The sequence below is a fragment of the Cherax quadricarinatus genome, chromosome 27 (genome assembly GCF_038502225.1).
Source record: "Cherax quadricarinatus isolate ZL_2023a chromosome 27, ASM3850222v1, whole genome shotgun sequence".
Classification (NCBI taxonomy): Eukaryota; Metazoa; Arthropoda; class Malacostraca; order Decapoda; family Parastacidae; genus Cherax; species Cherax quadricarinatus.
This window is the reverse complement of record NC_091318.1, coordinates 18,145,175-18,261,004: the sequence shown is the minus strand read 5'-3', so window position 1 is coordinate 18,261,004 and position 115,830 is coordinate 18,145,175. Positions and strand designations below refer to the sequence as shown.

Below are 115,830 nucleotides of genomic sequence, written 5' to 3'. Positions count from 1 at the left end.
TTTCAAACACCATTGTTGCTTCTCCAGTACTGTTATGCGCAGCTGCATGTTGTGTACCACCCCAGCAAGACTAGCGTCATCAGGAAGTATGAAGTCCCGATCAGCTGAGTCAGGTGGCTGACTGACAGCTGACTCAGCCAGACAGATGGTGTCAACACCAGCAGCATTACTAGTGTTGATAGCAGACGTGATCGTGCTCTGTTGATGTACTCCCAGAGTGACTCGCTCAACCATATTGTCTGAGTTCAGGCAAGGGTCAGTATTCAGACATGAAGTATCTGGTAGGCCTATTGCCTCATCATGGGGGGTGATGGGTGAGGCGGGAGATCTGCGGCTGGCGATGTGGGCAGCTTTCGCTCTGCAGTCAGCATGAGCAGCTGTGACTCCTGGAGTCTTACAATTGATACATTCTAATGCAACGGTCTGGTGTTTCTTGATCATATCATAGCACTGGTGAGAAGGATGGGCCTTGGCACACACTGCACACCAGTGTGACTTAGATGAGCATTTCCAAGCAATGTGACCCCAGCGCTGACACTTGTAGCATCTACGGTGAGGTGCTTTGTACAAAGCTATTTTGTAACTCCTGTTAAGCGCTGCACGAGAGTAGATATATGATGGTGGAGTCCCTTGACCAATCCACTCAGCCAATATCAGATCATTTGGAAGTCGACGAGGGTTTGCAACTTGATCTGACAACAGGAATTTAGGATCCATGTACTTATTGACATTGTGGATAACAATAAGTACTTTAGGTGATCTTGGTGGGGCAGCTTGGAGTTGGATGTTTGCATATTTATGAGTAAGAAGTTTTTCTATGAATGTTGGGTCGTTAGTAACAAAAACGTAATTATCCTCGTCATGACGAAAGCGAATCCGAAGGTTTTTTTCTGGGTTGTCTAATGAAGCTTCGTAAAACCATCTAAACTTGACCTCAAACTCAGTGTTAGCAGGGAAATCAAGCCTAACCGTTCTGCAATGGTTGTTGTTGCTCTCGTTGTTTCTTGCAGCAAGTCTCCTTTGAAATCCTCTTTCTTTTTTCAAAGCTCCCTTACTTCTAAAACGTACGAATTCGCCTTCACCATCATTTACTTCGTTCACATCCATAGGTCACTTTTAGTTCAGCTGCTTGAGATGGAAGAGTTAGTCTGTTACTTTTGGGTCAGTGAAACCGCCTTTATTCCATAAGAGAGAAGGGACAAGGAAGGGATATTCACCTCGCTAGACACAGGCAATATGGGTGTAGTGGCCTGCGGGTCGCAGTGCGATTTTCAAGGTCATTCACTGGGCCCACAGTCGTCTCGAGAGTTACCAACACTGTACTACTTGTTAATTACTCCAGACCCGCAGCACTTAACACATCTAGCACACGTGTCTTGGAATGACAGACAAATTTTCACTACTTAAGAACTAGTTCTCACAACACCGAAGGTACGGCCGGAACACTGTAGAACGTTCACAAAGGCATTATGTAACTTGGCCTTCACTGGCTGGCTTGGAGCGCTGTTTAGCCTGGATCAGCTAAACTCGCCCTTATCCCATATGTAGATAATGGCGACGAGTTAAGGGATACCGGTGAATAGGAAAGTCGAGGAAGGGACATTCACCTCACTAGACACACGCAGTATGGGTGTAAGTGGCATGCGGGTCTTATAGTGCCATTTTCAAGGTCACCCAGCAGGCCAGACATTCCTCACTCATTTTAAGCCTATGTAGGTATTGATGGTCGCACAATGTCCTAAGTCAGTGAAATCCACTCGTGCAAATAGTTACAACAAATCTGCAGCACTTAACACTACTAGCACAAACTTACAATGTTTATAGGTAAACCTCTGGCATGTCCCACTTAAAAAGTTAGTACTGCAATGCTCGTTAAATTGTTCTTAACTAAGCCACTGCTGCAGCAACACTGTAGAACGTATACGTAGACATGCTGGGCCTTCAAATGCTGCTTTCAAGCCTGCTTGAATGTGCTTGCTAAGCCCGTGTCAACCACTTGGATATTTGCTTGTAGCAGGCAGGTAGGCACACAGGAGACATACATAAGATGAGTGGAGTGCGGCACGGAGGACTGACACGGGCACTCAAGCATTTATGTGGTCTTTCAAAAACCGCCTCTAGACCATAAGTAAATAGAGGCGAATGCCTGAGTTCCAAATCGAGGAAGGAGGGGAGACAGGCGAGGTGGAGTGAGGGTGTAGCCTCCTACAGCCACTTCAAATCAACATGTTTGTGTTTCACTAGGTATATCACTAGTCACAGTTCACACATAAGAGTTCCAGCAGCAATTCAGCTGCGCTCCAACGATATTTGTTGCATGATGAGTTATCAGTCGGGTGAGATAAGCAGTTCTGATATAGAAGGCTTAGGACTTCACTCAACACACACGTCCTCTCCCCTCAACCACTCAGGCCTAACTGCCATGTCCATAAAAATCTTAACAACGTTTCCCTTACGAACCACCACAAACTTACTTAAAACACACTCCACAACTACTCTGCCATTTCACACCATATCAAGGAACTCCTCATACGTTCCCAAATTCTGAGACGAGCCCGGTGCAACCCCTGAAATTCCTAACACATCCCCCCTCCCCATTTTTTTTTTTTTTTCTCACTCCGCCAACAAACCTCTGACATTCATACTTCGATATCCTTCAGGAAAAGCCCTTTCCCATTTACTTCCGTATATCCCCCTATTACGACTAAGTGTTTTGTACATTGTTGCAGCGAATACCTTCTTTCGCACCACCCAATCCCCATTACCCCTCATGGCCCATGATACGAGAACAAAATCCGTTATGATGTACACCAAAGCACGCTGCACAGACTTCCACACCTCCCACATCTAAACTCAATGCCCTTAATACCGATATCCCTCCCCCACCCACCCTCCTCAAAATCCCACCCATCCACTCCCGTATACACTCCAAATTTTTACAAAAATATACTACATGAAAAGCTGTCTCCCTATCCCCACACGCCCTACATACGTCCTCCACCATCAACCCTCTCTCCCGAAGCACCACACCAACCGCAACCTTACCCAAATGTCTCCCCATGCATACATTGGGTATATGCCCTCAACATTTGCCATCACCCTCACCCCTACAGCACGCTCCAGAACACCTACCCGTATCCTAGACGGATCTCTAACATACAATAAAGCTCGCAGCACATCCTCACACTCTTTCATCTCTGATCCTACCCACCACCTTCGTGTCTCCTCATATAATGCTTGCACACCCTTCCCCACACGACCTTCCACTCGGAGAAACCCCCTCTTCAAATATATACACTTAACCCTTAATCTTATATCTATTAACCCAATCCACCTTTGTCGACCGATAGCATAACAACACTCCTACCCAACCAGTCACACCCAGAACCCTATATATAATGAAAAACCTTTTTTAGCATTCTAGTTATGTCCGGTCCTGCCAACGGATATACTGCTGCCACATGCCAGACCATACTATATAACAATACATTCACCACTATTACACGTTGATGTATCGTCAAATGCAAGGGTCTCAAAACATTTAACCTACCCACCAACCTATCCACTGCCCTCCCAGAATTAACCATCCGTGCCTCCCCGGCATTCCCCATATAAATTATCCCACACACCTTTAGTCTATCCACCACACACCAACGCACAGCTGTTTCCCATTGTGCCCTCCCTACCCAATTCCCTAAGACCAATAATTTCGATTTCTCCACATTCAGTTTTTAACCTGTAACTCCTTCAAAACCACCAATTACATTCTCCACCTCATGTAAACTTTCCTCCCTGCTCATTAGAATTGTTGTATCATCCACATACCCTATTTTTCCCATCCCTCCATTCTCCACACCACGATCCACCCCTAAACATTTCCCCACTGCCCTGTAAAAAGGGTCCTGTATACAAGCAAACAACAGTTGAGACAGAGGACAACCCTGCCTTATGCCTCTACCCATTGAAACCCACTCTCCCAATTTCCCATTCACCTGCACACGTACACCTACCCTATTATACAAAGTCTCAATCCAACGCACCATCTCTTCCCCAAAACCCTGCCTCCGTAAGATATGCCACAGTGCCTCTCGTTCTACGCAATCATACGCAGCCTGCCAATCCAATGCTAAGACACCTCCTCCCCTTTATTCTCCCCCTCCATACTTTCCACAAAATCTTTTATTATTCCATGTCCCTCATACATCGTCCTCCCAGGCACCCCATACTGACCTCTCGCAACAACTCTATCTATCACGCACTTCAGCCTGTTCTCCAAGATTTTTGCGAATATCTTATAATCAGCACATAACAACGACAACGCCCTGTAGTTCTGCACTGTAGTAGGGCCTTCCCCTTTTGGAATCAATACTACTACTGCAGTATGCTGCAACTCACCCATCCTCCCTTCACTTTTCATCATATTCATCAGGTTCACTAAAAAATCCTTCAACACACTCCAATGCTTCACATAGAATTCACAAGGTAACCCATCTATACCTGGCGCTTTACCTCTCGCCATATTCTCCAAAGCTCTCCATACCTCCCCCTCTTCAATATCCCCTCCCAATGCCATACGATCACTTCCACTCAGCACACAAGATACATTCTCTCCCAATCTCTCTAAATCCTCACCGTTCACTCCTACACTCCGCAAATATTTTCCAAACCAACTATCCATAAAACCACTCATACCCTCAGTAGTTCGCAACTCCTGACCCTTCGTATACCCACCTAAGTTCTCGTGTACTACCAGCTTATCAATCTCCATTGCCAACCTGCGTCTCCGCTGGCCCCGTAACACACAGGCTGACGGCCTGTCACCCCAAATCGCCTCCTCTAACCCACCTTGCACCCTCGCCTCATCAAATCTCTCATTGTGCATATCTCTTATCTGCCACTTTAACGCTTCAATTTCCTCCATTGGATACACACCTTCCACAGCACCCCTCTCATAACAACCCTGCAACCGCCCCTCTAAATACTGTTGAAGCCCATATGTCATCCATGCCTCATTCTTTCCCCTTCGCACATAATATTGCCTGATCCTCCTCTTCGCAACCCCATCCCACCACCCCAATAAATCGCTTGCACTCTTACCCCCACCCCATAAGTCCTCCCACAAGCTTTCAAAATCCCCTCCCTCCACCCCCTCACCCAGTAGTCGTACATTCAGCTTCCAGTACCCCAAATATCTCTTAGGCAAACCGTCCCAATTTAAATCAGCATAAACCGCCCTATGATCTGAATAAACGACATTCACCGTCTGCACCCGCATCACCCTCACTCCCCTTGTCACATACAACCTATCTAATCGTGCAGCATATCCATTTCTATGAAATGTGTGCTCTATCTCGCAATCCCCTCCATCAACTATGTCCCTCAATCCCACACCTCTCAGTAGATCCCCTAAACCTGCCAAAAAACACCCTGCCCCTCTCGGTTCCACATCCTTCCTTCGCACCACACAGTTCCAGTCGCCACCAACTATTGTCACTGACGGTAATGACCTCAAATAATATACCAATACGTTATTCACAAATTCATTCTTTACCCTTACATTATTCTCAGCCGGCACATACACACAAACTACTGCCATTCTCTCACCTCTCCACCACCCATCTATTCTTAACACATGACCCCCCCCTTCACTCCTCAGAACAACAAACGTACAGATGTAATATACACAGACTTTGCAAAAGCCTTCGACAAGTGTGACCATGGCGTAATAGCGCACAAAATACGTGCTAAAGGAATAACAGGAAAAGTCGGTCGGTGGATCTATAATTTCCTCACTAACAGAACACAGAGAGTAGACGTGACTCAAGAAATCGTAATGACACGATTGCTAACGCGACGGGCTGGAGTTTTGAGACTCTATGACCGCGGGTTCAATCCCGGCCGGGGGTATGGTTTACAGAGAGTAGTCGTCAACAGAGTAAAGTCCGAGGCAGCTACGGTGAAAAGCTCTGTTCCACAAGGCACAGTACTCGCTCCCATCTTGTTCCTCATCCTCATATCCGACATAGACAAGGATGTCAGCCACAGCACCGTGTCTTCCTTTGCTGATGACACCCGAATCTGCATGACAGTGTCTTCCATTGCAGACACTGCAAGGCTCCAGGCGGACATCAACCAAATCTTTCAGTGGGCTGCAGAAAACAATATGAAGTTCAACGATGAGAAATTTCAATTACTCAGATATGATAAACATGAGGAAATTAAATCTTCATCAGAGTACAAAACAAATTCTGGCCACAAAATAGAGCGAAACACCAACGTCAAAGACCTGGGAGTGATCATGTCGGAGGATCTCACCTTCAAGGACCATAACATTGTATCAATCGCATCTGCTAGAAAAATGACAGGATGGATAATGAGAACCTTCAAAACTAGGGAGGCCAAGCCCATGATGACACTCTTCAGGTCACTTGTTCTATCTAGGCTGGAATATTGCTGCACACTAACAGCACCTTTCAAGGCAGGTGAAATTGCCGATCTAGAAAATGTACAGAGAACTTTCACGGCGCGCATAACGGAAATAAAACACCTCAATTACTGGGAGCGCTTGAGGTTCCTAAACCTGTATTCCCTGGAACGCAGGAGGGAGAGATACATGATTATATACACCTGGAAAATCCTAGAGGGACTAGTACCGAACTTGCACACGAAAATCACTCACTACGAAAACAAAAGACTTGGCAGACGATGCACGATCCCCCCAATGAAAAGCAGGGGTGTCACTAGCACGTTAAGAGACCATACAATAAGTGTCAGGGGCCCGAGACTGTTCAACTGCCTCCCAGCACACATAAGGGGGATTACCAACAGACCCCTGGCAGTCTTCAAGCTGGCACTGGACAAGCACCTAAAGTCAGTTCCTGATCAGCCGGGCTGTGGCTCGTACGTTGGTTTGCGTGCAGCCAGCAGCAACAGCCTGGTTGATCAGGCTCTGATCCACCAGGAGGCCTGGTCACAGACCGGGCCGCGGGGGCGTTGACCCCCGGAACTCTCTCCAGGTAAACTCCAGGTAAACATAAAAGGCCCTAAAATCTGGAATTCATTACCTGTAAATATAAAAGAAACACTACCTGTTTATAAATTCAAGTCTCTTCTCAAAGATCACTTACTCACCCAAAACCAAATAAATACTGAATAACTGAACCTTATAAATTGTATATCTTAAATGTTTCTCACAATTATATCACATAAATGTTAAACCTAAAACCCAATCTAACTTTATTATTTTTTTAAATACACTACCTAACAGAATACTCCATTCTACTGAATGTACAACAATGCATGCAACCATATGACCTGTCTTTGTAATACTCACTTGTGCTTTATAGTTATCTGTTTACAATAATGTTTTATCACTGATTTCATCATTGCTTAGTTAATCTTAAGTTAATTTTAAGCCTGCCCGTAATGCTATGCATGTAAGTGGCTTTGGCATGCTGCTCTTACCTGTATTTTTTGTACCTCTGTTTGTATGCTTAAATTACTAAATAAATAAATAAATAAATAAATTAGATGAAGGCATTAGGCCGGAATGTTGTTGTAATTGGAGTACTGGCGTGCCAGTTTTAGGACTCACATACCATGTATTCGATTTATAGCCACTGAGCTTCGAGTAGTTCAGTACTCACCTATTTGTACTCACCTGTTTGTGGTTGCAGGGGTCGAGTCTTAGCTCCTGGCCCCGCCTCTTCACCGGTTGCTACTAGGCCCTCTCTCTCCCCGCTCCATGAGCTTTATCAAACCTCGTCTTAAAACTGTGTATGGTTCCTGCCTCCACTACGTCATTTTCTAGGCTATTCCACTGCCTTACAACTCTATGACTGAAGAAATACTTCCTACTATCTCTCTGATTCATTTGTGTCTTCAACTTCCAATTGTGGCCTCTTGTGTCTGTGTCCCCTCCCTGGAACATCCTGTCTTTGTCCACCTTGTCTATTCCACGCAGTATTTTATATGTCGTTATCATGTCTCCCCTGACCCTCCTGTCCTCCAGTGTCGTCAGGCCGATTTCCCTTAATCTTTCTTCATAGGACATTCCCCTTAGCTCTGGAACTAACCTTGTCGCAAACCTTTGTACTTTCTCTAGTTTCTTGACGTGCTTTATCAAGTGCGGGTTCCAAACAGGTGCTGCATACTCCAGTATGGGCCTGACATACACGGTGTACAGTGTGTGTGTGTGTGTGTGTTTCTTTTCTTTTGGGGAGGAAAAAGATGATGTTTACGTCGGTGTTGCTTTTGGAAGGTTGCCAAGAGAGCATCCAAGGTTATCTGACTGTCTGCCTGATCAAGTGTTTAGTTCACCACTCTTCCTTGTACAGGACACATCAAATATCACTTGCGATTTATTAACATTTTTTTTTCTACTTTACTCAATTCGTTGATTCTCGTTTTTTTTTATAGGGAATAATCTCAAGTATAAAACTTCAAATATTTTTACGTCTTTGTCAACAAAGTCAGGTAAGGAAAATAATTATAATTAATATTATTACATGCCCTGCACCTTACCCTTGGACAGTGTAAATGAAGGTGTACAGTTGTATTACCAAGTGTAGGAGAATATCAGGAGTGTAGGACAGTATTACTAGATGTATAGAGCAGTATAACCAAGTATAGGACAATATTACTGTGTGAAGAACAGTATTAATGGGTAAGACAAAATTACCAGGTATTACAGTATTAATAGGTGTGTTTGTGAAGGCTTACTCAGCCCTGTAACAACTTCAGACAGTATTACCCAGGCTGGCTCCTCCTCAGGTAAATTAATGAATAGAAAAAGAAATAATAACAGACAAACATAAACACTTTATTATATAGAAAATATAAAATATAAAACACTTAAATATGAAGTATTAATCCTACATTAAAGAAAATGAAAAATGAAAAATATAAATGATAACTGAATTCAACGCTAATATAAAACTTGGGTGTCTGGTGTTGGTGACACTGCGTGTTGTTGAAATTGTAGCCGTTGCTGATGATAGGGGGGGGGGGGGGATCACAGGTGTTGGTTCCAACCCACCGGTTCATTCTTCACAGTATAGTTTTTAGTTTAGTTTAATATGTTTATTATGCACCCCATACCCATCCTGTGGGCGGTAGTCAAGAGATTACAGAGGTACATAATTGGTCCAGGGACTGGACTCCAAAGTCTTGATAGCTGATCAAGTTACAGAGGCAATGAACTCACAATTTACAAAGGTAATGAACTCACAATTTACAAAGGTAATGAACTCACAATTTACAAAGGTAATGAACTCCAGGTAAGTCTGGTCACAATCATGACAAGCTACAAAGGTATTTACAGATTACAGAGGTACGTAATGGGTCCAGGGACTGGGCCCCCAAAGTTTTGATAGCTGAACTAGGTACAAAGGTAACGAGCTCACAAGTTACAAAGGTAATGAATTCTGTAGAATGGTTACTTACGTTTATACTTTGGCTACAATCATGAACAAATTATAGAGTAATGAGCAATTCACACTTCCACACCCGGTCACAACTGTAATGAGTTATTGGTGCAAATATTGATTGTTGAGTCACACACACCACACACACACACACACACACACACACACACACACACACACACACACACACACACACACACACACACTTTAGTTTAATATCTTTATGCACCCCATACCCATCCTGTGGGCGGTAGTCAAAAGATTACAAAGGTACATAATGGGTCCAGTGACTGGACCCCAACCAGTATAGCCGTGAGTATTATATCCCGATGACAGGAAAGCAGGTTCTTTACCACTGCAATGATGAGGGGTTACGTCCTGCAATTTCATACAGGTGCACAGGTAATTAAATCCAAAAAGGGGAAGTCTCAGGACGTTAGCCCATCTCCATCAGTTCTACTCGTTGATTGGCAGGTGACCCTCTCTGTCATCTAAGCTGGAAAGATAGACAGGTTACCCACTGCTTAAGAAATCACTCTCCATTATAAGTACAATACCTAAAAGATGTGGTGACTATTACAACAGTCAACTTAGAGCAAGACTGAAAGGACTAAGTTTATTATTGGTCAAAAGTGAAGTTTTTAACCAATAAATCCACTAGAAGACAAGGCAGGCATGTACTTACAGTAGTGCTGGGAGCTGTGAGTCTAGTGATAACTGTTTGGACCGGAGCCCCACACGTCACCTTTCGGGGGGGGGGGAAGAAGGAGGGGAAGGGATAGTGGGAGCTAGACTGACCCTACCTTAACAAGTAGCCGGCAATGAAACTATTGTTACTATATACTCCCTCGCTACTCCTATCTATTGAGCTTTTCCCTCACAGTGTTAGACAAAAATACCAGGTATTAAACAACATTAACAAGTGTGTAAGACAAAAATATCAGGTGTTAGACAGTATTAAGAGGTGTGTAAGACAAAATTACCAACTGTATGTAAGCTTATATTGTCACCCCAGAATAGGGCCCAATGTATATTCAATGTATATAATGTATTTTACCATTTTGTATAATGTTATATTGCTGATATTTTCAATATTAGCTTTATATAATTATTTGGCTTAGCTTATGTCAGTAGGTAGGATGTAACAATTTACACTTTACATTGTGCTCCCTTATTCGAGTGTTGAGTAGCTGCCCTTGAGTTGGCAAACTACCTTACTAACTGCAACCTCGCTTGTTTAATTGCTGGCTCCTTGCTGGAATAGCCGGGTGAGTCACGTGATGAGTCGCGTGATCGCACCCGCGTGGGGAGACACCTTGCCTTACTTGCTCATTCTCTTTCTTTGCTGGTGCTAGTCTGACCAACACCTCCCTCTCTTGTCTCTGGCTGTGTTTGTTATTTAGACTGTTTTGGTAGAGTATGTTTTCGGTAGCGAGACGAACCATGCTCCTCTCAATTCTGGGTAACTCTTCACAGAACATAGCCTAGACTAAGCGATTTTCGACGTTTTGCAGAGGTTGTGTGTCGCACTAACACTCTAATTTAGCTTCTGACACAATTTGTTCTGATATCTGCGTACAGTCATAGTCGGGGATTTGGTTATGCTGAACCTAGATTCAGTATTAAGGGAGTTTTGTGGTTTTTGTGGACGGTCTGTTGAAGGTCCCCAGTTAGGGTCGTTATTGTCTCCTTGTTCCATGCTGCTGCTGCTTGTGACTTTATTGCTCTTGGCGAATGGTCGCTGTACTGTTCAAGCAACCTGTTCTGATTGCCAGATTGCTCAGGAAGATAGATTATTTGAGGACGTTTAGTCAGTTACTGGTAAGTCGAGTCGAGTCTTGAGACATAGGGGAGTACTTAGAGTACATACACACACACACACACACACACACACACACATATATATATATATATATATATATATATATATATATATATATATATATATATATACATATACATATATAATATATACATATACATATATAATATATATATATATATATATATATATATATATATATATATATATATATATATATATATATATATATATATGTGTGTGTGTGTGTGTGTGTCGGGCCGAATATACAAAACTGCTCAATTAGCAAGAACTCATTTAAAATTAAGTCCTATCGATAATTTTCTCTTATACGTTTAAAGATATATTTTTTTCATTAATGTTAATGTAAAAATTTTTAATTTTGCACCAAAAGAATCTTAAAAAACTTACCTAACCTTATTATAACAAGAACAATTTATTTTAGCCTAACCCAACTAAATGTATTTTAGATTTGTTTACAATAATTTAATACTAAACAAAAACAGTGAAATATATTTTTTTCGTTAGATTCAGAATGATTTTGGCGAAATTATTGCATACACAAATTTTCACTTGTCCCATATGGCAAGATGATCGTTGCTATTTAAGCCAAGATCGCAAGTTCTGCCTATTCGGCACGACATATATATATATATATATAAATATATATAAAATGTCGTGCCGAATATGTAAAACTGGTCAGTTAGCAAGAACTCATTTAAAATTAAGTTCTTTCTAAAATTTTCTCTTATACGTTTAAAGATATATTTTTTCATTAATGTTAATGTAAAAATTTATAATTTTCCACCAGAAGAATCTTAGTATGGAAAATTACATTTACCTGGATGAGTCTCATTACATACATACAAGTAAATGGTAACAAAGATAATTAATATTTATCAAAGTTACAGAGACAAGTAGGAATTTTTAGGACACCTAGGTCGCAAAAATGTCCCCCTTCGATACTTACCATCTATCTCTCCACAAGTTGCTCTAGACCTATAGCAAATGAAATGTACATACACACCAGGAATTCTGGTAAAAATTATAATTTTTGTGGACTGTATATTAAAATTAATAAATGATTACATATACACATTTATTTAACAGAAGGAGAATTTATAATCATAACACTCACCAATTAGTCTGGAGATTACTGTGTATAATACTCAAAAACCTCCCCCTAACTAAATTTACGATGATAATACTGGCCAGAATTACAAACATAATTTAGATAGCTTATCTGAGGTTCCTGGAGCTGTCCTGTACATCGATTTAATGCTCAATTTATGCAGAAATGCACATCCAACAATTTCAGCTCCTATTTGAGAGGTGTAAACCCAATATAACCTCTAGAGCGACGAAAATTCTTCTTATTTTCACTAACGTTTTCTTGGCTCATTCAAAAAAACAATGGCGACTCTTCCTGGTCGTCACCTAAGGCGCCGAGATTCCCATTTTTTTAAATAATTTTTTTATTAAATACAATATATTTTATTAATTTACATACAAATACACTATTTTCGGAAAATATGCTATATATTTTCCACACTTAGAAAACTTACCTAACTTTATCATAACAAGTGCAATTTATTTTAGCCTAACCCAACTAAATATATTTTAAAAACGTTTACAATAATTTAATACTAAAGAAACACAATGAAATATATATTTTTCGTTTGCTTCAGAATGATTTTTGCGAAATTATTGCATACAGAAATTTTCGCTTGTCCTATATGGCAAGATGAACGTTGCTATTTAAGCCAAGATTGCAAGTTTTACATATTCGGCACGACATAAATATATATATATATATATATATATATATATATATATATATATATATATATATATATATATATATATATATATCTTGGGGTGAGTATAACACCAGGCACATCTCCTGAAGCGCACATCAACCAAATAACTGCCGCAGCATATGGGCGCCTGGCAAACCTCAGAACAACATTCCGACATTAGGCCCATATTAGAGTATGCGGCACCAGTTTGGAACCCACACCTAGCCAAGCATGTAAAGAAACTAGAGAAAGTGCAAAGGTTTGCAACAAGACTAATCCCAGAGTTAAGAGGTATGTCCTATGAGGAGAGGTTAAGGGAAATCAACCTGACGACACTGGAGGACAGGAGAGATAGGGGGGACATGATAACGACTTACAAATTACTGAGAGGAATTGACAAGGTGGACAAAGACAGGATGTTCCAGAGACTGGACACAGCAACACAGGGACACAGTTGGAAGCTGAAGACACAGATGAATCAAAGGGATGTTAGGAAGTATTTCTTCAGCCACAGAGTAGTCAGGAAGTGGAATAGTTTGGGAAGCGATGTAGTGGAGGCAGGATCCATACATAGCTTTAAGCAGAGGTACGATAAAGCTCATGGTTCAGGGAGTGAGACCTAGCAGTGACCAGTGAAGAGGCGGGGCCAGGAGCTTGGACTCGACTCCTGCAACCTCAACTAGGTGAGTACAACTAGGTGAGGTGAGTACATGTACTCATATACAACAGGCCTAGTGTCTAATCGACATGTGCCTAGGACAAAATGGTAACTAACACACACACACACACACACACACGCACACGTACTCATATACAACAGGCCTAGTGTCTAATCGACATGTGCCTAGGACAAAATGGTAACTAACACACACACACACACACACACACACACACACACACACACACACACACACACACACACACACACACACACGCAGACACACACATACAGACACACACATACAGACACACACACACAGACACACACACACAGACACACACACACAGACACACACACACACACAGACACAGACACACACACACAGACACACACACACAGACACACACACACAGACACACACACACAGACACACACACACAGACACACACACACAGACACACACACACAGACACACACACACAGACACACACACACACACACACACACACACACACACACACACACACACACACACACACACACACACACACACACACACACACACACACACACACACACACTCATGGGGCAGGGAGAGAGGGGACCTAGTAGCAATCAGCGAAGAGGCGGGGCCAGGAGCTGTGCCTCGACCCCTGCAACCACAAATAGGCGAGTACACACACACACACACACACACACTACACACTACACACACACACAACTCACACATACACACACTACTCACACACACATACACACTCTACTCACACACACATACACACACTACTCACACACACATACACACACTACTCACACACATACACACTACACACACACACACACACACACACACACACACATACACACACACACACACACACACTACACACATGCACACACACACTAGCATATACAGCAGGCCTAGTGTCTAATCGACATGTGCCTAGGACAAAATGGTAACAAAATGGTAACTAACACATGCACACATGTGGTAATGCTTTATTTACAGCTAGCAAAGTCAGGGTATTTCTCCAGAATGGTCTGTAATATACCACTGTGGATAAAATACTTTGCCATTTCTTGAACATTTCTGAGTGAGTTGTTTCTAAATTCATTAATTTGATCACACTCCAGTACATAATGACGCAAGGTGTGACAATAGTCCATCTGGCAAAGTTTACATTTCGTTTGGTCTACATCTGGTGGTGGTGATTTAACCTGCCATAGATACTTGTAACCCAGCCGGAGCCGAGCAGTAGTGACATCCAAGAGTCTGCTTATCTTGTTGGATGCACCATAGACATGTGGCTCCTCCTGCATGATGGAATGATGATAGATGGACTGACTTGTGTCAATCTCCCTAAGTCTTAAGTCAATAAAGTTCATTTGAAGTTCTTTTCGTATTATTGTTCTCAAACTGCTAACTGACAACCCAAGATTGTAATCTACCCCCTCTTTGAAAGCATACAGCTTAGCCAATTTATCAGTTCTATCATGCATCTGAAGACCAATGTGAGATGGAATCCACAGCATGTGCACTCTGACTCCACTGTCCACAATCTTACCATATCTATGTCTGGCTTCTGACACAAGCATGCCACAATTTATACTTAATGAGTTGAGAGCATTTATGGATGACAGAGAATTAGTTACAATTAAAGTGTCAACCTTAGATACATGGACACATTTGAGTGCAAGGAGTATGGCAAACAGTTCTGTTTGAAGGGTAGAGGCCCAGTTATTGATGCGTGCTCCAATTTCTTTATGAGAGCCATCACTCTGTGTGACAACAGCAGCACTACCAGCTGCACCAGTGGACTGGTGAACAGAACCATCGACGTAAATAATTTGTGAAAGAGTGTTCTGTGTGACTAAGTTATCAATACAGCTTAAGGCATCATGTCTGGCTTCAAGACGAAGCTTTGGTTGTGATTTAAGAAGAGTTTTGGGGGGAAATGGAGGAATGGTAGTTTAAAATGGGGTAATATCCCATGGAGCAGGGAAATGTCTCTGTTGTCTAACTTGATATAGATCATGTAGCTGGTTCATGCGGAGGTCGGTTCCAGTTTTTTCGATCCATCTGGAAGGATGTTCACCAGTGCTGAGGAAAGTTTGGAGGGCTTCTGTGCAGGGGTTTGAATGGGCTAGCCTAAACATATTGACCCCAATAAGGATATTTCTTTCAGTAACACGATCTCTAATGCTTGGAATATTAAGTTCTTTCCGCATATTTAAAATTTTGGCAGTACGAGGGCATCCTAGGATGATCCTCATTGCTTCGTTTTGCAGTTTTTCCAGCCCTCCAAGCTTCCAGTCAGACACGAGTGCAAGTAGTGGCGCCGCATAATCAACCAATGATCTAATATAAGCAAGATACATCATTTTCACAATTTTAACATTAGCACCATACCTGGGATGAAAACCTGCCACAACTCTAAGTGCTCTCAGCCTTTCTTTGTATTGGCGACAAAGTCTCGTTACAACAGGTCCAAGTAGTGGAACCTCAAAGCCTAGATACCTGTATCTGCTTACATATTCTAGAAGAGACCCATCATGCAACTGGATCTGACGAACTGTGCCTCTCTGCCGAGGAGGACGCCTGTTGAGTATCTTTGTTTTATCCCCTGAGATTATTAACCCCAGGTCCTGACACGAGGCTAGTACATGATTAAGAATGTTTTGGGTGTTGGAGAATCCGGTGGTGTGAATCATTATGTCATCAGCAAAACTAACCAGTCCTTGTGATGAATGGTTTGAAAAACCGACAAGTTGAAGATTGAGACACTTATGCAGCATATGGGAATCTTTATTCAGGAAACGTTTCGCCACACAGTGGCTTCATCAGTCCAATACAAAGAGGAAGGCGTAAGGAGAGGAGGAGAATGAGGTAATCAGTCCCTCAACCTGGAGTCGATGTGTTCAGTCCATCAATCTTGTAGAATGTACAGCATAGGGCCGTAGACGTGGCTTATATACTGTAGTGAGGTGACGTGAAGCAGATGGAGGCGGGGTCATAGTGGTACCATCCACTAGTCGAAGTAGGTCTTCGTCCAAAGGTTGAACAAGTGTTGAAGAATTCTTTGTAACAAGACCCCATGATGCTGCCGTGTCTGACAGTTGTGATGAATGGTTTGAAAAACCGACAAGTTGAAGATTGAGACACTGTCAGACACGGCAGCATCATGGGGTCTTGTTACAAAGAATTCTTCAACACTTGTTCAACCTTTGGACGAAGACCTACTTCGACTAGTGGATGGTACCACTATGACCCCGCCTCCATCTGCTTCACGTCACCTCACTACAGTATATAAGCCACGTCTACGGCCCTATGCTGTACATTCTACAAGATTGATGGACTGAACACATCGACTCCAGGTTGAGGGACTGATTACCTCATTCTCCTCCTCTCCTTACGCCTTCCTCTTTGTATTGGACTGATGAAGCCACTGTGTGGCGAAACGTTTCCTGAATAAAGATTCCCATATGCTGCATAAGTGTCTCAATCTTTAACCAGTCCTTCATTGGTACAACGTTTCACCTGCTGTGGGCTTTTTCAGTTACTTGAAAATGCCCACCTGTGGGTGAAACGCTGTATCAATAAAGATCTTCACACTTAACATCATCAACAGGTCTCAAAGATGTCATGATTGCAGGACAAACGCGACCACCATGTGGAGAAGTCTGCGGAGTGTGGTGGCAACAGGTTTGGGAGGCACCAGATGTGGAGTAGCAGGTGTGGGAGGTACCAGGTGTGCAGTAGTATTTGATGGAAGCAGCGTAAGTGTTGGAGGCAGCAAGTGTGGAGCAAATGTAGCCAGGTCCTTTCACCTCTCCGTCACTTGTCAAGCCAGCTCAAGAAACAATCTTAACAAACCGCTGACCGTAGATGAAATGACACGTCTAGGAGGCATCGCTTCCTTCATGCGGCTACCCGTCCAGAGCGACACGCAAGGTAACTAACTATATTGGGTCTATTTATTTGTATTAATATGAAAGTGAGTGTACACTGTACAGCTTCCAGCCTGTACACACACAGGAGCCAGGGTCAGGAGCTAGGACTCGACCTCTGCAACCTCAACTAGGTGAGTACACAAAAATTGCTCAGTCCAGGCGATTAGTACTGATTTTCGACACATAAGGAAGAAGACTGTCAGTAAAGGCAATTAGAAAAAATCCTCATTGTACTCAAAATGAATTTCTTTTTCGAGAGATGTAAATTTTTTTCACGAACTCGGAAGTTTTTAATAGGATGATTACTAGTGACGAACAATGAGTTATTTACTTTGTGCCAAACAAAATGGCAAATCTTGCAAATTAAACATTCTACTTCAGCACTCTCAAAGAAATTAATGCAGGTTACCTCAGTAGGTCATGACATTACAGAGGCAGCAGGTGTATTTGACTGAAGAAGTCTACTGAGTAGGCGATACAAAAGACATCTTCCAAATTTCATCTCGTATCTATTAGTTGTGAGTGAGAAGGGTTGGATTCCAGAGGGACCTGCCTTCTTGCTTCTACTAGTTAATCCCGTCCCTTGCAACATCTTCGAGATCTTCCATCTCACCTTCGACAGTATTTAAGATTCCATTCTCATGCTTCAATCAGGACCCCGGTCTTGGTGTCAGGATGCAGTTCCTGTCGAATCAAAGACACACATTCAGCTTCATATCTTTCCAGACCATGGAGCTGAACTTTTCTCCAGGCTCAGGGACTGACCATCTCAAATATTTTTTCTCCAAGTTGATAAACTGATTTCATCTTCATTTCACTACTACACCTGCTGCCTCTGTATTTGACTAAAGAAGCCTAGTGTGTAGGAGAAGCGTTTCAACAATAAAGATACCCAACTGTTGCACATGTGTTGTAATCAATATACGGTGCACCCAACTGTAGAGATAATATACTTAACTGCAGATAAAGTACCTAAATGTGTAGGTAATAAAGAGATATATCAGGTTTGGACGCGTGTTTCGTGGGTGTTCCTCTGGATATTGGTGCGTCTAACAGGAGTGGAACACGTCTGGGACCTCGTCAGATCCGCTGTGAGTCAGTCCTCCTGAAGCCTTACAACTCTGCCACTGGTGCAGCCCCATACGACTGCCTAAACGTGGCAGACGTCGGTGATGTATTCATTAATATCTTCAAGTATGTTACCTCACCACTTCTTCCATCTCTCTTCAGAATAATTCACAACATTCCTACAAACTGGAAATAGAAATTGGAAAAATATTGGTCCGTCCATGACATTTCACTGGTCACGAGGGGTAATGGTCCAGGATGGACCAAATATCGTATATTTTTATTTTCAGTTTGTAGATTTTTTTTTGCTTTATTCTAGCCATGGTACTGTGCATTTAAATTCATAAAAAACATAAAACTGGAGGAACACTGCAGCAGGCCTCCTGGTCTATTTATGAAGGGATTCAGAGAAACCGGCAGGCTGGACTTCAGTCATGGAAAGGGAAAGGACGGGTGTTAATGTTGCAGTTTTATAACTGTAGTGTAAGTGATGGAGTGAAGGACGGTGGAAGTTTTTTTTTTCGGGCCGCCCTACCTTGGTGGGAAACGGCCGATGTGTTAACAGATAAAATTGGTCAGTTAGCAAGAACTCTTTTAAAATTAAGGCCTTTCTATAAATTTCTCTAATACGTTGAAAGATATATTTTTTTCATTTATGTTAACGTAAAAATTAATAATTTTGTACCACAAGAACCTTAGATAATTTACGTAACCCTATCATAACAAGCGTAATTTAATTTAGACTAATCCAACTAAATATACTTTAGATAAGTTTACAATAATTTAATAATAAACACAATGAAATATATTTTATCGTTAGGTTCAAAATTATTTTTGCGAAATTATTGCAGGCACAAATTTTCGCTTGCCTTATTCGGCAAGAAGAGCATTAATATTTAAGCCAAAATCTCAATTTTTACCTATTCGGCACGACACACACACTATATCTGTCTATATATATATATATATATATATATATATATATATATATATATATATATATATATATATATATATATATATATATATATATATATATATATATAATGTCGTGCCGAATATGTAAAACTGGTCAGTTAGCAAGAACTCATTTAAAATTAAGTCCTTTCTAAAATTTTCTCTTATACGTTTAAAGATATATTTTTCATTAATGTTAATGTAAAAATTTTTAATTTTGCACCGAAAGAATCTTAGAAAACTTACCTAACCTTATTATAACAAGAACAATTTATTTTACCCTAACCCAACTAAATATATTTTAGATTTGTTTACAGTAATTTAATAATAAACAAACACAGTGAAATATATTTTTTTCGTTAGGTTCAGAATGATTTTGGCGAAATTACTGCATACACAAATTTTCACTTGTCCTATATGGCAAGATGGCAAGATGAACGTTGCTATTTAAGCCAAGATCGCAAGTTCTGCCTATTCGGCACGACATATATATATATATATATATATATATATATATATATATATATATATATATATATATATATATATATATATATATATATATATATATATATATATATATATATATACATATATATATATATATATATATATATATATATATATATATATATATATATATATATATATACATATATATATATATATATATATATATATATATATATATATATATATATATATGTATATTATTATTATTATCACACTGGCCGATTCCCACCAAGGCAGGGTGGCCCGAAAAAGAAAAATTTTCACCATCATTCACTCCATCACTGTCTTGCCAGAAGGGTGCTTTACACTACAGTTTTTAAACTGCAACATTAACACCCCTCCTTCAGAGTGCAGGCACTGTACTTCCCATCTCCAGGACTCAAGTCCGGCCTGCCGGTTTCCCTGAACCCCTTCATAAATGTTAATTTGCTCACACTCCAACAGCACATCAAGTATTAAAAACCATTTGTCTCCATTCACTCCTATCAAACACGCTCACGCATGCCTGCTGGAAGTCCAAGCCCCTCGCACACAAAACCTCCTTTACCCCCTCCCTCCAACCTTTCCTAGGCCGACCCCTACCCCGCCTTCCTTCCACTACAGACTGATACACTCTTGAAGTCACTCTGTTTCGCTCCATTCTCTCTACATGTCCGAACCACCTCAACAACCCTTCCTCAGCCCTCTGGACAACAGTTTTGGTAATCCTGCATCTCCTTCTAACTTCCAAACTACGAATTCTCTGCATTATATTCACACCACACATTGCCCTCAGACATGACATCTCCACTGCCACCAGCCTTCTCCTCGCTGCAACATTCATCACCCATGCTTCACACCCATATAAGAGCGTTGGTAAAACTATACTCTCATACATTCCCCTCTTTGCCTCCAAGGACAAAGTTCTTTGTCTCCACAGACTCCTAAGTGCACCACTCACCCTTTTCCCCTCATCAATTCTATGATTCACCTCATCTTTCATAGACCCATCCGCTGACACGTCCACTCCCAAATATCTGAATACATTCACCTCCTCCATACTCTCTCCTTCCAATCTGATATCCAATCTTTCATCACCAATCTTTTTGTTATCCTCATTACCTTACTCTTTCCTGTATTCACTTTTAATTTTCTTCTTTTGCACACCCTACCAAATTCATCCACCAACCTCTGCAGCTTCTCTTCAGAATCTCCCAAGAGCACAGTGTCATCAGCAAAGAGCAACTGTGACAACTCCCACTTTATGTGTGATTCTTTATCTTTTAACTCCACGCCTCTTGCCAAGACCCTCGCATTTACTTCTCTTACAACCCCATCTATAAATATATTAAACAACCACGGTGACATCACACATCCTTGTCTAAGGCCTACTTTTACTGGGAAATAATTTCCCTCTTTCCTACATACTCTAGCTTTAGCATTCAGGTCCCCTACCACAATTACTCTCTCACTTGGTTCAAAGGCTCCTATACATTCACTTAACATCTCCCAAAATCTCTCTCTCTCCTCTGCATTCCTCTCTTCTCCAGGTGCATACACGCTTATTATGACCCACTTCTCGCATCCAACCTTTACTTTAATCCACATAATTCTTGAATTTACACATTCATATTCTCTTTTCTCCTTCCATAACTGATCATTCAACATTACTGCTACCCCTTCCTTTGCTCTAACTCTCTCAGATACTCCAGATTTAATCCCATTTATTTCCCCCCACCGAAACTCCCCTACCCCCTTCAGCTTTGTTTCACTTAGGGCCAGGACATCCAACTTCTTTTCATTCATAACATCAGCAATCATCTGTTTCTTGTCATCCGCACTACATCCACGCACATTTAAGCATCCCAGTTTTATAAAGTTTTTCTTCTTCTCTTTTTTAGTAAATGTCTACAGGAGAAGGGGTTACTAGCCCATTGCTCCCGGTATTTTAGTCGCCTCATACGACACGCATGGCTTACGGAGGAAAGATTCTTTTCCACTTCCCCATGGACAATAGAAGAAATAAAGAGGAACAAGAGCTATTTAGAAAAAGGAGAAAAACCTAGATGTATGTATATATATATGCATGTGCGTGTCTGTGAAGTGTGACCAAAGTGTAAGTAGGAGTAGCAAGATATCCCTGTTATCTAGCATGTTTATGAGTATATATATATATATATATATATATATATATATATATATATATATATATATATATATATATATATATATATATATTATATGTATTATATGTATATATATAATCGAGTGCTCCATTGATAAAAAAGGTACGAAGTGCTATCAAAATGCTTCCAGACTGGAATTTTCATGCGGTTCCTAGGTAAAATATGGCGGCATCGCAGGTCAACCTGCGCAGTACGCTCCTGTGTGAAGTAATGTGGCGAGTTTCAATGTGGTTGGTTATTCCGTTCAGGTAAGACAGGCATTTTTTGTCGTGTTATCAGCGCGTGGCTGCGATTTTTTGTGTAACAGAAAGGAATCTTTAAAAGAAACAACAGAATGTGTATGTGTGAAGCTCTGCTTCAAGTTGGTAAAATGGCTGTTGAAACTCACAAAATGCTTCAGCAAGCATTCGGTGATGAAGCACGGGTCGAACACAGTGTTCTGAATAGTTTTTTAAGTTCAAAACAGAACGAACGTCAGTTAAGAAATAAACACTGGTCGTTCATCAACATTAAAAACTCATTTTCCGGCGAAAAAGTACTTGGCGGTCGTCCCTCACCCTCCCTGCTCCCCAAATCTAGCCCCCGGTGACGTGGATGAGATTCAAGCAGAATCGCAGGCCACGCTAGACGTAGTTAGGAAAGAATTGTTACAGAAATTTTTCGAGAAGTTGCAGAGACGCTGGGATCTGTGAATAGCCTTTTAGTGAGAGTACTTCGATGGAGAACCTCCACCATGTGATGAAGTAAGCCTATATATATTTTTTCGCTGCAGTCCTGGAACTTTTTGATAGCACCTCGTATGTTGCAAAATAGCAGACACTGAAGGTGCCATGGCCCATCCACAGCTTACCTGAGGCGTGCAACAACATCAGGGATCGCTATATGGAACTCCTCAGCACTGGCTGTATTCCTTTGACGATGGGCGGCGACCACACTATAACTTACCCCATCCTACAGGCCATCAAGGTAACCCTCACTAACTGTACATACATAACCATTCTTTTATTACAAGGGGGAAAGAAAGGGACCTCAAAATGCATATATCATTCTAAGAGCGCCTATCAGGAATGATTTAGATTTTATTACAAGGGGGAAAGAAAGGAATCTCAAAATGCATATGTCTTTCCAAGAGCGCCTAGCAGGAATGATTTAGATTAAAAAAAAAAATCTCATGGCAAGACTTAGTATACTTATGTTTAAACATCGTTGCCACCACCTTCCTTTGATGGTTCATTACCATTGTAACATGTTCAGCTATCAAAACTTTGGGGTGCAGTCCCTGGACCCATTATGTACCTCTGTAATCCTTTGACTACCGCCCACATGATGGGTAAGGGGTGCATAATAACCATATTAAACTAACGAACACCACCTTCCTTTGATGACATCCTCGCTTCATGGAGTTATCCTAGTTTAAATATGTATAGATATATTTAAGTGTAGCGTGTATTACTTCTTGTGTACAGGCTCAGAGAGGGAGGGTGGGACTGGTGCATGTGGATGCTCATCCTGATGTATCAGACATCACCCTAGGAGCCAAGATCAACCATGGATCACCCTTCAGAAGAGCGCTCGAGGAAGACCTCATAGACCCCCACGCCACCTTCCAGATTGGTCTGAGGGGTTCTTGTCATGCACAGGATGGTAACGCCTGGCAGATAAACCAGGTAAATTTACTTGTATTTATGTTAAGTTATTAAACTCGTGTGGGTCATTCAGCGTCAGTAAGGGTGGAGATTATTATGTTATATATGTGGAGCGATAACCCATATGGATAATTAAGCTCAAGATGTTATGGAGCCTTCATTCTCTGTCTGCCAATCGCGAGACAGTCATGCTACTCTCGCAGCAAGAGTTCAACAAGGATAACCTGGGATAACCCAAGAAAGGTAGACATAGTAACTGGGAACTGAGTGATAGACATTCAGTCTTTTAAGAATATCCTGAAATACACAGGTTAAGGTAACTGCAACTATCATACCTAGCAACATATAGGTGATGGCGACTGTTATACTTACTAGCAGCATGTGTAAGCTGCCCAGGAAAACTAAAGTTATTCCTAATGATAGAAGACACTCAGGCTTATCATATCTAGGAATACAGTTATTATTACAATATTTAGTATGTGTTTGTTGCAGGGTAGGTAAATATGATAGTAGGTAAACATGTAGGGATCTTTACATAGAATCTTCTCTTCTGGTACTTTCTGGAACATTTTCTGATGTATAGTAGTGTAGGGTGACAATATATATATATATTAATACGTAGAGAGTTACATAAAACTTGTGTGTGTGGGTGTATTAATCACAAAGGTAACATTATTTTATATGTCACTAGATTAGTTGATAGTGATTAGATGTGATTTTGGGCAGACTGTCACTTTTCAATATTCTGTAACTTGCTTTCTGTTATTTGGTTGATGTGCCTCTCAGGAGATATGCTCGGTATTATACTCGCCCCAAGATCCTTTGCCTTAAGTGAGGTTTGCATTCTTTTGCCCCCCTAGCCTGTACTCTAAAGTCTTCTTTGCCCTTCTCTAATCTTCATGACCTGCTGTCCCTATTCACCTAACACTAAAATAGTCGACTCTTGTGTCGTATCCTGGGACAAAATTTGCCTAATTTGCCTGAAATGCTCTGCATAACAAGGGCCTTTCTATATCGTAATATGTCTTTGATGTCGGCTAGGCCTATATACGTATCTCACGGAGAGGCGCCCAGCTCCACTCAGAGAATTGTCTGATTTCAATTTCCCATATTCTATTGGACTGTCCTGTCTATCAACGAGCACGCAGAATTTTCCTCCGAAGTACTCTAACGCCCTTTCTTTACCTTCCCTTCTTGCTGACGGCCACACCTTTGACATAGACTTCCCCTTTGACATTTTTAATAATCGATTTATTACACAAACTTTGATAATCCATCCTCTAGCACTCCTCACAGCCCTTTCTAACTCTCTGTTATCCTCTCCACCCTTGTTATTCTATGATCCTGCACTACTCCCTGCCCTGCTTCGCTGTATGACCCTCGTAGGTTTAGCGCTTCTTTTGATTATAACAATAATAATGTATACGTTGTACATATACTTGTAGAAATAAAGATTTATTATTATCATTATTATAATTATTATTATTATTATTATTATTATTATTATTATTATTATTATTATTATTATTATTATTATCTTAAAACTCAAAAACCTGGCAGGGTTTCCGCGTAGTATCAGCTGAGGAGTGCTGGCACAAGTCTCTGGTGCCACTCATGGAGGAGGTGAGAGCCAAGATGGGTGACAAACCAGTCTACCTCTCCTTTGATATTGATGGTATTGATCCTGGCTTCTGTCCTGGCACTGGTAAGTTGACCATTCTGGTACGCATATAGAGCGTCGTGGTTTAAAACCACAAGTTGGGAACACACGCTGGTTCACTAATTAAATTTATCAGATAACTCCAGTCCTGCTGGAAGTTTATCATGTGTAAGAATATTCCAGACTACCTGGAGATAATATCACGAGCAAAAAACGTTAGTAAGACGACTCTATCCCTGATATCTTGATAACAATATAAACTGTGCTCTGTACTTAACATTCCAGCTTATCAATGATATGTTCTGATTTGTCGAACGTCATGCTAAACCTGTTTATCAAGTTTCTTGATTAAGATAACTGGCGACTAAATTCTTTAGAAAAGGTGTAAAAAAATATAGGCATTCTAGTATAACATTAACATCTATAAGAATTTCTTTAAATTGAAGTACAACTAAAATATGACTCGCTAGAGACAACTACAAATAGAACTGTTTTATTATTAGTTTTTCATTTGTTATAAATAGTTCATTACTATTATAACTTCCTTAGCTAACAATGTTTGGGCCATAAGATAACATGAGCAATTCAAATCAACATATAAGTTTCACTGTAATATTTTGTGACTGATTTCATGTCCGCTTAAATAACTCATTACGACTGTAACCAGATATAAACATGTAAAAACTTCATTAAAACTGTAACTTGCTTAGCTATTAAAACTTTGGGGTCCAATCCCTGGACCCATTTTATGCCTTTGTAATCTTTTGACTATCGCCCACAGAATGGGTAAGGGGTACATAATTCAGTTAACAAACTAACTTAAGTACCGTAGTTGGGTACTTATCGGGATATACACATGATATGGATAACGACAGATAATAGACTAATATTGACTGTGCATTAATGAATACCTAAAACTCAAAAATCTTTCTGTATTGCAGGTACTCCAGAAATAGGAGGGCTGACTACTATACAAGCACTGGAGATCGTCCGAGGATGTCGGGGACTAAACTTAGTAGGATGCGACCTAGTGGAGGTGAGTCTCCGGGTGAAGGATAGCTGTACATACCTATTATTCCGAGGAAGTTCACAAACTGTTGATTGACTGTCGTCCAGTGATAAGTTAGTCACACATTCCGGTCCAGTGATAGGTTAGAGGCACACATTCCGGTCCAGTGATAGGATAGAGGCACACATTCTGGTCCAGTGATAGGTTAGAGGCACACATTCCGGTCCAGTGATAGGTTAGAGGCACGCATTCCAGTCCAGTGATAGGATAGAGGCACATATTCTGGTCCAGTGATACGTTAGAGATCCACAACCTAGTCTAGTGATAGACTTAAGGTCAATAACATGGTCTAGTTTTAGGATAAAAGTTCATAACCTGGGCCAGTGGTAGGCCAGACGTCCACAACCTGGTCTGGTGTTATGCCAGAGGTCCCCAACCTGTCTGGTGATAGTTGGTTAGAGACAATCTCGCAAGTGATATATTAAAGATACGCATCCTAGTCCATTGATAAATTAAAGCTACGCAACCTAGTCCACGGAGTTCCATGAGTTTGGGCCTGGGGCAGAGTAAATGGGCATGTCATTTATCGCCTTTTCGATAATATCAAATAGGTTTGAATCCACCAAATTTTGTGGCGCTCATAAAAAATCATTTAGGTCTTCGACTCTCAGCCTCGTTAGCAGCTCGCTAAAAACCGAGTCATATTGGGACTTGAGTAGCTCACTCATTTCCTTGCTGTCATTTGCGTAGGACCCGTCTCGTCTTAAGTAGGGGCCCAATACTGGATGTTGTTCTCGACTTAAATTTGGCATGAGAAAGGAAATATTTTGGGTTTCTTTCAATTTCATTTATGGCTTTTAGTTCTCTCCACGTTTCTTGACTCCTGTAAGAGTCCTTCGATGTTTACTGTGACCAGTGCTTCCCTTCGTATTACAGATATATAGGCCACTTTTAGTCGCTCTGTTATTCTTTGCCTTCGCCTGTATAGGGAGCACGTTTCTCTTTCTAGTTTACATCTTCTCTTCATTTTCCTTAAAGGAATATGCCTTGAGCATACCTCGAGTGCCACATTGTTAATTTGTTCTAAACATATATTTGAATCCGTGTTTCAATCAATTTTTATTTCCTTGTAATATTATATTGAGATTATGAAATTACAAAAATGAGTTGTAGTGCAAAGAGAGCCACTTGTGGAAAATACTGTATATATTTTCCAGAAATTCAGTATTTATATGTATATAGATGGCCATACTGTATTTAATAACATTTATGTCATAGAAAATGGGAAACTGAGCCTGGGGAGAAGGGACAGTCGCCATTTTATTTGAATTTGGATTAGAAACGTTGGTGTAATGGGAAGAATATTTCGTGCTCTAGAGGTTAAAATTGGGCTGACACCTCTCAAATAGATGTTGGATGTGCATTCCTGCATAATTTGAGATATCAGGCGACTGGACAAGACAGCTCCAGGAACCCCAGCTAAGTCATATCTATATTATGTTTATAGTTCTGGCCAGTATTATTATCATAAATGTAGACAGGGGAGTTTTCTGAGTATGATACACTTTAATCTCCAGTCAAATTGGTGAGTGTTATGATTAAGATATTCTCCTTCTGTTATGTAAATGTGTGTATATATAACCCTTTTTTAATTTTAATATACAGTCCACAAATTTATATATTTACCAGAATACCTGGTGATGTATTTTTCATTTGTAATTAATAGGTCCAGAGCAACTTGTGGATATGACAGTGGTAGGTATCGAAGGGGGACATTTTTTGCGACCTAGATGTCCCAAATTCCTACTTGTCTGATAAATAATAATTATCTATGTTCATTTACTGTTATGTATATAATGATGCATTCAGATAAATGCAATTTTCCACACCACTATCATGCCTAGGCATTATGGGCAGACTTAATTTAATGGCTCACAGAATACATAATACTCAAGAAATTGAACATAGTTTAAGTTTTACATCTTGTTTATTTATAGTACACAGTAATTTTACTCAAATTACAATAGTTTCAGTAGTAAATATTGAAATTATATTATGAGAATATAACATTGTGAGTTTTTGAAAGTAGTTTACAGTATGAGAATGCTACAGTTGGGTGTAAGGCAGTACTGTTTTGGGTAGGTATTTATACTACAAGGTAGGGTATATATCTGTGTACTATAAATAGGGTAACTTCCCAGTTTATATCATTTAGGACCTGGTTCACTTGGTCCCACTTTTTGTTTTTGTTATTGAAGTTGAATTTATATATTATGCTGTTTCAGGTATCTCCTCCATATGACTTCGAAGGAACGACTGCTCTTACTGGCGCTAACCTGCTCTTCGAAATGCTGTGTGCTCTCCCGGGAGTAACTGCCAACAAATAGCATATCTCGTAGCTTTATAATAAACAGAAATTGTGGTTTATTAAGGTCAGCAATAATACAAATTAAGTGCATATTTTTGTAACTACAAACCAGTGAAGGTTATATTCATAAAAACACAGTCAGAACTAAACCCAATATGGTACTAGGGAAAGTGAACAATTTTGTAATACCTTGAGTAGGTGGCCAGGCCTCAAATATTACGCAGCAGTAAAGTAGTGGAACGGATTGGTTGAACATTTCCATATCACTCGTAGCATGAACCAGTTCTAGAAGAGAACTAAAAGGTTCCTAATGAATGAAACCATAGAAAAAGAGAAAAATGATTTCTGATAGTGAACATTCGATTTAATGTTCATGTAAATTACTCAGTTTACTTTATTCTTGTAATTCTGGTTTCCCTTCAAAACAAATAAAACTTTATTCTTGTTTTATATTCTTTTATGGTAAGTGATTTTCACACAGTTGAGTTACTTAGTTGTTTTATTTTTATGGTTAAAATCATGACCGATTTCTATTGCATCTAATAGTTAGGCTTCTAGTAATAAGGTATTACAAGGACCCCAGTGGAAATAAGTCACTTTGACTTTTGAGGTTATCCTAAGTAATTTACACGTATGTTATTATGTAAGACAATTGTGATCACCATGCTGCTCAAATCATTGTTACATTGTATCAATTTCTATTCCAATAAAGTGTACTTGACAGATGTTTTGATGATTAATATAATGCACCCAACTGTATGTCAAGAACATAGAAAGTGGTTAAGTTAATCTAATATCTTTATTATGCATCCCATATAGTGCCGGATTTACCTATAGGCCTGGCATGCTGAAGCATAAGGCCTCAAAATCTAGGAGGCCTCTGGCCAAAGTGTATTATATTTTTGACACTGTCATAGGCCTTTCTTATACATGCTGTCATAATGCACTGTAGTCTCTAAACAAGCCTTCAGTAATGTTTCTTGCACTCCATCTCAGAATAATACTGTCTTAAGCCAATAACTCGACATTAGCATTGATTTCTGTGTTGATTTTCTCCTTCCAAGAAAGCAGTGAGATAGATAAGTTGACTGAGGCCCTCAGTTATTTGTACCCTGATGTTAATCAGAAGGGTGATACCAAGTTTCAAGCTAACACACTTTTGCAGAAAATGGAAGAACTGGAATTTGTTTATGATGCATTTTTGGACCCGTGTGCTAGGTCAGTTTCACAAGGCCAGCAAAGCCATTCAGAAATTAGAATTGTTTTTGAGTACTTGTGCATGTTTGTGCAGTTCACTTCAGGATTTGATGAGCTTGAGCAGCAAGCGAAGGCCACCTTGCCAAACGTTAACTCCAGAACTGTCACAAGGAGACAAGAGTAAGGAAATGATGTAAATGCTTCTGGTCCTGATGCCTTAGATGAATTCTCTTCAAGAGATAAGTTTAGGATAAAATCCTGTGTTCCTACACTCAGTGCAGTTGAAGCCAATTTAAGAAGAGCTACAGTGTAAAGTGATTTTGCACAAATGTTTAACTTTCTTGTTAATCTGACAGTATCTAAGCAAGAAGTTCAGCAAGGTGTTGAACTGCTGGTGGTAGCATACCCAGATGATGTTCACCTGAAACTTACTGATGAACTTTTGCATTTCCACTTGTACGTGAGACAAAGCCATAGGCCTACAGAAAAGCAGTCACTGTTTCATACAGACATTTATCAAATTATATATAAGGAAAAAATTCCGATGGCCTTCCCTAATGTGGGAGTAATCCTGCTACTATTTCTTAGCTTAATGGTGACTAACTGCTCGGGAGAGATGTCTTTTTTAAGCCTCAAAAGAATTGAAAGTGAATTAAGAGCCATAATGTCTCAAGAGAGGTTGTCCACACCGAGCATTCTGTGCATTCAAAGTGACATACATAAACAATTTTGATGAACTTTTGGATGATTATGCTATGAGGAAGGCTAGAAAAAAGCTATTTTTAGTCTTTAGTGTATTTGATGATTGTAGTTTATAGTTTTAGTGTATTTGATGACTGTAGTTTATAGTTTTAGTGTATTTGATGATTGTAGTTTAGTCTTATTGTCTTTGATGATTGTAGTTTATTTCTTGATATCTATTTTTAAACAATATATGTAGGGGAAGGAAGGCGGGGCTTCCAAGACCACAACAATGTATCTACCTCATCTGCTGTGTGGGTGTGTGTGAGGGTGTGTGTGAGGGTGTGTGTGTGTGTGTGTGTGTGTGTGTGTGTGTGTGTGTGTGTGTGTGTGTGTGCGTGCGTGTGTGTGGGTGTGTGTGAGGGTGTGTGTGAGGGTTTGTGTGTGTGTGCGTGTGTGTGTGTGTGTGTGTGTGCGTGTGTGGGTGTGTGTGTGCGTGTGTGGGTGTGTGTGTGTGTGTGTGTGGGTGTGTGTGTGTGGGTGTGTGTGAGGGTGTGTGTGTGGGTGTGTGTGAGGGTGTGTGTGTGTGGGTGTTGGTGTGTGGGTGTGTGTGTGTGGGTGTGCGTCCTTGTGTGTATGCATATATTTGTACGCTCGTGTGCACATGTCCGTGCGTGCGCCCTCGTGTGTGTATGTGCGCGCGCGCGCTAGTGTGGGTGTATGATCCACTTAATATTTGTATTTATAACTCATTACAATTGTGACCAGGTGTGGACGTATCAGTGGTTCATTACTTTGTAATTTGTTCATGACTGTAACCATGTATAGGAGTGAAGCTGATTCATTACCTCTGTAACTTGCCATGATTAGTGACCAGATCTACCTGGAGTTCATTACCTTTGTAACTAGTTCAGCTATCATAACTTTGGGGTCCAGTCACTGGACCCATTATGTACCTTTGTAATCTTTTGACTACCGCCCACAGGATGGGTATGGGGTGCATAAAGATATTAAACTAAAGTGTGTGTGTGTGTGTGTGTGTGTGTGTGTGTGTGTGTGTGTGTGTGTGTGTGTGTGTGTGTGTGTGTGTGTGTGTGTGTGTGTGTGTGTGTGGTGTGTGTGACTCAACAATCAATATTTGCACCAATAACTCATTACAGTTGTGACCGGGTGTGGAAGTGTGAATTGCTCATTACTCTATAATTTGTTCATGATTGTAGCCAAAGTATAAACGTAAGTAACCATTCTACAGAATTCATTACCTTTGTAACTTGTGAGCTCATTACCTTTGTACCTAGTTCAGCTATCAAAACTTTGGGGGCCCAGTCCCTGGACCCATTACGTACCTCTGTAATCTGTAAATACCTTTGTAACTTGTCATGATTGTGACCAGACTTACCTGGAGTTCATTACCTTTGTAAATTGTGAGTTCATTACCTTTGTAAATTGTGAGTTCATTACCTTTGTAAATTGTGAGTTCATTACCTCTGTAACTTGCTCAGCTATCAAAACTTTGGAGTCCAGTCCCTGGACCAATTATGTACCTCTGTAATCTTTTGACTACCGCCCACAGGATGGGTATGGGGTGCATAATAAACATATTAAACTAAACCTCATCTGCTAGGAAAATGATAGAATGAATAATGAGAACCTTCAAAACTAGGGACGCCAAGCCCATGATGATGCTCTTCAAATCGCTTGTGCTCTCTAGGCTGGAATACGGCTGTACACTAACGGCTTCTTGCAAGACTGGAGACATTGCAGACCTGGAGAGTGTACTACGAACTTTCACGGCTTACATAAGTGCGATAAGGCACTTAATTACTGGGAACGGTTGAAAGTACTTGATCTGTATTTCCTGGAACGCAGGAGAGAGAGATACATGATAATATACACTTGGAAGGTCCTGGAGGGACTGGCACTAAACCTGCACACGGAAATCACTCCCTATGAAAGCAAAAGACTCGGCAGGAGATGCAATATTCCTCCGATGAAAAGCAGAGGCGCCACGAGTACTTTGAGAGACAACACAGTAAGTGTCCGGGGCCCAAGACTGTTCAACTGCCTCCCAGCATACATAAGGAGTAACAATAGACCCCTGGCTGTCTTCAAGAAGGCACTGGACAGGCACCTAAAGTCAGTACCTGACCAACCGGGCTGTGGTTCGTATGTTAGTTTGCGTGCGGTCAGCAGTAACAGCCTGGTTGATCAGACCCTGATCCACCATGAGGCCTGGTCTCAGACCGAGCCGCGGAGGCGTTGACCCCCGAAACCCTCTCTAGGTAAACTCCAGGGGTCGTCCTCAGATAGGTTGGAGGGAGGGGGTAAAGGAGGTTTTGTGGGCAAGGGGCTTTGACTTCCAGCAAACATGCGTGAGCGTGTTAGATAGGAATGAGTGGAGACGAATGTTTCTGGGACTTAACAAGCTGTTGGAGTGTGAGCAGGGTAATATTTTGTGAAGGATTCAAGGAAACCGGTCTGTCGGACTTGAGTCCTGGAAATGGGAAGTGAAATGTCTGTGCTTTAAAGGAGGGGGTTTGGGATATTGGCAGTTTGGAGGGACATCTAACCTGTCGTATCTGAGTGCCTCTGCAAAGACGGTGATTATGTATGAGTGATTGTGAATGTTGAATGATGACGAATGATGACATGTACATAACCTTCACGACTACGACAACTACTATTACAACTAACCCATCTCTTTGGGAAGGACCTACTTCCACTGGGGAATCCCGCCTACCAGTGACTATGCCCTCGTCTGCTACACCTGACGTTACTATATAAGCGCCAGGCTCCTTGCTTCTGCTTCAGAATCTCCACGACTATGGTGCTCTTCGCACCTACTCCTAGGTTGAGGGACTGATTACCTCATCTTCTGTATATAGTCCTACTGTCTTCAAGCTATGTCCTAGAATTTGTATTGATAAAGCCACTGGATGGCGAAACGTCTACAATAAAGATACCCAGATGTTGCACATGTGTCTTAATTTCATCTTGTCGGTATTATATACCATTCTTGCACAACATGGTTTCATGCATGGAAGGAGTGTGCATCATTGCATAGCCACCTTTCTCACCCTGCACACTGACAGCTCATACACTACCTTCCTTGACCTTAAATCCGCTTTCGATGTAGCCAACCGACATGTAATCATTAGTGAACTTGCCAGAATGGATGTTGGAGGATGGCTTCTCTGCTGGATTAAAGGCTACCTGTCCAACAGAAAATCGTCTGTGTTGTTCCAGGGACATAGAAGTGTAACTAAAGACTTTGAATTAGGAACCCCACAGGGAGGTGTGCTCAGTCCCACACTGTTCAATACTCTAATTAATGCATTACTTAATGCTATGCCTAGTCAGCCCCATCATTATGTGATTAGTTTTGCTGATGATATAATGATTCACACCACCGGATTCTCCAACACCCAAAACATTTTTAATCATGTACTAGCCTCGTGTCAGGACCTGGGGTTGATAATCTCTACTGATAAAACAAAGATACTCAACAGGCGTCCTCCTCGACAGAGAGGCACAGTTCGTCAGATCCAATTGCATAAGATAAGATAAGATTTCGTTCGGATTTTTAACCCCGGAGGGTTAGCCACCCAGGATAACCCAAGAAAGTCAGTGCGTCATCGAGGACTGTCTAACTTATTTCCATTGGGGTCCTTAATCTTGTCCCCCAGGATGCGACCCACACCAGTCGACTAACACCCAGGTACCTATTTGCTGCTAGGTGAACAGGACAACAGGTGTAAGGAAACGTGTCGAAATGTTTCCACCCGCCGGGAATCGAACCCGGGCCCTCCGTGTGTGAAGCGGGAGCTTTAGCCACCAGGCCACCGGGCCTCTTGATGGGTCTCTTCTAGAATATGTAAGCAGATACAGGTATCTAGGCTTTGAGGTTCCACTACTTGGACCTCTTGTAACAAGACTTTGTCGCCAATACAAAGAAAGACTAAGAGCACTTAGAGTTGTGGCAGTGCTTCACCCCAGGTATGGTGCTAATGTTAAAATTGTGAAAATGATGTATCTTGCTTATATTAGATCATTGGTTGATTATGCGGCGCCACTACTTGCTCTTGTGTCTGACTGGAAGCTTGGAGGGCTGGAAAAACTGCAGAACGAAGCAATGAGGATCATTTTAGGATGCCCTCGTACTGCCAAAATTTTAAATATGCAAAAAGAACTTGATATTCCAAGCATCAGAGATCGTGTTACTGAAAGAAATATCCTAATTGAGGTTAATATGCTCAGGCAAGCTCATTCAAACCCCTGCACAGAAGCCCTCCAAACTTTCCTCAGCACTGGTGAACACTCCTCCAGATGGATCGAAAAAACTGGAACCGACCTCCGCGTGAATCAGATACATGATCTATGTCAAGTAAGGCAACAGCGGCACTTCTCCGCTCCATGGAATATTACCCCATTCCAAACTACCATTCCTCCATTTCCCCCCAAACTACTTCTTAAATCACAACCAAAACTTCGCCTTAAAGCCAAACATGAGGCCTTAAGCTGTATTGATAACTTAGTCACACAGCACACACTCTCGCAAATTATTTACGCTGATGGTTCTGTTCACCAATCCTCTGGTGCAGCTGGTAGTGCTGCTGTTGTCGTACAGAGTGATGGCTCTCTTGAAGAAATTGGAGCACGCATCAATAATTGGGTCTCTACCCTTCAGACAGAACTGTTTGCCATACTCCTTGCACTGAAATGCATCTATGTATCAAAGATTGACAGTTTAAATGTAACCGATTCTCTGTCATCCATAAATGCTCTCAATTCATTAAGCATAAATTGTGGCATGCTTGTGTCAGAAGCCAGACACAGGTATGGTAGGATTGTGGACAGTGGAGTCAGAGTGCACATGCTGTGGATTCCATCTCACATTGGTCTTCAGATGCATGATAGAACTGATAAATTGGCAAAGCTGTATGCTTTCAAAGAGGGAGTAGATTACAATCTTGGCTTGTCAGGTAGTAGTTTGAGAACAATAATACGAAAAGAACTTCAACTGAATTTTATGGACTTAAGGCTCAGGGAGATTGACACCAGTGAGTCCATCTATCATCATTCTACCATGCAGGAGCCACATGTCTATGGTGCATCCAACAAAATAAGCAGACTCTTGGATGTCACTACCGCCCGGCTCCGGCTGGGTTACAAGTATCTTTGGCGGGTTAAATCACCACCACCAGATGTAGACCAAACGAAATGTAAACTTTGCCAGATGGACTATTGTCACACCCTGCGTCATTATGTACTGGAGTGCGATAAAATTAATGAATTTAGAAACAACTCACTCAGAAGTGTTCAAGAAATGGCAAAGTATTTTATCCACAGTGGTATATTACAGACCATTCTGGAGAAATACCCTGACTTTGCTAGCTGTAAATAAAGCATTACCACATGTGTGCATGTGTGTGTGTGTGTGTGTGTGTGTGTGTGTGTGTGTGTGTGTGTGTGTGTGTGTGTGTGTGTGTGTGTGTGTGTGTGTGTGTGTGTGTGTGTGTGTGTGTGTGTATGTGTGTGCACTCACCTAGTTGAGATTGCAGGGGTCGAGTCCAAGCTCCTGTGTGTGTGTGTGTGTGTGTGTGTGTGTGTGTGTGTATGTGTATGGGTGTGTGTGTGTGTGTATGTGTATGTGTATGTGTGTGTATGTGTGTGTGTGTGTATGAGTGTGTGTGCATGTGTGTGTATGAGTTTGTGTATGTGTGTGTGTGTGTGTGTGTGTGTGTGTGTGTGTGTGTGTGTGTGTGTGTGTGTGTGTGTGTGTGTGTGTGTGTGTGTGTGTGTGTTTATGTGTGTGTGTGTGTGACTCAACAATCAATATTTGCACCAATAACTCACTACAGTTGTGACCGGGTGTGGAAGTGTGAATTGCTCATTACACTAAAATTTGTTCATGATTGTAGCCATGTATAAACGTAAGTAACCATTCTTACAGTATTCATTACCTTTGTAACTTGTGAGTGCATTACCTTGTACCTAGTTCAGCTATCAAAACTTTGGGGGCCGGTCCCTGTACCCATTGTGTACCTCTGTAATCTGTAAATACCTTTGTAACTTGTCATGATTGTGACTAGACCTACCTGGAGTTCATTACCTTTGTAAATTTTGAATTCATTACCTCTGTAACTTGCTCAGCCATCAAAACTTTGAGGCCCAGTCCCTGGACCCATTATGTACCTCTGTAATCTTTTGACTACCGCCCACAGGATGGGTATGGGGTGCATAATAAACATATTAAACTGATATGACAGATAATTGACTTAATAAGAGATATAATTACCCTTTGCTTATATAATCATTGCTACACGTTTTGATATAGAATCGACCAATGTTGAACACGTCTTTGGCAAGAAGTTCATCGTGGTACCAGGCCTAATAACAGCAGCAATTAGCTTCCCCACAGTTGAACAGTCCTGTTTTGCGATCCTGCATTTGATTATTGCCCACAGATTATCAATTGGGATGAGATTAGGAGAGTTTCTAGGCCAATTTTGAACACTTAGCCCACTCTCTTCGAGGAATGTCAGCATTTTTCTGGAAATATGGCATGGAGCAAGATCTTTAGATTATGCTGCACAGTTCCGGTCACCGTATTACAGAATGGATATAAATGCACTGGAAAACGTACAAAGGAGGATGACAAAGTTGATCCATCAAGAAAGTTTCTATCCACAATGGGAAGCAAATGAGTTTTTTTTTTATATTTTATTTAAAAACTTTACAGCTTACTATTAAATAAAAAGATATAAAATGGGTACAGTAGGATCCTCAATCCTACAGAACATACACTAACAAGTTTTAACAACACATTGTAATTGACATAAAAGAGGTTACTCATATACACTCACAAATTTTTCCATATAACATACTACTATAATATAAACAATATAAACTATATAACTATATAAACTATATAAAATATAAACTATATAAACCTTTCAGATTTGTATAGTTAACATACTATGACTGACATATGACAAAGGTTCACAACCTTCACAGTAGATAATCAGAGGAATGACCTACATCGCAATCTCACTTAAAAAAAAATAAAATACATGCACTTCCCAAAATTAACCCCTATACAATAAGAATTACCTAAACACATACATACGTGCCTCACTACAATCCCACTTTAAGCATTGAAAAAAAAAAAAAAAAAAATTGAAAATCCTAAGCCTCACACTTATACTAAATAAATATTAATAAATATTAGTAAATATTAATACAGCCTCTTCCACCGGCTGAGCACATTATATAAAGTAAGAGACTAAACCATACTCTCCCATTACAAATTTTTAACGAGGCATTACAAATTTATGGAAGTCATTAGCGTTCCATCTCTCATCAACTGGATGAGCACATTATATAATGCTAAAATAAAGTCAGTACACTCGCTAAAAAAAACCCAACACTAAAGACAAACAACATAATTTAAATAACCTCTCATTGCGATACGATTATCGCACATGAAATATGCCCAATAAAGGCTATAAACGCACACTCTACAGAAGCCCAAAAGCTCTTCAAGGTCTTACACCTATAATCTTGACACCATTCACACTTAATACATGAAGAAGGTCATGACGACCCTGACACATCAAACACAGAATTCTTCATTCGTTACTACGTAATTACTTGATATCACCTTTGTTTTCTGTGCCCACTTGCATGCTACATACACGTATGCCACACATCTACACCTTCTATACCCACATACACCTCAATCTCACCCCTCCCCAGGAGGCGACCCCGCTGTGTCCCCCTGAAATCCCCCTTCTCGTATGTAATCCCCAATCCCCCCCCCTTACTCACTCAGCCCAAGTCGTAGATTCATGAGAAACCCTAACGTTAACATTCTATACCCTTCCGAAAAATCCTTCTCCCACCTCCTCCCATACAGTTCTCTATTACGACACATCGTACGATAAACCGTTACCGCTAGTACCCGCCTCCGCACCTCACAATCCCCCCTCCCCCTCATCACCCACGATATATATATATAATCCACTATTATATAATCCAAAGCTCTTATAACACTCTCATCGAACCCTCCCACATCTAGGCTTAGTGCACGCAGAACCGACACCCCTCGGCCCCCCACCCCCTGTACAACCCTACTTAACCAATACCTAACGCCCTCCAGTCCCCCACAAAAGTATACTGCATGGAACGCAGTCTCATCCTCCCCACAGATTCCACACCTTCCGCCCACAATTACCCCTCTGGTTCTTAGTACCTCCCCTGACGGTAGTATGCCATGCAGAAAACGATACTTTACCTCCCTTACCCTAGGCTTTAACTTCAACTTGCTAAACCTATACCAAATACTCTTCCATGCGTACATGGGGAACAATCCCTCAACTGGTACAACAATCCTTTCTTCAAGCAGCCTACATAAAACCCCTACTCGAATTTTCCTGGGTTCTCTAACCAACATCAAAGCCCTCAAAACAGTTTCACATTCCCTCAACTCCACACCACCATACAACTTACCCAACCTATCATCTATTTTTCCCAGCTGCCCTCCACTCATACCTTCGCGCAAAACCTCCCATTTAAGAAACACACATTTAATCATCCTTCTCAGATCCATCAACCCCAACCCACCCTGGCGCACAGGTAACATTACAACCTCTCTCCTCAGCCAATCGCACCTTGAACCCCACAAAAAGTTGAACACTCGTCTCAGAATTCCCACAATCGCCGTCCCTGTTAATGGGAACACGGCTGCTACGTGCCAAACCTTACTATACAATAATACATTTATAACAATCACTCTTTGTACGAGAGTCAGATGATGAGGTCGCAATGCACCCAGACGCCTCTGAATCCTTTCCATTAATCTATTCGAGTTTTCCTCTCGAGCCGCATCCAAGTCATCCTTATAGGTGATACCACAAATTTTTAAAGACACCGTTTGTTTCCTCACAACGTTACATCTCCCCCCCCCACTCCACCCCATCACCCAACCCCATGATCATTGACTTCTCTCTATTTACCTGCATCCCTGTTGCATTTCCGAACTGTTGCACAACATCATCCAAAACACCCAACGCCATCCCCTCTCGAACCAGGACTGTTGTATCGTCTACATATCCTATTATTCCAGGCCACACTTTCCCGACCTTCCCCCACACCTCCACTCGTGTCACATACACAACGTTCAACCATTCTATAGAAGGGGTCCTGAATGCACGCAAACAACATTTGTGACATGGGACACCCCTGCCTAAGTCCCCTACCCATTACAATCTCCTCCCCCAAGCATCCATTAATCTGTACCCTCATCTTAGCTCCATTGTACAACGTGGTTACCCAATTAACTATTTCTTCCCCATAACCCTGCCTCCTAAGTATAGCTTCCAATGCTCCCCTTTCCACCCTGTCATAGGCCCCCTGCCAGTCTAAGGCCAACAACGCCGCCCTCCCTCCCCCCCCCTTTTGACTCCACAAAACTTCTCAGTATTCCATGACCCTCAATCATCGACCTTCCAGGCAAACCATACTGCGTTTTCGAAACCACTCTCCCTACCACACATTTAAACCGATTACCCAAGACTTTAGCAAACAACTTATAATCAGCACATAACAGAGATATGGCACGGTACTCCTTGAGGGTGTGCTGCCCCTTACCCTTCTGGACCAACACTACAACTGCTGTTGCTTGCTTGTCCCCCATCACACCCTTCTCCTTCATCTGATTAAATAACCTACCCATGAATCCCCATATCACCTCCCAATGTTGGAGGTAAAATTCAGCCGGGAGACCGTCTATTCCCGGTGCTTTGCCCTTCCTCATTCCCCTTAAAGCCAACTCTATTTCCTCTTCCGTTATTACCCCCCCCCCCTCTAAAGCCTTTCTATCACTATTCCCTAAATTACACGTCACATACTCACACACCTTCTCTAAATCCACATTCTCCACCTTACCACTTGTCCAATACCCTTCATACCATTTATCCGCATACGCACACATTCCTTTCGTAGTTAGTACCTCCTGACCCATTCTATAACCCCCACCATCTCATGTACCTCTAACCTCGAAATAGCTGTAACCCGCTGTCTTTGTTTTTGACGTCGCAACACACACGCCGATGGCTTGTCACCCCAAAGCACCTCCTCTACCCCTGCCTGCACCCTTACTGCTTGAAACCTCTCATTTTGTAACTCCCTCAGTCTCCCCTTGACCTCGACAATTTCATCCATATGATAGTTGCCCCCCACAGCCCCCTTCCCATAACAGCCCCTTAACCTGTCCTCTAAATAGTTTGAAAGGCCATATTTTAAATCATTTATACGTTTGCCCACCCCCACGTAATATTTCCTAATCCTTTCCTTGGCTACACAATCCCACCACTGTACGACATCTACCACTCCCTGTGCCTCCTCGCTAAGCTCCTTCCATAGGACAGAAAATCCCACTAACCCCTCCTCATCACTCAATTCACTTACATTTAATTTCCAGTAACTCCTGTATATTTCCGCAAGCTCCTCCCACCCAACCTCCACCAACACTGCTCTATGATCCGACCATGCTACTTCAACAGTTTTGAAAGATCTCACTACAACTCCATGAGAAAGATACACTATCTAACCTCGCTGCATACCCTCTCCTAACAAATGTATGCTCAGTCTCCCACACCTCCCCCCCCCTCGAATGCGTCCCTTAACCTAATATCCCTCAATAAATCTCGTAGGGCCACCGACACATAACCTGCCCCTTTCGGTTCCACATCAGCCCTCCTAATGACGCAGTTCCAATCACCTCCTACTATTGCCACCTCCGGTAATGCATGGAAAAAAAACACAAGGTCCTCACACACAAACTCCTGCTTCACCTGTACGTTATTCTCTGCAGGCGCATGTACGCTAATAAAGGCCACACGTTTTCCCATCCACAAACCATCTACGTGCAACACCCTTCCCCCTCCCCCCCTCACTTCTCTGCAAAACAAACGGGCTCGCCTCCCTGATTAATATACCCACCCCTCCTTTCAAATGGGCAGATGGCAGGGTTACCACTCGAAACCCCTCCATCTCCAACACCCTACCCTCCTTAAAATTATGCTCCTGAAGGAACACAACATCCACTTTAAATTTATTCAGAAACATTCTAAACCATTCTCTCTTTACACTATTACACAAACCATTAACGTTTACTGTCATACACCAGAGGCCTATTAAAGTTTCCACCCCTGCCTCCTCTCTTCACTCTTCCTATGGGCACCAGAACGTGTGGGACCACTTGTCATCTGCACACTTCCCTCTCTCCCCCCCCTTCTTTCGGTGCCTCCTGTCATGGCCACCACTACCTTCACCTTCTGCCCATATTTGCTTCCCAGTCCGCTGCGCTGGCGTTAGGACATCATCTGAATCCGACGCAGCGGCTCTTGTGACAGGCGCATCCTCCATGGCTTGGTCTGGGGATGCCTCACAATGTACCTCAACCTCCACTGTACACAGTGGCAATGATCTCGGTGACACCTCAGTCACGCTGTCACTTCCGTCGTCCGAATAGTTCTGTTGTTGATGCACCACAGCCTTCAACTCGTCTTCTACCACCTTTCCAGGAGCAGCCACCTCCTCAGGCGGTGACAAGGACTTCAGAACCTCGGCTAATTCCTCCTCAATTTCCAACACTTCCTCCTGTACTTTTTGCGCAACCCAATCCACTGGAAGTGTCTCTGGGCCAGGAAACTGGTCAAGGGCCTCACCCTCTCCCCCAGCCTTATGCGCCTCATCCACTATCTAGCTCCATAGACGACCACGCCCTCCTTCACGTCGTTGATCATCACCTGCTCCCTCCGGTGTAGAAGCTGATGTCTCCACCCATGGGCCAGGAGCTTGTTGCCGCTTCCCACACTCCGCCGCTATGTGATCATATTCCCCACATAGTCGGCATGTACGCCTTTGCCCGGCGTATGACACCATGACCTATGTCCTGAATTCCTTTAGGTACACGTAAGACGGTATGGGGTGTCGCAATGTCATTTTTAGGTTATAAGTGCCCTCCGGCATACCTGTGTAGGCACCTGTCACCCACTTACCATGCTGGGCCAAATGAACAGTTCCATATTCCTCAAAAACTTTTCTGATATCTGTCTCATCAGCCTCAAAGGGGACATTACGCAGTTTAATCCATGTATAATGTCTGGATACATCGATCATCCTCACACGCACAGCTGGTGTTGCATCAAGACTTACGTCCTGAAAACGGTTGACCAACGACTCGTAAACCGTTGCTGAGAGCAGTTTCACAAAAAATCTACGTGCTCCGTTCAATGCTGCTCCGTACAACTCGCCATCCTGAATGCCATACGTGTCTCTGATGATTTTAGGTAGTAAAACCTGGGCTGAAGCTGGCGTTATTGCCCCACTGAGAAGTTCAACACCGACAGTGTTAATCCTGCGTCTGTAACTGAACGCCATGTTGACTAATGGTAGTTCTCCTGGGCTGCCGACAGAGGCGCAACAAGCACCACCTCACACTACTGCAGTCAGGGAACTGAAGTGCGTTTGCGCAGGAGGTCTACACGGCCCAAGAGCGATGCAGACAATGAAGCAAATGACTTACCAATAACAAGCTGTCCAGGGCCTTTAGCAGTAAAACTATTCCAAAACCCAGTGTAATAAATTACGATTTAACCTTAGATAATCCAGTAGAGTCAAATATTACAATATACCTCTGACCAGTTTTGAGTTATTTTTACCCTTCAACCTGACCTGATGCCAAGCAAGCATCGAACTTAAGCTAAAAGAATCCTTTAGGAGTCAGGAATCGCGGGAAGAACTAAAAGCCATAAATGAAATCGAAAGAAACCCAAAGTATTTCTTCTCCTATTCCAAATCAAAATCGAGAACAACGTCCAGTATTGGGCCCCTACTTAAACAAGATGGGCCCTACACAGATGACAGCAAGGAAATGAGTGAGCTACTCAAGTCCCAATATGACTCAGTTTTTAGCAAGCCGCTAACCAGACTGAGAGTCGAAGATCAAAATGAATTTTTTATGAGAGAGCCACAAAATTTGATTAACACAAGCCTATCCGATGTTATCCTGACGCCAAATGACTTCGAACAGGCGATAAATGACATGCCCATGCACTCTGCCCCAGGGCCAGACTCATGGAACGCTGTGTTCATCAAGAACTGCAAGAAGCCCCTATCACGAGCCTTTTCCATCCTATGGAGAGGGAGCATGGACACGGGGGTCGTCCCACAGTTACTAAAAACAACAGACATAGCCCCACTCCACAAAGGGGGCAGTAAATCAACAGCAAAGAACTACAGACCAATAGCACTAACATCCCATATCATAAAAATCTTTGAAAGGGTCCTAAGAAGCAAGATCACCACCCATCTAGAAACCCATCAGTTACACAACCCAGGGCAACATGGGTTTAGAAAAGGTTGCTCCTGTCTGTCTCAACTATTGGATCACTACGACAAGGTCCTAAATGCACTAGAAGACAAAAAGAATGCAGATGTAATATATACAGACTTTGCAAAAGCCTTCGACAAGTGTGACCATGGCGTAATAGCGCACAAAATGCGTGCTAAAGGAATAACAGGAAAAGTCGGTCGATGGATCTATAATTTCCTCACTAACAGAACACAGAGAGTAGTCGTCAACAGAGTAAAGTCCGAGGCAGCTACGGTGAAAAGCTCTGTTCCACAAGGCACAGTACTCGCTCCCATCTTGTTCCTCATCCTCATATCCGACATAGACAAGGATGTCAGCCACAGCACCGTGTCTTCCTTTGCAGATGACACCCGAATCTGCATGACAGTGTCTTCCATTGCAGACACTGCAAAGCTCCAGGCGGACATCAACCAAATCTTTCAGTGGGCTGCAGAAAACAATATGAAGTTCAACGATGAGAAATTTCAATTACTCAGATATGGTAAACATGAGGAAATTAAATCTTCATCAGAGTACAAAACAAATTCTGGCCACAAAATAGAGCGAAACACCAACGTCAAAGACCTGGGAGTGATCATGTCGGAGGATCTCACCTTCAAGGACCATAACATTGTATCAATCGCATCTGCTAGAAAAATGACAGGATGGATAATGAGAACCTTCAAAACTAGGGAGGCCAAGCCCATGATGACACTCTTCAGGTCACTTGTTCTATCTAGGCTGGAATATTGCTGCACACTAACAGCACCTTTCAAGGCAGGTGAAATTGCCGACCTAGAAAATGTACAGAGAACTTTCACGGCGCGCATAACAGAGATAAAACACCTCAATTATTGGGAGCGCTTGAGGTTCCTAAACCTGTATTCCCTGGAACGCAGGAGGGAGAGATACATGATTATATACGCCTGGAAAATCCTAGAGGGACTAGTACCGAACTTGCACACGAAAATCACTCACTACGAAAGCAAAAGACTTGGCAGATGATGCACCATCCCCCATTGAAAAGCAGGGGTGTCACTAGCACGTTAAGAGACCATACAATAAGTGTCAGGGGCCCGAGACTGTTCAACTGCCTCCCAGCACACATAAGGGGGATTACCAACAGACCCCTGGCAGTCTTTAAGCTGGCACTGGACAAGCACCTAAAGTCAGTTCCAGATCAGCCGGGCTGTGGCTCGTACGTTGGTTTGCGTGCAGCCAGCAGCAACAGCCTGGTTGATCAGGCTCTGATCCACCAGGAGGCCTGGTCACAGACCGGGCCGCGGGGGCGTTGACCCCCGGAACTCTCTCCAGGTAAACTCCAGGTAACTATTCAACCAGGTTGTTGCTATTACCAGCCCACTGGTCCACATAACTATCAAAGTCTGGTTGTTCTGGCACATATCAGCAGTAGTAATCCAGTTTCCTCTTAATTTTTTACACTTGTACCATCAATATTATTGACATCTGCTAGTGGTAGATTAATTATATAGCCTTGATAACTCCTTCCCAGTATTTGATGTCAAGAAGATCACTGACCCAGAAATAGCTAAACTCCTTATGATTCAGAACCAAACGATCACCAAACTAACTCAAGAAATGCAGGAACTAAAGGCTAGCAATGCAGATTACCTCAACAAGATCACTGCTCTAGAACATAAACTAGACACTCTAGAACAACAAAGCAACACCCACACCCGGTCCCTAGACACCATCAACACTCTAAAAGAACAAATCACCCTACTTACTACCAACATTACAGAGGAAAGATCAAGAGTGGACCAACAACTTGCCAATGTCATAACCAACTTCCAAGACCATAATGACCAACAACAGCTATCTGACGCTGTTGTAGTTAACAGCAAACATCTCCCACCCACAGTCACCCAAGAGACCTGCATGGAGACCACCCTACAGCTTATCAAGGACCACCTTCGCCTTAATATACATAGTGACGACCTAAAGGATTGCAAACTGATGGGCTACCAAGCAGGTAAAAAAACAGTGCTGTTAAAATTCCAAACTAGCCTACAAAGAAACAACCTACTAAAAACATCTATTTCTATGAAAACTGATGTTTACGTCAATGAGTGCCTTACCAAAACGAGACAAAACCTTCTTTATCGGCTAAGAAAATTACGCTATGCCCAAAAAATCCACCAGTGCTTTGTGAGGGGTGGAAAAATAGCAGTTAGGAAACAGCCCACTGGGAAGAGATACTTCATCTCTACAGAACATGACCTTAAAACATTCCTAAGTGAGGCTGGACTAACAGAATCAGAGTAAAGTGCAGATAATACCCATAGTCCGCCGTTAGTGTTATATTGTCATAAATTTGTGCCCCCCTAAAATTCTAATACCCCAACTACTTTTAATTGTCATTGTTGTATTCAACGACCATTCTGCCTCATAGTCTTAATTGTATTTAATATCTACAGATCTATCTCCTTTTTTACAACTTACCACATCACTGTTCCATCTTATTTTATTATAAACTCTAAATTCTACCTCACTTTAAAAAATACTCAATTGCCCAATTTTATTCTAAATCCCTATTATTGCCCAATTTTACTTTAAACTATATTGATCAAACTTATTGTAAACTTCTTTTATTGACCATTTTTATTCCATACTTTTTAAACTAGTATTTTCAACTACAACTTTTATATTATCCTGTCTACCATCTTACTAGCATATTATAACCAAGTCATTGCCATTTTTATTTTTATCATTTTTTTTATTATTATTTTGCTACCTTAATTTGTGTATTTTATCCTGTCAATTTAAATCTAATTGTACTCTAATTTTTGTAAACAACTTATATAAGACCTTAGTGCAATTACAATTAAGAGTCTTGTGCCTTTATTATATTATTAGATTAATCACAGTTTTACTCTAGCTCATTCTAGCTCAATACATAGTCAATACCAAATTTACTATACTAGACCATAGTGCAATTACTAGTGAGAGACTGGTGCTATTTGTAATTTGTATTTTTATATTATTAGACTAAACCTAGTTGTACTATAGCTCTTTCTAGCTCAATACATAGTCAATACCAAATTCACTATATTAGACCATAGTGCAATTACTAGTGAGAGACTAGTGCTATTTTTAATTTGTATTTTTATATTATTAGATTAAATTCAGTTGTAGCATAGCTCATTCTAACTCAATACATAGTCAATACCAAATTCACTATATTAGACCATAGTGCAATTACTAGTGAGAGACTAGTGCTATTTTTAATTTGTATTTTTATATTATTAGATTAAACCTATTGTACTTTAGCTCATTCTAGCTCAAAACATAGACTCCACAAAAGTCATTATTAGACCTTAGTGCAATTACAAGTGAGAGTCTTGTTCTATTTTTAATTTGTATTTTTATATTACTAGTTTATACCTAGTTGTACTTTAGTTCATTCCAGCACAACACACAGACAACATCAACTTCATTATGTGTAGTAGTGACTATATCCTACATGACCAAAATACTCTAGCTATATACTTGTCCAAACTTCCTACCACTACAGATATCAGTACTAGAACTCAACACACAACTCAGGATATAAATAACCATAATTTAAACCTAGAAGATGATTGATCACGTTGACCCTGATCTAAACCTCCATAATCTGACACCCAATCAAAACCTATTGGAAAGTAACTGCCTTTATTACACAGCATCACAAGCCACCACTATCCTAAACAATGCTAAAAGTCTATCAGTACTTAACTACAACATCAGGTCCTTAAGCAAACACTATGATGACCTCCTAGCACTCCTTGAATCACTAAAGACACCCTTCTCCTGCATTATTCTTACTGAGACCTGGCTTAAGCAGGACACAATAGATATCTACCCTCTACCAGGATACACAGCAATTCACAACTGCAGACCAAACCAAGTTGGGGGTGGTATTGCAATCTATTACTCTAACCAATTATCTTGTCTTAGCACCACTTGCTTTAGTGATGAATATGGGGAATACATTTTTGCTAATTTTACTCTAAAAAACCTTAAGACGCCTATAACAATCAGTGCCGTTTACCGGATACCTCACACAAACATCCCAAATTTCAGTGAGAAATTAAAGTCACTAATAACAAACAGACAAATGAATAAGCACCACCTTCTCTTAGCTGGAGACTTCAACATCAACCTTGGCTTACTAGATGATCAGCCTGTAACTGATTTCATCAACAATATGAACAACACACTTCTCATACCAACAATAACTAAACCAACCAGGCTCACTGAGACAAGTGCAACCATAATAGACCACATATGGACCAATATACTAGCCCCCCTTAAATCAGGGATAATCACAGATAGCACTACAGACCACTACCCTACCTTCCTCCTGACAAACATTAGTAAACCACCACTTGAATACAACAAAGTCTTATTTAGACTCCATGATGAGGCCTCAGTAAGGAAGTTCACAGCTGACCTAGAGACTGTTGATTGGCCTACAGAATTCTCCAATGCCAATGGTATTGATGACTGGACAGACATTTTTCTTAACAAATTACTTAGACTATACAACAAACATTGTCCTATAAAAACAAAACAGATCACAAACAAACGGCTTGGTTGCCCATGGCTAACCAGCACCATTCTGAAATCCATTGACAAGAAACACCAGTATGAAAAGCAATATAGACAGGGCTTAATACACAAAGATATTCTTAAACACTATTCATCAGTTCTCACCAAAGTAATAAAGAAAGCCAAACAACTATACTACTCCAGTAGATTCACAGACAATAGAGGAGATATAAAAAAGACCTGGAAAACACTCTCTCAGATTCTAGGGACCCACAAAATGAAAAAAAAAAACAAGAATATTGTCCTAACTAAACCTAATGAAACACCACTACATCCCACTGACACAGCTAACAAGATAAACGACTTCTTCTCAACCATAGGATCTAATCTCGCCAATAAAATCCCACATACCAATGCCCATGCCGGGGACTACCTAGATGGGAATTTCCCAAATTCCTTCTATCTTGCACCAACTGAGCCCTCGGAAGTCACCGAGATTATAAAGTCACTTAAAAACAACTCAGGGAATCTGTCTAATGTCCCACCATTACTGTACAAGCGTGCGGCCCATGTCCTTTCGCATGCTATTTCATTACTTTTTAACAAGTCACTAGAGACTAGCACCTTCCCGAAACTACTCAAGATGGCAAGGGTTACACCAATACATAAAGGTGGTGACCCTACAGACTTAAACAACTATAGGCCAATATCAAACTTACCATTGCTATCCAAAATCTTTGAGAAACTCGTGCACAGGAGACTATATTCATTTATAACAGCACAAAACATACTCAACCCCTGCCAATTTGGATTTAGGAAAAATAAAAGCACTAATGATGCAATCATAAAAATACTAGATCTGCTTTACACAGCATTGGAAAATAAGGAATATCCACTAGGAATTTTTATAGACCTAAGAAAAGCTTTTGACACAGTAGACCACGACATCCTACTCCACAAACTTGACCATTACGGTATAAGAGGCCATGCGCTTGCTTATTTCAAATCTTACCTTACTAATAGGTATCAGTATGTTACCATTAAAGACACAGCATCAACAACACGGCCACTTGATACTGGAGTTCCACAGGGAAGTGTCCTTGGTCCCCTGCTCTTCCTCATATACATCAATGATCTTCCAAACGTATCCCAACACCTGAAACCCATTCTCTTTGCTGACGACATGACTTTTGTCATCTCTCACCCTAATCTTGCCACCCTCAACACCATTGTTAATGAGGAGCTGATCAAAATATCGACTTGGATGACAGCCAATAAACTTACGCTTAACACTGAAAAAACCTACTATATTATGTTTGGTAGCAGAGCAGGAGATGCACAAATTAACATTAAGATCGACAACACTCTAATTACCAGACATAATGAGGGCAAATTCCTAGGCCTACACCTAGACAACAACCTGAATTTCAGCATCCATATCCAACACATAACCAAAAAAGTATCCAAAACAGTTGGGATCCTCTCCAAGATACGATACTACGTGCCGCAAAATGCCCTTCTCACACTATACCACTCACTTATTTATCCATACCTCACCTATGCTATCTGTGCTTGGGGAACAACTGCAACAACACACCTAAAGCCAATAATAACCCAACAAAAAGTTGCAGTAAGAATAATCACTAAATCCCATCCCTGTCAACACACCCCCCCACTCTTCATAGATCTAAACTTACTCCCTGTTCAGTACATCCACACTTACTACTGTGCAATCTACATCTACAGGACCTTAAACTCCAATATTAACCTTGACCTAAAACGCTTTCTTGATAGTTGTGACAGAACCCAAAGGCATAACACCAGACACAAACATCTCTACGACATTCCCCGTGTCCGACTAAACCTTTACAAAAATTCAATGTATGTCAAAGGCCCTAAAATCTGGAACACCCTACCTGAGAACTCTAGAACTGCAGACACATTCATCACCTTCAAAACTACCATTAGAAAACATCTTATCTTCCTGATACACCCCATCAACTAACTACACGAATACCACCTGGTGGTTCACACTTACACTCACTCACCCATTTGACCATAAACAGAAATGTTAATCTCTATCTTAAAATAATGAATCCTATGATACTCCAATACTGAAACTATGTACTGTGCCAAAACAAAAGCATTCACATTGCTAAACTCACAAACTAGTATTTAGTCACTTAGCCATAATACCAACTTACCTTATGGCTAGTTTATAATAAAATAAGATGGAACAGTGATGCGGTAAGTTGTAAAAAAAGGAGATAGATTCTGTAGATATTAAACAAATTAAGACTATGAGGTAGAATGGTCATTGAATACAACAATGACAATCAAAAGTAGCTGGGGTAATAGAATTTTAGGGGGGCACAAATTTATGACAATATAACACTAACGGTGGACTGTGGGTATTTTCTGCACTTTACTCTGATTCTGTTAGTCCAGCCTCACTTAGGAATGTTTTAAGGTCATGTTCTGTAGAGATGAAGTATCTCTTCCCAGTGGGCTGTTTCCTTACTGCGATTTTTCCATCCCTCACAAAGCACTGGTGGATTTTTTGGGAATAGCGTAATTTTCTTAGCCGATAAAGAAGGTTTTGTCTTAATTTGGTAGGGCACTCATTGACGTAAACATCAGTTTTCTTAGAAATAGATGTTTTTAGTAGGTTGTTTCTTTGTAGGCTAGTTTGGAATTTTAACAGCACTGTTTTTTTACCTGCTTGGTAGCCCATCAGTTTGCAATCCTTTAGGTCATCACTACGTATGTTAAGGCGAAGGTGGTCCTTGATAAGCTGTAGGGTGGTCTCCATGCAGGTCTCTTGGGTGACTGTGGGTGGGAGATGTTTGCTGTTAACTACAACAGCGTCAGATAGCTGCTGTTGGTCATTATGGTCTTGGAAGTTGGTTATGACATTGGCAAGTTGTTGGTCCACTCTTGATCTTTTCTCTGTAATGTTGGTAGTATTATTATTATTATAATCAAGGGGAAGCGCTAAACCTGGAGGATTATACAGCAATGTTGGTAGTAAGTAGGGTGACTTGGTCTTTTAGAGTGTTGATGGTGTCTAGGGACTGGGTGTGGGTGTTGCTTTGTTGTTCCAGAGTGTCTAGTTTATGTTCTAGAGCAGTGATCTTGTTGAGGTAATCTGCATTGCTAGCTTTTAGTTCCTGCATTTCTTGAGTTAGTTTGGTGATCATTTGGTTCTGAATCGTAAGGAGTTTAGCTATTTCTGGGTCGGTGATCTTCTTGACATCAAATACTGGGAAAGAGTTATCTTGGACTGTGACGGCGGTCATGTTTGTTGTTGTCTGTCGTGTGTTGTGGTGATGCCGGTGGGTGATGAGGGTTGTGTCCTGGCTGGCAGTACCACAAGTTTTCCTCGTGTTATTACTGCTCTCACCTTTGATGTTAGGAGTCCTTAGCTGGTTACTGGATCTTCTTTTATTGCTCTGACCCTTGTCCATTGGCTGTGGCTTCAGGTGAATAATAGGCGATGGGTGAATGTTGTGGAGTATCACTTCAGTGGCAGCGGGGTAGGACGTGGTAGTACGAGTCCTATTAGTTGGTAATTTGTGAACTTTTGGGTGATTTCTGCAGTTGATTTATATCATTCTGAGTATCCACACATGTTAGTGTTATGTGGGTCTTGATTAGGTCATCACTGGGCTGCTGGGTTATTTGTGTATCGTTCCAGTCACGGTATTGTGCCTTTTTTGTTATTTTTGTATTATATTAGACATAAAGATATAAGAAAACGATAAAAATAACACGGGGGCAAAAAAAAAAAAAAAAATGCGGCGTCAGCGCTTGTTAGGCCAGGCGCTGTCACCATGCCTGTTATAAATGACTATAATTCCTGTTAGAAACATCGTACAAGGATAATAATTATACCAGAGTGAAGCCAGAAAGTTCAGCTATTTTTTGGTAACAATAACTCAATTTTCGTATTTTTTCGATTTTTTTTTACTCCGCGCGGCGAAGTATCAGGCCCTTAATTAAAATTCAGAACAAAATTCATATTTACACACCTCGGTTGCCTAGCATACGCACCATCAACATGCCTGTGTTGTTTTATTAATTTTTAAATAGAAATATATATAAAATTGAAATTTTATGGAGTGAACGTGGCCAGTGTACTTAAATTAGCTATTAGATTAGTTTATTGATCTCCACAGTGAGATCCCCAGTGTTTGTTGTTGTTCTGTTAGTCTGTGTGTTGTTGCTATTTGTCGTCGTTGTTATTATTGTTGTTTGTCGTGTTACTGGAGTATACCTGAAGAGAGTTCCGGGGGTCAACGCCCCCGCGGCCCGGTCTGTGACCAGGCCTCATGGTGGACCAGGGCCTGATCAACCAGGCTGTTACTGCTGGCTGCATGTAATCCAACGTACGAGCCACAGTCCGGCTAGTCAGGTACTGACTTTAGGTGCATGTCCAGTGCCTGCTTGAAGACAGCCAGGGGTCTATTGTTAATCCCCCCTGATGTATACTGGGAGGCAACTGAACAGTCTTGGGCCCCTGACACTTATTGTGTTGTCTTATCGTACTAGGGGCGCTCCTTCTTTTCATTAGGGGGATGTTGCATCGTCTGCCGAGTCTTTTGTTTTCATAGGGAGTGATTTTCGCGTGCAAGTTTTTTACTAATCCCTCTAGGATTTTCCAAGTGTATAATTATGTATCTCCCCCGCCTGCGTTCTAGGGACTACTGGTTGAGGAACTTCAAGCGCTCCCAGTAATTGAGGTGTTTTATCTCCGTTATGCGCGCCGTGAATGTTCTCTGTACATTTTCTAGGTCAGTAATTTCACCTGCCTTGAAAGGCGCTGTTAGTGTGCAGCAATATTCCAGCCTAGATAGAACAAGCGACCTGAAGAGTGTCATCATGGGCTTGGCATCCCTAGTTTTGAAGGTTCTCATTATCCATCATGTCATTTTTCTAGTAGATGCGTAGCGGAGAAAAAGAAATGGACTACAGAAGTCACAAGGGGTCTTTATCAAACTTTATTGGACATAGACCCCATTGTAAATAAGTCAACCTGTCTGACTTTTTTGGGGTTTCCTAGGTACATTACACATATGCTGCTATGTATGATAATCTATGTAACTGTATTTGTGTATACCTGAATAAACTTACTAATTTGGTTGGCACAGAAGTCACAGAGGTCCCCAGTGGATATATTTAATTTGGCTTTATTGGATTATCCTAGGTTCATTTCTACATTACTATATAAAACCATTGAGAAGGTTTAAAATTATATGCGAGGCCTAAAAAAAATTGATCTCACGAAGAACAGTTTTGTTGATTAGAATCTGCATTCCGTATATGAAGTTCTTGTACTGAAAGTAATCATAACGATGGTCAAATTGAACCAACACATCTATGGAGCCATATTGATCTGTGTCTAGTGTACTACATTACCTTTGCCAGCTGAAAGTTTCTCATTGTATTAGATATAGAGTCAGACCATTTCCCAAGATTAACCACTATCAATATCCCTAGTGGGATATTCAAACAGAAATGTTTTCATGTTCTCAGTGCTCTAATCGCTTCACCGTGCCAGCCTAACAAAATACATCCAACTAGGTATACGTATTTCTGTCAGTAGGGGGAGCGGTTATCATAGTCACCACTGTGACCACAAATTCGGGTTTTTACAGACTATCAACATAAATGTAGCAAAATTTAGAAGATATCTCTTCAAATGCGTAATTAGATCAATCTCATTAGGATGGAATGGTGATGCAATTGGAGTACTGGCGTGCCAATTGTAGGACTAACATACCATGGATTCGATTTCTAGCCAATGAGCTTCGAGTTCTTCATTTTTTTTATGGTATAATGTTTACGTTGGTCTTGTGGAAGCTTGCCAAGAGAGCGTCCAAGGTTCCCTGATAGTGTTTGTTTGGTAAGGTGTTCACTTCACCACTTTATCTCAAACAGGACACCTCAAACATCACATGCAGATTTAATAAGATATTTTCTTCACTGTTCGTTAATTCTCAGTTTTTTGTGAGGAATAATCTCGAGTATAAAACTTCAAACATTTTTACGTCTTTGTCAACAAAATCAAGTAAGGAAAATAATTATATTTAATATTACCAGTTACAGGGCACTTGTACCTGGGAAAAATTTTGACAGTTTTTCAAAGATTTATATGTAATATTTGATAGGGTGGTTAGGTAAGGTTCGTCCGGAAATAGGACAAGTGTTTCTTGACGCGGGTCTTAGATTGTCACAAATTATGAAAGCGAGTGTAAGGCTGTTGAGCAAGGTAGTAGTGGTGTCCTTAATTACGGTAATGACGAATCCAATAGTTGTGTTGATAAATATAGTGAGCATCATGCTGAGGGCAGTGGAGTCTATGATGTTAGTAATAGTGATGAGCGTAATATAAGTGGTGGTGCCGAGTGTGATGAGGTTAGCCACATTGACATTAATGTTGAATACAATACTGTTGATAAATGTAATGAACACAATGTTGGTAGTGGTGTTGTTGATGACAGTTATAGTGATGTTTGTAATGTTAGTGGAGGAGGGAATGTGAGTGGTGGTGTCACCTATCATACATTCACACGTGAACAGCGTCGTGCTCTGTGTAAACAAAGACTCCCACGAGGCCTTACAACTGGAAGTGCACTTAAAAAACTCATGGACCAGGGTAACACTGCTGACATTGATAACCTCTGCTATTTATATGAACAATTTTTTCATTATGCTGAGAAACTCAACAAGATCCCAGGACTACTATAATGGATCTAAACTCATATAAACTTTCTATATTAAGCTGGAACATTGCATCACTTAGAAAAAGACTTCCTGAACTTCATCATAAAGTAACCACTGAACCCATTGATGTTGTGTGTCTACAAGAGTGCAGAGTCCCTGAAAAATCCCAACCCCCTAAATTGCCATCATTTGTTGCATATAACCTCAAATCTACTAACTCTTGTGTTCTATATATTAAAAAATCACTTCCCCATCAACTTCTTGCACATAAGAAAACAGAGGGGCTACAATATCACGGTGTTAGGATTTATATTGGGAACTCTGCTCTCAACATATTTAACTTGTATGCTCCTGCTGATAAGTTTAATTACTTGGAGCTCCCAACTTGTGCTCAGTCTGAACCTACTCTTATTATTGGTGATTATAATACAAGACACAAAAGCATTGGAAACTCTCAGTTTGGTAATCGTAATGGTAATCACCTGTTGTCACTCTTAAACAGTCATGATAATGTTCAAATTGTAGGTGACCTTGAACCCACACATATGTATGGAGGCGTCCTTGATCTGTGTCTTGGCTTCAACATTACTTCTGCCAGCTGTGAGTCTTCCATTGTAACAGATATATCATGTGATCATTTCCCAAGACTAACCTCACTAGATATTGGTAATACTATCCTCCCTGGTGGGATATTCAAATGGAAACGTTTTAATGTTCCCACTGATCAGCATGATGATTTTGTTGCACATGTGGCTGGCTGGTATAATTCCTATGAGTGTTCCTCCGTTAAGACCTTTAACAGTGACCTTGTGAGCAGTATTCAGAACTACTTAGAACCGCCACTGAAACCTCATGGTAATGTAAACCCATCTAACTTCCATAATAATCATACCTCCTATAAAAGCCATACTTATTACAATGATACTAAACTTCGAACACTTAAACGCATTGTTCACAGACTAGGCCTAGCCTATAGAAACCATCGTACCCCTGCAATGCTGAGCCTCTTCCAAACTGCCCTTGCTGCTGCCAGAGAGCGTATGACAGAACTGCGGCAAACAGACTGGGAACAATGTGTCAATGGTCTTTATGCTCACACCCCACTTAGCCGGGCATGGAGGGACATAAATAGAATTAAGGGTAACAGAACTGGGCAGATCGCGCACCCTCATCCCTTACATAGAGCGAATGAGTTAGTGCTTGGGCTGCTACGTCTAGCTATGGCAGTCTTCCCAGTACCACACAGGCGAAATTAATGGACAAATATGATGCAAGGGAGAGACTTGTTTGCTTTATGCTCAGCAAGGCAGATGACTGCAACATTCCTTTCACTAATTATGAACTTGATGCAGCACTAACTAAGGGCAACTCCACGTCGCCTGGTGAGGATGGTATTACTTACAACATACTCAGATTGCTGTGTTGAGTACCAGGTAATCCTTTACTTGAATTATATAACATGAGCTATGTCACTTGGGAGCTCCCTCAATCTTGGACCAACAGCCGCATCATTCAAATTCCAAAGCCCAATCAACAAAATGCATTTCGCCCAATATCTCTTACTAGCTGCTTGCGTAAAACATTCGAGAGGATGATTCTTAATCGTCTCATGTACAGAATCAAACCATTTTTGTCTCCCCGGTTGCATAGTTTCATGCATGGAAGGAGCGTGCATCAAAGCATAGCCACCTTTCTCTGCACACTGACAGCTCATACACTACCTTCCTTGACATTAAATCTGCTTTTGATGTAGCCAACCGACATGTAACCATTAGTGAACTTGCCAGAATGGACGTTGGAGGATGGCTTCTTCGCTGGATTAAAGGCTACCTGTCCAACAGAAAGTCGTCTATGTTGTTCCAGGGACGTAGAAGTGTAACTAAAGATTTTGAATTAGGAACCCCACAGGGAGGTGTGCTAGGTCCCACTCTATTCAATATTCTAATTAATCCCTTACTGCTATGCCTAGCCAGCCTCCATAATTAAATGATTAGTTTTGCTTATGATATAATGATTCACACCACCGGATTCTCCAACACCCAAAATATCCTTAACCATGTACTAGCCTCGTGTCAGGACCTGGGGTTGATAATCTCTACTGATAAAACAAAAATACTCAATAGGTGTCCTCCTCGACAGAGAGGCACAGTTTGTCAGATCCAGTTGCATGATGAGTCTCTTCTAGAATATGTAAGCAGATACAGGTATCTAGGCATTGAGGTTCCACTACTTGGACCTGTTGTAACGAGACTTTGTCGCCAATACAAAGAAAGGCTGAGAGCACTGAGAGTTGTGTCAGGGTTTCATCCCAGGTATGGTGCTAATGTTAAAATTGTGAAAATGATGTATCTTGCATATATATTAAATCATTGGTTGATAATGCTGCGCCACTACTTGCTCTTGTGTCTGACTGGAAGCTTGGAGGGCTGGAAAAACTGCAGAACGAAGCAATGAGAATCATTTTAGGATGCCCTCGTACTGCCAAAATTTTAAATATGCAAAAAGAACTTGATATACCAAGCATCAGAGATCGTGTTACTGAAAGAAATATCCTAACTGTGGTTAATATACTTAGGCAAACCCATTCAGACCCCTGCATAGAAGCCCTCCAAACCTTCCTCAGCAATGGTGAACACCCCTCCAGATGGATCGAAAAAACTGGAACCGACCTCCGCATGAATCAGATACATGATCTATGTCAAGTAAGGCAACAGCAGCACTTCTCCGCTCCATGGGATATTACCCCATTCCAAACTACCATTCCTCCATTTCCCCCCCAACTACGTCTTAAATCACAACCAAGGCTTCGCCTTGAAGCTAAACATGATGCCTTAAGCTGTATTGATAACTTAGCCACACAGCACACACTTTCACAAATTATTTACATTGATGGTTCTGTTCACCAATCCACTGGTGCAGCTGGTAGTGCTGCTGTTGTCATACAGAGTGATGGCTCTCTTAAAGAAATTGGAGCACGCATCAATAATTGGGCCTCTACCCTTCAGACAGAACTGTTTGCCATACTCCTTGCACTGAAATGCGTCCATGTATCTAAGGTTGACACTTTAACTGTAACTGATTCTCTGTCATCCATAAATGCTCTCAACTCATTAAGTATAAATTGTGGTATGCTCGTGTCAGAAGCCAGACACAGGTATGGTAAGATTGTGGACAGTGGAGTCAGAGTGCACATGTTGTGGATTCCATCTCACATTGGTCTTCAGATGCATGATAGAACTGATAAATTGGCTAAGCTGTATGCTTTCAAAGGGGGAGTAGATTACAATCTTGGGTTATCAGTTAGCAGTTTGAGAACAATTATACGAAAAGAACTTCGACTGAATTTTATTGACTTAAAACTCAGGGAGATTGACACAAGTCAGTCCATCTATCATCATTCTATCATGTTTGCTTCTCTCTTTTTCTCCTATTTTGTACACGTATGTTTATTCAAATTTAGTGACATTTCTTGGGTACGTAATACATTTTTCTTATCAGGATATTAATTCCTTTAATATTACAATAATTCCACTTTACTTAAATATTACATTATATAAGGAAATTATAATGAATATATTGGTTTGCTGTGAATTAACACCTTTAAAAGTCACAGTACCATTACACACCTACATTATTGTATCGAAAAAATGGTCATAACTATGACCATAATTTTTAAAGGGGTAGACCGGTATGCCAGCGAAAGACCTCGGTCAGCTGACCAAAAGCTCCAACGGCGGGTCATCATCTAAGATTTTTAGTTTAATATGTTAATTATGCACCTCATACCCATTCTGTGGGTGGTAGTCAAAAGATTACAGAGGTACATAATGGGTCCAGGGACTGGACTCCAAAGTTTTGATAGGTGAGCAAGGTACAAAGGTAATGAACTCACAATTACAAAGGTAAAGAATCCTGTAAGTAATTTTTTTTACTTACGTTTATACATGGCTATAATCATGAACAAATTATAGAGTAATGAGCAATTCACACGTCCACACCCGGCCACAACTGTAATGAATTATTGTGTCAGCATAGTTGCTGATCCCCTTGTATGTGTTGTATAGCGTATCATAGTACCATCCATGTGCTTTATATAGAAGATCCCTAGGCCGAGTGGCTGTATGACGTCACGAGATACAGCATGAGTCAGTGAGACAAGCTGCCTCCCTCTCAGTCGACGCATAGGCATAGAAGGCAGAGCACGGCAGGCTGGGCTCCCTCCATCTCCCATTACCAGTCTGACAATATAGCGTTACCATCCAACAAGTGAGTTTACCTTATCCATCAATCTCCTTCCGAACCCCACACGACAATTGGTGCAAATGTTAATTGTTGGGCCACACGCACACACACACAAATGGGTGAGTACACTCAGTGAAGATGCGGGGCCAGGAGCAGAGTCTCGACCCCTGCAACCACAATTAGGTGAGTACACACACACACACACGAGTATACATACACGAGTACAAGCATTCACACATATGAGTACACAAATACACATGCAAACACACACGCACACACATGTGGTAATGCTTTATTTACAGGGAGCAAAGTCAGGGTATTTTTCCAGAATGGTCTGTAATATACCACTGTGGATAAAATACTTAGACATATCTTGAACATTTCTGAGTGAGTTGTCTCTAAATTCATTAATATGATCACACTCCGGTACATAATGACGCAAGGTGTGACAATAGTCCATCTGGCAAAGTTTACATTTCGTTTGGTCTACATCTGGTGGTGGTGATTTAACCTGCCAAAGATACTTGTAACCCAGCCGGAGCCGGGCGGTAGTGACATCCAAGAGTCTGCTTATTTTGTTGGATGCACCATAGACATGTGGCTCCTCCTGCATGATGGAATGATGATAGATGGACTGACTTGTATCAATCTCCCTGAGTCTAAGTCAATAAAATTCGGTTAAAGTTCTTTTCGTATAATTGTTCTCAACTGCTAACTGACAAACCAATACTTGACATTGATTGTGTTGTCTCTTATCGTACTAGTGGCGCCCCTGCTTATCGTTGGGGGGATGTTACATCGTCTGCCGAGTCTTTTTATTTCATTGGGAGTGATTTTCGTGTGCTAGTTTGACACTAATCCCTCTAGGATTTCCCAAGTGTATATAATCATATATCTCTTCCGCCTGCGTTCTATGGAGTACAGGTTGAGGAACTTCAAGCGTTCCAAGTAACTGTGGTGTTTTATTGCAGTTATGTGTACCGTGAAGGTTCTCTGTACATTTTCTAGGTCAGCAATTTCACCTGCCTTGAAAGGTGCTATTAGTGTGCAGCAATATTCCAGCCTAGATAGAACAAGCGACCTGTAGAGTGTCATCATGCGCTTGGCATCCCTGGTATTCAAGGTTCTCATTATCCATCCCGCCATTTTTCTAGCAGATACGATTGATACAGTGTTGTGATCTTTGAAAGTGAGATCATCTGACATTATCACTCCCAGATCTTTTACATTAGTGTTCCGCTCTATTGTGTGGTTGGTTTTTTTTTTTTGTTCTCTGATATAGTTTTAATTTCCTCACGTTTTCCATATCGGAGTAATTGAAATTTCTCATCACTGAACTTCATATTATTTTCTGTGGCCCATTTAAAGATTTGGTTGATGTCCGCCTGGAGTCTTGCAGTGTCTTCACTGGAGGACACTGTCATGCAAATTCGGATGTCATCTGCAAAGGAAGACACGGTGTTGTGGCTTACATCAATGTCTATGTCAGATATGAGGATGAGAACAGGATGGGGGTGAGTACTGTACCTAGTGGAACAGAGCTTTTCACAGTAACCGCCTCAGACTTTACTCTGTTGACTACTACTCTTTGTGTTCTATTTGTTAGGAAATTATAGATCCATCTACCATTTTTTTTTGTCATTCCTTTATCACGCAGTTTGTGTGTTATTACACCATGGTCACACTTGACAAAGGCTTTTTGCAAAGTTTGTGTATACTACATCTGCATTTTGTTTGTCTTCTAGAGCATCCAGGACCTTGTCACAGTGATCCAATAGTTGGGACAGGCAGGAGCGACCTGCTCTAAACCCATGTTGCCCTGGGTTGTGTAACTGATGGGTCTCTAGATGAGTGGCGATCTTGCTTCTTAGAACCCTATCAAAGATTTTTATGATAAGGGATGTTAGTGCTATCGGTCTGTAGTTCTTTGCTATTGCTTTACTGGTCCCCTATGTAGGAGAATAGTATTACTAAGTTTGTAGAGCAGTATTACCAGGTACAGGATACGATTACCATGTGTGAAGGACAGTATTACCAGATGTGTTAGTATTAACAAGGTGTGTCAGACGGTATTAACATGTGGGTAAGACAAAATTACCGGGTATTTAGAGCAGTATTACCAAAAAGTGTATGTGAACCTATTACCAGAGGGTTGGGAAAGTATTACCAGAGGTGTAGGACAATATTACCAGAGGCAGGGCCTACGAGAGGGGAGGTTCAACCGGTACATTGGTCCGGGGCCCGGCTGTGAATCTCTGAAGGGGCCCCTATAACCATAGACGTTTTATTTTTATTTATTTATTTTTTTTTTCATTTTTTTCTGGTAATTTCAGCTATTTTTAGTTTATTTGTTTTTAATAATGTAAAGTTCACTTAGACTGGGGGCCTCAGCCCGCCCCCAGGGGCCCGAAAGCAGTCTTGTTCCGCCTTGCAAAATTTCTCCTGGAGGTCCTGACCAGAGGTGTAGGACAGTATTACCAGAGGTATAGGACAGTATTACAAGAGATGTAGGACAGTATTACCAGAGGTGTAGGACAGTATTACCAGAGGTGTAGGACAGTATTACCAGAGGTACAGAACAGTATTACCAGAGGTGTAGGAGAGTATTTCCAGAGGTGTAGGAGAGTGTTACCAGAGGTGTAGGACAGTATTACCAGAGGTGTAGGACAGTATTACCAGAGGTACAGGACAGTATTACCAGAGCTGTAGGACAGTGTTACCAGAGGTGTAGGACAGTATTACCAGAGGTACAGAACAGTATTACCAGAGGTGTAGGAGAGTATTACCAGAGGTGTAGGAGAGTATTACCAGAGGTGTAGGACAGTATTACCAGAGGTGTAGGACAGTATTACCAGAGGTACAGAACAGTATTACCAGAGCTGTAGGACAGTATTACCAGAGGTGTAAGACAGTATTACCAGAGGTGTAGGACAGTATTACCAGAGGTACAGGACAGTATTACCAGAGGTGTAGGACAGCATTACCAGAGGTGTAGGACAGTATTACCAGAGGTGTAGGACAGTATTACCAGACGTGTAGGATAGTATTACCAGAGTTGTAGGACAGAATTACCAGAGTTGTAGGACAGTATTGACAGAGTTGTAGGACAGTATTGCCAGAGTTGTAGGACAGTATTGCCAGAGTTGTAGGACAGTATTGCCAGAGTTGTAGGACAGTATTGCCAGAGTTGTAGGACAGTATTGCCAGAGTTGTAGGACAGTATTACCAGAGGTACAGAAAAGTATTACCAGAGCTGTAGGACAGTATTACCAGAGGTGTAAGACAGTATTACCAGAGGTGTAAGACAGTATTACCAGAGGTACAGGACAGTATTACCAGAGGTGCAGGACAGTATTACCAGAGGTGTAGGACAGCATTACCAGAGGTGTAGGACAGTATTACCAGAGGTGTAGGGCAGTATTACCAGACGTGTAGGATAGTATTACCAGAGTTGTAGGACAGAATTACCAGAGTTGTAGGACAGTATTGCCAGAGTTGTAGGACAGTATTGCCAGAGTTGTAGGACAATATTGTCAGAGTTGTAGGACAGTATTACCAGAGGTGTAGGACAGTATTGCCAGAGTTGTAGGACAGTATTACCAGAGTTGTAGGACAGTATTACCAGAGGTGTAGGACAGTATTACCAGAGTTGTAGGACAGTATTGCCAGAGTTGTAGGACAGTATTGCCAGAGTTGTAGGACAGTATTGCCAGAGTTGTAGGACAATATTGCCAGAGTTGTAGGACAGTATTGCCAGAGTTGTAGGACAGTATTGCCAGAGTTGTAGGACAGTATTACCAGAGGTACAGAAAAGTATTACCAGAGCTGTAGGACAGTATTACCAGAGGTGTAAGACAGTATTACCAGAGGTGTAAGACAGTATTACCAGAGGTACAGGACAGTATTACCAGAGGTGCAGGACAGTATTACCAGAGGTGTAGGACAGCATTACCAGAGGTGTAGGACAGTATTACCAGAGGTGTAGGGCAGTATTACCAGACGTGTAGGATAGTATTACCAGAGTTGTAGGACAGAATTACCAGAGTTGTAGGACAGTATTGCCAGAGTTGTAGGACAGTATTGCCAGAGTTGTAGGACAATATTGTCAGAGTTGTAGGACAGTATTACCAGAGGTGTAGGACAGTATTGCCAGAGTTGTAGGACAGTATTACCAGAGTTGTAGGACAGTATTACCAGAGGTGTAGGACAGTATTACCAGAGTTGTAGGACAGTATTGCCAGAGTTGTAGGACAGTATTGCCAGAGTTGTAGGACAGTATTGCCAGAGTTGTAGGACAATATTGCCAGAGTTGTAGGACAGTATTGCCAGAGTTGTAGGACAGTATTGCCAGAGTTGTAGGACAGTATTGCCAGAGTTGTAGGACAATATTGCCAGAGTTGTAGGACAGTATTGCCAGAGGTGTAGGACAGTATCACCAGAGTTGTAGGACAGTATTACCAGAGGTGTAGGACAGTATTACCAGAGTTGTAGGACAGTATTGCCAGAGTTGTAGGACAGTATTGCCAGAGTTGTAGGACAGTATTGCCAGAGTTGTAGGACAATATTGCCAGAGTTGTAGGACAGTATTGCCAGAGTTGTAGGACAGTATTGCCAGAGTTGTAGGACAGTATTGCCAGAGTTGTAGGACAGTATTGCCAGAGTTGTAGGACAGTATTGCCAGAGTTGTAGGACAGTATTACCAGAGTTGTAGGACAGTATTGCCAGAGTTGTAGGACAGTATTTACAAATGTGTAGGGCAAATTTTTATTATTTTTTATAATAAATGTTAGAATAACCTCAGTGTTGATCTTCTGTGATCTATAAAACATTTCACAAGAACTTTGTTTACTTAAAGGACCCCAGTGGAAATAAGTCTCTCTAAGTTTTGTGGGTTATCCTAGGTACTTTACACATATGCTGCTATGTATGATAATCTGTGAAACTGTGTGTATACCAGAATAAACTCACTTACCTAACACGCCCATCACACAACATGGTTGTCATCCATGGGATTATTCCCGGAGGATAACAAACCCACGATAATTCAAGAAGCCAAGAAACGTGGCTTAATTATTTCTCTTGGAGACTAATTTTTTCTCTATCCTTGGATGCTACCCACTTCAGTGGGATAACACCCACGTACCTGTTTGCTGCTAGGTGGGTAGGTGAATAGCAAGTGTAATAAGATTTGCTCTTGCATCTTGACTGTCAGTAGTATTGAACCTGGATCCTTCGATTGTGAGCCGATTCCTAACGAGCTGCCACTTACTATGTTATTCCAAGTAGTTTTACTAGCTGAAAGTTCCAGTTAGTTCTAGCAGGTCTTGAGTTACTGAGAATGGATACAGTAATACCATTAGAGTAAAGTCAGAGACGGCTGCAGTGAAAAGTTCTGTTCCACGAGGTAAAGTACTTGCCTCCATTCTTTTCTTCATCCTCATATCTGACATAGAGATGTAAGCCACAACACTGTGCCCTCCTTTGCTGATGACACCAGAATTTGCATGACAGTGTCATCTTTCGAGGACACTGTAAATCTCAAGCGGACTATAACCAAGTCTTTAAATGGGTATTAGAAAACAATATGAAGTTCAATGAAGACAAATTTCAACTACTCCGATATGGAAAACTCTAGGAAATAAAAATTGTATCAGAATACCATTTGCCACACAATAGATCAAAAAACTAATGAGAAGAAGGACCTGTATATATATATTAATTATATATATATGTCGTGCTGATAGGCAGAACTTGCGATCTTGGCTTAAATAGCAACGCTCATCTTGCCATATAGGACAAGTGAAAATTTGTGTATACAATAATTTCGTCAAATTTATTCTGAACCTAACGAAAAAAAAAATATATTTCATTGTGTTTGTTTAGTATTAAGTTATTGTGAACAAATCTAAAATATATTTAGTTGGGTTAGGCTAAAATAAATTGCACTTGTTATAATAAGGTTAGGTAAGTTTTCTAAGATTCTTTCGGTGCAAAATTAAAAATTTTTACATTAACATTAATGAAAAAATATATCTTTAAACGTACAAGAGAAAATCTTAGAAAGGACTTAATTTTAAATGAGTTCTTGCTAACTGACCAGTTTTACATATTCGGCACGACATATATATATATATATATATATATATATATATATATATATATATATATATATATATATATATATATATATATATATATACATATTTATCCATCAGAGGAATTTCTTAATGGAAAACAGACTCAAATACAATATAATAATGATACCCCGAGTTTCATACATAATTCATTCCAGAACAGTTTTAAAGTGCCATTACCAAACGAATTTGTTCCCATAAGGAATGTAAACTACATTAGTCCGTTTTAGACCCCCAAAAATACTTGCAAAAGCACTTACAATAATACACTTACATAATTGTTAGAGTTGGAAGCAGTAAGAAACTTCGGGTACCACTGTAATCCTTTATTGTATTGTCAATAAAGGATTCCATTAATACATTTATTTTGCCATATAGTCAATATTTTATTCCATTTCCCTCCTGTTTTCTGATATTGTTTCAATAGATACATGATTATATACACCTGGAAAATCCTAGAGGGACTAGTACCGAACTTGCACACGAAAATCACTCACTGCGAAAGCAAAAGACTTGGCAGACGATGCACCATCCCCCCAATGAAAAGCAGGGGTGTCACTAGCACGTTAAGAGACCATACAATAAGTGTCAGGGGCCCGAGACTGTTCAACTGCCTCCCAGCATACATAAGGGGGATTACCAACAGACCCCTGGCAGTCTTCAAGCTGGCACTGGACAAGCACCTAAAGTCGGTTCCTGACCAGCCGGGCTGTGGCTCGTACGTTGGTTTGCGTGCATCCAGCAGTAACAGCCTGGTTGATCAGGCTCTGATCCACCAGGAGGCCTGGTCACAGACCGGGCCGCGAGGGCGTTGACCCCCGGAACTCTCTCCAGGTAAACTCCAGATATATATATATATATATATATATATATATATATATATATATAGTATATATAATATATATGTTATGTATATATATATATATATATATATATATATATATATATATATATATATATATATCTTCTTTCTTTCAACACATCGGCCATATATATATATAATTAAAATCTCTACACACCTAAGCCTTACATAGGAGGCAAATTCTTGACGACATTTTGGTCCGACTTCGACCATTTTAGTCTTCTGTAAAGTTCATTGGTTGCTCACTTTAAAGGGTTTACCATGATGTTAGCTAATATAAAATTATTTCAGTCATGCTTTACAGTTTACCTTCAATGGCTTGACCGGTTATAAGTTCACTACTGGAGAGAACCGTTGCCAACTGTCAACATTCTCTATTTCTCTTCTGAAGGCAGAGAAGTATGGAGACTAATATGCCAGCCTGTGCTCCCCTTCCTTGGTTCGAACCTGAATGTGGAGCCCTAACCCCTACGAGCTTAGGGCTCCACACGATTATAATAATCTATTCCCCTCTCTTCTAATATGCAGCCATATAAACAATTTTACTTCTAACTTGCCTTTATATAAACAACCCTTTCTAACTTGGTCATATAAAGAACCCCCTTCCAACTTGTGGACACATAGAGCTCCTTTCTAACTTGAAGAAATATAGCCCACTTTGCATCAACAATAAAGATTAAATAAATATTTAAATTACTTAATCTGTTTCTTTTTTCTAGATATTTCAGTGCTATACTAACACTGAAAATAATCATCACACAGAATTTCACACAAGTTCAGGTTTGTAAGTCTCAAAGCTGGTGCAGACTGGAGGCGTAACACAGACAAGTGGCGGTTATGAAGACTGTGTAGCGAGGTCCTTCATTGGTACAACGTTTCACCTGCTGTGGGCTTTTTCAATTACTTGAAAATGCCCACCTGTGGGTGAAACGCTGTATCAATAAAGGTCTTCACCACACTTAACATCATCAACAGGTTTCAAAGATGTCATGATTGCAGGACAAACGCGACCACCATGTGGAGAAGTCTGCGGAGCGTGGTGGCAACAGGTGTGGGAAGCACCAGATGTAGAGTAGCAGGTGTGGGAGGTACCAGGTGTGCAGTAGTATTTGATGGAAGCAGCCTAAGTGTTGGAGGCAGCAGGTGTGGAGAAGATGTAGCCAGGTCCTTTCACCTCTCCGTCACTTGTCAAGCCAGCTCAAGAAGCAATCTTAACAAACCGCTGACCGTAGATGACATGACACGTCTAGGAGGCATCGCCTCCTTCATGCGGCTACCCGTCCAGAGCGACACGCAAGGTACCTATCTCTGTTGGGTCTGTTTATATGTATTAATGTATTACAGTCACTGATTAGATTTAGATAGGTTTTGCCACCGAAGTAGCTAGTTTATTGTGCACCCCATATCCATCCTGTGGACGGTAGCGCAAGAGCATATGGATACACAAAAGGCCTAGGAACTAGGCCCCAAAAGGGTTAACAGGTGTACATATGCGTTTATATCTACATATCTGTAGTTCACTTATCTGTTACAATTTAGGAAATTTGCTTAGTATATCTGGTATCTTATTTTCATTAATAAGATATCTTGACATGTCTGTATTAATCAGTAAGTGGACAATTAAGCACATATTGTTCAAGACAGTGACCATATGCCTGATCACATAATTTACATTTAGTTTGATCATCATCTGTGTGTCTCCCAAACTGCCAGAAGTACTTGTAACCAAGCCTAAGCCTGGCCACTACAACATCAGTCAGTCTGTTCACATTGCACGTTGCTCCATAAACATACTTATCTACGTTCATGTTATCATAGTGGGTTATAGATCTACTCAGGCGACTAATTGCATTCCCATAACAATCATTTTCATTATTTATTTCTCTCCTAATATTATTCCTAATGCTAGACACAGTTATACCAAAGTTATATTCTACATTCTCCTACTGGGTACTCTTCTTGGCTAACATAACAACTTAATCTTGAAGGAGTAATCCAGTGTGTGATGGGATCCAAAGCAATTGTACATCAATTACTTTGTCCCTGATTTTTTAGTATCTATACCTGTTGGAGTCATTATATGAGTCAAGAGCCTTCAGTGATGACATAGAATCAGTAATGATGATAGAGTCAAGCTCGGTGTCATAAGTTAGCTTTAGCGCCATTACGATTGCGAACAATTCAGTTTGCAGTGTAGACGCCCAGTTGTTAATTCTTATTCCTAGTTCAACAAGTTTATTATCGTTCTTAACTAGGGAGGTGGCAACAAGAGCAGATGCAGCCCTGCCAGAAGACTCCTGTTTAGATCCATCAGTGTATATAACTTGTGATAACTTATTACTACCAGCTAGGCGATAAATTTCTTCTTGAGCAGTTGCTTTAACAAGTGATTTAAGAAAGGGATTACTAGCAATGAGCTTCATGGGAGGGACTTGCAGGTATGTGATATTAAATGAACACATCTTCCATGGAGGGGTGAAATGCTCTTGTTGCCTACAGTGATACAGCTCATGCAGGTTATAAAACTTAATGTAATTGCACGTTTTCACAATCCATTTAGATCTGCGTGTATTTACTTCTAGACACTTTGTAAGATTCATTGTGACAGTGTCTGGTTCATTCATTGAAAAACGCTAACTCCACAAAAATTACATAGCCCCTTGTGAATGGAAGGCAATAAGATAAAATCTGAAGGGCCCTTCACAAGATGAAATAATCATGTGTTGAGTATTTGAAAATTATGTATCGTAAGTGTATTGGTGAATAAATGTGCTTTACAGACGACGGAAAAGAATAACAGAGCGGCTAAAAGAGGCCAATATATCTGAAATGCGTAGGGAGACACTGGTCAGAGAAATAGCAAACACCGAACTTAAGCTAAAGGAATCTTACAGGAGTCAGGAATCGCGGGAAGAACTGAAAGCCATAAATGAAATCGAAAGAAACCCAAAGTATTTATTTTCCTATGCCAAATCAAAGTCGAGAACATCATCCAGTATTGGGCCCCTACTTAAACAAGATGGGTCCTACACAAATGACAGCAAGGAAATGAGTGAGCTACTCAAGTCCCAATATGACTCAATATGAGTCGAAGATCAAAATTATTTTTTTATGAGAGAGCCACAGAATTTGGTTAACACAAACCTATCTGATGTTATCCTGACGCCAAATGACTTTGAACAGGCGATAAATGACATGCCCATGCACTCTGCCCCAGAGCCAGACTCATGGAACTCTGTGTTCATCAAGAACTGCAAGAAGCCCCTATCACGAGCTTTTACCATCCTATGGAGAGGGAGCATGGACACGGGGGTCGTCCCACAGTTACTGAAAACAACAGACATAGCCCCACTCCACAAAGGGGGCAGCAAAGCAATAGCAAAGAACTACAGACCGGTAGCACTAACATCCCACATCATAAAAATCTTTGAAAGGGTCCTAAGAAGCAAGATCGCCAACCATCTAGATACCCATCAGTTACACAACCCAGGGCAACATGGGTTTAGAACAGGTCGCTCCTGTCTGTCTCAACTATTGGATCACTACGACAAGGTCCTAAATGCACTAGAAGACAAAAAGAATGCAGATGTAATATATACAGACTTTGCAAAAGCCTTCAACAAGTGTGACCATGGCGTAATAGCGCACAAAATGCGTGCTAAAGGAATAACAGGAAAAGTCGGTCGATGGATCTATAATTTCCTCACTAACAGAACACAGAGAGTAGTCGTCAACAGAGTAAAGTCCGAGGCAGCTACGATGAAAAGCTCTGTTCCACAAGGCACAGTACTCGCTCCAATCTTGTTTCTCATCCTCATATCTGACAGACAAGGATGTCAGCCACAGCACCGTGTCTTCCTTTGCAGATGACACCCGAATCTGCATGACAGTGTCTTCCATTGCAGACACTGCAAGGCTCCAGGCGGACATCAACCAAATTTTTCAATGGGCTGCAGAAAACAATATGAAGTTCAACGTTGAGAAATTTCAATTACTCCGATATGGTAAACATGAGGAAATTAAAACTTCATCAGAGTACAAAACAAATTCTGGTCACAAAATAGAGCGAAAAACCAACGTCAAAGACCTGGGAGTGATCATGTCAGAGGATCTCACCTTCAAGGCCCATAACATTGTATCAATCGCATCTGCCAGAAAAAATGACAGGATGGATAATGAGAACCTTCAAAACTAGGGATGCCAAGCCCATGATGACACTCTTCTGGTCGCTTGTTCTATCTAGGCTGGAATATTGCTGCACACTAACAGCACCTTTCAAGGTAGGTGAAATTGCTGACCTAGAAAATGTACAGAGAACCTTCACGGCGCGCATAACGGAGATAAAACACCTCAATTACTGGGAGCGCTTGAAGTTCCTCAACCTGTATTCCCTGGAACGCAGGAGGGAGAGATACATGATTATATACACCTGTAAAATCCTAGAGGGACTAGTACCGAACTTTCACATGAAAGTCACTCACTACGAAAGCAAAAGACTTGGCAGACGATGCAACATCCCCCCAATGAAAAGCATGGGTGCCACTAGCACGTTAAGAGACCATACAATAAGTGTCAGGGGCCCGAGACTGTTCAACTGCCTCCCAGCATACATAAGGGGGATTACCAACAGACCCCTGGCAGTCTTCAAGCTGGCACTGGACAAGCACCTAAAGTCAGTTCCTGACCAGCCGGGCTGTGGCTCGTACGTTGGATTGCGTGCGGCCAGCAGTAACACCCTGATTGATCAGGCCCTGATCCACCATGAGGCCTTGTCACAGACCGGGCCGCGGGGGCGTTGACCCCCGGAACTCTCTCCAGGTAAACTCCAGTATAAGAGTGATAGAGCAGATGCTAAGATGACTCAAGATAAGAGTATCACAAAAAGAACATGAAACTAGAGTTCACGTTTTCTACAGACTGTAATGAATGAAAGTGAGTGTACACTGTACAGCTTCCAGCCTGTACACACACAGGAGCCAGGGTCAGGAGCTAGGACTCGACCCCTGCAACCTCAACTAGGTGAGTACACAAAAATTGCTCAGTCCAGGCGATTAGTACTGATTTTCGACACATAAGGAAGAAGACTGTCAGTAAAGGCAATTAGAAAAAAATCCTCATTGTACTCAAAATGAATTTCTTTTTCGAGAGATGTAAATTTTTTTCACGAACTCGGAAGTTTTTAATAGGATGATTACTAGTGACGAACAATGAATTATTTACTTTGTGCCAAACAAAATGGCAAATCTTGCAAATTAAACATTCTACTTCAGCACTCTCAAAGAAATTAATGCAGGTTGCCTCAGTAGGTCATGACACCTGATTCAGATCAATAACTCCGGAGTATTAGTAGCCCAGGATAACCCAGGGAAGCCACGCTGTCTGATTTGTTTCCGTTTGACTCCTTTTTAAATCCTCAGGATACGACCAATAATAATATTTTATTTCTATATAATTATATAGCATATAAATAAGACAGGAAAAGTTAACATTTTGGGCATACCTGGAGTATACCTGGAGGGTGTTTCGGGGGATCGACGCCCCCGCGCTCCGATCCATGACCAAGCCTTACGGTGAATCATGGCCTGATCAACCAGGCTGTTATAGGTGGTCGCACGCAAACTGACGTAGGAACCACATTATTATTATTATAATCAAAAAGAAGCGCTAAGCCACAAGGACTATACAGCATAGGAACCACAACCCGGCTAGTCAGCAACTGATTTTAGGTGACTGTCCAGCTCTCTCTTGAAGACAGCCAGGGAAGTCAGTTGAATATTCTTGGCCCCTTGACACTTATTGTGTCAAGGGCGTACTCATGGCGCTCCTACTTTTCACTGGGGGGGGGGAGGTTGCACTGCCTGCCGAGTCTTCTGCTTTCGTATGGAGTGATTTCCGTGTGCAGATTTGGGACTAGTCTCTCTAGGATTTTACAAGTGCATCTTAACATGTATCTTTCTCGCCTTCATTCCAAGGACTACAGGTCAAGAGATTTCCACTGTTCCCAGTAATTTAGGAGCTTTATTGTACTTATACATGCAATGAAAGTTCTCTGTATATTTTGCAGGTCTTTAATTTCGCCCGTCTCATAAGGGGCCGTTATTGTAGAGCAGTATTCCAGCCTAAAGAGAACAAACGATTTGAAGAGAATCATCATTGGCTTGGCATCCCTCGTTTTGAATGTTCTCATTATCCATCCTATCATTTTCCTAGATGTGGTAGAGACTCTTTTGTGATATTTGAAAATGAGATTCTATGACATTATCACTCCCAGGTTAGGTTAGGTTAGGTTAGGTTAAGTTAGGTTAGGTTAGGTTAGGTTAGGCTAGGTTAGGTTAGGTTAAGTTAGGTTAAGTAAGGTTTGTCAGGAAACAGGACAATCACTCCCAGGTCCTTCACATTGGTTTTTCGCTCTATTGTGTGGCTGGAATTTATTTGAAGGCCCCCGACTATGTAAAACATTTATGGCAGCCTTAACATTAACTTATAACTACAAAAATTTTTAAAATTAAGTTGATCTACTTGAATGCTGTAGTCTACAATTTCTGATAATAACCCAAAGAATTTGGCATGAATAATTCACGGAAAAGAGTGGTGGAGGCTTCAGCCTTCAGGTGTTGATGACGTGCTTCTAACCCATATAATGAAGATACATTGTACCCAACTGTAGATGTAATATACTACCTAACTGCAGATAAAGTATCTAAATGCACAGATAATAGAGATAATGTAAACATACATTTAAAGTACCTATTTATATAATGTCCCCATCTCTGCAGATTAACCATAGATGGTATTTCAGGTCTGGACGCGTGCTTTGTGGGTATTCCTCTGGACATTGGCACGTCCAACAAGAGTGGAACACGTCTGGGACCTCGTCAGATTCGCTGTGAGTCAGTCCTCCTGAAGCCTTACAACTCTGCCACTGGTGCAGCCCCATTCGACTGCCTCAACGTGGCAGACGTCGGCGATGTATTCATCAATATCTTCAAGTATGTCACCTATTTTTCATCTCCACTTCTTCAAGCTCTCTTCAGAATACAGTCATGCGTCGCTTAACGACGGGGATACGTTCGGAGAAATGCATCGTTAGGCGATTTCATCATAGTGTACTTACACAAACCTAGATAGTAGAGCCTAATACACACCTAGTCTATATGGTATAGCCTGTTGCTCCTTGGCTACTAACCTTAGGGGCCGTGACGAACAAAACAACACGAGATTAAATCAAGCGCAAGGGGAAAATGATGGTATAAAGAGACACGGTAAACACATAACATGGCATATTATTTTACAGTAAACTTTTTTTATAGAGTACACTAGAATAACCATAAAAAGTACCGTAGAGTAAATACATAAACCGGCAACACAGTAATGCGTTACACTAAGATGGCTACGACGTCACTAAGCAAGAGGAATTTTCAGCTTCATTATAATCTTACGGGACCTGTTATATATGCGGTCCATCGCTGACCGAAACGTCATTATGCGGTGCATGACTGTAATTCACAACAATCCCACAAACTGGAAATAGAACTTGGCGAAATTTTGGTCCGTCCTAGACATTTCACAGGTAGCGAGGGGCAATGGTCCAGGATGGACCAAAATATTGTATAGTTGTTATTTTTAGTTGGTGGTAGACTTTTTGTGAATTGTTCTAGCCACGGTATTGTGCATTTATACTCCTTAAAGATGTTTATAACTTTTATGTTATCTTCAGTTTTCTTTAATATGCTCCACTTGCATTCATTCACGTTGTAAGGAAGTCAACAGGAAATCAATTGCTATGAATTTTCACGCGCTTCCTAGGTGAAATATGGCAGAGGTGAAGATCACTTTGTGATGTAGTGTGGCGAGTTTCAGTGCGATTGGTCATTACCTGGAGTATACCTGGAGAGAGTTCCGGGGGTCAACGCCCCTGTGGCCCGGTCTGTGACCAGGCCTCATGGTGGATCAGGGCTTGATCAACCAGGTTTTTACTGTCGGCCGCACGCAACCCAACGTACGAGCCACAGCCCGGTGGTCAGGCACTGACTTCAAGTACCTGTCCAATGCCTTCTTGAATACAGCCAGAGATCTATTGGTAATCCCCTTTATGTATGATAGGAGGCAGTTGAACAGTCTTGGGCCCCTGACACTTATTGTGCTGTCTTTTATCGTGCTAGTGGCGCTCCTGCTTTTCATTGGGGGGATGTTGCATCGTCTGCCAGTCTTTTGCTTTCCTAGGGAGTGATTTTCGTGTGCAAGTTTGATATTAATCCCTTTAGGATTTTCCAAGATTATAATTATGTATCTTGCTGTCCCCTGGGCCCATCCGAACTCCAATGATGGTCAAATTGCAAGTACTGCTGCAACAACATGCAAGGAACCTATAGTGACATGAAAACTGACGGTGACGACAACGAAATGGACTAAATATGACAAAAGAGTGACCGGCATTCAAGTACCAGACCTGTTGCCAGACGTGAACCAGACATGAGACGTTTTCCACTACAATGAAATAACTGACCTCCATATCAACTGCACCAGTATTCAACGGGAAGACAACATGGCAGAAAACCTGACCAACAAAACTCCAAGGAAATGACAGGTCTGTAGGACTTTTTTCCTCAGTGCCAAACGAGGGAAAGAATTGAGCATTTAAACATGGCTGACCGGCATCCAAACACCAGCTACTGCCAGACGTACAACTAGCGAAGTGAAATTCTCATCTTTACTGACGTTCATCTGTACTGACAGTAGCATCATATCTGTACCACCATCATATCACCTGTACATGCTGCTGGCTGCACGCAAACCAACGTACGAGCCACAGCCCGGCTGGTCAGGAACCGACTTTAGGTGCTTGTCCAGTGCCAGCTTGAAGACTGCCTGGGGTCTGTTGGTAATCCCCCTTATGTGTGCTGGGAGGCAGTTGAACAGTCTCGGGCCCCTGACACTTATTGTATGGTCTCTTAACGTGCTAGTGACACCCCTGCTTTTCATTGGGGGATGGTGCATCGTCTGCCAAGTCTTTTGCTTTCGTAGTGAGTGATTTTCGTGTGCAAGTTCGGTACTAGTCCCTCTAGGATTTTCCAGGTGTATATAATCATGTATCTCTCCCGCCTGCGTTCCAGGGAATACAGGTTTAGGAACCTCAAGCGCTCCCAGTAATTGAGGTGTTTTATCTCCGTTATGTGCATCGTGAAGGTTCTCTGTACATTTTCTAGGTCAGCAATTTCACCTGCCTTGTGTGCAGCAATATTCCAGCCTAGATAGAACAAGTGACCTGAAGAGTGTCATCATGGGCTTGGCCTCCCTAGTTTTGAAGGTTCTCATTATCCATCCTGTCATTTTTCTAGCAGATGCGATTGATACAATGTTATGGTCCTTGAAGGTGAGATCCTCCGACATGATCACTTCCAGGTCTTTGACGTTGGTGTTTCGCTCTATTTTGTGGCCAGAATTTGTTTTGTACTCTGATGAAGATTTAATTTCCTCGTGTTTACCATATCTGAGTAATTGAAATTTCTCATCGTTGAACTTCATATTGTTTTCTGCAGCCCACTGAAAGATTTGGTTGATGTCCGCCTGGAGCCTTGCAGTGTCTGCAATGGAAGACACTGTCATGCAGATTCGGGTGTCATCTGCAAAGGAAGACACGGTGCTGTGGCTGACATCCTTGTCTATGTCGGATATGAGGATGAGGAACAAGATGGGAGCGAGTACTGTGCCTTGTGTAACAGAGCTTTTCACCGTAGCTGCCTCGGACTTTACTCTGTTGACGACTACTCTCTGTGTTCTGTTAGTGAGGAAATTATAGATCCATCGACCGACTTTTCCTGTTATTCCTTTAGCACGCATTTTGTGCGCTATTACGCCATGGTCACACTTGTCGAAGGCTTTTGCAAATCCTGTATATATTACATCTGCATTCTTTTTGTCTTCTAGTGCATTTAGGACCTTGTCGTAGTGATAAAATAGTTGAGACAGACAGGAGCGACCTGTTCTAAACCCATGTTGCCCTGGGTTGTGTAACTGATGGGTTTCTAGATGGGTGGTGATCTTGCTTCTTATGACCCTTTCAAAGATTTTATGATATGGGATGTTAGTGCTATTGGCTGTAGTCCAGAAAAAAATTGAGCATCTTGAACAGATCCTGACAAGTTTAATAAATATATGTAATCAGGATGATGCTCTTGAGCATGGTGATGATATCAAAAGTGCAGCAATCTCCGTTCAGCTTCCAGCAATTTGTGAGAAAGAAGCCCATAACTCTTGCCTTCAAAAATTGCCTTATAACTGGCTGCCAAAATGCCGAAAAATGCTTAAAAATAAAGGTTCTGAAGATAAAGACGTACAAACTATGCTATTTGCTCTTAAGTGTCTGCACACTGCAGTCAAAGCATAATAGTTTTACCATCTTATGAGCAAGAGATTGTAATAACTCACTACAATGGATACATTACAAATCTTTTCATGGAACATTGCTTCCATCAGGAAGCGGTTGCCTGACTTACATCATATTAGTGCAACCAAGAATATTGATGTCATCTGTTTGCAGGAATGTAGATTGAAAGATGGAGCACCTCCACCAAACTTGCCTGGATATGCAGCTTATAACCTAAGGTCAACCAACTGTTGTGTGATGTATGTCAGAAAGAACTTGCCACATTCACTCCTTTCCTTGCAGAGTCGAGTTAACATGCAGTATCATGGTGTCAAAGTATATGCAGGCGATTTTTCCATAAACATTTTTAATCTCTATGCCCCAGCGAACCAGCTTCGACCTGATGCTTTACCAGATCGCATCAATAGTGAACCTACCATCATTCTTGGAGATTTTAATGCCAGACATAAGAATATTGGTGGGTCTATTACAAACACCAATGGAACTAAACTAGTGAGATTGCTGAATGAGCATGATAATGTTCGAATTGTGGGCACTACTGAGCCTACTCACATATATGGTGGCATACTAGATCTGTGTCTTGGATTTAATACATCATATACGATGCATGACTCTGTCATAGTTGATGATCTTCTATCTGATCACTTCCCAAGACTAACAACTGTCAATCTTGATCACATCTCCAGCAATCAAGGAGCTAAATACAGAAGGAGGAAACTTATTCTCAAACCAGAACACAGAGACAACTTTATTAACCACTTGGATCAATGGTATAAGAATTACGAGCCCACTGGCACACAAAAATTTAATGATGATTTAATTACCACTATTGAGAGTGTTCTCACAGATCAAGTGGGCAGGAATAGGAAACAAAGACCCTCCACTATAAATAACAATAAAAACCAATGTAAATACTATAATGATCCACAGCTGCGCAATCTAACACATGCAGCTAGGAGGATTGGTAAAGCATACCGTGAATGTAGAACCCCAGACCTGCTCAGAACGTTCCAAGCTGCACTAACAAATGCAAGGAATAGAAAGGAAGAACTTAGGCAACAGGAATGGGAACAGTTTGTTAGTGGATTAAATAGGTCCACCCCTTTGAGTTTGGCTTGGAAAGGTATAAATAAAATAACCAGGAAAAAGACTGGCAATGTTGCTCATCCCTTTCCTCTTGAAAAAGCAAATGACCTCATAAATGACTGGTCCAAAACATCCAGGCATGAAAGCCTTCCATCTCATATTAGAAAAAATTTAGAGAGTACTTCTGAAGAAATGTTGAAACTGATTAATTTTATGAGCCAAAATACTGATGAGAGTGATTGCCTCTTTACCGAGTATGAATTAGATAATGCATTAACCAAAGGTCGATCAACTGCTCCTGGAGAGGATGGTATAACCTATGATATTCTCAGAACTCTAAGGCACGTGCCTGATAACCCTTTGTTGGCACTGTATAATCTCAGTTACATTGAGGGCGTTCTTCCTACTTCCTGGACCAATAGTCTCATTGTGCCTATCCCTAAGCCCCAACAGCCTGATACATTTAGGCCGATCTCCTTAACTAGTTGTCTTTGCAAAACTTTTGAAAGAATGATGCTTAACAGATTGTACTACAGAATCAGACATCAACTTTCCCCCTACCTCTATGGGTTCATGAAAGGTAAAAGTGTGCAGAACTGTATTTCCACCTTTCTCACTGCACACACCTCTACTAGTTTTACCACTTTTCTTGATCTAAAATCTGCATTTGATATTGCAAACAGAACAGTTATACTACATGAACTAGCCAAAATGAATATTGGTGGTAGCTTACTCTGCTGGATAATAGGATACCTGTCAAATAGAGTATCCTCTGTCCTTTACCAAGGCTTCAGAAGTGATTCTAAAGAAATGTCTTTAGGTACACCGCAGGGAGGAGTTCTTAGTCCCATGCTATTTAATATTCTGATTAATGCTCTCCTAAATGCTCTACCTGCCTCACCTAAACATATAGCTATAAGCTATGCTGATGATATCATGATCCATACAACAGGGCATAAGAAGATGAATACCATTCTTAATGAAGTTCAAGCAATTTGTAATCGACTAGGCCTTATAATATCTTCCTCTAAAACAAAGATATTAACAAGCAAACGACATCCCCCACCCATCTATTTGCAGGGTGAAATCATTAGCTACGTTAAAACTTACAGATATCTTGGTGTAGATGTACCCTTTAACAAATCCACTATACCACAACTAAACAAGAAATGCAAAGCTAGGCTAAATGCTCTCAAAGCTGTTGCTGGCTACAATCCCAACTAGGGTGCTAATGTGAGAATCGTGAGAATGATGTACATAGCCTATGTTAGGTCCTTAATTGATTATGCTGCTCCCATGTTGATATTAGCTAGAGAAAGTTCCCTCCGACCCTTGGAGTTAATGCAAAATGAAGCTCTCAGGATTATTCTTGGCTGTCCCAGATCTACAAAAGTTCTTAACATGAGGAAGGAGCTTGGTATTTCTAGTATCAGTGATAGGATTGTTGAAATTAACACTGTACTCGGTATTAGAATGTTGAGAAACGAACCAGACACTGTCACAGTGAATCTTACCAAGTGTCTAGAGGTAAATACACACAGATCTAAATGGATTGTGAAAACGTGCAATTGCATTAAGTTTTATAACCTGCATGAACTGTATCACTGTAGGCAACAAGAGCATTTCACCCCTCCATGGAAGATGTGTTCATTTAATATCACATACCTACAAGTCCCTCCCAAGAAGCTCATTGCTAGTAATCCCTTCCTTAAATCTCTTGTTAGAGCAACTGCTCAAGAAGAAATTTTTCGCCTAGCTGGTAGTAATAAGTTATCACAAGTTATATACACTGATGGATCTAAACAGGAGTCTTCTGGCAGGGCTGCATCTGCTCTTGTTGCCACCTCCCTAGTTAAGAACGATAATAAATTTGTTGAGTTAGGCATAAGAATTAACAACTGGGCGTCTACACTGCAAACTGAATTGTTTGCAATCCTAATGGCGCTAAAGCTAACCTATGACACTGAGCTTGACTCTATCATCATTACTGATTCTATGTCATCATTGAAGGCTCTTGGCTCATATAATGACTCCAACAACATGCTCATTGGGGAAGCCAGGTATAGATACTCAAAAATTAGGGACAAAGGAATTAATGTACAATTGCTATGGATCCCATCACACATTGGATTACTCCTTCATGATAAAGTTGATATGTTAGCCAAGAAGAGTATCCAGAAGGAGAACGTAGAATATAACTTTGGTATAACTGTGTCTAGCATTAGGAATAATATTAGGAAAGAAGTAAATAATGAAGATGATTGTTATAGGAATGCAGTTAGAAGCCTGAGTAGATCTATAACCCACTATGATAACATGAACGTAGATAAGTATGTTTATGGAGCAACTTGCAATGTGAACAGACTGACTGATGTTGTAGTGGCCAGGCTTAGGCTTGGTTACAAGTACTTCTGGCAGTTTGGGAGACACACAGATGATGATCAAACTAAATGCAAATTATGTGATCAGGCATATGGTCACTGTCTTGAACACTATGTGCTTAATTGTCCACTTATTGAGGAATACAGAGACAGACAGTATAATAACCTATGTGACATGTCAAGATATCTTATTAATGAAAATAAGATACCAGATATACTAAGCAAATTTCCTAAATTTGCTTGTAACAGATAAGTGAACTATAGATATGTAGATATAAATCCATATGTATTCCTGTTAACCCTTTGGGGCCTAGTTCCTAGGCCTTTTGTGTATCCACATGCTCTCGCGCTACCGTCCACAGGATGGATATGGGGTGCACAATAAACTAGCCACTTCGGTGGCAAAATCTAATCTAAAATCTATTGGCTGTAGTTCTTTGCTGTTGCTTTACTGCCCCCTTTGTGGAGTGGGGCTATGTCTGTTGTTTTTAGTAACCGTGGGACGACCCCCGTGTCCATGCTCCCTCTCCATAGGATGGAAAAGGCTCGTGATAGGGGCTTCTTGCAGTTCTTGATGAACACACTTTGTGTGTAACAAATGCACTTTGGCACAGTTACCCTTTAGCAATGATGACATTAATTTACCTAATTTTAATACATTTGACCCATTGCCATATATTGATGATTATAATTGTTTTATGAAAACAGGCCTTCACTTTATTCATGCCAACGCAAGATTAAGTAAGTAAGTTTATTCAGGTATACACAAATACAGTTACATAGAATTATCATACATAGCAGCATATGTGTAGAGAACCTGGGATAACCCAAAAAAGTCAGACAGAGTGACTTGTTTCCATTGGGGTCCTTTTACCTTATTATTATAATATAAAGGTTATAATATTTTCTTATTATTCTATAATGAAGATAACATCTTATTATCATACTAAAAAGACTATCTACTACACGAGGGCCATTAAGACTATCTACAATACGAGGGTCATTACTAGGAATAAGGTAAAATTTACACGTATGTTAGCTAAAAAATAGAAAATCATTCCCCTCCCTTTCTGTAGCTACATTCATCAGACACCTTTTGGCACTCTTCTTGAACTGGTTCATGCTATGACTGGCTTTGACATGTGCTGGCAGTCTGTTCCATTCCTTTATTGCTGTACAATAAAAGGTGTTTGAAGCCTGGCCAATGACTGTGGGTACTACAAAGTTGTGCTCTCTCCCCCTAGTACTATGATTGCTTTGGTTCCCAACCTTGACAAAATTGACAGCAAGATATTCTGGACACTGTTTGTGAGCAATTTTATAAACATGATTTAGCTTCAGTTGTTTTACTCTGTCTTCAACATTCAGCAAATCCAACTGCTGTAATTCATCCTGGCCTACATGTTCTCTTGGTCCCAGCCCCAGGATGAATCTTACGATTTTGTTCTGGGTGATTTGCAGTCTATCTTTCAGTTTTCTTGTCAAGGCAGAGTACCATGAAGAGCAAGCGTAATCCATATGGCATTGTATAAGGGCTAGACATAGGGTCCTGCGAGCCTCAGTAGGTAGACACTGTGCTTGCCTATACAGGAACTTTAGTCTGGCATTCGCTTTCTTTACTACACTGTTCCCTATCAATTCTCCTGACGTTCATGGGTCAAAGGGGATTCCCAGATATTTTACTGATGAAACAAAAGTGATGGGCTCCCCATTACACTGGACATTAAAATTATTTACCCTTCTCAGTTATGTTTCGTGCCAAAGAGAATGGCTTCAGTTTTCCCGAGGTGTAATGATAGTTTGTTGTCTACTAACCATTTGCTGCAGGACTCCAGTTCCAGTGTTAAAACATTAGCTATATCTTGTGGGTCTTTACCTGACACTAACATGAGCACTGTCATCTGCATACAGTAGGAGTTTGCACTTGACACTGATAGGCATGTCATTGACATAAACACTTACAAACACTGACAAAACCCACTGATCAGATCAGATCGACTGGTCCGAACCCTTGACTGGTTTCAAACGGTTTCGTTGGACAATAAAGCAGACTGTAAACGGATGGGGTTGTAGGCGCCCTTATAAACACAAACATTAAATATAAATCAGGAACGTGCACGGTAAGCTGTCCAATATACAAAAACAGAAACAGAAATACAAATAGCTAGAGCTTCATTTAAGGAGGTTATTAATAGAATATTCAAGAGGTTGCTAGTAGAATTGCAGTAAATCAACCATTCAAATCATTATGAAGCTGTGTGTAGTCTGTGGTCAGTCAAACAAACGGGCTTCCACATGGGTAAATTGTCATTTTTGTGGAAACTGGTGTCACGCCCCTTGTGTAGATATCCAAGAACTATCTACAAGCAGTGTTAAAACAGGTAAGTGTTTTTGGGTATGCCCAAATGAGATAAATCTGTGGACTAAAATCACAAGGGTATTAAAAGAGGACAACATCAAAGCTGCTTTCATAGAAAACCTGGAAGCTTTCTACAACAGATGGGAACATAAAAAGTCTGGGCTGAATGGTACTGCCCTTGATACTGGCCATGTAGTCAGAAACTGTAAGGCTGGAGATGAAGTCCTGGTAGTCAGTAAATGTGGGGCTGATAGTGCTGTCCTGGGAGACAGTAATGGTGAAGCGGGAGGTGCTGTCCTGGGAGACAGTAATGGTGAAGCTGGAGATGCTGTCCTGGGAGACAGTAATGGTGAAGCTGGAGATGCTGCCCTGGGAGACAGTAATGGTGAAGCTGGAGATTTTGTCCAGGTAGTCGGGAATTATACGCAGGAAGGAATACATATAAATGACCTCATAGGGGACAGGAGCCATAGTAGGGAAACAAGTGTAGTCAAAGATAAGATAAAACCAATATTGAAAACTAGAAATACCACAGGAAATAGCAACCAAGAGGACTCCACTAGCAATAGTGACGATATATTACCAAAAACAACTGGTGGGAGCTCCATTGTTGGTGCTAGGGAGGATAGAAGTAAGACAGGGAAACATGCACCAACAGGGAATACAGTCACAGAAACCCAAGGCAAACGGAAACCAAGCCTGTGCACATACTATGCACTTGGTATCTGCTGGCATGGGAAATCTGGAAAAACAGGTGGGACGTGCAACTATGACCACCCTAGAAAATGCCATGCCCATATGACAACAGGAAAATGCAAACTCCCTTCCTGTAAGCTTTTTCACCCTGAACTGTGTACCTCTTCAGTACAGGAAAGACTGTGCTATAACTTAAATTGCCAGGCATACCATCTAAAGGGGACAAAAAGATACAAAACATCCAGGCCATGGGAAAACCTGGGTAGCCACAGCCACTCAAGAGGGAGAGGTTTTTTAGTGCCAGGAAGGAAAAAAAACTGGCAGGAAATGGCAGAAATCGTACACCAAATCCAGTCATTCCTGGAGTGGAACCACAGTCGATGGCCTCCACTCCAAACCAACAGATACAGATACTAATGCCGGAAAAAAAATCCCCCCCCCAGTACCAACAATACCACCAGTCCGATAACATTCTTCTTTGCAAATATACAGGGTCTAAAGCCAGCAACAAACAACAAAATACCTTTCATCCGTGGACTGCTTGCAGAGGCAAAGGCAATGTTCGCGGCTTTCACTGAGACCCACATAAAGGATCACTTGGACAACGAAATATGGATCCCAGGTTACAACCTATACAGATGTGACAGAGTGAACAGGCAAAAGAGGGGGGGGTTGGCCTGTACATTGCAGAGTCACTTGTTTGCACAGAACTGCTTAATGCCTCAAATGATGTAGTGGAAGTTTTAGCAGTAAAGGTCGAGAACCAAAACCTTGTCATTGTGGTAGTCTACAAGCCTCCGGATACAACATCCCAGCAATTCCAGGAACAGCTGTTAAAAATTGACCACTGTCTGGAAAATCTTCCAGCTCCTGCATCCAACATCTTGCTCCTGGGGGATTTCAACTTCAAGCACCTAAAATGGAGGAATATAGCAAATAATATTGTTGCAGTAATAACACCAGGAGGCAGCTCTGATGAAAACTCACACTTACACGAGCTTTTAAATCTCTGCACAAAATTCAATTTAAACCAGCAAATAATAGAGCCTACTAGACTGGAGAATACACTAGACCTCATCTTCACTAACAATGATGATCTGATAAGAAATGTCACCATATCAAAAACAATATACTCAGATCACAACATAATTGAGGTTCAGACATGTATGCGTGGAGCCCCAGACCGACATAATGAGACTATTCACGAGGGAGCATTCACCAAATTCAACTTCAATAACAAAAACATAAAGTGGGACCAAGTAAACCAAGTCCTAACCGATATAAGCTGGGAAGATATACTAAGCAACACAGACCCCAACTTATGCCTAGAACAGATAAGATAAGATAAGATAAGATTTCGTTCGGGTTTTTAACCCCGGAGGGTTAGCCACCCAGGATAACCCAAGAAAGTCAGTGCGTCATCGAGGACTGTCTAACTTATTTCCATTGGGGTCCTTAATCTTGTCCCCCAGGATGCGACCCACACCAGTCGACTAACACCCAGGTACCTATTTGCTGCTAGGTGAACAGGACAACAGGTGTAAGGAAACGTGTCGAAATGTTTCCACCCGCCGGGAATCGAACCCGGGCCCTCCGTGTGTGAAGCGGGAGCTTTAGCCACCAGGCCACTCGGTGGCACTCGATGTATGCACAAGGCTTATTCCTCTAAGAAAAAGGAGGAGTAGATGTAAAATAGAAAGAGACAGGCGCTCCCTTTACAGGCGACGGAAAAGAATAACAGAGCGGCTAAAAGAGGTCAATATATCTGAAATGCGTAGTGAGACACTGGTCAGAGAAATAGCAAGCATCGAACTTAAGCTAAAAGAATCCTTTAGGAGTCAGGAATCGCGGGAAGAACTAAAAGCCATAAATGAAATCGAAAGAAACCCAAAGTATTTCTTCTCCTATGTCAAATCAAAATCGAGAACAACGTCCAGTATTGGGCCCCTACTTAAACAAGATGGGTCCTACACAGATGACAGCAAGGAAATGAGTGAGCTACTCAAGTCCCAATATGACTCAGTTTTTAGCAAGCTGCTAACCAGACTGAGAGTCGAAGATCAAAATGAATTTTTTATGAGAGAGCCACAAAATTTGATTAACACAAGCCTATCCGATGTTATCCTGACGCCAAATGACTTCGAACATGCGATAAATGACATGCCCACGCACTCTGCCCCAGGGCCAGACTCATGGAACTCTGTGTTCATCAAGAACTGCAAGAAGCCCCTATCACGAGCCTTTTCCATCCTATGGAGAGGGAGCATGGACACGGGGGTCGTCCCACAGTTACTAAAAACAACAGACATAGCCCCACTCCACAAAGGGGGCAGTAAAGCAACAGCAAAGAACTACAGACCAATAGCACTAACATCCCATATCATAAAATCTTTGAAAGGGTCCTAAGAAGCAAGATCACCACCCATCTAGAAACCCATCAGTTACACAACCCAGGGCAACATGGGTTTAGAACAGGTCGCTCCTGTCTGTCTCAACTATTGGATCACTACGACAAAGTCCTAAATGCACTAGAAGACAAAAAGAATGCAGATGTAATATATACAGACTTTGCAAAAGCCTTCGACAAGTGTGACCATGGCGTAATAGCGCACAAAATGCGTGCTAAAGGAATAACAGGAAAAGTCGGTCGATGGATCTATAATTTCCTCACTAACAGAACACAGAGAGTAGTCGTCAACAGAGTAAAGTCCGAGGCAGCTACGGTGAAAAGCTCTGTTCCACAAGGCACAGTACTCGCTCCCATCTTGTTCCTCATCCTCATATCCGACATAGACAAGGATGTCAGCCACAGCACCGTGTCTTCCTTTGCAGATGACACCCGAATCTGCATGACAGTGTCTTCCATTGCAGACACTGCAAGGCTCCAGGCGGACATCAACCAAATCTTTCAGTGGGCTGCAGAAAACAATATGAAGTTCAACGATAAGAAATTTCAATTACTCAGATATGGTAAACATGAGGAAATTAAATCTTCATCAGAGTACAAAACAAATTCTGGCTACAAAATAGAGCGAAACACCAACGTCAAAGACCTGGGAGTGATTATGTCGGAGGATCTCACCTTCAAGGACCATAACATTGTATCAATCGCATCTGCTAGAAAAATGACAGGATGGATAATGAGAACCTTCAAAACTAGGGAGGCCAAGCCCATGATGAAACTCTTCAGGTCACTTGTTCTATCTAGGCTGGAATATTGCTGCACACTAACTGCACCTTTCAAGGCAGGTGAAATTGCCGACCTAGAAAATGTACAGAGAACTTTCACGGCGCGCATAACGGAGATAAAACATCTCAATTACTGGGAGCGCTTGAGGTTCCTAAACCTGTATTCCCTGGAACGCAGGAGGGAGAGATACATGATTATATACACCTGGAAAATCCTAGAGGGACTAGTACCGAACTTGCACACGAAAATCACTCACTACGAAAGCAAAAGACTTGGCAGACGATGCACCATCCCCCCAATGAAAAGCAGGGGTGTCACTAGCACGTTAAGAGACCATACAATAAGTGTCAGGGGCCCGAGATTGTTCAACTGCCTCCCAGCACACATAAGGGGGATTACCAACAGACCCCTGGCAGTCTTCAAGCTGGCACTGGACAAGCACCTAAAGTCAGTTCCTGATCAGCCGGGCTGTGGCTCGTACGTTGGTTTGCGTGCAGCCAGCAGCAACAGCCTGGTTGATCAGGCTCTGATCCACCAGGAGGCCTGGTCACAGACCTGGCCGTGGGGGCGTTGACCCCCGGAACTCTCTCCAGGTAAACTCCAGGTAATTATGTTCGGTAGCAGAGCAGGAGATGCGCAAATTAACATTAAGATCGACAACACTCTAATTGCCAGGCATAATGAGGGCAAATTCCTAGGCCTATACCTCGATAACAACCTGAACTTCAGCACCCATATCCAACACTTAACCAAAAAAGTATCCAAAACGGTTGGGATCCTCTCCAAGATACGATACTACGTTCCACAAACTGCCCTTCTCACACTATACCATTCACTTATATAACCATACCTCACCTATGCTATCTGTGCTTGGGGTTCAACTGCAGCAACACACCTAAAGCCAATAATAACCCAACAAAAAGCCGCAGTAAGAATAATCACTAAATCCCTTCCCTGGCAACCCCCCCCCACTCTTCATAGATCTAAACTTACTCCATGTTCAGTACATCCACACTTACTACTGTGCAATCTACATCTACAGGACCGTAAATTCCAATATTAACCTTGACCTAAAACGCTTTCTTGATAGTTATGACAGGATCCTCAGGCATAACACCAGACACAAACATCTCTATGACATTCCCCGTGTCCGACTAAACCTTTACAAAAATTCAATGTATGTCAAAGGCCCTAAAATCTGGAACACCCTACCTGAAAATTCTAAAACTGCAGACACATTCATCACCTTCAAAACTACCATCAGAAAACATCTTATCTCCGTGATACACCCTGTCAACTAATTACACGAATACCACCTGGTGGTTAACACTTACACTCACCCATTTGACCATAAACAGAAATCTCAATCTCAATCTCAAAATAATGAATCTTAACTAGTCATAAGTTGGCCTGTGATACTCCAATACTGAGTGGACCCCCGCATAACGATTACCTCCGAATGCGACCAATTATGTAAGAGTAATTATGTAAGTGCGTTTGTACATGTATGTTTGGGGGTCTGAAATGGACTAATCTACTTCACAATATTCCTTATGGGAACAAATTCGGTCAGTACTGGCACCTGAACATACTTCTGGAGTGAAAAAATATCGTTAACCGGGGGTCCACTATAGTGCCAAAGCAAAAGCATTCACATTGCTAAACTCACAAACTAGTATTTAGTCAGCCATAATACCAACTTACCTCATAATTTTGTAATATGTTAAACTTAAGATTTAATCTAAGTCTGCCCGAAATGCCTAGCCATGCTAGGTGTTCTAGTGGTACACTCTGTAATTATTATTTTACTACATGTAAACCACACAATAACCAAATTCTGTAAACTCAGCATTGTAATCCTTATAGAGAATAAACTTTGAATTTGAATTTGAACATAAGAATAATAAGGGACCCAGAATACTACCTTGGGGAACTCCACATGTAATCGGCAGGAGTTCTGATTCCGTTTTGTTGATTTTGACAATTTGTCTCCTGTTGCTAAGGTAGGACTTAAACCAGTCTACAGAACCTATACCGATAGCTTGAAGTTTCTTACATAATATATTGTGGTTGACAGTATCGAAGGCCTTTTGCAGGTCTAAGGTTACCATACCTATGAGGTTCCCCTTTGACATTTCAGTTCTCAGGTAATCCATCAGATTAATTAGGGAGGTGTCGGTTGAGTAAGATCTTCTAAAGCCCGATTGATAGCTATGGAGAATATTGTTGTCATTAAGGTACTTAACTACTTGAGAGTACACCGCCCTCTCTAGAATTTTGGATATTATATTGAGTATACTAACAGGCCTATAAGGTAAAAGGACCCCAATGGGAATAAGTCACTCTGTCTGACTTTTTTGGGTTATCCTAGGTTCTCTACACATATGCTGTTATGTATGATAATTCTATGTAACTGTATTTGTGTATACCTGAATAAACTTACTTACGTACTCTCCCGCCTGCGTTCTAAGAAGTACAGATTGAGGAACTTCAGGCATTCCCAGTAATTGAGGTGTTTTATTTGGTTATGTGTGCTATGAAGGTTCTCTGTACATTTTCTATGCCAACAATTTCACCTGCCTTGGAAGGTGCTGTTAGTGTGCAGCAGTATTCCAGCTTAGATAGAACAAGAGATCTGAAGAGGGTCATAATGGGCTTGGCATTCCTAGTTCTCAAGGTTCTCATTATCCATCCTGCCATTTTTCTAGCAGATGCGACTGATACAATGTTGTGGTCTTTGAAGGTGAGATCCTCTGACATTATCACTCCCAGGTCTTTCACATCAGTTTTTCGTTCTGTTGTGTGGTTGGAATTTGTTTTATACTTCGATATAGTTTTAATTTCCTCACGTTTTCCATATCGGGGTAATTGAAATTTCTCATCATTGAACTTCATACTGTTTTCTACAGCCCATTTAAAGATTTGGTTGATGTCCGCCTGGAGTCTTGCAGTGTATGCAATGGAAGACACTGTCATGCAAATTCGGGTGTCATCTGCAAAGGAAAACACGGTGCTGTGGCTGACATCCTTGTCTATGTCAGATATAAGGATGAGGTACAGGATAGACAGGATAGGAGAGAGTACTGTGCCTTTTATTATTATTATTATTATTATTATTATTATTATTATTATTATTATTATTATTATTATTATTATTACCATTATTACTATTTTTATTCAGTACAAATGAAGACATCGTTTAATTTCGATAAAAAAACAAAAAAAAAAAAAAAACATTTTTTTCTGAATTACACGATGTCTTCATTCTAGTTAAATAATAATCACAGAAGACTTAATTAGGCAACATACACAGAGAATAAGTACTCCTAGCCAAGCTAAACAGACAGTGAAGCAGGCTGCACGTGCAGAAAATGAAAAATCTACTGACATTCTCCGTACTCTCGTCAGGTCTGACTCCCTGCCTGCCTGATTCATGCTCGCTTCACTAAGTAATAAAAACACTAACTAATGAACCGGGGTTACATGCCACCGGTGGAGGATATTTGCATACGATTATATCTTGGAGAAGGAGTGGGAGAGTGACTTCTTAATGAAATATATAGCAAATGGAAGGGTAGGGAAGGGGGTGAGTTAGTAGCTTGTAGTTACCAGCCAGTGGCCAAAGGTGTGTGTGTATGTGTGTGTAGGGGGGTGTTGATGACTGAGGGTTCGGAGATGGGTTGATGGTGGGGAAGGGAGGTTTGAGGGTAATATTGTTTCTGGTGGGGGGGAGGGTGTAGTTAGGGTGGGGGGAAGTTTCGGGCGTGTTTCTGATCTACGCACCTTTGGGATTGGTCTCTTGGTAGTAAATTGAGATCTATTAAGTATTTCAGAGATCTGATAATTATTTAATAACTGCTCTAAATTTTTCTCGGAGCTAAGTCCAGAAAATAAGAACTTTGCTTCATAATAATAAAAAAGCATGTATATTAATAAACTTACATGGTGAGTAAGTGTGTGCAAGCGCGCGCACACACACTTACACTGCACTGAATCAGAGAATATCTGACAGGGAGGCAACAACAAGTCATGGTACGTGACGAGGTGTCAGAGTGGGCACCTGTGACGAGTGAGGTTCCACAGGAGTCAGTCCTAGGACCTGTGCTGTTTTTGGTATATGTGAATGACACGATGGAAGGGATAGACTCAGAAGTGTCCCTGTTTGCAGATGATGTGAAGATAATGAGGAGAATTAAATCGGATGAGGATCAGGCAGGACTACAAAGAGACCTGGACAAGCTACAAGCCTGGTCCAGCAACTGGCTCCTTGAATTTAACCCCGCCAAATGTAAAGTCATGAAGATCGGGGAAGGGCAAAGAAGACCGCAGACAGAGTATTGGCTAGGTGGCCAAAGACTGCAAACGTCACTCAAGGAGAAGATCTTGGGGTGAGTATAATACCGAGCACATCTCCTGAGGCGCACATCACTCAGATAACTACTGCAGCATATGGGCGCCTGGCAAACCTGAGAATAGTGATCCGATACCTCAGTAAGACATCGTTCAAGACTCTGCACACCATGTACGTCAGGCCTACATTGGAGTATGCAGCACCAGTTTGGAATCCATACCTGGTCAAGCACGTCAAAAATTAGAGAAAGTGCAAAGGTTTGCAACAAGACTAGTCCCAGAGCTAAGGGGATTGTCCTACGAAGAAAGGTTAAGGGAAATCGGCCTGACGACACTGGAGGACAGGAGAGTTAGGGGAGACATGATAACGACATATTAAATACTGCGAGGAATTGACGTGATAGACAAAGACAGGATGTTCCAGAAATGGGACACAGACAAGGGGTCACAATTGGAAGTTGAAGACTCAGATGAGTCAAAGGGATGTTAGGAAGTATTTCTTCAGTCAGAGTTGTCAGGAAATGGATTAGTCTGGAAAGTGACATAGTGGAGGCAGGACTCATACATTGTTTTAACACGAGGTTTGAGGAAGCTCATGGAGCAGGGAGAGAGGACCTAGTAGCGATCAGTGAAGAGGAGGGGCCAGAAGCTATGACTCGACCTCTGCAACCACAAATAGATGAGTACACACACACACACACACAGGAGACAGAGGAGAAACAAGAGATTATATAGTACTAACGCTTCGGTCTGGAGGTCCTAAGGGGGTAGTTGCAGTGATGTATAACCCACCACAGAACAGCAGGCGGCCAAGGCAAGAGTATGATGGGAGTAACAGAGCGATGGCTGACACACTGGCTGAGGTGGCCAGAAGGGCTCATGCCAGCAAGGCAAAGCTACTGATCATGGGTGACTTCAACCACAAAGAAATCAATTGGGAGAACTTGGAGCCAAATGGTGGCCAAGAAACGTGGAGAGCTAAGATGATGGAGGTGGTACTGGAAAGCATCATGTACCAACACGTAAGGGACACTTCCAGAGAGAGACGAGAGGATGAACCAGCGAGACTGGACCTAGTATTCACCTTGAGTAGTGCAAATATTGAGGACATCACATATGAAAGACCCTTGGGGGGCCAGTGATCACGTGGTTTTAAGCTTCGAATGCATAGTAGAGTTACAAGTGGATGGGGGAAGAAGGAAGGGCCAGACGAGTGAAGCCACACTACAAGAAAGGGGACTACGCAAGTATGAAAAACTTCCTGAACAGGGTTCAGTGGGACAGGACTGGCAGGGAAGTCAGTGGACGAGATGATGGAATATGTGACAACAAGATGCAAGGAAGCTGAGGAGAGGTTTGTACCTAGGAGTAACAGGAATAATGAAAAAGCCAGGATGACCCCGTGGTTCACCCAAAGGTGCAAGGAGGCCAAAACCAAGTGTGCTAGGAATGGAAGAAGTATAGAAGGCAAAGAACCCAGGAGAATAAGGAGACCAGTCATAGAGCCAGAAATGAATATGCACAGGTAAAACGGGAGGCCCAAAGGCAATATGAGAATGACATAGCAGCGAAAGACAAATCTGACCCAAAGCTGTTGTACAGCCATATCAGGAGGAAAACAACAGTCAAGGACCAGGTAATCAGGCTGAGGAAGGAAAGAGGGGAGGTCACAAAAAACGACTGCGAAGTGTGTCAGGAGCTCAACACAAGATTCAAAGAAGTGTTCACAGAGGAGACAGAAGGACCTCCAGAAAGGTGGGGTACACCATCAAGAGTTGGTCACAATATATACAATCGAGGAAGAAGTGAAGAGGCTGTTAAGCGAGCTAGATACCTCAAAGGCGATAGGGCCGAATAACATCTCTCCATGGGTCCTGAGAGAGGGAGCAGAAGTTCTTTGTGTGCCACTAACAACTATCTTCAACACTTCTATCGAAACAGGACGACTACTGGAAGTATGGAAGACAGCAAATGTAGTCCCAATTTTTTAAAAAGAAGACAGACATGGAGCATTAAACTACAGACTAGTGTCACTGATGTGTATAGTATGCAAGGTCATGCAGAAAATTATCAGAAGAGTGGTGGAGCACCGAGAAAGGAATGAGCTTATCAACGACAGCCAGCACGGTTTCAGGGACGGGAAATCCTGCATCACAAACCTACTGGAGTTCTATGACAGGGTGACAGCAGTAAGACAAGAGAGAGAGGGGTGGGTAGATTGCATTTTCTTGGACTGTAAGATGGCGTTTGACACAGTTCCACACAAGAGATTAGTGCGGAAGCTGGAGGACCAGACAGGGATAACAGGGAAGGCACTACAGTGGATCAGGGAATACCTGTCAGGAAGACAACAGCGAGTCATGGTACGTGGAGAGTTGTCACAGTGGGCGCCTGTAACGAGCAGGGTGCCACAGGGATCAGTCCTAGGACCAGTGCTGATTCTGATATTTGTGAACATGATGGAAGGAATGAAATCCGAAGTGTCCCTGTTTGCAGATGATGTGAAGTTGAGAAGAATTCAATCGGACCAGGACCAGGCAGAACTACAGAGGGATCTGGACAGACTGCAGGCCTGGTCCAGCAACTGGCTCCTGCAGTTCATCCCCACCAAGTGGAAAGTCATGAAGATTGGGGATGGCAAAGAAGACCACAGACGGAGTACAGTCTAGGGGGTCAGAGCCTACAAACCTCACTCAAGGAAAAGGATCTTGGTGTGTGTATAACACTGGGCACATCTGTGGCGCACATCAACCAAATAACTGCTACAGCATACGGGCGCCTGGCAAACCTCAGAGCAGCATTCCGACATCTAAATAAGGAATCATTCAGGGCCCTGTATACAATGTACACTAGGCCCATATTGGAATATGCAGAGCCAGTTGGGAACCCTCACCTAGCCAAGCATGTAAGGAAACTAGAGAAAGTGCAAAGGTTTGCAACAAGACTAGTCCCGGAGCTAAGAGGTATGTCCTACGAGGAGAGGTTAAGGGAAATCGACCTGACGACACTAGAAGACAGGAGAGATAGGGGGGATATGATAACGACATATAAAATACTGAGACGTATAGACAAGGTGGACAGTCACAGAGTTGTCAGGAAGTGGAATAGTCTGGGTAGTGATGTAGTGGAGGAAGGATACATACATAGCTTTAAGAAGAGGTATGGTAAAGCTCGAGGAGCGGGAAGAGTGACTGGCTAGCAGCCAGTTGAAGAGGCGGGGCCAGGAGCTGTGAATCGAACCCCGTAACCACAACTAGGTGAGTACACACACACACACACACACACACACTCACTCAGACTCAAAATATATACACACACACACACAAAACAAAAAAGTGTCTTTCGACAAGTGCCTTTTACAACCGGTAATTACACACACTGAAGGTGCCATGGCCCTTTTTCTTCTTCTTATGACTAGAGCTTTGGTAAGATGGGTAAGGATAGAAATATTGGAAAAGGGTGGGAGGGGGGAGAGAGGTAGGATATAAAAGGTAAGTGGCCCAACCACTTTGGTGTAATTTAAAAGGTGTATGTGAAATAATAAAATATTCTTAAAGGGGTATAATACTAACCCCTCAGAGTCACATAGATATAACAGATATATAAGTACATGACTCTGAATTGGTAGTAAATATACAAGTTGCAAATGCCCATCCACAGCTTACCTGAGGCGTGCAACAACATCAGGGATCGCTATATGGAACTCCTCAGCACTGGCTGTATTCCTTTGACGATGGGCGGCGACCACACCATCACTTACCCCATCCTACAGGCCATCAAGGTAACCCTCACTAACTACATATATAACCTTTCTTTTGTTAGAAGGGAAGAAAGTGATCTCAAAATGTATGTCATTCCAAGAGCGCCTAGCAGGAAAGCTTTAAATAAAAAAAAAAACAGAAGCAAATTTCATGGCCAGGAAGGAAAGACTTAGCATACGTATGTTAAACCTTGTTGTCACTTTCCTTTAATGATTTCCTCTCTTCATAGGGTTATCCTAACGGAATCTTCATCTTCTTTTCAATTACATACCATTCTTCGAACATTACTAGGGTTATATTTCAACTGTCAAAGAAAAGGATATCTGTGAGACTAGTAATCTGAAGACTCTTTGGTATATATATCTGAACAGAATCTCGTAGAGCACTGTTCTTAAGTAAGTTCCGGCACGAAGCTCGCACCTAGCATTATACTAACAGAAATGAAAGAAAGAGAATATTTACTTCTTGGCTGAACGAACCTGATCACGTTTTACATGTAAAATACTCCAAGACAGAGATCCTCACCATAAGTACTTCTGGCAGTTTGGGAGACACACAGATGATGATCAAACTAAATGTAAATTATGTGATCAGGCATATGGTCACTCTCTTGAACACTATGTGCTTAATTGTCCACTTATTGAGGAATACAGAGACAGACATTATAATAACCTATGTGACATGTCAAGATATCTTATTAATGAAAATAAGATACCAGATATACTAAGCAAATTTCCTAAATTTGCTTGTAACAGATAAGTGAACTATAGATATGTAGATATAAATCCATATGTATTCCTGTTAACCCTTTGGGGCCTAGTTCCTAGGCCTTTTGTGTATCCACATGCTCTCGCGCTACCGTCCACAGGATGGATATGGGGTGCACAATAAACTAGCCACTTCGGTGGCAAAATCTAATCTAAATCTATCACCATGCGAAATATCTATCTCTATCTATCTCTCTCTCTCTCTCTCTCTCTCTATATATATATATATATATATATATATATATATATATATATATATATATATATATATATATATATATATATATATATATATATATATATATATATAGTGGGTTAAGTATGTATAGTTTTATTTTTGAGTATAGGGCATATTGCTTCTTATGGGCAGGCTCGGAGAGGCAGGGTGGGACTGGTGCTTGTGGATGCTCATCCTGATGTATCAGACATCACCCTAGGAGCCAAGATCAACCATGGATCACCCTTCAGAAGAGCGCTCGAAGAAGACCTCATAGACCCCCACGCCACCTTCCAGATTGGTCTGAGGGGTTCTTGTCATGCACAGGATGGTAACGCCTGGCAGATAAACCAGGTAAATTTACTTGTATTTATGTTAAGTTATTAAACTCGTGTGGGTCATTCAGCGTCAGTAAGGGTGGAGATTATTATGTTATATATGTGGAGCGATAACCCATATGGATAATTAAGCTCAAGATGTTATGGAGCCTTCATTCTCTGTCTGCCAATCGCGAGACAGTCATGCTACTCTCGCAGCAAGAGTTCAACAAGGATAACCTGGGATAACCCAAGAAAGGTAGACATAGTAACTGGGAACTGAGTGATAGACATTCAGTCTTTTAAGAATATCCTGAAATACACAGGTTAAGGTAACTGCAACTATCATACCTAGCAACATATAGGTGATGGCGACTGTTATACTTACTAGCAGCATGTGTAAATTGCCCAGGAAAACTAAAGTTATTCCTAATGATAGAAGACACTCAGGCTTATCATATCTAGGAATACAGTTATTATTACAATATTTAGTATGTGTTTGTTGCAGGGTAGGTAAATATGATAGTAGGTAAACATGTAGGGATCTTTACATGGAATCTTATCTTCTGGTACTTTCTGGAACATTCCCTGATGTATAGTAAATCAGATGCGGACCAGACAGGTCTACAAAGAGACCTGGACAGGCTGGACGCGTGGTCCAGCAACTGGCTCCTAGAATAGAATTTAACCCCGCCAAATGCAGCCATGAAGATCGGGGAAGGGCAAAGAAAACCGCAGACAGAGTATAGGCTAGGTGGCCAAAGACTGCAAACCTCACTCAAGGAGAAAGAACTAGGGGTGAGTATAATACCGAGTACGTCGCCAGAAGCACACATTAACCAGATAACTGCTGCGGCATATGGGCGCCTGGTAAACCTGAGAATAGCGTTTCGGTATCTCAGTAAGGAATCATTCAAGACTCAATACACTGTGCACGTCAGGCCCATACTGGAGTACGCAACACCAGTTTGGAACCCACACCTGTTCAAGCACGTCAAGAAATTTGAGAAAGTGGATAGGTTTGCAACAGGGCTAGTTCCAGAGCTAAGGGAAATGTCCTACGAAGAAAGGTTAAGGGAAATCGGTCTGGCGACACTGGAGGACAGGAGGGTCAGGGGAGACATGATAACGACATACAAAATACTGCGTGGAATAGATAAAGTGGACAAAGACAGGATGTTCCAGAGAGGGGGCACACAAACAAGGGATAACAACTGGAAGCTGTAGACTCAGATGAGTCAAAGGGATGTTAGGAAGTATTTCTTCAGCCACAGAGTTGTTAGGAAGTGGAATAGTCTGGAAGCCGATGTAGTGGAGGCAGGAACCATACATAGTTTTAAGACGAGGTATGATAAAGCTCATGGAGCAGAGAGAGGGAGGACCCAGTAGCGGTCAGTGAAGAGGCGGGGCCAGGAGCTGAGTATCTGAGTATCGACCCCTGCAACCACAATTAGGTGAGTACACACACACACACACACACACACACACACACACACACACACACACACACACACACACACACACACACACACACACACGCATATAGAACAGGCCTAGTGTCTAATCGACATGTGCCTAGGACAAAATGGTAACTAACACACACACACACACACGTGGTAATGCTTTATTTACAGGGAGCAAAGTCAGGGTATTTCTCCAGAATGGTGTGTATAATACCACTGTGGATAAAATACTTAGACATATCTTGAACATTTCTGAGTGAGTTGTCTCTAAATTCATTGATTTTATCGCACTCCAGTACACAATGACGCAAGGTGTGACAATAGTCCATCTAGCAAAGTTTACATTTCGTTTGGAGCCGGGCAGTAGCGGCATCCAAGAGTCTGCTTATTTTGTTGGATGCACCATAGACATGTGGCTCCTCCTGCATGATGGAATGATGATAGATGGACTGACTTGTGTCAATCTTCCTGAGTCTTAAGTCAATAAAATTCAGTTGAAGTTCTTTTCGTATTATTGTTCTCAACTGCTAACTGACAACCCAGAGTGTAATCTACTCCCTCTTTGAAAGAATACAGCGTAGCCAATTTATTAGTTCTATCATGCATCTGAAGACCAATGTTAGTTAGTTTAATATGTTTATTATGCACCCCATACCCATCCTGTGGTCGGTAGTCAAAAGATTACAGAGGTACATAATGGGTCCAGGGACTGGGCCTCAAAGTTTTGATAGCTGAGCAAGTTACAGAGGTAATGAATTCACAATTTACAAAGGTAATGAACTCACAATTTACAAAGGTAATGAACTCCAGGTAGGTCTAGTCACAATCATGACAAGTTACAAAGGTATTTACAGATTACAGAGGTACACAATGGGTCCAGGGACCGGGCTCCAAAGTTTTGATGGCTGAACTAGGTACAAGGTAATGAACTCACAAGTTACAAAGGTAATGAACTCACAAGTTACAAAGGTAATGAATACTGTAAGAATGGTTACTTACGTTTATACATGGCTGCAATCATGAACAAATTTTAGAGTAATGAGCAATTCACACTTCCACACCCGGTCACAACTGTAGTGAGTTATTGGTGCAAATGTTGATTGCTGAGTCTCTCTCTCTCTCTCTCACACACACACACACACACACACACACACACATACAAATTCATACACACACACACATAAACACACACACACACACACACACACACACACACACACACACACACACACACACACACACACACACACACACACACACAAACTCATACACACACATGCACACACACTCATACACACACACACACACTCATACACACACACACACACACTCATACACACACACACACACTCATACTCACACACACACACACACACACACACACACATACACACACACACACACACACACACACACACACACACACACACACACACACACACACAGAGTGGGAGAGAAAATTAGGAGAGCTTTCTGAAAAAATGGAGAAAGAGCTCTCTGTGAAATTGGAAAGGAGGTTGGAGCAGGAAACAAAGAATTGGGAGGCACAAGTCGAAACTGCAGTAGCCAAGATAAGGGTCCTAGAAGTTGAGATAAATAGGCTGGAGCGAGTTACAGGGGCAGTGACCAGAGAAGACACAGCATATGAAGCTGCGAGGCTGAACAGGAAGGAAGGAATTATGAATTATGCTAAGGTCACATCAATCTGCCAAGGAGGACCAAGGAGTGAAAGGGAAGATCAGCTGGTTGCAGATGGAGAGGGTGATAGGTCGAATGCTGAGGCACAACAAGGCTATCAAGAGCCACTGGAAAAATCAAGGGAGAAACTGACCACATACAGGCAGGATCCAGAGTCACAGAGGGTGAGGCAATGGGAGGAAGAAAGGGCAAAATCAGTGTTTATCCATGGGCTTCAGGAGAGAGAGGAAAGGACACACACTGAAAGGAAGCAGGAAGAAGGAAAGGAGATTGAGAAAATCATCACGGAAATAGGTGAAGAGATGGACGAGATTGTAAATTTTCAGAGAATAGGGGGGTACTCGAAGGGGAGAAACCGACCAATCAAGCTGATTCTCAGGACGGAAACAGTGCGGAACAGGATCCTCCAAGAGAAACCACGATTGAAATACTCGGAAGAGTACAAGAGGGTGTTCCTAGACAGAGACAGAACAAAATCAGAGCGACAGCAGCTGAGGGAGAGGACAAAAAAACGAAAGGAGCTAGGAAAAGAGACAAGGAGGGAATCAGCAGAGGTCAGTCAGAGCAGGACAGAACAGCAAGGGCAAGCACACACACAACTACTCTCAGAACCATACAACCTATCACACCATCCCAACACACACTACAATCCATACCCACAGCCTCCACCCAACATCGAGCTATAGAATCCCACAGTATGCCACCAGGTCTCCCACCCCCACAGGCCCCCCAATCCACAGTGTTGGAAAGGAAACTGAAGGTATGGTACACAAACGCTGATGGAATAACAAATAAGTGGGAGGAGTGGCACGAAAGGGTCAAAGAAGCATCACCGGACATCATAGCTCTTACAGAAACCAAGCTTACAGGTATGATAACAGATGCCATCTTTCCAACGGGATACCAAATCCTGAGGAAAGACAGAGGGAACAGGGGGGGTGGAGGAGTGGCGTTGCTGATCAAAAATCGCTGGAATTTTGATGAGCTGGAGAGAGGAGATAGCGGAGAAGAAAGTGATTACATAGTGGGAACACTTCACTCTGGAGGTCCCAAGGTGGTAATAGCAGTGATGTATAACCCACCACAGAACAGCAGGAGGCCAAGGCAAGAGTACGACGAGAGCAATAGAGCGATGGTTGACACACTGGCTAGAGTGGCCAGAAGAGCTCATGCATGCAGGGCAAAGCTCCTGATCATGGGTGACTTTAACCACAAGGAGATCGATTGGGAGAACTTGGACCCACATGGGGGCCAAGATACATGGAGGGCTAAGATGATGGAGGTGGTACTGGAGAACTTCATGTACCAACACGTAAGGGACACTACAAGAGAGAGAGGAGAGGATGAACCAGCAAGGCTGGACTTAGTATTCACCTTCAGTAGTGCAGATATCGAGGACATCGCATATGAAAGACCCCTTGGGGCCAGTGACCATGTGGTTTTAAGCTTCGAATACACAGTAGAGCTACAAGTGGAGGGAGAAGCAGGAAGGACAGGACGAATGAAGCCAAACTACAAGAAAGGGGACTACACAGGAATGAGGAACTACCTGAACGGGGTTCAGTGGAACAGAGAACTGGCAGGGAAGCCAGTTAATGAGATGATGGAATATGTAGCAACAAAATGCAAGGAGGCTGAGGAGAGGTTTGTACCCAAGGGTAACAGGAGTAATGAAAAAGCCAGGATAAGCCCATGGTTTACCCAAAGGTGCAGGGAGGCAAAAACCAGGTGTGCTAGGGAATGGAAGAAATATAGAAGGCAAAGGACCCAGGAGAATAAGGAGAACAGTCGTAGAGCCAGAAACGAATATGCACAGATAAGAAGGGAGGCCCAAAGACAATATGAAAATGACATAGCAGCGAAAGCCAAATCTGACCCGAAACTGTTGTACAGCCACATCAGGAGGAAAACAACAGTCAAGGACCAGGTAATCAGGCTAAGGAAGGAAGGAGGAGAGACAACAGGAAATGACCGTGAAGTATGTGAAGAACTCAACAAGAGATTCAAAGAAGTGTTCACAGAGGAGACAGAAGGGACTCCAGAAAGACGGAGAGGTGGGGCACACCACCAAGTGCTGGACACAGTGCACACAACCGAGGAAGAAGTGAAGAGGCTTCTGAGTGAGCTAGATACCTCAAAGGCAATGGGGCCAGATAACATCTCCCCATGGGTATTGAGAGAGGGAGCAGAGGCGCTATGTGTACCCCTAACAACAATATTCAATACATCTATCGAAACAGGGAGATTGCCTGAGGCATGGAAGACAGCAAATGTAGTCCCAATCTTTAAAAAAGGAGACAGACATGAAGCACTAAACTACAGACCAGTGTCACTGACATGTATAGTATGCAAAATCATGGAGAAGATTATCAGGAGAAGAGTGGTGGAACACCTAGAAAGGAATGATCTCATCAACAGCAGCCAGCATGGTTTCAGGGACGGGAAATCCTGTGTCACAAACCTACTGGAGTTCTATGACATGGTGACAGCAGTAAGACAAGAGAGAGAGGGGTGGGTGGATTGCATTTTCTTGGACTGCAAGAAGGCGTTTGACACAGTTCCACACAAGAGATTGGTGCAAAAACTGGAGGACCAAGCAGGGATAACAGGGAAGGCACTACAATGGATCAGGGAATACTTGTCAGGAAGACAGCAGCGAGTCATGGTACGTGGCGAGGTGTCAGAGTGGGCACCTGTGACCAGCGGGGTCCCGCAGGGGTCAGTCCTAGGACCAGTGCTGTTTCTGATATTTGTGAACGACATGACGGAAGGAATAGACTCTGAGGTGTCCCTGTTTGCAGATGACGTGAAGTTGATGAGAAGAATACACTCGATCGAAGACCAGGCAGAACTACAAAGGGATCTGGACAGGCTGCAGACCTGGTCCAGCAATTGGCTCCTGGAGTTCAATCCCACCAAGTGCAAAGTCATGAAGATTGGGGAAGGGCAAAGAAGGCCGCAGACGGAGTACAGTCTAGGGGGTCAGAGACTACAAACCTCACTCAAGGAAAAAGATCTTGGGGTGAGTATAACACCAGGCACATCTCCTGAAGCGCACATCAACCAAATAACTGCTGCAGCATATGGGCGCCTAGCAAACCTCAGAACAGCATTCCGACATCTTAATAAGGAATCGTTCAGGACCCTGTACACCGTATACGTTAGGCCCATATTGGAGTATGCGGCACCAGTTTGGAACCCACACCTAGCCAAGCACGTAAAGAAACTAGAGAAAGTGCAAAGGTTTGCAACAAGACTAGTCCCAGAGCTAAGAGGTATGTCCTACGAGGAGAGGTTAAGGGAAATCAACCTGACGACACTGGAGGACAGGAGAGATAGGGGGGACATGATAACGACATACAAAATACTGAGGGGAATTGACAAGGTGGACAAAGACAGGATGTTCCAGAGATTGGACACAGTAACAAGGGGACACAGTTGGAAGCTAAAGACACAGATGAATCACAGGGATGTTAGGAAGTATTTCTTCAGCCACAGAGTAGTCAGTAAGTGGAATAGTTTGGGAAGCGATGTAGTGGAGGCAGGATCCATACATAGCTTTAAGCAGAGGTATGATAAAGCTCACGGCTCGGGGAGAGTGACCTAGTAGCGATCAGTGAAGAGGCGGGGCCAGGAGCTCGGACTCGACCCCCGCAACCTCAACTAGGTGAGTACAACTAGGTGAGTACACATCACAGTGGGCACCTGTGACGAGCGGGGTCCCACAGGGGTCGGTCCTAGGACCAGTGCTATTTTTGGTATATGTGAACGACATGACGGAAGGGTTAGACTCAGAAGTGTCCCTGTTTGCAAATGATGTGAAGTTAATAAGGAGAATTAAATCTGATGAGGACCAGGCAGGACTTCAAAGAGACCTGGACAGACTGGACACCTGGTCCAGCAAATGGCTTCTCGAATTTAATCCTGCCAAATGCAAAGTCATGAAGATAGGGGAAGGACACAGAAGACCACAGACAGAGTATAGGCTAGGTGGCCAAAGACTGCAAACCTCACTCAAGGAGAAAGATCTTGGGGTGAGTATAACACCGAGCATGTCTCCGGAAGCACACATCAATCAGATAACTGCTGCAGCATATGGGCGCCTGGCAAACCTGAGAACAGCATTCCGATACCTTAGTAAGGAATCATTCAAGACACTGTACACCGTGTATGTCAGGCCCATACTGGAGTATGCAGCACCTGTTTGGAACCCGCACTTGATAAAGCACGTCAAGAAACTAGAGAAAGTACAAAGGTTTGCGACAAGGTTAGTTCCAGAGCTAAGGGGAATGTCCTATGAAGAAAGATTAAGGGAAATCGGCCTGACGACACTGGAGGACAGGAGGGTCAGGGGAGACATGATAACGACATATAAAATACTGCATGGAATAGACAAGGTGGACAAGGACAGGATGTTCCAGGGAGGGGACACAGAAACAAGAGGCCACAATTGGAAGTTGAAGACACAAATGAGTCAGAGAGATAGTAGGAAGTATTTCTTCAGTCATAGAGTTGTAAGGCAGTGGAATAGCCTAGAAAATGACGTAGTGGAGGCAGGAACCATACACAGTTTTAAGACGAGGTTTGATAAAGCTCATGGAGCGGGGAGAGAGAGGGCCTAGTAGCAACCGGTGAAGAGGCGGGGCCAGGAGCTAGGACTCGACCCCTGCAACCACAAATAGGTGAGTACAAATAGGTGAGTACACACACTCACACATTCATACACATACACACAAACACACACACACACACACACACACACACACACACACACACACACACACACACACACACACACACACACACACACACACACACATACACACATGCACATATGTGGTAATGCTTTATTTACAGCTAGCAAAGTCAGGGTATTTCTCCAGAATGGTCTGTAATATACCACTGTGGATAAAATACTTAGCCAATGTGTGTGAGATGGAATTCACAACATGTGTACTCTGACTCCACTGTCCACAGTCTTACCATACCTGTGTCTGGCTTCTGACACGAGCATGCCACAATTTATACTTAACGAGTTGAGAGGATTTATGAATGACAGAGAATCAGTTACAGTTAAAGTGTCAACCTTAGATGGACGCATTTGAGTGCAAGGAGTATGGCAAACATTTCTATCTGAAGGGTAGAAGCCCAATTTCTTTAAGAGAGCCATCACTCTGTATGACAACAGCAGCGCTACCAGCTGCACCATTGGATTGGTGAACAGAACCATCAACGTAAACAATTTGTGAGAGAGTGTGCTGTGTGGCTAAGTTATCAATACAGCTTAAGGCATAATGTTTGGCTTCAAGGCGAAGCTTTGGTTGTGATTTAATAAATAGTTTTTCAGGAAATGGAGGGATCTGCTGACAAGTCAACTCGCAAATATCTGAAAACATTCTCTTCTTCCATACTCCCTCTCTCCAATGTGATATCCATTTTTTCTTTATTTAAATCATTTGATACCCTCATCACCTTACTCTTATCTATGTTCACTTTCAACTTTCTACCTTTACACACCTTCCCAAACTCTTCCACTAACCTTTGCAACTTTTCTTTAGAATCTCCCATAAGCACAGTATCATCAGCAAAAAGTAACTGTGTTAACTCCCATTTTGTATTTGATTCCCCATAATTTAATCCCACCCTTCTCCCCAACACCCTAGCATTTACTTCTTTTACAACCCTACCTATAAATATATTAAACAACCTTGGTGACATTACACATACCTGTCTAAGTCCTACTTTTACCGGGAAGTAATCTCCCTCTCTTCTACACACCCTAACCTGAGCCTCACTATCCTCATAAAAACTCTTTACAGCATTTAGTAACTTACTACCTATTCCGTACACTTGCAACATGTGCCACATTGCTCCCCTATCCACTTTATCATATGCCTTTTCTAAATCCATAAATGCAATGAAAACTTCCCTACCTTTATCTAAATACTGCTCACATATATGCTTCAATGTAAACACTTGATCTACACATCCCCTACCCACTCTGAAACCTCCTTGCTCATCTGCAGTCCTACTCTCTGCTTTACCTCTAATTCTTTCAATAATAATCTTACCGTACACACACACACACACACACACACACGTGCTCATTGTGTATTGGTTATCACATCTAACATACAGAAGGTCCCAGGTTCGAGCCCTGGTGAGCACAATATGTTTTAAACAGAGGTATGATAAAGCTAACGGTTCAGGGAGAGTGACCTAGTAGCGACCTAGTAACTTCCTTTAGTTGTAGCATTTACTAACTGCTCTTCATAAACTAAATCAGAATCTAATGCATTGATCTAAAACTCAAAAAACTGGCAGGGTTTTCGCGTAGTATCAGCTGAGGAGTGCTGGCACAAGTCTCTGGTGCCACTCATGGAGGAGGTGAGAGCCAAGATGGGTGACAAACCAGTCTACCTCTCCTTTGATATTGATGGTATTGATCCTGGCTTCTGTCCTGGCACTGGTAAGTTGACCATTCTGGTACTCGTACAGAGCGTCGTGGTTTAAAACCACAAGTTGGGAACACACGCCGACCACATCAGCCGACCACCAGCTCCAGCAAGCGCCTTACAACCAGCCCGAGCAACTTGCCTCATGCGCAAAAAAAAAAAAATGCAAAACTATACCCACCAGTTCACTGCAACGCACGTATGCATCTCTAATACAAGTGTGTGTCTGATCGGTGGTGTTGTATACACAATCATCTGGTTACTATGCATAACACAACACACATACACCTATATTAATGTGCGCCAAAGTGGTTGGGCCACTTACCTTTATTAAACCCTCTCCTCACCCCCCACCAACCCCTCTTTCATATTTTATCCCTCCCCAGCCTTCTTCCTCCCCCAACTTACCAAACCTCTAGTTAAAAAATTGAATTGAGATATATACATGATATTGATAACGACAGATAATAGGCTATCAATTACATTGCATTAATAAATGTCTAAAACTAACAAAAACCCTGTTGGATTGCAGGTGCTCCAGAAATTGGAGGGCTGACTTCCATACAGGCGCTGGAGATTATACGAGGATGTCGGGGACTTAACTTAGTAGGATGCGACCTGGTGGAGGTGAGTCTCCGGGTGGAGAATATAGCTGTACATACCTGTTATTCCGAGGAAGTTCACTAAGTGTTGATCGACTGCCTAGTCCAGTGATAAATTAAAGATGCTCTACATAGTCCAGTGATAAATTAGAAATTGGAACAATTAGAAAGGTTGTCTAATCTGACATAACATTGAGGGACCGTCAGCGGGAGCATAGTGTTGGTTTTAGTAAAGGCAGTTTGTAACCTACTGCAACGTTAGAGAAGCCATCTGGGACATTGTCAGTCATGTTCAGTAAGGTCCGGTAATCGATGAAAACTGGTTCCTCCAGTAGACTGATAGCGACCTAGTTTTTCCTGATGGAAGTGCTGAGTTCTGACATTGGAGACGTTTCAAATCGCCTTCGGGTTAGAATGTCTAGGTTCAGTTTCATAAAAGGTTGAATAGAAATGCAATGGCACAGACATCAAACTTCATGTAATAATTACTTACATAAATCTCCGTTAGCCCTGTAGTAAAAATTATTATATTGGGGACATAGTGCTAAACCCGTAAGTGTCTAGTACTGGGAAAAGGGAGGTAATTCAATTTGATCTGAAGTAGGGGATGGTAGCTGTTTTTAAATCACGTCCCAAGAATTTATTAATGGTGGTGTAGTTTCCCTGATATATACTTTAATTTTGTTGTGAAATATCAAGATTAAATTATATATGTATCACGCTGCAATAAGATCACAGTAAATAGGTGATATCACAATATGCAGAACAGCCACTGTGAAACAATAGCGAAATTCTAAGTGCTTTCGTGACTTCTCACGTTATCAAGGAAAGCGCTTGGAATTTCACTTTTCACTTTATCAAGGAACTATAGCTCCATGATAATGTGAGAAATCACGAAAACGCTTGGGATTTCACTATTTTTTCACAATGGTTGTTCTGCATGTATTACGCTGTTTCAGATATCTCCTCCATATGACTTCGAAGGAACGACTGCTCTTACTGGCGCTAACCTGCTCTTCGAAATGCTGTGTGCTCTCCCAGGAGTAACTGCCAACAAATAGCATATCTCGTAGCTTTATAATAAACAGAAATTGTGGTTTATTAAGGTCAGCGATAATACAAATTAAGTACATATTTTTGTAACAACAAACCAGTGAACGGTTATATTCATGAAAACGAAGTCAGAACTAAAACCAAAACCAGTATGTTACTGGGGAAAGTGAACACAATTTTGTAATAACAAGTTCAGGAAGAGAATTAAAAGGTTCCTAATGAATGAAATTGTAGAAAAGGAGAAAGTGATTTCTTGTGTAGTTAACATTATATTTAATGTTCATGTAAATTACTCAGTTTACTTTATTATTATTATTGTATCTCCTTTTATTTTAAGTGATTTTCACACAGTTGAGTTGCTTAGTTTATTTAATTTTTAAGGGTATAAGCATGACTGATTTCTACTGTATCTAATAGTTAGGCTGAAAGTAATAAGATATTTCAATGACCCTAGTGGAAATAAGTCATTTTACCTGATTTTAGGGTTACCTTAATTAATTTACACGTATTTTACTATTTAAGACCATTGTTATCACCCAAAACTTGTGTAATTGTACTTACCTAGCTACTTACATAGTATCCCATGCTGCTAAAGTCATTGTTACATTTTCTATTCAAATAAAGTGTACTTGACAGATGTTTTAATGATGAACATAATGCAGACAACTGTATGTCAAGAACACTAAAGTGGTTAAGTTAGTTTAATATTTTTATTATACACCCCTTACTTATACTGTGGGCGGTAGTTAAAACATTAGAGAGGCTTCCTGGACCCATTATAAGCCTTACATGTGCTTATATTTTTCTTTATTGCATTGGCATTCATTAATCTGAGTGATCACAGGGATTGTACACCGACACATCTGTCTTTGTAACTGCATGAAAAATTTACTTTAATTACTAATTTAGGGGTTAAACATTAGGGGTGATCCTCGTGTGGTACAGTTATTTTGTGAGAGCGCTAAGCATATAGGGGTCATATAGTACCTCTGGGAATATAAACAATCAGATTCTATCCAAGGATAGGAACGCTAGCTCCATTTCTTTAGATCAAGAGCCCTTCACCGGCGTCAAGGCCCCTCCCTCTAAGGACCGTCGCGTGTACTAGATAGGCTGTAGGTTTTCTGAATCATTCAGGGGGAAGAGGGGGGACTTTGATGCAGGTAAAGGGCTCTTAATCTGGTTTCAAAAAAAAAAATGTTCCTACTTAAAAGACCGAAGTTAAAATGCAAAAAAAATTTTTTGCTCAAAAACCTGGCCACCTTTTGCCTTAATGATGTAATGAGATAATTTGATCAAGGTGAAGCATGATGGCACAATGGCAAGGTAACGCTAAGATTTGCAGGAAGGTGTTTACGGCAATTTTTATAGGAAGACGTGCGGACAGATGTTTACCACAAGCACCACTGAAAAACATGAAAACATTTAAGAGTGCTAAGCAATAACAGCCTATTAATGGTGCCTCTGGTACCCTCACACTCGTGCCTCGACTACTGATCATGCCCTCTGACCCAAAATTGTCTACACTGTTGCTTTGTGAATCACGGGAACCCACGTGGAGACAGACGCAGTGTAAAAAGAGACTTGTTTGTTTTGATCTCCGTCTGAGATCTTTATCAGATCTCAGTTAGTTTAATATATTTATTATGCACCCCATACCCATCCTGTGGGTGGCAGTCAAAAGATTACATAGGTACATAATGGGTCCAGGGACTGGACACCAAAGTTATGATAGCTGAACTAGTTACAAAGGTAATGAACTCCAGGTAGATCTGGTCACAATCATGGCAAGTTACAGAGGTAATGAATCATCCTCACTCCTATACATGGTTACAATCATGAACAAGTTACAAAGTAATGAGCCACTGACACGTCCACACCTGGTCACAATTGTAATGAGTTATAAATGCAAATATTAAGTGGGTCATACACCCACACGAACGCGCGTGCGCACACATACACACAGGAGGGCGCACGCACAGACACAAGCACACGAGCGTACAAATATGTGCATACACACAAGTACGCACGCCCACACACACAAGTACGCACACACACACACACACACACGCCCACACACACACACGCCTACACACACACACACACACACACACACACACACACACACACACACACACACACACACACACACACACACACACACACACACACACACACACACACATGTGGTAATTATTTACAGGTAGCAAAGTCAGGGTATTTCTCCAAAATGGTCTGTAATATACCACTGTGGATAAAATACTTTGCCATTTCTTGAACATTTCTGATCTCAGAGATAGAAATATTCAGTTCAATTCAATTCAATTCAAGTTTATTCTCTATAATGGTTACAATGTGGGGTTTACAGGTTTTGGGTATTTTGTGGTTTACATGTTATAAATACTAATTACAGAGGGGGCCACTAGGACACCTAGCATGGCTAGGCATTTCCAGCAGACTTAGATTAATTCTTAACATTAAATCCTTACAGATTACAGTATTAAGGCTAAGTGACTACATCATAATTTGTGAGTTTAGCAATGTGAATGCTTTTGTTTTGGCACAATACAAAGTGTCTATATTGGAGTATCATAGGCAAACTTATGACTAGTTAGGATTTATTATTTTAAGATTAAGATTAGTATTTCTGGGTTTATAGTCAGTGCATGAGTGAGTGTAATTGTGAACCACCAGGTGGTTATCATGTAGTTAGTTGTCGGGGTGGATCAGGGAGATAAGATGTTTTCTAACTGTAGTTTTGAAAGTGATAAATGTGTCTGCAGTTCTAGAGTTTTCAGGTAGGGTGTTCCAGATTTTAGGTCCTTTGAAATACATTGAATTTTTGTAAAGGTTTAGTCGAACACGGGGAATGTTTGTGTCTGGTGTTATGCCTGTGGATCCTGTCACAACTATCAAGAAAGCGTTTTAGGTCAAGGTTAATATTGGAATTTAAGGTCCTGTAGATATAGATTGCACAGTAGTAAGTGTGGATGTTCTGAACAGGGAGTAAGTTTAGATCTATGAAGAGTGGGGGGGGGTGTTGCCAGGGATGGGATTTAGTAATTATTCTTACTGCGGCTTTTTGTTGGGTTATTATTGGCTTTAGGTGTGTTGCTGCAGTTGAACCCCAAGCACAGATAGCATAGGTGAGGTATGGATATATACATACATATACATACATAGAACACTTAACTCTGATATTAACCCTCCCCTCAAACATCTCCTTGCCAACCTCAACAGAACACATGACCAAAACACAAGGCACAGATCACTCTTTGATTTTCCTCGTGTCCATCTCACGCTATGCAAAAACTCAATGCACATAAAAGGCCCTAAAATCTGGAATTCATTACCTGTAAATATAAAAGAAACACTACCTGTTTATAAATTCAAGTCTCTTCTCAAAGACCACTTACTCACCCAAAACCAAATAAATACTGAATAACTGAACCTTATAAATTGTATATCTTAAATGTTTCTCATAATTATATCACATAAATGTCAAACCTAAGACCCAATCTAACTTTGTTATTTTTTAAATACACTACCTAACAGAATACTCCATTCTACTGAATGTACAGCAATGCAAGCAACCATATGACCTGTCTTTGTAATACTCATTTGTGTTTTATTGTTATCTGTTTATAATAATGTTTTAACACTGATTACATCATTGCTTAGTTAATCTTAAGTTAATTTTAAGCCAGCCCGTAATGCTATGCATACAAGTGGCTTTGGCGTGCTGCTCTTACCTGTATTTTTTGTACCTCTGTAATGTCAAATTATTAAATAAATAAATAAATGGTATAGTGTGAGAAGGGCAGTTTGCGGCACGTAGTATCGTATCTCGGAAAGGATCCCCACCGTTTTGGATACTTTTTTTTGTTATGTGTTGGATATGGGTGCTGAAATTTAGGTTGTTGTCGAGGTATAGGCCAAGGGATTTGCCCTCATAATGTCTGGCAATTAGAGTGTTGTCGATCTTAATGTTAAGTTGCGCAACACCTGCTCTGCTACCAAACATAATATAGTAGGTTTTGCCATTGTTAAGTGTAAGTTTATTGGCTGTCCCCATATGGGTTCTGTCGACATGGTGTCCACTACACTTTTATGTTTCATTATAGTCTCAGCGCATTCTACAAACACGCAACACAAAATAGCTATACACACATCACAATCGTCCAGCGACACCTATATTGATAACTTAGTCACACAGCACACACTCTCGCAAATTATTTACGCTGATGGTTCTGTTCACCAATCCTCTGGTGCAGCTGGTAGTGCTGCTGTTGTCGTACAGAGTGATGGCTCTCTTAAAGAAATTGGAGCACGCATCAATAATTGGGCCTCTACCCTTCAGACAGAACTGTTTGCCATACTCCTTGCACTGAAATGCATCTATGTATCAAAGATTGACAGTTTAATTGTAACTGATTCTCTGTCATCCATAAATGCTCTCAACTCATTAAGCATAAATTGTGGCATGCTTGTGTCAGAAGCCAGACACAGGTATGGTAAGATTGTGGACAGTGGAGTCAGAGTGCACATGCTGTGGATTCCATCTCACATTGGTCTTCAGATGCATGATAGAACTGATAAATTGGCTAAGCTGTATGCTTTCAAAGAGGGAGTAGATTACAATCTTGGCTTGTCAGGTAGTAGTTTGAGAACAATAATACGAAAAGAACTTCAACTGAATTTTATGGACTTAAGGCTCAGGGAGATTGACACCAGTGAGTCCATCTATCATCATTCTATCATGCAGGAGGAGCCACATGTCTATGGTGCATCCAACAAAATAAGCAGACTCTTGGATGTCACTACTGCCCGGCTCCGGCTGGGTTACAAGTATCTTTGGCAAGTTAAATCACCACCCCCAGATGTAGACCAAACGAAATGTAAACTTTGCCAGATGGACTATTGTCACACCTTGCGTCATTATGTACTGGAGTGCGATAAAATTAATGAATTTAGAAACAACTCACTCAGAAGTGTTCAAGAAATGGCTAAGTATTTCATCCACAGTGGTATATTACAGACCATTCTGGAGAAATACCCTGACTTTGCTAGCTGTAAATAAAGCATTACCACATGCAGCCAGCAGTAACAGCCTGGTTGATCAGGCTCTGATCCACCAGGAGGCCTGGTCACAGACCGGGCCGCGGGGGCGTTGACCCCCGGAACTCTCTCCAGATAAACTCCAGGTAAACATGTGTGCATGTGTGTGTGTGTACTCACCTAATTGTACTCACCTAATTGTGGTTGCAGGGGTCGATACTCAGCTCCTGGCCCCGCCTCTTCACTGATCGCTACTGGATCCTCTCTCTCTCTGCTTCCTGAGCTTTGTCATACCTCTTCTTAAAACTATGTATGGTTCCTGCCTCCACTACTTCACTTGCTAGGCTATTCCACTTGCTGACAACTCTATGACTGAAGAAATACTTCCTAACGTCCCTGTGACTCGTCTGAGTCTTCAGCTTCCAGTTGTGACCCCTTGTCCCTGTGTCCCCTCTCTGGAACATCCTATCTCTGTCCACATTGTCTATTCCCCGCAGTATCTTGTATGTCGTTATCATGTCTCCCCTGACCCTTCTGTCCTCCAGTGTCGTCAGTCCGATTTCCCTTAACCTTTCCTCGTACGACATTCCCTTGAGCTCTGGGACTAGCCTTGTTGCAAACCTTTGTACTTTCTCTAACTTCTTGACGTGCTTGACCAGGTGTGGGTTCCAGACTGGTGCTGCATACTCCAGTATGGGCCTAACATACACAGTGTACAGTGTCTTGAACGATTCCTTATTAAGGTATCGGAACGCTATTCTCAGGTTTGCCAGGCGCCCGTATGCTGCAGCGGTTATTTGGTTGATGTGTGCCTCCGGTGATGTGCTCGGTGTTATGGTCACCCCAAGGTCTTTCTCCCTGAGTGAGGTCTGTAGTCTTTGTCCACCTAGCCTATACTCTGTCTGTGATCTTCTTTGTCCCTCCCCAATCTTCATGACTTTGCATTTGGCTGGATTGAATTCGAGAAGCCAGTTACTGGACCACATGTCCAGCCTCTCCAGGTCTCTTTGCAGTCCTGCCTCATCCTCGTCCGATTTAATTCTTCTCATCAACTTCACGTCATCTGCGAACAGGGACACTTCAGAGTCTGTTCTTTCCATCATGTCGTTCACATATATCAAAAATAGCACTGGTCCTAGAACTGACCCCTGTGGGACCCCGCTCGTAACAGGCGCCCACTGTGATACATCTTCACGTACCATGACTCGTTGCTGCCTCCCTGTCAGGTATTCCCTTATCCATTGCAGTGCCCTTCCTTTTACGTGTGTCTGATCCTCCAGCTTCTGCACTAATCTCTTGTGGGGAACTGTGTCAAAGGCCTTCCTGCAGTCTAGGAAAACGCAATCTACCCAACCCTCTCTCTCGTGTCTTACTTCTGTTACCTTGTCATAAAACTCCAGGAGGTTTGTGATACAAGATTTGCCTTCCATGAACCCATGCTGGTTTTCATTTATAATCTTGTTCCTTTCCAGGTGTTCGACCACTCTCCTCCTGATAATCTTCTCCATGACTTTGCACACAATACATGTCAGAGACACAGGTCTGTAGTTTAGTGCCTCGTTTCTGTTTCCTTTCTTAAATATGGGGACTACATTAGCTGTCTTCCATTTCTCAGGTAGTTGCCCAGTTTCAAGGGATGTGTTGAAGATTGTGGTTAGAGGCACACACAGCATCTCTGCTCCTTCTCTAAGGACCCATGGGGAGATGTCCAGTCCCATCGCCTTTGAGGTGTCAAGGTCACTTAAGAGCTTCTTCACCTCCTCCTCAGTTGTTCATATGTCATCCAACACTTGTTGGTATATTCCCTCTTGATGTTCCCTTCTGTGCTGTCTTCCCACAGCCCTTCCTGTCTCTACTGTAAAAACTTCCTTAAATCTCCTGTTCAGCTCCTCACATACCTCCTGATCATTTCTTGTGAGTTCTCCACCTTCTGTCCTTAATCTGATCACCTGGTCTTTGACTGTCTTCCTCCTGATGTGGCTATACAACAGTTTCGGGTCAGTCTTGATTCTCGATGCTATGTCATTTTCATACTGTCGCTGGGCCTCCCTCCTTACCTGTGCGTACTCATTCCTGGCTCTGCGACTGATCTCCCTATTTTCGTGTGTTCTCTGCCTTCTGTACTTTTTCCATTCTCTATTGCACTTTGTTTTTGCCTCCTTACACCATCGGGTAAACCAGGGGCTTGTTCTGGTCTTCCCGTTGTTACTGTTGCCCTTGGGAATGAACCTTTCCACTGCCTCCTTGCATTTTGTTGCTACATATTCCATCATTTCATTTACTGGCTTTCCTGCCAGTTCTCTGTCCCACTGGACCTCCCGCAGGAAGTTCTTCAACCCTATGTAGTCCCCTCTTTTATAGTCAGGCTTTTCCCATTCTACTCCTGTTATTCTCTCCACTTGCAGCTCTACTATGTATTCAAAGCACAGAACCACGTGGTCACTAGCTCCTAGGGGACTCTCATACTTGATGTCCTCAATGTCTGAGCTGCCCAGGGTGAACACAAGGTCCAATCTTGCTGGTTCATCCTCCCCTCTCACTCTGGTAGTGTCCTTAACATGTTGGTGCATGAGGTTTTCCAGTACCACATCCATCATCTTGGCTCTCCATGTTTCGGGACCCCCATGTGGCTCCAGGTTTTCCCAGTCAATCTCCCTGTGGTTGAAATCCCCCATAACCAGCAACTTTGCTCTGCTGGAGTGAGCTCTTCTTGCCACCTCAGCAAGTGTGTCCACCATTGCTCTGTAGCTCTCTTCATATTCCTCTCTTGACCTCCTGCAGTTCTGTGGTGGATTATACATCACTGCAATGACCACTTTGTGTTCTCCAGACTGAAGTGTACCTGCTATGTAGTCTCTTTCTCCCGTCTCATCTATTCCTTCCATTTTCTCGAATTTCCATCTGTTTTTTACGAGCAGAGCAACCCCACCTCCCCCCCCTGCCCCTTCTATCTTTCCTCATGATCTGGTATCCTGGTGGGAAGATTGCATCTGTTATTGTCTCCATGAGTTTTGTTTCTGTAACTGCTATGATGTCTGGGGACTTCTCATTGATTCTTTCTTGCCATTCCTTGCATTTGTGTACCAAACCTTCAACTTCTGTTCTAATACTGTAACTGTGGTGCAGGGGG

At 41.8% G+C, this 115,830-nt stretch overlaps 2 protein-coding genes across 4 annotated transcripts; both read left to right on the top strand.

Moving 5' to 3' along the window:
* Positions 1 to 8,309: 8,309 nt before the first annotated feature.
* LOC128691210 (guanidinobutyrase) lies at positions 8,310 to 29,769 on the top strand. 2 transcript variants are annotated; one of them, XM_070089055.1, is made up of 8 exons: positions 8,310 to 8,475; positions 17,361 to 17,659; positions 18,663 to 18,852; positions 23,207 to 23,327; positions 23,828 to 24,028; positions 25,568 to 25,712; positions 26,609 to 26,703; positions 28,962 to 29,769. In XM_070089055.1, the coding sequence occupies exons 2-8, from the start codon at positions 17,377 to 17,379 to the stop codon at positions 29,061 to 29,063; spliced, it is 1,137 nt and encodes a 378-aa protein (XP_069945156.1). In that variant the 5' UTR covers positions 8,310 to 8,475; positions 17,361 to 17,376; the 3' UTR covers positions 29,064 to 29,769. The 2 variants fall into 2 exon arrangements, with proteins under 2 accessions (XP_069945156.1, XP_069945157.1); XM_070089056.1 differs by having other exon boundaries at positions 17,337 to 17,659.
* Positions 29,770 to 54,827: 25,058 nt separating this feature from the next.
* LOC128691212 (guanidinobutyrase-like) lies at positions 54,828 to 111,460 on the top strand. Of its 2 annotated transcripts, none has more exons than XM_070089058.1 (8): positions 54,828 to 54,966; positions 67,860 to 68,158; positions 73,660 to 73,849; positions 94,970 to 95,090; positions 96,208 to 96,408; positions 105,857 to 106,001; positions 106,520 to 106,614; positions 107,549 to 111,460. In XM_070089058.1, the coding sequence occupies exons 2-8, from the start codon at positions 67,876 to 67,878 to the stop codon at positions 107,648 to 107,650; spliced, it is 1,137 nt and encodes a 378-aa protein (XP_069945159.1). In that variant the 5' UTR covers positions 54,828 to 54,966; positions 67,860 to 67,875; the 3' UTR covers positions 107,651 to 111,460. The 2 variants fall into 2 exon arrangements, with proteins under 2 accessions (XP_069945159.1, XP_069945158.1); XM_070089057.1 differs by lacking the exon at positions 54,828 to 54,966 and adding an exon at positions 59,752 to 59,888.
* The last annotated feature ends 4,370 nt before the right edge of the window (positions 111,461 to 115,830 follow it).

Coding starts and splice junctions, on each gene's coding strand:
- LOC128691210 (XM_070089055.1), top strand. CDS start 17,377: ATGTGGAGAAGTCTGCGGAGTGTGGTGGCAACAGGTTTGGGAGGCACC. Junction 17,660..18,662: donor CGTCCAGAGCGACACGCAAG/GTAACTAACTAT, acceptor GAGATATATCAG/GTTTGGACGCGTGTTTCGTG. Junction 24,029..25,567: donor ACGCCTGGCAGATAAACCAG/GTAAATTTACTT, acceptor AAAACCTGGCAG/GGTTTCCGCGTAGTATCAGC.
- LOC128691212 (XM_070089058.1), top strand. CDS start 67,876: ATGTGGAGAAGTCTGCGGAGCGTGGTGGCAACAGGTGTGGGAAGCACC. Junction 73,850..94,969: donor GTATTCATCAATATCTTCAA/GTATGTCACCTA, acceptor GCCCATCCACAG/CTTACCTGAGGCGTGCAACA. Junction 106,615..107,548: donor TAGGATGCGACCTGGTGGAG/GTGAGTCTCCGG, acceptor ACGCTGTTTCAG/ATATCTCCTCCATATGACTT.